This window comes from Sceloporus occidentalis, unplaced genomic scaffold (genome assembly GCF_023333645.1).
Source record: "Sceloporus occidentalis isolate IW3139 unplaced genomic scaffold, rSceOcc1.0.p SCAF_89, whole genome shotgun sequence".
Taxonomy (NCBI): domain Eukaryota; kingdom Metazoa; phylum Chordata; class Lepidosauria; order Squamata; family Phrynosomatidae; genus Sceloporus; species Sceloporus occidentalis.
Window position 1 is genome coordinate 1,229,266 of NW_028317069.1, and position 106,630 is coordinate 1,335,895.

The window sequence follows — 106,630 nt, forward strand, 5'->3', positions numbered from 1 at the left end:
AAATACACAAAATAGAAGGGTATAATTGTGTCTGTACACTTTATTATTAACAAATGGGCTAATTTGCCCTTTACAGTTAAATGTGAGTTCTGTTTTAAAGTTGAATTCAAGTTCATCCAGGCCTTTCACCATTTTTTTGGTCTCTGTCCATCCCACTGTGCTCATTTAATCTTAATATTTTTAATGGTTTTTGATCATCTGGAATGTTGTATTTAACTTTATTTATGCATAAATAACTAACCATCTTTAAAAACAAAATACTCTCTAGAACCCAACATATATTGAGAGAGCCATCAGATTCCATTGATACTTCTCACACAATTTGATTAATCATGGACAGCATATAGTACATTGTGGTCAATTTACTTACCGTTTGTGTGCTTTAAGAAATCACACTCTTGTCTCGTTCTCCCTTCACCTTCTAACAGATCTTCTCTTGATTGTTGTCACTTTATAGCGCTATTAAATATGCTGGTGCTTTAAAATGCGTCATCACGCAGTAAAACGCATAGGACACCAAGCAATTACTCTAAACAAGTACCCCCAAAAAACCTGAGAAACCTTGATCTGATGGATCACAAATGTAATATATTGTAACTCTTAAAACCACATATGCTAGGAATGCTGGGATACAGCCATTCTGTTCATCCGACGGGGAAAAAATGGAATTTCAATTCCACTTACCTTATTAATAGTGTCTGCCTCAATCTCCGCAGGATTACACAACTGCTTGAGAGGTGGTTTAACTATTTTTTTGTTTGTTTTTTTTTAAGTTAGCAAGTGCACGGTATTTCATATCCTTTATTTTTGTTATATGCATGTAGCAATGTATTGTTTTTGCCCATTGTTGTAAAGTGCATGGCATTCATTTAGTGTATATGAGAGCCAGACCCTCTGAATTATGAACATACCCAAGACTCCTGTTCCTAAACTAAGATCTTTGGGACGCTGCCTAACTGATAGGGAGCAGTTGTTTAGGATTGGCAGGCAGGCACAACACTGAAGCGAAAAACTTCCTCTGCCCAGAAGGTTTCTGAAGCTCTGATTAGTCAGTGAAAGTGATGATCACAAGATATGGGTGATAGAGAAAGATCACAACTCTCAAAAAAACAGTCTCGCAAATACCAAGACGACAATAATACACTCAATTGTGAAATTAAAAAATGAATTTTGCTGCACAGATCAAAAAAAGCACGGGTGCTGCGGACGTTATCCAAAACGACGTTAACTAGAAATTGATAAAATGAAAAAAGGAGAGGAATGTCGGTGTAAATCTAGAAAGAAGCTTTGTCTTTATTACCAGGATATTTGCGGAAAACAGGCTCTGTAGTGATATTCAGCCAAAGGCCATGGAGCATCTTAAAGTAATGTCCTGGATATCGGAGAAGTATCCGTAGATCTTCATCTGACTGGGCATGGCTAACTAAGACACTTATCTAAAGCTTTAAAGGAAAATAATCCTCAGAACCTACTCTCCAGGTTTCTTAAATACAGAAACCAGGTTTAGCATTTAAGGTTGCATATATATATATATATATATATATATATATATATATATATATATATATATATATATATAGATAGATAATAAGCTGTCCCACACAACTTGATTGAAGCAAATTCATTAGTGTTATTGTCCATCATTCACAATACTGCAAGACAACAGTGGCAGTTTCCAATCAAATCCTTAATCGGCATTAAAACGTTCAAGTGGATAATTTGGCTTCTCTTAGTTTCCATAATCCCTGAACCATCTCGGACTAAATGAATTAATAAATCTAGAAGACGAAAAACTCCATCTCTTCATCATGGGTCACCAGTGCTTCTGGAGCCAGGCATAAGAATATTCATACACTAACAGCATTACTGCGCCCCCTGCAACAAAACGGGGATTTTAGATTAATTTGGGAATGTTGCTATGGTACTCTCTCCCCAAACAGTAAATATTGATGGGAGAATGGAGCTCAATCAACTTGAGTAACACTAAAGACGAGGTCATAGAGGCAGGTTGAAGAGTAGGTCGTGGTGCATTCTGGAACTGGGGTAGATTAAAAGCGAATCACAGACAGGACCATTAGCACATACAATTATTATCCATGTACTATGATCACTGGATACGATCCCAAAACACATTCATTGCAGTTTTTCCTTCCCACTTGCCGTATTTTGCCACGTTTTGTGCTTTCCACAACAGTTTTTGTGCTTCAGTCACCTTAGCCACCCGGTAAATACATTTTCCCGCATGATGATACTTTAGCCAAAAATATTTCCAGTAATACTTCTTGTCACACAGAATTTTCAATTTCCCCAATATATATTTATATACACACAGTTTAAATACATTTTATTCATGACTGTAGTTGAGCGAGTTGGCTGTGTATTGTTTCCCGCATTATCATGAGCGCCATATTTGTTATACTTAAACTGCATTTAAGAAGGAAAAAATTACAAAACTTGTGAAAAGATTAAATATAACTTAGAAGACATTCACCAAAATGAAGACATGTGTGGGTGCAGCAAGTTAACAGAAATTGCCATTTAAGGAGCATTAGGACTTTGTATTGTATTGGGAAACGAACCATAAAAGAAGAAAAAAATGTATTTATCACATAGCGAAATAATAAAATTGTGCTCAGTTCATTCATGCCATCATTAGATAGAAATATAGTGTGTCATAGCAGATCAGACCCATTCTTCCCATCGAGTCTGCCTATGTTCCTGATGTAAAGACAATAAGGTGCCAAAGGTTCACAGATAACAGTTACAACAGAGTGATACTTGTTCTATTAGCCAGCGAGATAAAGCAAATATTAATATGAGTTACAATCAAAATATCAACCTTGAAATCAGTCTAAACACCTACCTTGACTCCAAATGCACAGGTTAAGCAGCTAGAGTAGAGCGAATATATTCAACACCATGGTCGGTGCATATTTTTTTATTGATTTCACAATGATTGTAGTGTAAATAATAACTGCTAATAGCAATCTACCATATCAAAATTCTAGGATAAGTGAGTTAAAATGATTTACCAGGTCCAAGCCGCATGACCTTAGGAAGAAGACCTTTGTACAAAGCCAGGTAGCTGCAAGATAAAACAGTCAGTGATTCGGTGATCTGAGTAATGAAAACCTGAACATTATAACGTTTTTTACAGACAAAACAACTGGGGTCCAATACGGAGGCGTTTATTCAGTAAAGATTTCGGGAGAGTTGTAGATTCAGCGTCTTTGCTTCACAACAGAGTATGACTGTCTAGCCCCAATGAGCTTCTGCTGTAGAAAAAGCTTGGTCGGTCCTGTATAATGTATAGTGAAATAAAGTGAGATTTCTCCAAAATCTCCTCGCCCATTGAATTATACATTATACAGGACCAGCTAATGCCTTCTTGCTGGAAAACCTATCAGTGTTGGTCCTTCAGTGAAGTGAACCTCTTCTGCAAACTCTCCCTTTAGTGAATAAACTGCAAAGATACATAAAGATCCCTTTACTAAGAACCCTGCTCCCCTGAAAGCATGTTAGATGCATAAAACAGCCCTCCAGGAACAACGGTAGGAGCTAATATAAGTATATATGACTAATCCTTGATAATTATGACATTAAATAAAGTATTAAAAGTGAACTATTAAACTGCAATATTGGCAGAATATATATATCTGGGCAATGCTTGCTCCCAAATTATATATATCTAGGGATTTTGTGCATCACATGTGTGGCTTTCATTGTAATAATTCAGTTAAGCAAATATTTGTGGAGCAAATGATAAAAGTAGGATAGAATTAAGTTTTGGAGGAAGCAAAAAACGTATAATGTATATATATATAATATATATGATAAAGGAACATGATATAAAGTATACAAGGCTGGGTTGATATCTAGAAAACAGCGAGAAACAGCCTAACCATTTCATATAAATATAGTTATAAATCAGGATTAGTAAAGTTTTTAAAGGCATTATGTAACGATACCCTTCTTCCTGATAAACTGTAATAATCGTCTTCCAACAGCTTCTATATTTAATCACGCCAGGTTCTGGTTGTGGCCCCTGAATTCGACTTTTTGCTACATCGAAAGGGATGTTAATGACAGATGCCAGTGTCCCCGAGGCCAGACCGATGGAAAACTTCCTTAAAAACTCCAGCGTAGCATCCTGTAAAGACAGCAACAAAACAAACATTCTAATAAAGTATCAAGATTCCAAATGGACTCAACAATCCAAACGTTGCAAAGTTCAGTCCTCTCGTAATACAATTTTAGAGGATGATTTTTTTTTATTTTTTTTTAATCAGCACCTCTGTACATAACATACAACTTTCCCAAGGCAAAACCAGCCCTAGGTTTGACCGGCCTTCACACTCACGTTAATCCAGACCTACTTTCAGAGGATAAATATATCTCCTCTTTGCCCCAACCTGTGCTTTCCGCTGGGAGCAATATCGTTACTAAGAACTTTTACGTCTGGCCTTGGTGTTTTGCTAATGCCGTGTTTTCCTGCTTGCGCTGGTGGGTTGGGGTGGGGGGGGGGATTGGTGTTTTTTTTGCTCTGAGTCTGATATGTGGGTTTAGGAGGATTCTGGGTAATGTGCCTTTAATCAGCAACCTGGCACTCAGCACAATGGGCTCCTTGCAGAGAGATGCTAGAGGATTTCCGTGCGTTGCTACGTTCCTTCCCCGACAATCCCATTGGCTCTGTTTTCGCACATGGTCCAAATCGCCTGCGGGCACATTTCCTCACACAGGATTCATAAATACAGTCCATAACGAGACTCTGGTTTCGGCATATGGGGATGATTTGTGTAATTGGCCTTTACAATGTACTTAGTATTACTGTATCAAAACACAAGAAACCCAAGTACTCTATTAGCTAATTGGCCAGAATATTTTACAAATGACAGCAATCCCTGCACCAGGAAGCTCACTAAAAATGTGTATGTGTCCGCAAGACCCCCAAATGCTAAATTAAATAAAGGAGGGGGGAAAAAAAAATAATTAAACACACGCACACACGCTCGCACAAGGCTGTCGCTGGCCTGCAGGTTTTTTCCACATTTCTCAGATGTCGCAGATCTGTCAGCAGGAAATGTTCTCCTACAACTAAAATAACAAGCCCGCTGTGGTAATGTACTGCAGGGCCGTGGCCTTGAATTAAATAGCTTTTAGCGACTGCAGGAGTTAGGATACCCCGATTTAAAAGGAGAAGGGAAAGCCCTCGGATATTCAACACAATATCTGCAACAATTTGTATTTTAAGCTTCTTTACGCGCAATTAAACATTTTAAAAGCACCAAACTACAATTCTGTGCAATAGGGAATGTGTCGGATATTTAAAGACACTGCGAGAGATTTGTAAAGGTGGGATGTTATAAAAGAGCATCCAAAATAAGGGAATTAAATGTTTTATTTACAAACAAAGATCCTAAAAGTCATTTATAAAAAGTGCTTTGCTCCCAAAATGAGAACCCACCTCGACCAACAAAAATCAAACAGGTGATGTGACTTCACGATGGCCATTTCCAGTGTACCTTATCCAATAGCTATTTGTACACCTCAAAGTATTTTTCTTTTCTACTTCTTCATGGAAGTAGAAGAATGTGTAGTAACTTCTATACACATTCTGCTGTTTCTAGAAACATCATTGTGGCTTTTAGGGTTGAAGAACCCTGCGATACCCCCATACCCAGCAAACATTCTGAGCTGGGAGGAAAGAGGGACACCAGGGGAGGAAAGAGGGACAAGGGGAATCTGGGTCCCTCCTAAACAGTGACTCTTGGGAAGTAATCTTCTATAATTGGCTATATTTACTCAGATAATGCCAGCAACATCACTAATGTCTCAAAAGCAAATTGAACATAATTCTTGGTGACAAAAAACTAATTGTGAATCATGGAGTAGCCCTGGTAAGCGAATAATCATGTTAATATTTTCTTCTTCACGCACCAAGCAATGTAAAGACTGAAAAACTAAATTCTATAAAAAAATAAAAAAATAAACTTTATAAAGTAACAAAAAGGAGCTCTTAAATGTTTTCAGATCCAAAATGTATGTACACACGTCAACAAGATGACATGCCAAGATTTTTTTGGTTTTTGTTTATTTAACTTGTTGACTGATATTTCGTGTTGATGCAGAAACTCATCTAATACCATAGAAAGTTATTACAGAGGGGGGAAAAAGTTCAAAGAAGATAATTATTTAGGCAGTGGTGATTAAACAGACTATTATTGTAGTTGGTGAGTCTCCAGCATACGCACCAGGAAATACTCATTTAGGAAATTATTGATAATGGATGTTAAAGGAAAATATTTGCATTACAGAAACTTTAAAGTCATAGGATGTGTTTGGGTGTTAAAGGGTTTTTACTTTTTTTTTGTTTAAATTGTTTTTAATGGATGAGTGGCCATCTTGGGTTTTGTCCAGTTGCACTGGCATGGGTTGTAGAGATTTTTGTACCAACTGGCTTATAGTGTTTAAAGGGCCCCCCTTCAATGTAATATGTGGATCAAAAATGACCACCACATTTCCAAGGGAAATTTAAGTTTCACAAAATGAAATAGTAATTCAAAATAAGTTGTAGATGCACGGTATCAATTTCAATGGAGATGGTGGGGTCTGATACGGACTGAGTCAGTTGAAGAAAGTCAAATGCAATTTGGATGCGTCTGAGGTGGATGTAGCAGCAAGAAGTTGGTGTCCACTAAGCTGCTCTCAAGTTCTCAAGAAAACTTGTGTTCACGCGTCTTCTGTGGCCCACTATGGACTTGGTGTGGAACGCTACAGGTCCCTAAAATTAGTAGAACCCACTCACGGGAATAATGGGTCATTTTCAAGATTGGTTTTGTGGGTCCAACAGGTGGAATTTGTCTTCCATGTTTCTTATAGACAGACTTTACTAAGTAGGTACTTGATCCCATTACACATTGCTTACTGGGGTCCACCATGCAGAAAATGCGTATTTGCAAAACCATTTTCATGATTATCCATACTTGATACGATGTCAGGCTACTTTATGGAATGATCTTGGATATTCTTCTCAGAAGCAATTTCAGATCCTTTTACTGGTAAATTAAAGTATGATGAAAAAAGTATAATTTGCTTAAAAAAATGTTTTTATAACCAACAGGTAGGATTAATTCATCTGGTGCAGGAGATCTAGGCTCTTACCATGCATGTGTGGGCAGCCATGTGTGACCACGGAATGACCGCTGATTGCATATGCAAATTCGTAATTATGTTTCCAGATGTGAGACGCATAATGTATGCACTGATTAAACAATGCTAACAAATAAAATATAAATTATATTAAAACACCGATTTGTTTTTTCAATAGTTCCAGATGAAGACCTGCCTTGATCACCTAGCAATATAACCCAGGCGAAGCGATGGAACCAGGTCATAAACATTATGAGAAAGCATTAGGAAGTATCAACACTAGATTACATGATGGACTTTGCATCTTATATATCAGGGAGTATTTTGAGGGCTAAACATGGACAACTTGGTCTGCAAGTGTTGTGTCCGATTCCCTCCCGCTGCTACCTACAACCATAGTGGATTAAAAAAGCTTCCTTCATCTCTCCGCAGTAACGCAGGCAGGAAACGACCCCGCTGCGCTAAATTAAATCTGTGAAAAAAAGAAATAGGCCGAGCAAAATTAATATCGGCTGCTGGTAATGTTCTCTTACTGCACAAAAAGGCATCAAAAGGTTAACCCTCAGATACATAGCGGCTATATGTATTGGCTAACTCAGCATGCAGTTTGTGGCTAATGCCAAGATTGGTTAGGCTGAACACATGCATTAATATTAAACTAATCTCATATACTATAAATAATGCTAAACATAGAAAGAATGAACGAGTCCTCGTTTTAGATTCAGGATAGCTTTAAGGCTATGCCAAGTATGTTTAAATTCCCTCACTGTATTAACCCCTTCTGCTGGGAGGTTTTTCCACTGATCTACAGCCATCTCGGTAAAGTTAAACGTCCTTACGTTACATCTAAGCCTCTGACCCTCTATTTTTAGACTATGACCTCAAAGCGTTCATCGAAATGTCAGAAGGTTAGAACAGAATATTTCCCCCAGCTTGGGTCAACAAGGGTTAAAAGACTAGTCACAGTAAGTGGCTGCTCTGATCGTGGAGACAGATGGGCGGCCGGTGCCGGTTTTTATGGTGTTTCAGAGGCTGGAGGGTTTATGGTAAACAGAACCTGGGGTTTAGCTTCTCTATGGTCTGTTGAGATCGACTGAGCATATGAAAAACGATTCAGCATTTGCTAACTTCCAAGTCACACATGCCGATCCCATCAGTGCCGCCCCCCGGCTCAAAGACTTTTATTGTTTTTGGCAAAAATGACCTGCAAACAGCTTTAATTGGGATGCAAATTTAATGCCCAGTTTAAGACTGCTGACAGCTTGATGCTCGCATGGTCCTTTCGGCATCTGGAAGTTTATGCTGCTTATGATACGGCGGCCGCTAAGTGTGAAGCAGAAACGTTCCTGGACGCATGTTTCTGACAGCACTTCTTGGAAGTGATATACATTGTGGTTTCCCTCCTGGGATCCAGATCACAATGGGCTGCTAGGCAGCGAGCTCTGCAGTGGAGCTTATATACGCATTCTTGCTAGAGATATAAAAAAAAAAATGGTCTTTCCGAACATCCAAACGGTTAAACGGCACTCCAACAACCTTACGTGTTCCCTCGTAGTGACCCTGCGGTGGAGAATCCACAAAAAAGCCTAACATGCACTAAAGCTTGACTTGTTTCTCCGCAACAATATGAAGCTGGTGCGAAGGCTACGCATACTTACCCACAAGCTATTCATTGTTTAAGACATTATAATATGTGCTGGGACACATATCGCAATGGCAGATAAGGACCAATTGGCCCACTACTCTACCAGTTGTGAAACCTTTTGGTTTTAACCTTATGTACCTGTTTTGTGGGATTAACATTTCATTCATTTGCTGTGCCCGTGTTTTATTTTGTCAGATATTTCATGACCACCAATAAAGTCATTTAAAATCCAATTACAGAAGGGTACTACTGTCACAATTGGAAAGCAAATATTTTGGAGGAAGACAGTTCTAAGGTATCAAGTGAGGCTAAGGTATCAATGGCCAAGCGAGAATCAGCCCGAGATCACTGTTAGGGATGTTTGTATAGCTGGGAGTCAACACGGGTTTGAGCCCAAGTTTTACCTCTGCCCCAACTCAGTAATAGGATGGAAGCGGGCCGCTTATGCCTTGTGGCACGCTGAACAGTCAACTCATCCTCCTCCAGAACTCAATCGCTTTAACTAGAAATGTCTAGAAGGTAGGCTTGCCTAACCTGCAACTTGTTATGCATTAACCTTGCCAGGGAGATAAAATATCAAGCTTGTTCAACATTCAAATGTTCCCCTAAACGTAATGGAGTAAATCGGCCACCAAATATACGAAAGCTGTTCCGTAAAAAAAAACCCAGAAGAAAGCCAACGCCTATATTAAGCTGCTCATTGACATGGAGATTTTTGGAACCCCGAGAGGCAATCTGAAGTGGTACCAGTAAAAGAAACGTTACAATAACGCACGATAAACAATCGGAAAGGACAGTGTAGCAAAGAAACAAAATGCGGAATGCTAGGGAGGAACCACATGGACGAAAATGTCAAAAACAGATTATAAAGATACATATTTACATTAATTGGCTTGGTCATTTGACCCTTACAGTACATATGTTTCCCTGAAAACAGAATTGGCAGGAGTCATTTTAACGGCGTATCGTACAGTAGGTGTAGGTGTACAGGGGCCCTTTATCACTCCCACTACTCCAGTGTTCCAATGGCCCTTTATTACTCCCATTACTCCAGTGTTCCAATGGCCCTTTATCACTCCCATTACTCCAGTGTTCCAATGGCCCTTTATCACTCCCACTACTCCAGTGTTCCAATGGCCCTTTATCACTCCCATTACTCCAGTGTTCCAATGGCCCTTTATTACTCCCATTACTGCAGTGTTCCAATGGCCCTTTATCACTCCCATTACTCCAGTGTTCCAGTGGCACATTGTGTTCGCTAATCCAAGTTTAAAAGGCTAGTTGATTGTTGAAAACACTTTTGCTATTATGTTACAAACCAGAAAACAGCTACGTGACCCCAAACTTCTCAACGATAATGTATATATTGCATGTAGCATTCCCATCCTCCTCATGTTTTTGATTCACTGACCTGAGAAGCTCCCACAATCCTGTCTCCATCACTGATGGCCCTCTCCAAGCAGTCTCACACAGCAGGTCCATGCTTGCTCAGTGGACAGCAACAAAACAAATGAAGCTTGTTCTTGTTTCCCATAACCCTCACTGCTGTATCGAGAAGGATTAATACGTACTTAAACCTTCTTTATTATTCAGAGTGCTACTCAAATATTTTCAGCTAAATTATTTGTGGGTGAAGGTGGAGTAAACTTTCCGAGGCTGTATCACACGTTCTAACCAAACCTCTCAGACAATATGCTAAAGAACCAGGAAAACAGATTCACTCACTGTTCAGGAATTTCATGCCTGGGAATCCAGTATTGTATTTAGGATTGTATACACTGCAGATTCCTGTAATCCTGACTGTTTATAGGCTTGTGTTACGAGGCAACCAAATACCGCCTTGATGTATGTAACGGCAAAACTGAACACTGGTCCTTTTCTTAGAATGATTCTTTCCATATTCTCCTGAATGTCAGGACAGTAATAGAAGCTATATTTTGTCAGGTGAGATTTTATCTTTTTTTTCTACAAATGTTTTTAATGTAAGGCCAAAGTCCAAAACAAACTGATGAGCAAAGAGGGAGAAACAGCTGTTTTTGAATGGGTCCCTGTAGGCTTTGCATTTCCTTTCCCAGGCTATACTCCAGTATGGAGTACCTATCACAAGTCAACCCATATGGAGACCGTGTCACATGAATGGGTGAACTACCAAGTGTTGACCAATATGAGGGTAGCACATGAAATGACTCCGAATCTCACTGCATCCATCTCCATTCTAGCAATCTTAGTGCAAGACAATAACTGGATTCATCTCATGCACGTCAAGCCAATGAAGTTGGTCAAATGTTCAAACTCTCTAACAGAAGTTTCCTAGTAATTAAATTATAATTGAATGTTCTCCATTCAACATCAAGTACAAGGTATTCTTTCAAAATAGCATTTTATTGGAAGTACACAGCTTAAGAGTGGTCTCAGATTGTTCATTTGTGCTTTATTTACATCTGTTCGTCAAGGACCACTAATGGTCTGGTGTTCCTATAGTATTGGTGTCTCCAACCTTTGACACACACAAGCATTTTTTGGCATATTCCTTGTTTTTAAATTATTTTTAGTTGTGTTAGGACACCTCTCCCATCAGATATGGAGCATGTTGAATTCTTAGGGTGAGGGGGCCAGAGCAGACAAGCCAGCTATGGAGTAGTTGGTAAGCCACCTATTGGAACCCTGTTATGGTAGAAACATCTATTAGACCTGGTCCGTTAGTGATATTTGAAGGTTGTTTTGAGAGTCACAGCAGAATTTTCTTTAAAATATGAAAAAAACTATTCTTGCTTCACTTTCAATAACTAGGGTCTTTTTATCACACCGATTAACACTTTAGAGTCACTGGGGCGAGCAAAATCCTTAAGTATTCAAAATGAGTTACAAATGTTCCTATGAAGCTATTATGAAGTCTGTGAAAATATATAGTTTCTTATGCTAATGGCAGGTTTAGTTGCCAAATCAGTTTCTATGAAGTCCTTACTATGACTAAAAAGAATGTGTACATTTATCTTCAGGTGGTTGTGGGTACTTATTAAACATTTGGCTTGGCTCAGGGCTCTTGTTGGCAGAGGTTACTCGGTTATGTGTAAGCATTGCCAAAGGTTCATGACACTTTCCCAGGAGGGTGGAGGTTCATCGGTTAACTGCTGGCTTCAACCTCTAGTTGACCTGTGGTACGTTTTGTGCCTTTTTACGACATACAAGCTTTTCGATAATGGTATGCACATCTATACAAATGGAAATGGAAATTAAATTAATAAAAACAGACAAAAATATTAATCAAAAAGGATAGAAGGATTAAAGGTGGGCGAGCTGGCGTAAACTGGAGCCAAACATCGGGCTAGGTCTAGTTTTTCATGAGACAAGCTGGCTACGATGACTTCCCAACCTGACCTCTGCCAGAAAAGACAACTGAGAGTCTACTAGTGGTGAGATTTTTTTTAATTAGTTTTATTGATTATAAGAGCTATATATGTTCTGGGTAGCTCAGTTTTTTTTATATATATTTTGGGGTAACAGGATCGGTTTTGACTCGGCACCTAATTTACGTTCTATTTTCTTATGATTGTGTTCATAAGATGCTGAACTTTAATTATACTAAGAAGGCATATTTACCAAGCCTTTCATGAGTAAATCCTAAATCCACCATGGATTTGTTGCCAATTGCCAATCATTTATAAGAAACAATTGACTAGTTCCATGACAATGAGCATCGGAAAGATGGATAACACATCTGTCACTCATGAAGAGCAGTTCAAATGTTTCAAGCTGAAATAATACGAAGAGGTTTAAAGTAGGAGAATTAGGTTAATCTCTGTGTTGGTTCCGGCTGTCACTCCGAGTGCCAAATTTTTATCAATTGTAATCTTTGGGAGCTTTGTAAAGCAGTAACGTTTCGTTATGAACGTTCTCACACATATATGGTAGTACATATTCATATATACAAAGAGTATGTCGTCGGGTGAAATACGTTTATGTTGGGGGGGGGTTTAAATCTGCAAGAACATTTTTTTTTTACGGATGATACCAATACAGAATCATACATTTTATGGCAAATTTCTGTCCAATTTCCTAACTTGTGTATACCTTCAAAACATGCTTGACTGGGCGAATAAACTGAGAATGGTCAGAAGAGCTTCCATGAGAGTTTTTTTTTACTTCTCTCACTTCACTATTCATTATGAAGGACCAACGCTAATAAGTTTCTCCAGTGTTAATGGCTCAACCAGCCCCATATAATGTATAATTCAATGGGTAGCAAGAGTTTAAAGAAATCTCACTGATTTAACCAGACATGCAGGGCCAGCCAAGCTCTTTTCAAATTGTTTTTTTTTTTTGTATGATTTGTTTTCCTGGTATTTCCCTTTACTAGAAATATAACTTGGCTTACTTACAGGTCTGGCCCCTCTACCATTTTATTTTTAAGAGATAACCCCTGTAAACAAAACACATTTTATAAACCAACTACCTATTTGGAATGGGCGTCTTAAATCAGCTGGGTATTGAGTAAAGGGCGCAAGACTTGCAGAATGTATTTAAAGAATCCATTCTTCATACCAAGGGATGCAGGTGTGTAGCATCTACAGACTAACACACAAGTAATAAAAACACAAAACTCCTTTCATTTTACTTAGAAACCTTTGTAATATAAGTAACTCATTTAACTATTAGAGTCTGACCTCTATATCAGCAATAGCAGTCATTTTAAGCACTTGTCACGTGATTTGTAGAATTCTTGCTAGAATAAACTACCTCCTGCCTTCCTGGTAGATGCTTTGGCTGCTTCTTAAATAGCAAAATAATAATTCTGTGAAGTAGTTACGCAATTGTCGTCCCATAGAAACGATCTCTGCCAAGGTAAATCTACTTTTTATATCAAATATTTCTAAAACAATTGAACTGATTATGTAGTTTTGTTAACCATATTTACTCACTCTGAAAGCTGTGCATGTGAGAGATTCTTAAAGGAATGCTATTATCCATGATCATATAGTATTAGTCAAATATGTTTGTATCTTCTGTCAACTGCTGCAATCCGAGCTCAGCTATTCACTAACATGCATACACTTTACCTTTTCTTAATTTCACCAACAAATCCCAAACCATTGATTTTAATGGGAGCACGTTACTTTCACACAGAACCTTAATATTGAATATTTTGTTGAATGTCCAGCCTCTAAGTTGACAAGAATCGTGCAAATTCTATATAGGGAAAGAATTCTGCGACTGGTCCTCATGGAAACCTTGAGTAGCCTGCATTCAAACAGGGATGTCAACTTACTGGTAGCATCATTATATCCATGTACAATATGAATGAGTTAAGCTCCGGACTGTGTAACCTTGATACTGGAGCAAACGCTGAAAGTTCCCAGATATGAAGAAAATGTCCAAGATTTGGAAATCTTACCAGTCATTGTTTTACCTTAAAGCATCTTATACCCATCATTGGGGGTCCTATGGTTTTGTGTGTACGCCCTAAATCAAGTTACGCGGCCAAAAGACATCAAACCTCCAAAATGTGACTATCTTTAGAAGAACAGGTCATAACAAGTAGGTAGAATCATATACTACATTCATGGGCATCCATTGAGCCCACGATTGAAAGGTAAACTGGATTTGTGAAACGACTGCTCTGTAAACCAATGTGAAAAAGCGTTTTGCGCCCTATCGCTCACATCTCATACTGAAACCTAATATGCAGGAGTGTTCTAACACAAACAGCCCTCATTGAGAAACTGAATTTGTCACACCTAAATACAAACACAGCATTTTTCAAATAGTTTTCAAGACAAATCATCCATTGCAGATATCTAGGACAAGTCCAGGAAAAGGCACCTTGTATGAACAAAAGTCCCTCTGTGAGATGTATGAAGGATATTTTTTATGAGCTATTTAGCACCAGGTCCTTGTATGTCATAGTTGTATAGATTAAGACCATTGCTTGTGCCAATAAAAATTTGAGCTATCAACAACAAGGGATGACTTGTTCCTATTAGCTCGACAAGAGAAATATTGTCCCAGGGATTATATGTTCTATAGATGTTTCTGCTAAAACAATCACGTTACTTCCGTATCTGACTTTGCAACACATTACGAGACATCTTTGCCAATACTTCATGTATTTAATATTTCATACAACGCAGTCGGCAAACAGTTAGCTTTCCAGCCCGATGGCATTCCTAGTTCAGTGATACCTATGGGTCGCTTTCAGACACAATGGACATATTTATAAAAAAAAAAAGGAAGGCTAGCACAAAGTGTGGTGCTAGCACAAAGTGTGGTGCTAGCACAAAGTGTGGTGCTAGCACAAAGTGTGAAAAATATAAACAAACAGTACCTGGTTGACTGGAAATGCGTTCTTCACGTTGAAGTAGAATCCAAAATAAACCATGTTGAAGATTCCATGGCGCCCTAAGGTGGCACTTAGACCTTTGTTAAGTCCTTGCAAACCAATGCCTTCTGTTCGGATGACGTGTCGAGCCTGAGCAAAGGTGGATGGTTGCTGAAGACAAAGAAAGTTTCCTTTTTTCAAATATCTATTGTATTAATGATTTTAATTGATTTTGAATGAAACAATCTAATTTTGAAACCCTTCACTTTTGGAGATGGCAGGTAGAAATCTGTTCTCTTTGATTGCAGACTTTCCTATAATGTATTGTGTCTGTGTCAACTTAGTGGTATATGCCAAGCCGCAGGTGGGAAAAACCCATTAACCTCAGAAGGAGTTAGGAGTCTAGACTAAGATGTCTACCCAGACTTCTGTTCAGTATCACTAATCATTATGTTCTTTCTACCTTTATTTAGATAGCTTCAACAGATTCTGCCGTGCTAAATATGGAGTTATACAGACAAAAGCAAATCCAAGTAAACAGAAGCTGTAAAAAGCCCTGGTCAGAACTTACAACCCACAGACCAAAGAGGACATGCCACCATGAGGCGGACCTGCCGCTTAAAGGCCAGTTGTTGCCTGATGGCATAAGTGAGGTCGATGGCTGGATACGCGCAACCACATGCTAAATTTTTATGCTCGCGTATCATGCTGGCCGTGCACTACAACTAGACATTAATGTTCCGTCATGTGTCTCATCAGGAAGGGAAAACTTGTGCCATAAGACTATCTAGCATTACATTCTATACTATTACCCAAAGATATGACATGACCCAAACAGCATTTCTAACATTTCTGAGAATAAAACAATCCAACTTTTTCATAATCATTTTGCCAGATATACGGTTACAATAAAACTTATTTTAAATGCCCACAACATGGTTATTTAAACCTATAATATATTATTTTCTCAGAAAATGTCTAAATATAAGAAATAAATGTCCCTTTCCACCAAATGTGTGCTATTTTATTTTTGGATCTTGAATGTACTGGAAATATGGAGGAAAAGCTTTTTTCTTAACTCAGTTCAGGTACATTTTCAGGTAATTGAGGCAATGTGTCTGGTTAGGGAGGCTCCGTTCTTTTTCATTTCCATAGACCACTGATGTAGACCATGGCTAGGTTATGCTCGCCACAGAAATTAGAAAGTCAAAGCAGGTTGTCACTTTTGTGGCCAGAACCACGGAAATGCACAGAGGTTTTGACTATGATTAAAATAATTTCTTTTAGGGACAACATTTGTTATTGGATTCAAATTTGCTGTATAGTGAGCAAAATGAGGATGTGAGCGAGCAGGGACAGACTGACAGATTGGGGCGCAAGGCCCAATAAATTACGGAAATAAAGAAACTAAGAGCAGTCAACGTAAGCCATGCAAAGAGAACACAATAATTGATAGCCTCAAGTCATTTGAGAGCAAGAGAGTTTATGACATGAGAACAAGATACATGCAGGTAACCTTCACCTCCTTTCTTAACCACATTGTATCTTTGCAATATAACTTAGAGATGGGTTGGCTTTGTGGCATAACTAATTGAGATATACTGTTAGAACAATCGTATACATTGCTGAATTGTTTTTAAAATGCATCGTATGAATGGTCCCTGGTGAATTCCAACATTTAGTTGGGTAGATATGAATATTTCCTACCTGGGCATACGCATTCCGGTTAGCTTGTAATCCAACCTTTACTACTTCAAAAGGGTTCACCACGACGGCTTCTGTCAAGCCTGATCCCAGCCCAGCAATGGCAAATACCTAAGTAAGGAACATGTGGCTTTAGAGATATTATATAGACATTTTATGGAAATCAATTGAAATTCTATACAACCGAGTATATAAGCCTGAGTATTACATGAAGCAAGTAAATGATGCAAACCTTGTCTTGGGTTAATACTTCCAATACGCTTATAGATTTCACTTTCCATTTCTTAGTTTATTAGGAAAACACTTAATCCGTCTTATTTTATAGAACAGTCCACATTTCAATAAGATAGGTCTGTCTTACCCATGCAGGTGGCAGGGACAGGGGGGTCAGTAGCTTTTTATATTGCTCAAAGGTGAAGAACTGCAAAAGAGAGAAGAGACGTCATGAGAGATGAGCTAAACGGTAACCACATCACTGATGGACATACAATTAGTGCTGCAGGACTTAATTACTAGCTGAACGCAGTGATCAGAGTAATATGGACTAAGAGGGGAATACTGTCCGTTTTTATAATTAATGCAACATTTATAAATGTATACCTTTATAGACTTATCCTACAGCCAAAACTGGATGGTGTAAGATAACCAAACTACAGTTAGTATTTGCAACTTAAGTTGAACCACTAAGTTATTAAATATGATTTATTTAATATATGATTAGAATAATAGCTAAAAAACAAAACACACAAAGGTTTCGGACATAGATATTATACACACTGTGTACAATTCTAACCAACGTGCAGCTATACCATATATCACAGAATATTTTTGAAATGCTCATTGTTCATCACAACTGGTTATTTGTCACTTTTGATATTAGTCAGCGACCGATTACTGTTTACACATGTAATGTCGTCCTTTGGAAAACTTGGAGAAAAAAAAAAATAGGGAAATTACAAAAAATGGCTTTAATAGAAATAATTCAAAAAAACTGAGATATTGGTAGTGTTTTCACTACAAAAGAAGCAAGTAAGATGAATATAACCTTACAGATGTGCGTCTAAGGATAGTACATTGCTATCCATCAACTTCAATTCCTGGATTCCTTTCAGCAAAAATGAATATACAGAATTACAAAACATAATGGGAAGGTATATATGGTTGTTCAATGAAAAATCTAATTGATATTTCATAGTGAAAATTATTCTCTCATTTGTTTTTTTTCATTATCCTAATTACAACACTCATGTTCTATAACTCTGTACAGTGAGGTCATACATAATAAAAGCCTTTTCGAACAGATGTGAATTTATAATCTAAAAGTGAGTATGAAGCTAAATTTGTCTTTCAAAATATTGTCTTGTCTTCCTTTCGGATCAAAAACATCCACAGGGACGTGTGATAAGCTGAACCTGATGAACTTGTGCTCCTTCAATATCAATCACAATTACAATAGGACACACATTTCTTCTCAGAAGAGAAATTGTCCGACTCCTGATTTCTTGCTTTGTTAATGTTGGCTAGTCTATGGTGTTTTCATCACTAATGTTGAACCTTACTGTTACATGAAACACATTCTCAATAAAACAGAGCTAATAATCGTCCTTGCCTCATTCCCACTATAGAACTCTACCTTACAATAAAAAGGTTTCCGTTTCACCAGAAACTATGGCGATTCCATTTGTGTTTAACATGTAACATGTACTGTAAATAGGCAGGCATTTGACAATTCTGTGTGACAGCCAGTTTTAAAACTGTTAATGTGATATTTTGAAAGCATTCCAACGAGACAGGTTGTTCCATCCATCATGAGATGGTGCCTTCCTGCACTCTGGCCAACCAAGGTGGCTTGTCTAAGGGTACCTTGAGAGGAAACAGTGTCTAGAAAGAAGGTAGGAGTTCAGAGTGGAAATCAAGGCTGGTGTTCAGAAGACCAGCCACGGTTAAGAACAGAGATAAACGACAGGTCTGAGGACAAGAAAGGTCAAGTCTGAACGTAGGAGGCCAAAGCAACCGACCACCCAACAGATGGGAGACAAGTTTGAGTTGCTGGTCAACCACAATGCAAACACCACAGCCTCGCCAAATTCTGTCCAGATACAAGCAACCTCTCTTTGTATTGAGAATATAAGGTAGAGAGCTTCTAATTAAATACAAATTCTATATTGATCTTAAAAACCAAATATTCTATTAAAAAAAAAAATTAACTATTTTAAAAGTTGTACATCTTCTCACCATGTGTCACATGAATATAAAATTAACCACCCTACAGTCAGAGAGGGCACTTCAAAAAAATCTTTCAACTGGATTTTTTTTCTCTGAGTGCACCTTTAAAGCTTGTTTTGCCTTTCTAGAGTTCTGCGCGTTGATTGATTCCTGCTCATGTGGACATGCTAGTGCCGAGATCTTCCTCCAAAAAGAAATTCTACAGACGTCAGTGTGTAAACATGAAGCACTTAAAACTCATAGTTCTCAGAATGTGTCCACAAGGGAAGCAAAGCAGGGGTCAGGCTGCCACCTGCAACAGATAACTTATTGATTGTTTCAGATTGACAACTAAAACTCACCTGAAAAATAGATTTTTACATATTTGGGATCAAGTATGGCCATTAAAATACTATCCCGGTTATAGGATTGCAGCTAATCAATAAAACAGTCTGCACATTTACTCTGATGTTTTATTTTAGCGATCCAAGACTATTACGCCATTCTTCTTTTTTCTTTGGTGTTTTATTGAGCTCTTTATTAAATACATTTCAATTCTCCCGATTCTTAAACTGGATTGTAAAGGGTCTTAATTTCATGTTCATAATCACCCAGGAAAACAAACATTTGTAGGGCTAAGAAAATCTGGATACTCCATGGCCAGGTTTGTTTTTTTATTATTATTTCTTATTTAGATTTTTTCTCAATTATTTCCATCAAAATCATTGTAAATTAATGATGGAAAGGGGAAGCAGTAACTTGTGACATCATTAATAAAAATGGTAACTGTTCACAATACAAATAGTAAACTTTCAATAGCCGATTACCTGATTATATCAGATATGAGCCTAATCATTTGGTAGAACAGCACATACTTACGACCTGTAGGCCATATGCCTTTGATCTGCACTTTGTAAAAATCAGAGTTCATCACTATTCATTGTGAAGTGTCAACACTAGCAGGTTGATCCAATATGTATATCATAATATACAATATTATGTATAGGTCAATAGGGGAGCAGAATTATACGGGGCCAGCCAAGCTCTTCCTGCAGCAGAAGCTCTCTGAGGTTGGACCTTCATAATATTTAGGGAAGCCAAGGAACTGAAACTCAACTCTCCCTTTAGTGAATAGACCCCCGAGGCTACGACACTGCGCACAGTATTACACTTCAGCCTCAGGAACGAATAGGTTAATCTAATCTATTTTATTGAAAGGATCCAAGACATTTGTACAGTTCTCGCAATACGCACAGAGCTGCCAAATGTTCTGATTTGCTTCCCATGGTATTTTCAACGTTATGTAAATAGCACAGGTAAAGTAAAGCTTTGCATGACATGTAAATAATAGAATTTGTTTTACAGAACAGGAGACGAATTTCTAGTTTCCTTTTTATTTAACAAACGGATCTGATGCTCCGGTCAGGGGTCAAGGGGGCTCGATGACAATTTCTAACGCTAGACTTTTTTTTTTTTAATTACTTCACTGAATTTTTTTTCTTAAAAAAATTAAATATATATGCATCGGTATATATCTGTTTAGGTGTACAAGTTCATTGTGAAGGCTGAGGATGATGTCAGTCGTAATGCACAAATAATTGTTTTTTTTTTTGTTTTGTTTTTTTTTTACAAGTAAATCATTGTGTTGCCTGCGAGGTGTTTATACATGTCAGGCGGAGTAATCTTGTTGGCCCGTGTAATCCTTGTGGGTTTATATTTTCATAACATTGGAAAGCGAGCAATAACCGCACGGTCATGAGAATCTAACGCGTCCCAGGAAGATATCTGGGTAAATAGCGTAGAACAATAAAAACAATGGGTTATTTATCGCCCAGAATGGTCATACCTACCTTCACTGCCCGTTTCGGGGTCTCTGCCAAGATGGGAGGAAGTATCCCTTTGTAGAAACCAAGCAACCTGCAAACAGACAAGAACATAAAGGAAAGTGACAGTCAATGGGATTATGTCTTCACACATGAATGGACGTTAACGGTATATGTTAAGCAGAGGCAGGGGTTAGGTGTAAAACCCATGGAGGACAGTGGTTTTATTGTATCCCGCAGATCTAGTGGTAGATTTATCACACCTTTTCACTTTTGCTGTGGATTTCTCTTTCCTGTGCATAATATGCCAGTATTTTACCAATCCTATACAATGAATGTGTTGTTCAAAGGCATATTAAAGACTTAAACAAAAATAACCCCTTCGCTTTTTGCCATTGGGGTAAACAACCCAGTTGTATAGAGAGAGTATACACAAAGGCCATTGGCATGCTGGTTTGGTTACTATGCTTGGCATTAAAATGAGGCAGGCAACACAAAATATGGCATATTATGTATTAAGACCAGACTTATCTGGTATTGAAATGGCTACATTCTTTGAAACAGAGGGTAAATACGGGAAGGTAAAACAAATGGATGACATGTTGAAGCAGGGGGACAGAGATAGACTCCAACAAAACACTGTATTGAAGCTGTCAAAAGGACCATTGGAGAGGGTTGGGTTCTGGACAGTTCTACAAACACACGCTGTTATAAGATTACTTAATATGAAAAAGAAATGCACGTCAGTAGAAGATACAGAACATTTACTACAATAAGAAATCTCCCTCTACCAGATTCTGGACAGGTTTGCCTAGTGTGATGTCACATTGTACAGAAAATTCTGATGTCACCCACTGATGAGCACAGAGTTTACTTCTCTGGTACACTGGCCCTTTGTAACGGGGCAGAAGTCAGATAGGGTAAATACAATTTTGAGGCAATTACTAAGACGCATGTTGTAATATAAAGATCATGGTATCATCATAAAAACAATACTATTTGGACAACAGCCCTCAAGGGCCAAAGCCAACATTTTCAGAATATATTAGCATAAGGTTTTCTTCAAAATATGTTTGGATTGTATGTATAAATTATAAAGTCTCTCTGCAACAAGTTCAATATTTTATCCTTAATATGTTTTAAGGATATTCTAGAATTTTAATAAATAAGCGACCACCCTCCCCATAACAATACAATGAGGATGATACACTGGGCAGAACTTGGCGTGTACAGCTGTGGGGCTATTAAAGCCCATTTATTTCAGTATTGTCCAGGTCTGATGACAGATAGACGATAGGGGGCTGGGGCGACCGACAGGGGGGAGTGCCGTCTTCCCAGGTGCGCTGTTTGCTCTGCGACGCTCTGATGCTTGCCCCTTTTCTTCTGCATCCGACCCTAATGGGCCTCTGCCATTTTGCGGCTGCTGTTTGCATTGGTTCAAGTTACTGCTACTTTCTGCTAACGAGCCCGCATCCTGTACACCCCCCCCGCAGTCAACAGGCAACGGAGGGGGCGCATGTAAAGAAAATAAAGACAGACAATATATTTTCATTGTCAGGTCGTAGCTTAATGTAGGGTGACTTGAAAGGTGCGGTACAATTAGTTAATGTAATGGAGGCACACAAGATTCTTCTTTGTCAGGTGTAATGACAAATTATAAGTGGGTGTCGAGGGACTAAGATACAAAAGGAATTTGGAACCCGATCGCTCATGTTGGTTATTCTTCACATTCTTTTTACAGTCAGTGGTCTGAAATCTCTATCAATATGGTTGTTTTTTTTTTTATTGATCACTGGAGCTGAAAGAGTGAAGGAATTGAGATATGCTTGTGAACGGCTTAAAGACTGTAGACTGCTCTCCCATATTCTCCCTCTCCTGCACAAATCGTTGGCTCTATATAAACATTAAATGGATCAAAAATCCAGAGCAGACGGGGTTAATGTTGTAAATGACTACTGTAGCTGGAAACAGATGATTTTTAATGGAATATCTTCATAGGCGGACAGAGGCCCTTTATCACTCCCATCATGGTGTTCCAAATCCGGAAAATCGACCCGTTCTGGAAAGCAGAAGCCGAGCAAGAACAATGTACGAAGAAGCTCGGCCCTCACATTCACCTCCCGGTCTGCTTTGTCCTCATGTCACTGAACTGTCTGTCCACACCCGCTGCTCACACTAACCCAACGCCTTCTCACCGCTATTACCACTGTTGACACAATAAATCTTGCACTACCCAGCTTTACCTGCATTAGAAATATTTGCTTGCTTTCACAAAAAAGAACAAATGCTTCTGTTGAAAAGCTGGCAGGGGAGATAGCTTCTTCCTGTTAATTCATTGATATTGCCAGAGAACACAATTTCCAGGGCAAAGATGGATATGTATCCTGGCTTCCTGCCCTTATACTTGGGTGGATGGTCAGATAATTAACCTTTTATTGCAAATGGACAACAGTGTTTGCGCAAGCAAAACAATAGAAGGTTAAACAAAAAATGCACTTGAATTTAACTGCTGCAATGTATGGTTAGGAACCGGGTGAGCGCAGCGAGTTATAAGAACAGGGTCACGATGCTTATGTGCGCACACAACCGTCGTACATAGGCTCACATGTGTTGCACTCCCCATGGAGGCTGGTTTTGCTCAATAATGAAAGCCGGCAGCGCACAAGGACACAGACACCCCAATCCGAGACAATATCACTAGAAAAAATCTGTGGTGAGTATATTAATATGCATGTGAAATAATAAATAATAATAATAATAATGAACATTAGAGCAGCTGTCCTTCTCCCCCATGGTCCAGTTCATCAGTGGCTGGAGAAGGCTCCCATTTAAACAAACATGCACGCTCACTAAGCCAGCACTGGAGATGACAAGTGCAAGGAAGTGTATTTGGGGAAAGCATCTCCTGCAAAGCATTTAGTTGGATGTGTTTTAAGGTAAAAATGCATTTTGGGGGGTTCTGCACAATCACCAAATGCATTTGCAAGAGGAACACGAAACTTAGTGCATATGGTGGCGGTTGTGTCCCTTAAGCACTGATAAGTTAAACATGCCGAGTGTGAACCACTCAAGATTGTGTTCCCATGAATTTGCTGCCGAAGATTTTCACACGATATTTGAAGTTAAACTCAACATTTATCAGTTGATGAAAATTATTTGCTGGAAGAGCAAAACAAATACATGAATTTACCACAGGGGTAAAGCAACATCAAAAGAATCATCGGAAAACACAAGTGTACTGGCATTATTGGCCATAGCACATTGGATGTAATGAGCTTCAGCTGTGGCAACAACCTGCACTCACATCAGTAACAAGTTTCCCTTTGATGTTATCAGGTGCACTGTCGTTTCGATGTAGAAGCAACGCAATGTGGAATCAGCTGTGCCGTGATTACGAGACATGCACACTTAACGTTTACATGCATCTCAACATGAAATCCTCGCTTATTAGTATGCAAGCTTTATCATCATGCAAAAATTCTGGATTTTAGGCAGGTCTCCCATGTTTAATTTTACAGTAATATAAGAGTGAAGCTTCCCCAAAGTAGGTTTGGTTTTGGGTTTTTTTTGACCATTTTGCTCAAAGTATTCAAATTCCTAAATATTGCCTGTGGGACCGAGCTACAGCAATTACCTGTACTACAAAAACTTAAATCTAGATCGGATTTAGAAAAGAGTCCACTTCTCTATGTCTATGGTTCTACCAACTCTACCCACATTCAAAGAATGGCACAATAACTTTTGGAACAAAATCATATTGTCTGTTGGCCAAGTAAGAGGTGTGACCAAGAAGACAATTACAGGCCAATACAGCCCAAATCAGGATGTGTAGTCAACCCAGGTATAATAATTAAAATACTTTGTGGTTCAGATGTTGTATATGGGCCAGCAGTGGTGTAAATACCCATTTCTTTGGAGCAAGGAGATAAGGGGACTGGCAATGACCAGTGGGGACATGTTGGCTTCCACCATATAGTTAAACCCAATTGCCCATTAAAAATCATTTATTAACTGTGAAAAATATAATCGTGACTGCAATCAGTACAATTTTACTTTCTTTTTAGATTCAGTAATACTTTTTGAATCACTCACTGACACTGCACATAGTAAGATCTGGGAGTAGAAACCATTAGTGGCACGAAGAAGGCAAACCGATGGAAAGTATGAAAGGAAAGTTTTAAAACCATCTGATCCCTGAGAGTATTTGCAAACGTCTAAAGGCCGGAGCCCAGATTTGTCGGCTAATCCTCCGTACAAACATTTGCCCCAATAAACATTCAATCTGTTAATGCTAGCCATAAACCTGTCAGCCCTTCATAAACAGACTACCACGAGCAGCTTAACTTTTTCGGTGGCTGTCAATTCAAACCCGGACCCTAAAACTCCTACAGCCAGAACAAAAATCCTGGAATGGCCTCTCCCTGCGAAACCATCTCACGCAGACCTTTCTTCCCACAGAGAGACAACTGCTGCTGACATGGCACAAGGGTTGCAGGTCACCGTCTTACTGCACATTGTCACGTCTATTGTCGGTGACCGCAAATGGCAGTACATAGATCTAGCTTCTTCGTTTGGTACACACTCTTCAAAATGTATAACACAATATAATGGCTTCAGTTTCTTCTTATCCAATGTAAGGATAAGAAGCAAGTAGGTCAACATCTACTGCTTTTCTGCTCCACTCCAGCCCTCCATGTTAACTGTATGTCGAAGTCCCTTCTCCACTATTTGACATGTAGTACATCTACCCCTTGCTGGTAGATCAAGTAAATATTTCAATACTACCAACACAGAAGGTTCACTTGTCGATGCCACCTTATTTCAATACAACACTCCTCATCGTATAATATTACTTGCCATTGTGAGTACCAAGTTCATGGACTACTGAAGCCGGATATTGTCTAAGTCTGAACTGACTTCAGGATTTGACTATATTGAATCTCTACCATTCCAATCTTCTTTTGATCGAATTCTAAACAAATGCCAGTAAAATATGTTGTCTGAATAAAGGGATACCATCTCTGTTACCCGGATCATGTATCAGGTTGGAAAACCATTAGGACAGAAAGTCTGCGAAAGGATAGATGAAAGGCTGATAGGAGAAGCCTACAAGATAAATTGTGCCATCCTTTTGTCCAGTTGTCTTTTTTGCCTAACTGATCACATTTCTAATTTATCAATAAATTATGTGAAAATATGACGACATTTTATGCGTGATCTTTGGCATTCAAAAACTGGCATGCAACAGCACATTCCTTACAAAGTTAGAGAGCAAACAGTAAAAGAAAAGAAGAAAAAAACAGCTGGCAACCAAATGTATGCAGTCATCTCTGCCTATAGATATATGTTAGCTAATTGTCTGGCAGTAGTTATATTGTATATTATAAAGCATCCTTCGTGTCCTATAAATACACGGTTACTACCAGCTTAATGCAAACTGTATGTCTGGTGCCAGTGAAGTTAGAATTCTATAGAAAGTGTTTTTTAGGACCGTTCTATCACATATCGGGTTGGAGTGCACGACCAGTGCTAACAACGTGCTTTGTAGAACAGCACTTTAATCACACTCAATATTTATCCGGTTATAAAAGGGCTAGAGGCAGGATCCCAGAGTCTAGGTAACCTCTTTACTTCTGGCACCAAGTCGTCTTATTTTATTCTGATCTCTGTGAACGTACCACCTGCTGCATCCAGTTGGCTGCTATCATTTTTTAATTTTACTTACATTAAAGTATGTCTCCGACGCCCCCCCCCCCCAATCAAGAGACATTAGTTTTGTGACTACTACTTACCCCTCGGTACGATAAATCTTCTTGAAGCAGTCCCCCAGGCTTCTGTAACTGGATGGATCAGATTTATCTCTTTGGATCTGAAATCTGAAAATGGTAGGCATTAATATTTGGCTCATGGTAAAGTAACATTAACGCAGGTTATACCTGAACGTTTCTATTTCTAAAGAACAATCAGCTCCTACTGTCCGGGATTGTCTGTCTGTAGGTTGTATGTTATCAATTGCAACCCCAGCTAGGTGTTTAATCAGGGCATCTGGCATGGATGATCGTACAGTCATCACCCGAGGTCAACGCTCTGAATACACTCTAGTATAATAAAATCTGACAATAATAAAAGGTCATGGCACACAACCCTGTAAAACTTTCTATATGTGTAACAGATATGTTGCAAGCCAAGACCCCTTGTAGGAAAACCAAGGGGTCTTGTTTGCCGTGAACCAGTTTGTACAGCAGATATTTGCAGTTGTATAGATTAAAAGGGGATTGTCTCATACAAAAATAATTTTTCTTCTTGAGCATAACCCCGATGCATTGCACAAAAATCTGGTTTTATCACATTTCGTTCCAATAAACTTCCTTTATCTGCAGACCTGGAGGCCGCCATTGTTGTCAGTCTTGTGATATTTTGAGTGACCTTCCATGCTCAAACACCACACTGAGCTGGTGGTTTGTGGCAATGCCAATGAAGTCCATTCTCCATGGATTTCATCAGTCACAGTGTCTGACTAGGTGATTAAAGCCGAGATATTCTATTGTTTCCCACAGGCAGTATACTAAGGAGTCACTGTGTTTGTCTAGTAGATTGGGGCTCAGATAACAGCCCGAGAACTCATAAATGGCTAATATGCTGCTGCCTAAAAACATTTTATGGGGGCTAAAAGTACAACTTTTTAAGAAAGAAAAGAGCCCAATATTTTTTTAAAGTTATTTTTAAATGGATACCAGTAACGAGATGTATGGTGGAGTTCCTTTTTTAAGTACATGGTAGTTTTCAGTTACATTGGGATAATTAAATGAGCTATTAGGACGGAGATACCGCGTTACACCCCGCGCATGTAAACGGCATGCTTTAATCATTCACACATCACACCCCGAGTAATGGCATTTTACACTAACAATAAGGCAGCACAAACATGTTATTGTTCAAGATGCCATGTCACCCCCTCCCCTGTAACGGCTCGTCCCGCAGTTCCCCCCGCAGAGTGTAGATGGGGACAGGATGGACTCGTTTAGTGGCAGTTCTCACTTTCCTATGTCTGGAATTCAGTTCTTCTGATCCTGTTGCCTCCGACTTCTGTGGACTCCAATTTAGCAGCAGGGACCTTTTCGTTTGTGTTTAATAGTCCTAGAGGGATTTACACGAGTAAAAAGGTGCAGTCCACATTTTTTGTGCTGCTGTAGCCTTTGAACAAAGCCTTTTATGATCTCCGAGCAGCTTATAACCGTTCTTTTTAATTTTACTTTTCAGCTCCAATATGTGTATATTTCAGATGATTTTACATTCTAATAATTGCTTCCATGCCCCGCTGTCAGATGCATATACAGTATAACTTAATGTACATAGCTTTTAAAAAGTGTAAAATCACCAAAAAAAAAATAAAATATTAAAATCAGAGAACAGATCCCTCTTAAAACCGTTCAAACATTTCTCTTTTAAAGCTTTGGACCATCCGAAATGACTGGCAATAACACAGCCTCTTTAATTTTATTACAAATCTCTTTTTAAATAAATCAGAACGTGGGCATTTTATCACACATGCCTCATTTACGACCTTGTGAGCACTTTAGCTATGATGAAAGAGATTAATGTTTACAAACTCATTATCTACAGCGTAGCCGCCATACTACTTGCTTTAACTATCAAGCCGAACAGATGTAGCCGATGGAGAAAAAAAAGTCACTGTAATACTATTAGATGAAATTCTAATACATACACACACACGCACACACACACACACACACACTATCGTTCAAAAGTTTGGGGTCACAGCTCTTTATGGAAAGAATGTATGTAGAAAGAAAAATCCATTTCATGTTATTTTAATGGACAAAATTTGCTTTTCTTTAAGACACAGACATTCCTAGGTGACCCCAAACTTTTGGATAGTTGTGATATCGATACACACACACACACACGCAATGTCATGCAAGTTATGAAAACCTACAGCTTTATTTATCGTGATTTCAAATAATAGAGAACATTTAATATGCTTATTTGTTAAATTATTGCAGGGGAGAAGCAATTACAAATCTGCTTTGATTACTAAAGATTTCAAATTATAATGAATACGGTCATTTGTTATAATTAGATATTTATTTTACATTTGTAATACATAAGTAAAAATACTCTTGGGGTTAAAGAGGCAATACATTTTTTGTAAGTGTAAACGGTTAAACTTAAATGAAAAACGAAACAAGTTTTACATGGGCATCCCCAGAAGTTTTCCCAGGTGGGGGCAAAGTTAAAGGGTTAAGTTCTGGAACGGGTTTAGGTCTGATGTGACCCCAGGCAAAATACCAAAAGGTCACCTGGAACTAAGGAATACGGATCTCCGGACAAGCGTGTTCTAAAATATTTAAGTTCTTCCTTCGAAAAGCAGAAGTAAAATAGCGCAGTTCTTTAATTTTATATAGAGTTTTTCTCGTAGTCTGGTCCTGATTCTGTTGTGGTGGCCACAAAACTCTAGGAATCTCCTTTTTTCCCCCCTGATCTACAAGCACCCGGGGAGAAACATGACCTGCTGTGTTAAAGATGTTCCCATGTAACTGAAGGAGGTTTTTATATGGTACATGGGAGACACTGCGCAGCCAGGATGTGCTACACATCGCCGATCAGATTACAAGGTCTTAAGTCAACGCAGCAGCCCTGCCCAGCACACAGAGGTGAAGATGTAGTAATTATGGATTTCAGGGGGTGAGAATTTGTTAAAGTTGATTTTAAATAACAAATATACTGTTTAACCCTTTAAAAGGGGCAGTTTTATTTAACCCTTAAACCCATTAATGGCCACATGACTTTATAGGAGATAAATTGATGAGAACAAGACACCTTGTCATACTGTATCGCAATAAGCTAATTATCATTAAAGATATACCCCGACATGAATTCCCCATATTTAAAAGCGCAAGAAAAGAAAATGAATTAGCGCCACTGTCTGTGACTCAACTGCATATGAGGTTGATCCACTATTACCTGCTGGCATAGTATAGGGACTTTTAAGATTACTGTAAAAAGACAAGGGTACATAAGGCAGCATTATCTGTTTTAGGTCTCTGATAGTTACATCTCCCTCCAAGTGAGCATGCACTGACCTCTGCCCTCATGTAAATCAGAGTTCCTTGGGTTAATGAGCCATATCGACCTCCAGAAGTCATCAAACTACCCTCTCCTCTTTCCTTTGCCCCATAAGGTCTCCAGATGTAATAAGCTGCCATGGGTTAATGTAACGAACCCCTATCAAATATGAGGATTCTTTCACTTTTTCCAGCACTCGGGCCTTACTCAATATGATCTCTGCAGAATCCCCAAAATCGAAAAAAATAAAAAGTCATCCAATGTCCACACAAACCACATTATTGGTTACCATGTTTAGTAGCTTGTACTATATGGATATTGATATACAGACTTATGTCAAACATTAATGTTCCAGATCTTTACCAAAATATTAAACATACACAAAACAAACATTTCCAACGTGGTTTAATCGTGTAATAAAACAAAAAAAATAATGAAGTGATCTGTAAGACTGCATGAAAAACACTCGAAACTACTTTTCAAGGCTTCCATAGGCATTTCATATAGTTTTTTCCCCCCGTAAATGCTTTCTGGATTACATAACGCAATTTTTGCCAGTGGTAGAAACTGCCCCGCAGCCAACATGTGCGTTAGCGTCTGGCCCAATAATTCCATTGACTCTTAAGTATTTCGTTACTATTGGCTGCATTTGCTGAGCAAGATTTATTGCGCCGTATTTTTATAACAAAGCCAGGGATTGATGCTTTGGGTTAAAGGACTAGGAAAATATACACGGATAATGGAATCCAAAAAGCCTAAAGAGACACCATTCATGTTCTTATTTGTATATCCATGCCAGGAATCTCTGCCATTTACATACCCCGTGGTGTTTTACATCATAGTACAGGGAGGGTCTTAAGTAAAACATGGATATGTATTCTTTATAACTTTTTTGAGTTTTGATATTCAGAATGGAGAATTTGTAACATGTTAAAGGCCTTTTGTCCGTAACTTTCTTTTCCGATCATTTAAGCGAAGGAAATGAAGATCTGTGCTTTCTGCGTTTCCCCTTAAGCTCTGAAATGTATATGTAATGTTGACTAACTACCTGGTGCTCCTTTGGTTAAATGTCCCAGACAGGAGGTCTTCAGCAACACTAACTCTACCCTAGAGGTTAGGCTCAGATATTTTCGAGGACATCTGACTTTGGAGATCCAGCAGAGCTGGACTCCTTTCTCAAACTATAATGTATGATTACTACATAGCTCCTGCAGGTCTTCTATCTCTGTGTGTCAAGCTCTTGTTTCACCTAGGGCAGTCATCCTTGATCTGGTGTTATATCAAAGGAGTATGAATACTTTCTCTTGGCTCAAAAATATCTTCCTTTAGATCAAGGGTCTCCAAACTGTGGCCCTCCAGTTGTTGAAGGGCCCATAATGCTCAAGAGGCTGGCAGAGGAGTATGGTAGGCAGTCCTGCAAGGCCGCAGTTTGGAGATTCCTGCTTTGGACAATAGCTTTTCGAGTGCACTGGGTACTGCAGTCGGAGTATCGTTATGGGGTATGGCAGTTTAGCTAACAGAATAGGTAGAATTTAGTCAATGGAGCTGCGCCCCTTCCTTCAGTAAACCCCTAAAACAAATCTATGCAGTTGCCATGTATAAATATAAAGTAATGAATGGCATCCGAGTACCCCCATCTAACAAAGAACGGAAAAAATCCATAGTGCGATCTGCTTGATAGTCAAAATTAATTGAAACACAAACTATTGCTTTATGAAGTATTTGAAAGTGCCTTCTATTAACTTTAATACTATTTTCAGCACCTAACCGCAATTGCCCTCAACAGTCATGAGATCCATCATTCCTCTTGAAAACTCCACTGATCAGATGCAACTCATACAACCCAAGATGGTTTCTTATGTTGCTCTGCTGAAAACATTACATTTATCATCTCAGAAGAACCATGAAAACAGAGATCCAAGGTGGGCATCACATGTTTCTTTTAATGTTCTATTTAGATTAACCAATAATATCAAGAACGATATATTAGGTTTTACTCAGTAACACTGATCTTGCACGGTCAGGACTATTACTGATTGCATTAAAAGCACTATATACATAAACAATTTTGTACATGCCGTCAGCAATTTATATGCATGCTGTCAGGGTTATAGTTAACCCTGAATTGAATGCAGTGTTACGAGTGAGACACAATTGTCTGTCGCTTTATAGATTAGCAACACATTTTACTAACACAGCTTTGCTTACACTGTCAGCAATATCTACAAACACAGCTATGCTTATACTGTCAGCACGTTATCTATGGCTTTCAATGTGAAATCTTTTAGTCATACATGAACTTTTGTCAAACTGACTGAATCCATGAAAAGGATGTCAAGGATAACATCACATACTTAACTAGATGGTAAAGCAACAGGGAATGGCTGGCATGAATGGGAAAATAGAAAATAGTACCCTATCGCCATAGAAGAATGTGTCTTGGAGAAGGTAGAAGTCTTTTCTGATACTCCATCAAAAGGCAACCATAAACATATACCCACAAATCTTTGCACTGACCAAGGGTGGTCCTTTAGATAAGCCGTATCTAATGAAAATTGTACTATTGCTCTTAAAATTTTAAAATATGCAACAATGTTTCACATCAATGGAAGTAATACATATAAGAAATAATGAAATAACCCAGGTGAGAGGCCGAGGTGAGAGGCTGATGTCCTGCTGACGACATCTCTAAAGCCAGCAGGTCCAAGTATCAAGTAGTTCTTCTGGATGAGTGGCTTGAATGACGTGAGATTTTTGAACCTACACTTTCTATAGGACATTAAGTTTCTTCTATATACAGTTCTTGTAGAAACCGTCACCAACAGTAACACTGAAGTAGGCTCATAAAAAAAGGAGATATTCTGAAATAGTTGTCTAATATCGTATAAGTACAAAATAGTCCTCATGTCATGGTGCACACACACACACACACACACACATTGTGTTCCATTAAGTTCAAGACTATTGTCTTATGTTTTTCTCCCATACCTAATGTCTAAGTGCCTGTCACGTAAGGGATATCATTTTCTCTGGTATTGGTACAAACTGTTTACACAAATCAAACAGTAAAAAAATCCTTCTCCACAAACTGCAGACATAACATGTCTGAGGATCTTCATTCAGCCTGCTGTTTATTTTCCATTCCGACAACCTCAGTATCTCATTCGATGCATGTGAAATGAGTGATTCTACATTTTTCTTTCCACACTACAACCTGCTTAAACCGCGCTTTGTGACGTTTCTTTATCTCCTTTAGTGTATAATTACTTGACTGGGAACCCCATGGGCTCACCAATCTCATTAGGAACTTTGGGTAGAAGTGCCATCTATTCTAGATTCTAAGCTCAGAGAGATGCTGTTGAAGCCCCTTGCGGTGAAACTTCTATTATAGAGAGTGACACGAAGAAGCACAGACCCGACTCCTACACCTGGACACTGGTGACAAGGGCTTTCCTCTAACGCCTTCCACTTAGTCCCTGTTTGTCTATGAACATGCATCCAAGCATCGTCCAGTACTAATGAGCGACGCCAAAAAGATACAAGATTCTTGTTGCATAAAAGCAACAAGTCCTTGGTTACGTGCAAAGCAAAAGTGAACAGGTCCTTACCTACAACTTGGACCAATTCACTCACCTGAGCTTGAAACGTAAACCTAGGCTACCTTGATCTAGAATTGTTTTCAATTTTCTACTGCGGTCCATAGCCAAGAGACATATTTGAAAAAGAAAAAAAAAAAACATGGGTAAAGTTTGATATTGGGAAATATTGCTGTCTATCACCAAAAATTCAAGCAGCTGATTCTTTAACACTAGAAAGATAAGATATGAGGTAAGCATTTGAAACCATATCAAACAGTCTCAAATCTGTGCGATGCAGTAACTTGACTTGCTGCAAAGCTAGTACATGGCGTTTGTACATCGCTAGTATCCGTACTCTCCTTTTTCTCCTCCATATAACACCTGATTACAGATAACTGAAGACTTGCTAAGAATGTGACTGGCATACACTCACAACCGCAAGTACAGGGTGAACATATGCTGTTTGTACTGTTACACCCTATTGACAAATGCAAACTCCATCGCTCTTCATAATTCCCAGTCCATCAAACTGACGTTATGAACTGTAAAGCATATTTTACTGACCTCTATTTAACTTCACATAAGCTATTAATCACTTCCACAGATGTCACAAATCTCAGTCAGTGTCCTCTTCTAAAGAATGATAATAGGTAGTTTTTGCAGGGACTTATCCTTCAAGGTTGAGTGTCAGTCAAGACAAGTGGTTCTTTTTTGTTTAAGGAGAAATTACTGTGTTACTTTGGATTCACTTGGCCTTGTGCTAACCATATATATTATATGTTATATATGTTACGTTCTCTTATGAATTTGCTTCTTGCCAAATTCAAAGAAATCAAGAAATGAAGTGTATCAAATGTGAGTAAGAGAAGACACAAGAACAAAAGAGTTAAGAGAAAGGTATGTCTATTAGAAAACCTGACTGATATAAGCCGTTATATTCAAGAATTTTTTTGGATAATTTATGCAATCTAAAACAGTAGTTAATTAGAACTTTGACACAACACATTGGCAAAATGCACAGATAGAATTAAATTATAAAGATTCTATTTAACTTAAAATACCAACAAGGTTAAACTTGTAAAAGTAAGACACTGGAAAAAGTAAAGGACACAGGCCAATGAAAACAAACTACCGTTCAAAAGTTTGGGGTCACTTAGGAATTTCCTTGTTTTTTGATGGAAGAGAAAATTGTATCCATTAAAACATGAAATGGATCAGAAACCCAGCACAAACAGTGTTGTAAATGACTACTGTAGCTGTAAACGGATGATATTTAATGGAATATCTTCATAGGCGTAGAGAGGCCCTTTATCACTCATCACTCCTGTGTTCCAATGGCACATTTTGTTCACTAATCTGAGTTGAAGTTAAAAAGGCTTTTGAAAACCCCTTTGAACCTACGTAAGAGCAGCTAGAAATGTCATGGTTTCCCATCAAAACATCTAGGTGACCCCAAACTTTTGAACAGTACATTTATACTTATACAGACACACTATAGTAGGGAAGGAGAGGGAGAGAACAGAGCTTCGGGACAGGGAATTGATTAGACATGCTGGTTGTGTCAGATTCTGCTACAGATCACATGTTCCATAAAGTAAACTTTCAAACTTGTAATCTATAAAAACGTTTACACTAAATGCCAAAAAGCTATACGTAGATTTAATAAATGCAGTTATGCCGATTGTGGTGCATCCCCCGTAAGTCCCATTGTTCTGTCGGCTGTCAATACTTTGTAATGTGAATAATGCCGGCTTTTCATTTACACAAAGGTGAGAATATCAGGCAATTCACACCTTCCCATGAACTTTAACCTGAGATGCCATTATAACTGAAGCTGTCAGAGATAGAGAGCTGCTTTGCGAGTGATTAGTAGCTGGTAGGAGAGGGGGTACATGCTGTGACACCGACCCAGGCCCTGTAGATCATGGGTTTGGGCTCATTGCCAACATCAACACAACGTGTTCCAGCACAGACCTACCGAGTTTTCACCACATCCAGGGGGTGCATCAAGCAAATTTCTACCAGACCTGTCAGAGAGAAGAGATCAAGGAATGAATACAAGGAATGGAGTGACTGGATACAATTCCATCAACTCAGGAATTTTACGCGTTGTCGGCAAATTCATGCTGTACGGGACACCGGCGAGGTCTGTTTATTGTGCACAGGTGCTCAGATCCTTATCCGAGGATGTCAGGGGTTGCAGACTGCAATATGATTGTGGAAGGACATTTACTTAAGTGCCATTCATCATTCCACCCAAGTGTACAGTTTGAAGGACAGTCACTCTTTAGGCCTGTCCCATTTTTCCTCGGACGCCAGAATCTTCAGTGAATACGAGTGTTTCACATTGTTCTATATACATAGTTTGTATAAAATTTTCTACACCCCCCCCCCAAATTAAAATCTCAGCAGGACCATATGAAAAATAGATGGGATACATACAATTGTTGTATTATATCAACCATTTACACAATAAAAAAATATATATTAAAGCCATGTGAGAGCCTCATCACCCTCATCCCCATTTTAAAGCTTACTAATCACTTCAGTAATATTTTCCAATGAATGGGGTGGATGTGTGTTTAAAGGGATGGCTCCGGTCAACGAGAAAAATGATCCTAAATACAATGCTGTCATGTAAATCTAAGTCAGGACAGATTGCATTCCACATCCTACAGTCTCCTATTACATTGTTAATAGCCGACAACAGCTGGAGATCCTACCTCGCCACACCTACGAGAGACAGCTCATCGGTAATCACAACTGGAAAAAGAGCTTCAACTGTCACTAGTGAAGATTCCCTTCAGTTACAAGTTAAAACTGAGCCTACAGCAACATGCGTGCCCAACACAAGCTCATCAAGAAACCATACAACATAATAAAGTTAAAATAACCTGGTTTCATTGTAACATCCACACTCCATCCCTTACCTGCACTTTAATGCAACAGTACGATGGCCGAGCGTTACCTTGTATGTAAAGGAATCCACGAGACCGCTACCAAGACCCAACTAGACATGACTTTTTTTTGTTTATTTAATATATTTAAAAAAAATCTGTGGTGGTTTTAGCCGGAATTTTATATTACATAAAAAAATAAAAATCCATCAATTTTCTGAGATAGGATAAGATAATCCTAAATTTGTAATGTTCTCTAGAAAGAGGCAGATATAGCCAGCTTCATCTTCTAATTCAGCTAATGCTGAAAGGGCTGATAGGCTCTCAACTGCTGTTTACAAGTCATGTCAAAGTACAACAGTTTTACAACCCTTATACTTAATATGCAACGTGTGGTTTTGTAATTTCATGTGTTGCTTGCACAATGATTATCTCATATATAAATACAACTATTAGTGATTTCGGGGACCCATTCCTATAAACAAACTGTACAGACCAAGTCACATAAACACACATGTACATACACACGCTCACACTTATGCAAACGCACACACGCTCCCTTTCTCTCACACACACACACACTCATGCACATTAATGCTAACAGTCCCTTCACACGCAATTATACATAAACGTTCCTGCTAACTCCCACATACATATTAACACACATGCTTACACCTTCTTACAGACACATACACGTTCATGCTCACATACATACACACTCCCACTGTAACATACACACTCTCTACCTTACCTACTCAGTTTTTCAGCCCCTTACCTCACAATGCATTACATGACCTGGTGCTTTGTTGCCAACCCTGGCATGTCAAAATTTGTTAACCAAGGGCCTGTCCGATGTGGCCTATTAAGACTTTTTTAATAGTTTTAGGGGCCAATCGCTCCCTGCCACTGGTGTTTATATTGGGGTATGGCACCATGAAGAATATAAAAAAATATATAAAAAGTCAAATGCTACTTTAGAGAGTTTTAAAAGAAACATGCAGGATAATGACAAGGCAGATGCCCGGTCAGATCTCAATCCCATCTCATGCATTATTTCAATTCCCTCAATATATTAGCCTCAACTACTTCTGATGAGACGCTTCCGTTAATCTACATCCTTTCAGTAAAGTAAAACTTAGTCACAGGGGAGGGTTAAGGGGGTCTTGAGGACCAAAACACGTACGACCAGAAACACCATGTATGATTTATACTTTAACTTGACTGCTTAAACCCATAGCAAGGTGAACAAACAAGAAGAACCAAATACCCCACCCAAACCCCAGAAATAAAGACACTAGACACCATTGAGTGGGATAGGGCATTTGGCCACAGCTTTTATTAAACCATTCCCCAGGCCAGCGGAAACAAAAATTACACCTGAAAACAACCTGCCAGCTGCTGAGCGCTAGGCCCAACAGGCAGTTAAATTACCACCGATTGTACCAAGAGTCCCAGCCCTGCGGGTGCCATGAGCCGCCCGCAGGACACGCCTCCCCAAGCCCGCTATGGGCAAATGATCCAGGTTGCCTGAAATTACCGCGCTGGCCAGGGGACCCAGACCGCTGCTGTGACAATGAAGAAAACAAACAGGAAAGAAAAACAAAGCAATATACATAATACAACAATTATACACGACCAAAAAGGGGGCGGGCGGGAGGGGAACGTCTGGAAGCTGCTGTTGGTACAGGAAAAAGAGGTAAGAGTCACCTCTTCACCTTCCTATAAACCCTGATAGCTGCAACATTGTTGCAGCTACCCACCAATGAAAGAAAGCTTACTAAACCACCATGCATGGGCCAGCAGTCATGATCCCCCTTTCCTATAGGTCCAGGGGGCCCCCTTTCAATATTCTTTTGTAACTAAGAAACAGAAGAATCCCATTACATACCATTTTATACTTAAAAAAAAAAGCAAAGATCCCAAAAATTGTGCAGCTCAGGTTAACAATGGCTGACTTCATGTCAATCATGCCCTGCATTCAGAAGCTGCCTACAAGGATAAGTTCCAAGACGCTGCGACACTGTATAGGTCGCCTTAAAAGTATGAATCGCTGCTTGATTTTAGTTGCACGTAATGAATGCTATGAAGCAATGTGTGGTTTTACTGTTCTATTTCCCGGCATTGGATCTCCCAGTTTCACCAGTGGTTTTCCCTTTTGTGCCAGTAGCCAGGGGTCAGCATTATTGACAGCATCCCCCACAGCCAGGTGAGCCCGCAGTGACAGATGCAAACAGGCAGCTTGTAATTAGCTGGACTTCAGCCAAGCCAAATATTTCAGATCAGTTTCCTTAACAATCCGCTTTAATCATTTATTAATAGACTTTCTGGCTGGGATACAAAAGGTGAGGTTGAAATAACAGAAGAAGAATGCCAGCCAATAAATCATCGCAGGCTTGCTATACTGACAGTGCTAACTTTTACAGGGCACTGCGCCTGCGCATTTTGAGACTATGCCATTCCTGTATAGAATAAGAGAAGAGATCTTAATTTATTCGCCTTGGTCTTGTCTATGAAGCTTTGGGTTTCTAAATGGTTGCCGGACATTTTTTTTTTTTATAGTAGTCTCGAGACTTGACATCCTCAGTACTCCTTTACTGGGCTACAAAACATCAGATGTCCGTATGGGTGGCAAGTGTGAGCTAATGATTTCATACGGGAACGGCACAGAAAAGGGTTCTAACAAAGATAAAATAAGCCCAAATAAACTTCAGATTCATAATTGTTAAAAGGGACCCTCTAGTGCCCCAAATAGCCTCAACAATTAAAAATACACCTTAAATTACTTTGTATTTTAACACTCACATATACCTATGGAAGCTGCTGCAGCGTTACAGCCCTTCCATGTCCCATTGTTCACACTAGGATTGGTTGCGTCAAGCAGCCAATCAGTGGCAAGAATAGGACGGTTGCAGCTTCTACATCAAGTATGACTTTTTTTTGCTTGAAAGAATGCATATAAGTACTAAGAGGGTTAGTGTTACTTTGAGTACTTTAATATGCGTTCTATAGTATAGTAACAAAAATGGTAGACTACCAACTAGCTGCGCTTTTCATGGTATATTAGTTTTAACAGTAAAAACAATAGACATGATAAGTGATAAGGTACAAATTGGCCTGGTCACCATAGCAACCACAGATACAGTGCTGATAGCCCACCAGAAACATGTTTTGTATACGTTTTCCATCATATTGGTTTTCATAATGGGGTAAACTAGGTCACCAGGATATTTTCACAGATATTCTCTGCGAATTTTAAAATAAAATACAGTTAGAAGGAATAGGTGACTAAAAATTGTGTTTTTCTTCCTCTTTATAATGTGCCCCCTCCCATCACGTACGCACACAATGCCGCTCCCTTAGCTGTCAGCACCTCTATGCCTTCCCAGCAAAAGCTTTCTTAATCAGATACCTAAACAACCAATATTGGTTTGCTAATAACATTAAAGTATATTTTAAAATGTCAGGCACATGCACACTAACTCTTTATAATTCCCCTAAATCTATAAATTGTGAGAATATTCCTATTTCATTAAGCGCATTATGTCTGCCGCCCCCCCCCACGCCTTTCCTGGTTGAACAAAAAAATAAGACATTAGCATATGCGCTATCACATGCGCAAGCAGTTCAAGGGCATCAGTGAGACCTATAAAAAAAAAAATATATGGGTAATTACTGGTCCTTTAAAACCCCAATATATGTTTGCACAGCTGGAAGCAGCTACCTTGACTTTCTGTACACTGTTTTAGAAGAATATTCATCACCGCTAACTTATTTCTCCCCTTTTGTTATTGGCCCGCTTGGCGGTCATATATGTCATACCTGCCAACAGTCCTGAATTTGCCGTATATTTAATCAAAGTATTTCATTTATAGTTGAGAAGTTAAAACAAAAAAACTATATAATCACTTTTTTCCCCTTTTAGGTCCTGGTTTATACACTGCTTTAAGATATAATACCCCATGGTCACAAGTGTATTTGAGAGAAAAATGCATACATACACTAGTATCTAATTGTGTACAGAAAGCCATTTCAACTTGCAAGAACTAAGAAAGATGAGTGTTCAAATTATAAGGGTCCTGGGGTATAAAGTAAAATATGGGCAAACAGGATTAAATAAATAGGATAGCTTGTATACAAAAATAACAGAAGTACGTAAAAAAAAAAAATACAAAAACAAAATCGTAAGACACTAATATAATTGCAGAGTTAGTTCCACTGACTTATGGAACATTGTTAAAAAAGCAAATATTTATTAAATCACACGGGACGGGATGATTCAGATGGATAGAGATGGGCAGCTTGACGTGATCATGGCCATTGACCCAAGCACGACTCGCAGCCCCCAGGCAAGGAAGTGGAGTAGCAGCATCCCCTGGTGGATATTTTAAGGTATGTTTTAAGTTGATTACCGATATGGAAGAAACATTAAGTCCATCTAGCGTATGTTTTGTTCTGCCAAGAGTGGAGCGGAAGTCAGGCAAGTTCGTTCTTCTGTTAAAATAAAAGTTCTGGGTAAAGACAAAAGGGCTGGCCCTTGAAGGTGATGGCATGACCTATAAAAAGTAATAAAAAGCTTCTATCTTCAGCCATATAACTAGGCACCACTTGGGCATGTGGGGTAACAATTCTCCCCTTCTATCACAATAAAGATTTATGACATTGAGAACTTGAGGTTCTTGCTTGGGACCGAAACACTTTTCTTGGATAAACAAACAGTGCTGTAGGATAAAAAAATATCCGATGGATCTCAATATGTCTGGCTTAGATAAAGTTAGAAGACAAGATCATAATTAAAACTACAGTTAAGTTTCTTATTTAGAAGGTGGTGTATAAATAGAGCAGACTCCCATCAGAATTAGTAGAGGTTTATACAGTGAAGGAATGCATGGGGTGATAGGCATATGCCTCCTGAATTTAAGACGAGACCAACGACTGATTAAGGTCTGAATTCATACGTCAGAAAAATGAGCAATCTATTGGATTTGATTTAGCTGATGATGTGTTATAAGGCACAGAACTGCCCCAAATGTTGTGTGCAGATACATGGCTGGAAATAGAGGAATTCGCTTTGTAAAATTGTATTTATTTATAAAAATATATATAGGTATATAAATATAACAATACATACATATGTAGTACACAGCTCCCAATGGACCTAGTGTTTTCCTAACGCTGTTCTCTTCATGGAGGAGAAACCATAAGAATTGTTCTTTGATGGATTTTTTTTTTTGTTGCAAACAGGATAATTAATATAAGTATTCCAAATACATTGTTTGCAAAAACCTTTTAATTTTAAAAGAAAAAATATGGACCAAAAGAAAGATCAATGCAGCTACTGATTTCATATTTCTGCAGCAGACTGTTTATATCGTTAAGTTTATTTATCCAAAGCCAAGGAACATTTGAACATGACATCATACATGGTGATGTCACCTGTCTCATAAAAGTATTATGGTCACGAGTTACAGAGCAGAAGATAGACTTGAGTTTAATGAACAAACCTGTTAACGAGCCGTTAATTGGATCGGTTTCGCAAGGATCAGCTGATACCCATATTAAACCGACTATATTCGCTCTTATAGTGATCCACTAGCAGTTTACAGGGTATCACAGTGTTTTTATGTGAATTCTCCCTTTTCATTTATAAGTTTGGTCCTGCTCCCTAGACTGTTAAAAAAATGATCTTGTTAAATGTTTTAAGAGAGAGCCAGAGGACACAATAAAATGGCAGATGGCGGCATCCAGTGCGTGCTTTGAGCCAATAATCAGAGGTTTTACTCACTTATCAAATGATATAATTTAATATAGAAATAAAATTCAGTGTGGCCCCTGGACATTTCAACTAAACACAGACAAGTAGCTCTTACATAAGTTTACAGAATCAAAGAGACAGATACCCAAGCTTAGCAGCCAGCCTGATTTCTACTTAACCAAGAGATATATACATACTATTCTGCATAATATGTATAATGTAAAAGCCAGCTGTAATATTTTCTGGAGTCATCCCACTATATATCACAAAAACCTCAGTGATATAATAGAAAAGCACAACCATGCTCCAATGAGAGTCTCTGATCTTCTTCACTTGGAGTAACCACCTTTTAGGATGCTCAACCAGTCTACAAGGCCAATCAACCTCCAACTGCATCAAAAACCTCTTGTGACTGAGCATCCTATAGGAGGTGTTAAATATTATGTATATATTATATATTTTATTTAGACCAATGGCTAAACTGTGCAATGGCCCAGTTTTGTCCTTATGATATTGGGCTTAGCTGTTGGACCTCATTCTTAGCATTTCTGTTACGTTCCACACTTTGATAAAAACCATCAATATTTTTTTTCTCAGGTAACACAATCTTAACCTATACATTGGGGTCTTAAAAGCGGGGCCCTCTGGTCCGGTTTGAATGCTACAAATGATTGTCGATTTGTAGATTTTCACAATCTAGCTTTGCAGACTACATTGTATCTACATTTAATTTTATATACAATTTTTATAATCACTGTAAGAACCCCCCCCTCACAACTGTGTAGAGCATCTGGTACAGAAGCAGATACATAGAAACACTTTCCCCTGACTGGGAAGTTTAAGGGTTAGGAAGGTCAGAGGTGAAGCATAGCCAATTTCTCAACTTCCAGTGTTTTTCTTTTAGGTTCAATAAACACACGTGGAGCAGCTTCTGTCCTGTCCCAGAGTCAAAAACCAATCACTCCAACAACACACATGGCGAGTGCAAAAACACAGATGAGTGTGGCTGTGTGTGCGAGAAGAAGAAGAGAAAGCAAGTGTGTGGGGTCCGGGTCAGAGTAATGTGAGAGCACTTGTTTGGGTGCCACTTTCCGACGATAAAGTGATGAGGAGTCATGTGTGTTTTTGATGGATCTCGGTGAAGGATGAGAGGAAGGAAAAAGAACATCTCTAAACGTTCCTAGGGAGAATAGTAAAGGTCCACATGTGTGCTATTCACAGTAAGGGATACTGTGCGGTGGGTCTGACTAAAGGAAAACACCTCGGTGCATTCATGTAAATTATGGTAGTGTGGTATGAGAAGGTCACGAGTAGCAGTAACTCATCCTAACCACTTTTACCCCTTTACAAAGTTCAAGACCCCCTTGAGCTACATCATTTATTCCATACAGAAAGCTACATATATATATATATATATAAATAAATAAAATATCCACAGTATGTCGGTGCATGTCACTTAGCTTAACAGGCATGGGATAGATGTTGGTGACCACCTTGCATCCATACCTTGCTACGTGCAATAATCTCTGCAGCCAGGATGGTGTTAAACTTCCATCATGTCCAGTGGGTTATGAACTTCCAGTTTAGCTTAGCACATTGCCAATGTATAGAGACCCCACGGTGGTCGGCTATCGCTAATATTTGTGTGTGGTTGGAAGACTACTTGGCAATGTGAGTAGACCACAAGAAGTACTTTTCTCACCCTACTAGATATGCGTTACCTCACTTTGCAATAAACATACAAGAGGACTGTGTAACCCACTACTTATATATAATATATAACGACAGTACAATGCCTGTAAGTTGAACAACTGGGATACGTTTGCACGTTTTCGGCAATCAAGAGGACACGGACACATTTGTGAACTTCAACCACACACGCATGAGGCAGGAAGAGGCTCATATGAGGACTGTGTCTGCATGGAGGGGAACAGGTTCTACTGTTTTCATACACCGCAGGGGGAGTCAGGATTTTAAATGTGAATTATAGACCCCACACGATACGCAGTGGAGCGTGGATATTCATTTTCTCCTAGTAAACAGTCGTATATCATTAACCCTTTGAGTACTTTGGGGGGAAAGGTATGCAGTGCTCTGCGCATACTCTTTATCAATGTAAAGAAGCGGGGGATAAACGTTTAATAATTCTTTACTTGTGTGCGTAGGGGGGTTCTGCCCAATTTGCATTAAAGTACATATGATGGATGATGTATCCATTTAAAGATGGAGCCCCCGAAAAATTGACAGTATGCACACTGCAGGACCAGAAATTTTCAATTTCTGTGATGGGTCCTTGCCTTAACGACAGTAGTAAATTTATAATTAAAAAATGGAATTTAATAATTCCATGGACATTTCTACTTTTCCAAACATTTTAGGCCCTGTGGCCAAGTGTATAACTACGCTAAAAATTTAATATGATGATATAATAAATAAAACTATTTCAATTAAGGGGGAGTGCGATAGTAAGACAGAATACTATGTTCAGTACAGCGCATGGTAAGCAAAGCGGTTTTATGGATGTTCCTGTTAGATCTATGCACTTTCAAACTAACCGAGAGAGTGTGGTAGAGCCGTGGCAAGGGGCAAAGGCTTTACCAAGACTTTTGGTGATGTTATGACCTATTGCCATCAAATAATGCATTTTTGAAACAAAAGAATTTCATTTGCACAATTTTTCATTTCTTTATACATTATGGAAGTGTTTGAGAATGAGTGGATCAGAGTGTTCTACAGACTACAGAGGTAGTGTGTGTTTGTGTGTACATTGATGGACAGTGTTTCGAACCTTCATCTACTACCCATTTGTACTAATAATTTATATGATTTTTTTTTTTATGGACTTCCCATTGATTTAGGGGATCTCTTTGTTTACACAATCTTCCACATTTTGGGTCTGCGATGGCTTTCAAAAACTGAGAGGGATACTTGCCAGCCGCCATCCAGAGAAACCCCTGAGATTTACCGGCGTAGGTGATGGGGCGGAGGTCCAGCAGTCCACAGCACAAACCTCATTAGTCAATTTGTCATATGCCGTATCCAAACTGCAATTACTAAATTATAAGAGCGGATCTAAAAGCTCCTGCGGGAGGGGCCCCTCTCCTGCCCCCTGGGCTACAGAATAAGCAGGCTAAACAAACAGGGCAAGGGGCAAGAGGAAAAGTCACAATCAGGAAGAAAAGGCGAGGTGAAATAAATCAGGTGAGGAAACAGAAGAGGAAGAAGTTATTTGAGGAGTACTTAGATTGATAAGGCATATGAATTGAGCGTGTGGCTTGTCTTTCCAAGAAGCAAGGACGTCCGATCACATTATGTATCACTCGCACTGAGAGGTGATATATATGGATAAATGTATAAAAAAAAAAATGATTTTAAAGTGATACAAAGGCTTTTTCCCGTATCTTGTATAGAAAAAACCCAACTTAATTTTAGGTAACTAATTTAAATTGGTAGCCCTGCCCATCCAGAGGGAAACACCACCAACTTCGACCACAAAATTGGAATTGAATAAATATTAACACCGATACATTTCCCCATAGAATATAATACAAATATCTGAGATAAAAGCCAATTATATCATTTAGCCAAAATAATTTATGTAATGGGAAAAGAAAATAAGGTTTTGGTAGCAGTATACACTGTTTTGTGTGCCCACTATGTAGGAGGTGAGAGTAGGATCTCACCCTATTGAGAGTGTGCCTTGACGTGGCGGGTGAGCTTAATTATGCTTTGGCCAATTCATATAACCAAAACCTCTCATTTATATTATGTTTATATATTTGTTGCCAACTTTATTAGGGTGAGAAGCGCAGACAGTATTTTGTTTTTTGTATAATTTATGTAATGGGAATATGGGGCATTTAGTTCGTATACTTAGTCCGATTTGTTTAAGGACATCTTTATAAGAAGGGTTGTATTTACTGTAGTTAGTCTTGGCGGAATAAACACTTGAATTCGCTAAGTCCTTCGTTTTATTATAATATCGTTGTTTTGGAGGGGGCGTCATGAATTTGAGTGCTGCAGAACACGAGGATTTTAGCTTAAGGTGCGTAGCTACATATGCCATTTTTTGTCAGTATTTAGCTAAACTGCTACTTGCCTCCCCAGGTACTTTTCCAGCTATGGTGCCTGGGGTTACCTAAATTTTACATGACTCGGGTTCCCCGTCAGATTAGCAGATGGGAATGGTTAGCACTGTATAGTAAATAACAGATAATTTAGTCTCTGCTGAACGGACCACCTGATGCAGCTGGAAATCGGAGAAGTGTGTACATTAAGGTGAATGCCCTGCGCACTAGCAGATCCTTCTACTGAATGTTTTGTAATCATTCATCATCTTCCTCTTGGGTTTTAACTCCGTGTGGAGTCTTGTTCCTATGCCTGTCTGTACTCATTGTAATACCTGTTCTTTCATGAAGGACCCACCTCTCTTCTGCAGTCAAGTACTAAATAATCAACTAATTTGAACAAATCTCTCATTCCCCCTCTTCCTAAACCACCATAGTGGTTGCCTCTTGGATGGAGAGGAGCGAGGGGGGGACAACTCTCTTGAAATCCCACTTCCTCTCATCACAGTTTAACGTTAATTGTAGAGTTTCCTATTTTGCTTAATCAAGAACACCAATTATCCCATTACTGGTTCCAACTGTGTCCTCCGATCTCTTGGGCAAAATACAACTGGTCTTGGGCTCGGTTCTTTTTGAAAGAGGGATTATGGTCAAATTCATATGGGATGGAAGGAGTCTATTAACTGTTTGATGGCTAACAAAGGGCAGGAGGATACTGTCTGACATGATTGATGACATGGGAGTATAGTTACATGGAGAAAATTGCTACAGGCCCACTAGGGTAAAAAAAAAAAAAAAAAAAAAAAAAAAAAAGACATTCGCTAAGCGTCCAAAAGAGCAAATGGAATGGATACTAAAATTTGCAACTATAAATAAGAAAATTTTGGGATATGCAACCAGTTCATAAAAAAATGACAGAAACAAGGACATTTAACTTCTGGAACCAAGAGGTAGTAGTTTAAATGGGTATACAGTCTGAAGCTAACATCTTCATATTTTACTTATTATAATATACTCAAGCCTCTGAGTTTCTCATTAGTGTTTCCTAGTTACTATGTTTACGGTGATTGTATATGCAAGGTCATAAGATGGCCCATGAGAGAAAGAGGGGTGTATGGAGCTTATGGAGGCACCATGTAAGTAACTAAAATGTGCTTGGCTCCATATCAGACTTGAGTCACATTGTTATTTGTCCACAAATGCTCATAGCTTTAGAGAATGGACCCCAAAAGATCCAGTCATGGCATAAATACTGCCTTGTTACTGAAGACATTCTATACCTGCATTGTGGAAACCGAGTCCATCAAAACAAATTTAGGGTGGCCAAAAATATTTAATTCAATACTGAATTTGAATTCAACATTTAAGAAAATACCATCTCTACTATAAACAAGGTCAGACTGATGGTTTTTCAGCCTAATACCAATATTATATTTCAAGGAGTTGGTAATGTATATCCATGTTTTTCATGTCCCTCACGGTTCTTGACAGATTTTTGCCCTACTGTGCACAAGTCATCCGATGCAGATTATATGACATAACTTCATTCCCTTAATCGCTTTAACACGTCTAACATAATTAAACTTAAAGCAAAACAGAACTGAGCTATTTCAAAAAATAAGCTGCCACGTATATTTAATTTAAATAAATTGTACTTTTTTTATCTTTCAGTTATTGCGAATGGAACATTGGTCTTTGGCTCGGGTCCTACAAATTGTCATTCAATGTACATATTAAAAAAAAGATCTATATTATATATAGGTTATATGAAGGTTGCCCTTCTCCATGTAACAGGATATATATATATATTAAGGCTGCATTATCAATACTTTTGTTTTTTTATATAGTAACCCCAGTTAAAGGGGACATCTGGGCCTGTACATGATATCACTGTATGCAATTTTTTTTTATTGTGTATGTGGTTTAATTTACCTTATTCTATGCATTTAAACAAAAGATGTCTGGGTTTAGAAAATTGAAATGTCTTGGCAAATATGTAATTAAAAACTATGCTTCGTTATGGGCATATGCTTCGTTCCTCGATGACCTATTGATATCTGGTTATGTTACGGAAAGGAATTTGAAAGAATAATTAAATTTGTACATTTTCTCTTGTTTCTATAAACATTGTTGTATACTTTAGGATTGGAGAACATAGATACTGTGATACCCTTATACCCACCTGCATTCTGAGCTTGGAGAAAAGAGGTACATCAGGGAAGGAAAGAGGGACTGTGGACCTCCTAAGGGGAGACATTTGTCAAGTATGCCAATGTATAGCCACCGTGGCATACGAACCTATACACATTGCATAGACTGCCAGTTTGCTTAAAGTTGTCTAAATGCAATATTAAAAAAAAGTGTTTTCATTCCCAAATTATTATTTAACATTTTTAAAGATTTTTAACAAAATGTTTCTTCATTGTTATTTTTGCCTGGCACACTTGTCATGCGACACAAAAGCAGGCATTGATAGGTTGTTGTCAGAAAAAGTGTATCGCGTACTGATTACATATTAAAAATTAATATGAGATCAAGTGGAATATTTTCTAAATATGCAGACCAGATGCCAAACTGAATATATTTATTTCTAAGATTCATTCCCTACTCAGACAGTAGTAATTTAGCCAATTCCTATGCTAAGCCACCACTAAAAAAACAAGCTTGGTCAGACATGGCAAACGTGGGGTTAATACACTAGCGTTCACAGATACAACATATCTCATCCCATGAAATAAGCTACTTCTCTAAACAGATTAAAGGGGCACTTTGTGAGGAAGTGAAGGTAAATTGAACGTCAAATACAATAAAAAACCTGAATATACAAATATGCTAAAATAGACTTCCTTTTTAAACATTTCACAAAAGCCCTTTTAGATTGTAATTCAATTTACTTGTAATTCACTAGCTTGCGTTGAGTGCCACAACTTTAGCTAAACTAACTCGAAAAATATTCACCGATTGTGGATTGCCACATATGTCAGTCAAGCTGTTCCCTGCCTCAAAACCCAGGACTCGTTGGGTGGGTATGATAGGGATGGTACCAGTTGGACAGATGTCATCTGCTAAACCTGACACTGTAGGCCCATGGGCACTTATTTCTTAAGTGCTTCTTTGTCAAAGATATGGGTGATTACTCATTAACAAAATTAGGCTGAAGAAAACATTAAAATGGTCTGACCACCCAGAAACCAGAGATGTTCCTGCTGATCGGACATTAGTGGAGATACCACATTGGGAACCTCAGCTTTATTTCTTTGCCCATAGGTTTGGCCTTCTCGTATTAGCCTTCCATCAGAGGTGGTAGAGGGAACAGGCATGGGCATATGGCTCCTCAGTCTAAGACAAGACCAAGGACTGACTAAGATTTGATTTTCTATGTCAGAAAAACATGCAGATTTGGAGCTTGTAGGAAAATTCTAGGTTTGTGTTTAAACGAATCATACGTAGATGAGTGTAAACAAGGGTTTAGCGCTGCCCTTTCTACGTAGACGTGCTTCTTTATGCCTGTTCCATACCCCTCTTATCCTATTCCTTTCACATCCCCATCCTAAAACCCATGCAGTCAGTAAAAGGCCATCTTCTGTGAGCCCCAGTCTGCTCTCTAGGGTAGAGGAACCACGAGGATTCCAGTCACTGACCTGCTAATGTTCCCAGGTAAATCCGCCGCAACCTACCTGGCTGATGCACAGAATAAGTAATACATTTGGCAGTCTCTGCCCAAGGTCCAGCTGAGTGAGCATTTGAGTCATTCAGGTTCACTTAAGCAGTGAAAACAAACTTGTTATCACCATGTTCCCCAAGTCAGTGTTTTTATAATGTATTAATCTCTTCGCATGCATAGTTAAAATAGAATGCTTATTCTTATGAATTAACTGTGGCCCACACGCAACATGTCAATCAGTGGAGGTTACGTCATTATTTCTGATCTGCAATCCATATTAACCACAGAGGTAGTTCATCAATTCTAATTGCATTTTTCAGACTGATCTTACAAATCTTCTATTCTCTCCGACTCCCTTGCAGCTGTATTACCTTTAGGCACCTCACCTCCTAAACATTTGCAGTCATCACCTCGCTGATGTCGTTATTATGGTTTAGTTAAGAAACCTACGTTCATTCAAGCAACTCCAAAAAAATACCAGGAGCCTTGTCTTCTAAGCTTTTACTTACTTTTTTGAATATACCCAAGTAATGTCAACTTTTAGTCTAACCATTTTTCCATAATTGTCGATATTCTTGTATATATATTAAAAGTATATGGCTATGTATCCTTCCACATGTTACAATCTTAAAAATAATAAACCTACAGAATGATTTAAATAGTTTAGGTTCATCTTAGTTCAATATATACTTTGTACAATTCCATACAGGGGCATAAGTATAAAGTGAATTATATTTTAGGGAACCCACTGTTGCTTGCGTACCCCTTAAGATCTCCTCCATTCTTGACCCTTACAAGCTCTATTTGATTTTCAATCTAGATTTCCAACTCTGTTCATTCTACTGTAAATTCACACTACTTTGGTCTAGTGGCTTAGATTTACATGAAATATAAAGTACATCAATGAAATATTGAAAACGCTTTGGTGCTTTGAAAACAATTCGAACAAAGCAAACAAAATTATCAAGAGTATGTAAATTTGAAAATACAGCAAAATGGGAATTCATTTTAAAGTGTTAAGGTAAAAGTCATGGAGCTGGTCTTTTCATTTTTCCTCAAAGCGCCAATTCTTATTTAGTCCATTCTGTTTGGTTGTTTTTGGTTCCTGTTGTTGGACTTATAGTATTCAGACTGGCTAAAGGTACGTAAATAAGATAAGCTAAAACACTAGTAATGTGAAACACATATTGAAAAATAAAAATAATTAAAAATGCTAAAGCTAATCTGGTTGAAATAAACAGCATGTTCAAAAATTGCAAATTAACCATTCCCTGTCAAATTTTTAATTGGTCCTATAAAGTCTAATAGGTAAGTTTTTCCTTGGTACTAAGCTCAGGTCAATATGTTTGGTTTCCAAAGTTACAAGATTAATAAATTGCTGAAGCTGGGCCCTTCAACGAAATTTAGCTGAAACTAGCCCTCATTCATTTTTTGCCATGTCCAGTAGCTCAAGTCAGCTCTTGATTTACTGAACCCACAGGGTTCAAAGTATTAAGGTTTCCCTGTAAGTTTAGGTTTGGTGTTGGGCCAAACTAGCTTTGAAGACTTATATTGTAATTCCTGAAACTTTTCGAACTGGAAACCGCCCCCAAAAAACCCAATATTTAGTGACGAGAATGATATACGCAACCAACTTTTAAAATAAAACTATCATGCACAGGTGCGAAAAAAATCTTTAGTATGATCTGTGATGACATTCCAAGAACTGGAAGGGGGTGTTTGATCTGTATACATATGCATTTTCAGTTTAAAAAAGTTAACCATCTGTTCTATTTTTGAAGACCACAAGCCTTAGGATATGTATACTGTAGAGTATGTATGCATGCATGCATATAATGTGTGAAAACCAGCTGACTAGATGGGTTGAATGGTTATCTGCCTTCAAATTCTATTTTTCTATATAATTTAAACAGAGTTTACAGTACACATACTTTAACCATAAATCAGAGTTGTTGTTGCAAGTTTGTGTTTTACATATCGAGTTGGAGCTTTCCGTGTGTGTTTGCGTCTGACATGAAAAGGGTTAATATCTCTTCTGTTTGGCATTCTATGTTGGTCTGTTGGTGCCCCTGCTACACACGTGTGTGTTTGTGTGTGGGCAGCTCTGGATTTCTCATTAGCTGCTGATCTCATAACCACGAGGATGAGACACGCTTTACAACAGAGGTGGTCCACACAAGAGGGGGCTTACATCATCAGAGATTATCTTACTGCGCTGATTGCTTCTCAACAGGTCGGGGGGGGGGGGGGGCGAGACTAACAACCAGCCACAGAATAGAATTAAGAAAGGAAAGGGGGGGGGGGGTAATTCTAGTTTGTTGCAGATGTTCATTGAAAAACATCTGTGTCCCCCACCACCCCCCATTACTGAAATATAATGGGCCAATCCAAGCCGGGCTCTGATCACATTCCAACGTATAAGAGCAGTGTTAGTGAGGATGAGGAGGATTATAATATCCTGCAAAACTTTTCTTTGATTGGCAAACTAATAGGAAAGGTTGTGATTTGTAATTGCACTAAGGAATACGCAACCACAATTAGCTGGAATGTAATGATTGCAACCCCCCAGTCTGCTAAAACCCAAGCCTATGCATACAGCTGATATACAGAGCTCAGCCATGAAGAAGTCCCCTAAATATTAAAAGCTTGAATTAAACCAGGGCTGGTTTCACGTCGTTTATCCTGGATTGGACTCAAAGAAGTTAAATCTGGAAAATGCTGGGTATAATGTTATAAAATTAAATCACATGTCATCTTTAACTTAAATTTCATACACTATTTACAGATGCACAATGTACCAGTGCAGCTTTTTAGTTAAACTATAGATCCCATTATCCTCAACTAGTGAAAGAGCTACAGATTCTAACACACAATAGATTAACTGAGATGAGACATGAGTGTGACTTAAGTGTTATACACTCAGCATCACCTATACGTGGTCAGTGCTTGTGAGACTTGGTCTCCCCAGTAGTCATTTCTCGTTTGCTCTGCCTCGTGCTGTCTACCTGGTGATCCCGACCCTGTTATATTCCAGTAATCTCTAGATTTTGCATTTGAACTGTATTTGCTTGCCTGTGACCCGGAGCTTTTGCCAGAATATCGGATTCACGTTTGCCTACCATCTGCACTTGACCTTGGAATTCTCGCCTAATCTTGAGCCTCTGGCATTCTGTACTATGCTAGATTAGCTGGAGCTCACACCTGATTACTCAGTGTCCTGGGTTCCACCTCCAGTGGACCTGACATAACAATGAAGCAGTCTACCAGGAACATCTAGAGCTTTATGCTATTTTACACAAGCTGACATATACGTGACCAGGAATCACCGACGTTGCATATTGGATATTGAGATAAAATAGGCCAAACCAATATTCTACCGCATATGCATAATTCTAGCAAGTCACCCTCATCCGCCCTCTTCTGTCAGAGGAATCCACCGTGACCCCAAACTGGAACATGAGGACAACCACCCCTTGACCGACCATGGACACTGCTGTCGTCATCCACAGGTATCCTGACCGGTAGACATTAGGGTAGGTATATACATGAGTTATGAGTGATAAAACATGTTTTAACACTTAGAATGTAACTACTAAGACACTATGGATTTTCATTTTTGAAATTTAACTTAAAGGGGATCTGTTGGGTTTCACACATCTCATGACTTCTATACGATAAATCATGCAAACTATGCAAATGTGTTTACAGAAGTGATATAGATGGGCTGAATGCACACATTATGTATATACCGTAACAGTAGCCAGTCTCTTTATCTGTGCCATTATTCCTTCATAATAGGTTATCCCTGCCCAATGATAACGATGACGTTTGTTGCTGATTTTGTCCCTGCACCTTTTGCAAGTCAAAGAGAAGAGGAACGGTAATTCCAAGACAGGAGACAAATTAGATAATGCTGGCTTACCTTCTGTCAAAGACCTTGGCCTCCTTGAATAAGACCTTTATATATCTCCAAAACAATTATACTGAACAAACAAAACACAGGGTATATCTGATGGATGTTTCAATTATATATTAACCCCTTAAAGACAAAGACCGTATATTGCATTGGTTTCAATGGGTTTAGGGACCGCCCATTGTCGGCTAGAAGACTAAAAATTCTAAGGGGTTACTTCTCTATCATTTCACCTAAATCCCCCAGGCTAAAATTTGGATAAAAAAAGAATACAGCATTAAAAGCACCTTTATACACATTTATTTTTCGACAACCACGACAGAAGGCTTAGGGAGGGAGAAATCAAATGGATCTTGGAAAGAAAAGTAGAAACAGACATCCTGGCAGCAACGCCTGATTCAGTTCGCTAATTATTGCTCTGCATTTACTGAAACCAGAGAGCAGACAAATATCATCCAACTTTTTAATTTACTGTAACATCAAACATTCCACCGCTCACAGATAGGAAAAGAGGAGGGGAGGGCAGGAAACGTAATATCTGAGAAATGCACCTACTGAGCATCGTCTGCATCTAGCACACTCGAGCCCATTGCTTGGAGAAGCTAATTGCGTTACCCTCCAATCATTCAAAATCAACACAATGCGGAAATACATGTTTGGCCCACCGCACGCTTGCCAAGCATTGGTGGGGGGTAGGAAAAACAAATCTGGCAAACAAATAAGTGAAATGAGAACTACCAGGAATGGCACAAGATGGTTTATAATACATGTACACGGGCATCGGCTGAGGTTAACTCATTTTTGACTTGGGGAAACACGAGTCAACTGCAGAACTATTTGTTTCAAAATAGATATTTTCTAGGATGTAGGAACAGGGTTGGAACGGCGATGACAGGGCCGTCCTGGAACTTTAAGGGCCATGTAATAATGATAATTACTGCATGTATGTCCCTTTTTCTGGGCAAGCACAAACAGTATTAATTGAAAATAATCAATATGAACATAAACCAACCTGTGTATAGCATAGGGAAAAGGTATATAAACTATTTTCTCTGTATACTTATTCCTTACCATCAACTTCCGCCTGTTGGCAAATTGCTGGTTGCTGATTGGCTAGAAAAGCTAAACCTATTTATTTTTGGTGGACTTGTCCTGGAAGTACTGCAATCCCAGATTATTGCAATGAGAGGACAGAGCAAGCTCTACTTCCATCTTCTTCCCTTTATTAAAAATCAACTTAATATATAGGGGATTTACCAGATAATAAACTTACAAGGTCATGAGAATTGAGTTATGAAAAGAAAATGTTATGGTGACAGTCCCCCCATTATTGTACATTTGAAATACTTTGATTTGATTCATTTTTTTGAAAAATAAATTCTATGGTTCTATCCACTGATTAAGGGTTGAAACATCAATAGGAGAATGTTTATGAGACCTAATTATCAACATAGCCATGAAATAATTCCAAAATGGTTCTATATCAAGAATAAGCAACGTTAACATGGCTCTTTGGTCCCTCAGTAATATCACCCATCGCACTAGGTTTCAAGTGTGATCTACCAAGATTGGGTACCGTTTCCGCAAGTTGAGTCCCCATTTCCTTCAAGGAACTAATCTATTAACACTAAGTTAGGCAAAGAAAGCTTGCCGAGGTGATACATGGCCAAGAGAGTTACAGCCAAGTTAACGTTACAAAAATGTCTAGATTTATCGACTTGCTTGTAGATATGGACATTAGCGAACTGTGTCTGTTCTCCTTTACAGTAATTTATATATCGGAATGCTCGGTGTGATATACCACTGACTATATAAAATTCTTATTGCATTAAGAAAATAAATAAAAAATAGTTTTGTTCTAATTATAGCACCTTGGCACATAATTCAAATAAAATAAGCATTTCAGAGCTCACCCATTTCCTCTCGGACATGAGCTCATGAATACTGATACTGGGAGTTTAGTTTCTTAAGTGTTTAACTAAACAAATAAGCCATCTTCTGCCTCACTTTTAGTTCACATTAGGTACCTGTAAAGTCCTGCCTCAAGGCTCACATCTGCTTTCTTGTATTTACCTTCAAATCAGTAGTTCCCAAACTCTTACCTTAATTAATTCCAGGAGTTTGTGGAGAAAGGAACTGTCATTTAAGATGATGCAGTGGCTGAGATTCATGCTTTTAACTTTCCATTGCAAATGAAAGTTCACATTCAGGGAAGAGTAAGCACAATTCTGAAAATACTCATATTCCATGAATAGTTGTGATACCAAGAGAGAAAAGTCCCCTTCTGCAAGTTCATATAAGACCTTACATTTTTAGGCAAAATGTCTACTGAAAAGCCCTCTGAGCTCCTAGGTGTTCTGAATGTCAGCCTGGCCACATACTATCACATTGACCACACTGGGACTTGTCAATGGCCATAGCTTGGGGCATACACCTGGAAGCTTGCTACCTGTATGTCCTTGAGTGGATGAGTAGCATCCTCTCTGTGTGTTGGAGCTTACTACCAGCACCCTATCGCCTCCATCAGCTGGAGCTTACTACTAGAACTCTGTCCCTTTACAAGCAATATAATTGAGTAAAAAGTAAAGAAACTGAATGCTACAACAATGTTTGACCGAATGATCAATAATTTGGTACACTGGTTCCACGGTACAGAAGTAAAATCTTTCATATTTTTATTCATCTTCCTAATTTTAATGCAAGGTCAAGATTCTGGCTATTCAGAACATTCTACACCTACTTTAGATGCTTCCTAAACCACTTCCCATTATTGACCTGCATGCTAAATATTTTATGTAATATATATAATATGATATATGATAAAATTTAGGTCAAACATGCTGGAAGGAACCAAGACACCCCAGGACATTGTAAGATATTAGTAACTAGTAAGGTACACACACTACTTGTAGTGGTCCCGATATGCCGCATAACACCATTAATATCCTAAAGCATTTTCCAGGCCACAAGGTAAGCTGAACAGATTTGTTTCAGCTGTAGTCATCACAATGTTGTCTATGGGAAAGGAGTGAGGAGAGGATTTCAAAATATATTCCTTTTTTTAACATAACAGGCTCCTATTAAGAGGTTTATAGGCTGTACAAATATTTATCTTTCTTTCCAATAGATCATATTTTACATTGTTGATGACAAAAGTACTTTATAGAGTCTAAAGCAGGCCACTGGGATAAGCTCTATTTCTGTGTTTAGAAGAACTACCACCAACTCAAACCACCCTACACGTATTGTTTCTGGATTACGAGGTTAAACAAAATAGTTTGTTATTGACCTTGTAAGATACTCCGTCATTGACATAGTGGTCATTTTTTTTTTAATTTAATATAGGTACTTTTAAATTAAATATGGGTATTATGTTAGTGAGCTAAGAGGATACGTGAGGATGAGAGCCATTGAGAAGGTGGATGGACTTGGAATTAGGATATCTGGGCAGACAATGCTAGATAATTATTAAGGTGAAGAGATTTATGGGTGGACCAAAGAGAGCAACAGTCACATCAACGTTTTTGATAGAACAGGTTCCTCCATACCTGTCTGTCTCCCTGTTAACTCTTTAGAGCCACTTGGTTCTGTCACCAGTAGCTTGGTGGTACATTCTTCGGCTTAGCATATCTGGAGAATTGTCTGGAGAATTCACAAAGCTTTAAAATCCAGTGATACCTAACCAGTTGTATATAAAACTACTGCATTGGTCCATTTGGCATGGGGACACGGAAGATGTTAATAAAGAGTTGGCATCAGGTTATAACTCCCTATTACGCTCAAATTATGTGACTTATGTTCCCCCATTTTACACAATAAACTGCCAGCAATCGGGACTTTTTCCAGCAGACAAAGAACATAAGAGCAGGTGGATAGAAGGTCCACCTTACTTGACAATGCATGATGTTATGCGTACACTACACGCCCATTAATATGTACTAAATATACATTTTTGGCGAGGCTCCATGGGACGCTGGCATGTACCTTTAAGAGTTAAAGATAGAGGGTAAATAAATACAAATACAAATAGCCCGTTAAGTGCGTGACAAGTTAGGAGAAACCTACAGAATATTTTCACATGGCTACAGACCAGGACATACAGAGCAAGAGCCCTCTACTTGTCTGGAAGCTAAAAACCGGTAGATAATAATGTCCCAAGGAAGATACCATCAGGGAAACGGACAGGGGCTCTGAAGGAGGGGGAACATGGCTGGGAAAACTTCAAAGTCTACTTATAATGTGTTTAGAAAAATCCAACACAAACAGGAAAATAAGGTCCTGATTTTCGGAACGTTGCAACATCTGCTTCTCTTTAAGCCGAGCACGGCAGAAATCTGACTGTCCCAGCGAGAGTAAAACAAGCCTTTTATTTTCAGTTGTTTCAATAAATAGCGTTAGTGTAAACCCGCAAAGATAAATATACCGTCAGAGAGGCTTGCGTGTAAGCATGGAAAACAAAGTAAGCGGGGAGAGTGACCCAATTGTATGATAATTCCTACTATAATGGATTTGTGATTATCCTCATAAGGCTCAAACACACAATATACTTAATCCTTCCAAACTCATACTGTCTGAAGTCAAGCAGAAAACTGAGACTAACACACCAAACAGGTACCCTTAAAACCAGGAGACATTTAACACAACTACTGATCATCTGGGTTATGTTAAAAAACATAACATTTAACTATTTCATTTATACAGAGGTCCTATCAGAAAAGTATCATTAATAGAAATAGATATGGTATGAGGATGAGAGCCATAGAGAATGTGGATGACTTGGAATTAGGATATCTGGGGAGACCATTATAAAAAGTTAACAGATTTATGGGTGGACCAAAGAGAGCAACAGTCAATGTTTTTGGTAGAACGGGTTCCTCAGACCGGTGTCTCCCTCTGAAAGTCTTCCGAGCCATTTGGTCCTGTCGCCAGTGGCTTGATGGTAGTCACCGGTTTAGCAGGCTACTCCACAAGATGGCACATAGTTACCAGCAGGGTCTAATCCTAAACTTGGGTGCTAGAGAAGAAAGCATTAGAGGAAGTATAATTAAGAGAAGTAATAAGCAAGGCAAACAGCTGACACCCAAATTACTTTTTTTATATTACAAAAAATTATATATACAGTAAACAAAATAACTTTTGTACACAGCTCTTTGGTAGCTAGGCTTATCTTGAGAGATAAACCGTGTTTTACTAAAAAAGAAGCTTCAGGTAGTTATATTTACAAGCTCTCAACCGTTGAATCCAAGAATATAAAACATGTAATATGTAAGAAGCTTCAAACATCTCTCTGCCCCTTCCTCCTCAACCTCCTAATGCCCTGGTCTCTACTTAAACACAGAGAGGTTAAGTGAGGCAGAGATCAATTAAGCCAACGTTCCATATTTCCGATAGAGCAGAGCATTTAACTCTGCAGAGGAAACCAATTAAATGAGGAAGCAATTAACACTGTCATTTGGTTCTCTTCTCTCTTAAAGGGCTCTAGGCCGCACGTGCTTGTGTTTCCTCTGTTAGGTCTTCCTGTGAATAAAGTGCTGCACAACCCCAACAAAAACACAGAAGAAGGCACCCAAGATGGCAAAATATCTGGGTTTTTTTAGGATTAAACTAGGGACGTTCACCAGTGTATTGCACAGTCTATGACACAGCTAAAATGTAGTACTAAAAACATCAAAAACTATTTAAATGATATATATTACACATTTTATATTTTTAATTATATATTTCCCTTAATATATTTTTATATTTGGTTATTAATTTTATATGGATCTCTCGCTCTCATTAGGTTTTTCAAAGCATGTTACCACTTAGGTAGTAAGCCATGCTTGAGATTATTAGGTCACAGGTTCTCAAAAAAAAAAAAGTCATCAGGACCTCCCCAAACACCAGATTGTCAGGATCTGAACACATTTGGAGCATTATAATAGCACAGCTGGATCTGTCAAAATGTCTACGACCATGATTGATCCACCTGTGCTCATGGTAGGACATCCTGAAATTTTGTTGTTGGGCTTGATGTACGGATGACAAACTTCCTGTAACGTGGTCATAATCTCAGAGGTTTATATTTTAAATAGAAACATTTGGTCATGTGCTTTTAAATTAAGCGTTCTTACTGATAGTATTTTAGAAAATATTTGATGCAATTAGAAATTAATTTTATTGATAGCAGGACTTTTTTTCCCCAAATTTGGACTGCCAGGGAGACTCTGGGCTGCATTCATATCTCTAACATGCCATTCCTTAATAAACCAAAATTGTAGAATTCTAGGCTGGTCATGGATAGAACAAAGGCAAATATGGCTGAAATTGGATGCTATGGATCATAACTTTACAGACCCAATAAATCTTGTAGCACTGCTACAAGTGTAGCCAAGTAATTAGGCTGGAACTCATAGGAATAGAACCACGGTATACAGGCAATTTTCCCCCAAAATATCAGGTTAAAGGGCCGGATACCCTCCCCCCAAAAGGCAAGTTTAACATGCATTCTTTGAAAGTTTTACAAAGTTACCTTAGCTCATCTCTTCATTTGTCCTACTGGTCTCCTTACTGATTGGCTGCATGAGGCAGGAAAGCTATGGCACTCAAATGGTCATGCTTTCAGCGCATGCATGGAAAATAGATGGGGAGTGGGGAACCAATGCATATGAGGGGGTTCTACAGAATCTCATTTAAGACGCAGCTTGTAGAACTCATCAAGTTTAATGCCACCAAATGTTTATGAAACTGATAATTTCTAAATAAGGGTATTTTTTTTGAAATTAAAAACTCCCAATTAAGCTGCCCAAAACAGCTGCATAAAATCTCCGTCGATAGCTTTGCAAAGGGACCCTGAGAAGAGGAATCAAAAGGAGAGGAATTGTGATGTGTTCTTTACAAATTCCTTCACAAATTTTAGCAAAGTCTAACATAACCATCCTAAAAGCCGTGATATCCGCATAATGTACACACAGCCCTCACATCCGTGGCCCCCGGCATCTCTACTAACTTAATCAGGCTCAAGTTTCACCCCCTTTCTATTAAGAAAAAGAAAAAACCCACTCAGAGAAACAATGAATGAAATCCTGGATAAACCACCTTCACAATAGTTTAAAATGTTCAATATTAAGGATGTTGACGCAATCACCATAATATCTGTTGGCCGATATTGTAGCATTCGACATTCCCCAGTCTACATGTCACCGCACAGATGGACAGCTTATTGTATAAAAGTACAATATGACGTCAATAAAGATGATGATGTCATATGCACACTGGTAGGTTTTCCAAGTTGTGTTTCTGCGGCCAGGGCTAAACCTAAGGACCCCAAGGGATATTGTATGAAATTAGTAGCTTAACTTTATGTGGCTGCAGAAAAGTGTCCCCAGACTATTTATGAACATTACCATTTTCTGAACCTTTAAGGTTTAACACAAGGATCATCCCTTCCATTCAGAACGCTGCGCAGGAGCCAGTGTGGTTGAGCATGGAGGCTCTGAGGTTGGGAATTAACAAGGGTAAAAGGCCAGGCTTTTGATTATTCTTAAGGAAGGAGGGTTGATTAAATAAAAAGGTGAACTGGGGTCACAAATGAATTCATAAACAGAATCTTAGGCCTCCACATTTAGATCATATGTTAACCTCAACCATTAGAATTCTGTGTTAATATAAACACAACACATGCATAAGCATAGATGGGAACGACCCAATATTGGTCATTAAGCATTAGGGAGCCGAGCTTTATATATGTACAGTATAGGTTTTTTTTCCTTTTTTCTTATATTTCATATCCCAATGGACTGTTACTAGTCAATTTAGGAGTTTTGAATCTCTAAAACAAGCAGATTTCTGGTTTAGGCGTAGATATAATAGTGAACTATTAAAACAATATTTTGGAGAAGGTATCCTTTTCAAAAAATACAGAATATATTTAATTAGATTTCTCCCTCTGGCAGCCAATGACTTTTGTTCCAATACATTTGTATTTGTTAGCTCTATTTAACATATTGGAAAAAAAAATAAAGAAAAATATAATGGAAAAAGGTTTACAAGTAGCATTTTTTGGCAACTTTTACATTAACTAGCATAATCAAATCTACTATATAATGCATTGCAATGAAGGAAAGTTGGTCCTATGGGAAACGTCAATATAAAGCATTATCTGCCAAAGAAACATTCCGCTCTTTATCAAAACATAGCTGCAATTCCATGATTGAAAATACAGTATGGTAAATGGCCAATCAAAGAAAAGGCTTAAGTTGGGATTCATTGAAAAACTAAAATAAAGAAATAAAAATAGATCATAAACAGCCACATACTGTGCATTATTTAAGGTATTCTACAATGTAGACCTGGTGAGGTTTAACCAAGCAGGGTGAAGAAGTGCATGGCAATGAACTGTTTAATCAGGAGCAGAGGTGAGAGCCGAAGCAAGACCTTCTAAAATGTCATCTTCTCCTGGCCAGACTGGTTTGCCAACCTCTAGAGTTTTATAAATCTATATGGTCCCTTATGTTAAAGGACTTCTCGGTTGTCACAGGAGAGTTCATATGTGGATCCCCTAAAGACTCCAAGCCAGACTAACATGCTGAAGCTAAAAGATTAAATTAGTCCAGCCATTCTCTGTCGAGACTCTCTGATGCTTCACTTAAGTTCAATAAATACATTAATAATTAAATGTGGTCACTAGTTATGTCACTTTTTAATAAGGTAACAGAAATTATTGCGTTTAGGAGTAGGAAACAAAAGGAACGGTGGCTGGACGCAGCCCATCTGATACTGTTTTTGAAAGCATCGTGAATGGTGGTCTTTTTAAGGTTAACTTAAGCAAAACCTTGCAAAATATTGAAACATGGGTCCTGTACCAAACGATTGCTCCCAATATTATTGGAAAAAGTTAAAAGCAACGCACTACTATGCAAGAACACCATACCACCAAACATCTACAAGCTACTGCTCTTGCCATGGTACAAATAAGCAAGGGCTGCCGAGTCTTTGGTCAGGTCAGATGGAATCCATCAGAAGAAAGAAAGGGGTAAAGTAAGCATTCGGAGGCTCTTAGTGAACATTTTATATATGCATACTGTATATAATATAGTTTTGTTAAAGTTAGGAAAGTATTATAGAGGTAGCTATACAATCTGATACATCACATCCCAAGGTCTCCAATAGTTTTGCAAAGAGGTCTATGAAGGTGGAAAAAGACACTGGAAATTCGATCTCCGAGCCATCACTGTGTGCTTTCCTAGGCCTCTGGGTAACTACTGTGCTTTCTATAGAAGGATGCTTAAAGGACATGGGGATAGGCATCTATACATTGGTGACTCCATAGGTTTCTAGCCATTGACCAACAACATTTTATAATCAACTTTTTAGAGTGTTGGGAGGGAGCCCTTCTGATCTTCCAAATCTTAGTTTAGCATTACTTCTAAATGACAAAACTCAATCATTTATATTATATAATTCCCGTTTCTAGAAAATTGATAAATATAAATAAAAAACCGACAACTTATTTATCTCGTTTCAAAAAGAATTTTTGTAAACAATTAAAAATTTCCCTATTTGGATTTTAGATCAAATGAAAATTTGCTTACAGGAAAAATCACTTCTGATAAATTCACGTCATGGAACAAAAATATCACGTCATAAAAGCTTACTAAAGGTTCTGTTCCACCTACGGTGCTGAATTTAACACTTTTATAATTAAGTGCAGCATTACAAATTCTATTCCTAGAAACACTATTCCTAGAACTCTTAAATACCCAAACTTTTTCCAGGAATAATTTTTTAATCATGTAAATTTTTCTCTCATTCATATTATTTTAAGGAAATACCTGTCATATGACACAAAAGCAGACTGCTGCTATAAAAACCAAAATAAGTTTCTTAAAATTATGTATTTTTAGATGATTAATCCTTCAAAGGGTGTTTACTTAACTTTTTTGTAGAGCGCTAATTAACCCGGACGCTCACGATCTCATTATGGAAAACTAAGAATCTGTGTTAGGAGATTGTGGTCCTAAAAAAACCTCACCCTCCCATTTTTTTTCAATCTCTATATAGTGTCCTAATGCAAAAATGGAGAAGCCATTTAACGTATGAAATAAATGCTCGCTACTTATTTCCGGAACAGGTTTTTTTTTTTATGTATTTCTTAAAGATTAGTTGTCATTATTTCTGCAAACTAGGTGGCAATCTGGATTTATTTCCTTGCTTTATATAGAGCGATGCATTCTAGGCTCTAACTTCTAGCGAAGCAAGGAGAGAAGAGGAAGGAAGTCAGCCATTGTACTAAATATTACATTATGTAATTATCTTTCCACTTCCTCTCTCTGTGCGGTTTACAGGATTCATGGGCTTGCTGGATGACAAATGTAATTAACCCCTTGGCTACTAAAAGATGCTTTAGTGCAAACATGTGAAAGTGATCTGATTAAAATCTTAACTCTCTTTGGCTATCACATATCTGTTCATCTGTTTACAAAGAGCCTATATGCAGAAATGCCGTATGAATTACATTGGTAATGCAAAATACACTAAATGAGACATATTTGCGCTATATATGTTTATGAGATTGAGAAGTTGTATTTGAAAGGTTGGAGATGCTTATTTACAAGCACATGGAATGTTTCTTATTAAGAGATATAGTAGTGGTATGGCCAACAACAAACGGGATCTTCGTGTATACACAAGATATTGTGTTACGTAGTAAACATCTCAACTGATTGCAGGATACAAGCATCCATGAAGAAGACAGCAGGCTTCTCGTTTAGCCTTTTGGCTCAATAATAAACTGAAAATGTTAAAACTTTTACATCATTGCAGCTCAAAGGGGATATACTAGAAGAATGGCGATATTCCATTAACGCTGTGCATCGCTAAAACCGTAGAGAAAACGTTGCATCGTAGGAACTACCCTGACTGCCCATATTAATGTAGAACGAACCTAGACCAAAAACATAGAATTTAATAGGGTAGGCTCATTGGTTCATCTAATGTGCCCATTTTACCCAATTTAAAGACTCAAACCTTAACCAGTCGTAGGTTTCAGACCACCAAAAGATGGTGATGACGACGATAACGAAAATGGGATATTTAAGTCATAAGTAGGAAAAAAAAATATTGAGTCGAGCAACACGTGCCAAAATGTTTTAGTTGGATAATACAGAAATAAGAAATGAAATAGAAGATGAGATTCTACTCCAATCATGATCAACAAAGAGGGTGTCAGACCAAGTAGACCAAGAGAGGCCATGGATGGAGGCCAAACTCTGCACATAGATATTTCCATATTGGTCCCGGGAAGTAGAGTCTGAGACCTTACCAGGACATTAAATTCATAACACAGTTTCAACACATTGAAGCCTCTTTTTCCAGAACTAAAGCTAAAATCTGAGATTGATGCCATGATAGTTTGGTTAACTCTACATCTTGCTCTACAAATATGGTGACCCATAGAGACACGTTGAGAAATTATGCACCAAAGGCTATGTGTCGTTTGCCATAGCAGGCGGCTGTCTTATTACGTGTTTGAGCAGAAGTTAAATATCTTGGAAAGTGCAAACAATGATTCAGTTATCCATGAGTACACATTTAAAAAAAAAAAAACCTAGTTCCCAATTAAAACCTCTGGGGGTTGAAGTTAATCAACATATGGTAACAGTTTATTGCTTGATTCCATGTAAATGAGCAAGGCTGCTCTACGGGTCCACAACAGAAGTGTCCGTTACTGTTGCCTGATCCTGTCACCAGATGGGTGGGTTCCGAGAAATGGAAAAGTGACTGGAAATGAACTAGGCTGAACGGGAAAACAAATATGATTTTATGCATTATACGAATTACATCCACTTTTTCTGCCGATTAGAATAAGCCTGCTTCATGTATAATTATTAATGTATCTTTAGTTGTAAAGATGCCTCTGCCTGGTTGCTCAATTTCATCGTAAAAGCAGAGGGTGCTAGCAATGAGTTGGATGCTTGCTTGTCTTAAGCAGAAAGTTTATTAGTGAAGGTAGTGGGCAGCAATGATGGTGACAGGTACCTGGAACCAAACGCAGTTTTTTCCCATGCTTGTTATCCAGCTATCGGAGCTCTCCCGGGCAAGCAGCTGCAGTCAGATATGGCATGGACTGGGATGACAATGGGGCATTACTAGACACCTGCATCCGCCGTCGCTAAACCATGGCCATTCTCTAATCACTGTCACAATATATATATATTTGTTTATTCTCCATAAGCTTCCAGACTTCTGTTTTATTCTTACTGCTGCATGGATTTCTGTACTAATCCCATTCCTACAAAGGGAGCTAACAAAAACCAAGTACTTTAAATCCCTTCCTAAGCCTCATGGGACAATGTCCTTTGAAGTCCTATAAAGTCCTTATTAGACTTGTGCATTTGTATTCAGGAGAACACGAATACCTTTTTGTTGTTCAAACCGAATACTGAATAAACTACTATGGCGGCGGGTAAACATACACAAAGACGAAGAAGTACAACGCGAAGAAACTGGCCTTGGCCACTTGGGTTCCTGGGTAAAAATGGTTCCCAACACTCTGGCCATCAGAACTTGACAATGCTATGAATGCATGTTATAGTGAATTCTCACAACAGATAGATCAGCAGGGTCCCTAAAGGGTAAGTAAAGGACCCGCCACTTCAGCCCCAACTGCTAATAATCCATATCCTTACTGAATATACGGTCTCTTTCTATTAAATGCTTCTGCAGGCTTCCACATTCGAAAACGAAACATTGGAGTCGGATGGCATTTGCCAATACTCAGGGGCATTGATAACTTTCATCTTTCTAGAGTTTTTAAACAAACTTGTCATTGATTGTTAAACAGATCATGTTTTTCTGTTTCCCAGGCCCTTTAAAAGACGCCTGTTTTCAATCTGATACAGATATAATTCAGAGATTGGCCGCAAGAACAAGTCACCAGGTGGGGGTAGTTAACTATTTTTATACCAAATTTTTTTTTTTTTTTAAATATATTTTTCAATGTTTTTTCAATTGTGGCTTTCATTTTTAGTGACAATAAAAAAACATTGATTAATTCTATGTATGCTTGTCAGAGCCCGAAAAAATTAAGTAATAATCCTAGCAGACATAGCAAACATGCCAGAATCTTGACTTAAGTACATTTTAGTTATGGGTCTAGCATTTATTAAAGTGGCATCCGTAATTATGTCCTACAGTTTATCATTTACAATTCATCAAATAGAAAAACGTTGATTTATCTGCTGGTCAAATGGACTCTGACCATCTCTTGTTCCTAACGGTTAATCCATTTGCATGCAATAAAAAGGCAAATTGTTTCGGGATACGTTGGCCAGAAAACCTGGCTCGTCAGTCCCACTTAAAGATACCCTTTCTTTGACGCCGCTGATCTACTGTGTCAGAATGTTAAATACTACTTATCTGCAAGCTTTGAAGAACCCAGTGTAATTGATGTATAGGGTTAACTGTTTCTTTAAGGATTTAAAGAAAAACAACTGGTAATATTGTCAGAATCTGTTTCATGCAAGACGGGAACAATTCAGTGTGTCACCAGTAACTTCATGGTTATAAAAACCAGAAGTGTGTTCCCTGTGACATCAATATTTGCAGCCCGGCGCCTATAAAATTATTGGATATTATCATTCATTGATTTATGTAGTGCCATCATATGCTGTAAAAGTGTACATTAGGTAAACAGGACATAAGATGTGCATCACATAATTAAGACTTACAGAAAGTTGAGGAAGCCCTGCTCAAAGGAGCTTACAACCTAGAATATTTTTTTCTAAGGATTTTATTTATAATTTGTTGAATATATTAGATAATTTTATATAAGGATTACAGCAATCCATTTAATTTATCATACTTGCCCTACTTATAATCGTAAAATATTAATGTAAAATATTTGTCTATTTGTGTATATGTCTAACATACGGAAACTGAAGCATTTATATAGGGATGCATTTTCAATAACTCAGATGTTTACAGGAGAGTATAATATATATATAGTAAAGTCTGGGGTATGAAATATTAAAAAGTGCCACCTTGAGTAAGCATCTTCTGGGGAAAAAAACTAGACTTGTGTATTCGGATTCCTACAAAATGCAAATTTAATTAAATTAAAGCAAAAAAGCTAAAATGTTTTGTCCAAAGTTCACAGCCTCTTTCACTCTCTTACTCTTTGAATGTCTCCCCTATCTTCTCTGCAGACCACTTTCACCTCTGTGTCTACCATCTTATTGTTCTTTTCGTACGCATCTCCACGGCCAAAACCTCCCAGCAAACTTCTGCAAAAAGGCAGAGCTTCCGGTGACGTCCTCTCCCTTATCATGGAGGATCAAAGAGGATATCACCGTAAGCTCTTATTTTTTATCTAACAAAACCTTGTGTGAACTTCCGCCAAAATGGTGGCGCTTCTGATGACAGCCTCTTCCCTGATTGGAACAACCAGTTCACTTACTAATCCAACAGCCAAATATCGATTGAACCCATGAGGAACAAAACCAAGTATGAATGTGGAAAATGGCTGTTACAGGCTGTGCATTTCCCATAAGAGAACATGGTTTGCAAGACATTCTCTCAATGCCAATTGTTTGCCACGTAAGGCCAGCACACAACAGTCCAATTACAGGTCCACACTAGTTCTGACATTATATTCAGCAAACCTAATACACCCAAGATGAGATGACAATTAAGTTTAATTTTCTATATTTAAAGAAAAAGGTAACCAAATATATAAATTATTTCCACACCATTACATTTAATGGCAAGCTTCCAGCTGGTGATAACTTTCACTATATTACTTCCCCTCCTACTGTTTCACTTCCCACTTAACCGACTAGCTTGTAAGCTCACAAGAGCAGGGCCTCTTTTGTACCAGTTTGTTATTGTTCTTGATTTGAAATTTAACCTACCGACTCGGTACCGACTGGCGCTATATAAATAAAAGTAATGTAACTGAATATATTTCAGTTTTATGCAAATGACTTCAAAATAACAAAATTCCTGCCCCCTTCATACCCTTTGGCCTGGGCTAAAGGTCCGTTTGCTGTACAAGAAAACTATTGGGCTTTTAAAAAGAAAACATTAGCATGGCCCTCTTTCATTCTGTCTCGTCATTGTATTTTTTTTTTAATTGTCTTATTCTTTTAGGTTTATTTAGATTTTCTTTATATTGTTTTGCCTTTAGCAATACATGGCTTTTTTTTAAATTAGTGGATAATTAGATGGTGATGTATTATATTTTGTCTTCATTTACTGTTGCACATTATTATATTGACCATGGAATGCGAATAATTATGTATCACTAAATTGAAAAACTTTCAATAAACTTATGGCAAAAAAAAAAAAGAAAACATTGTGGGTTCCTGTTCACTGTAAGTGGGCGCACGCATTACAACTACTACGGATGTGCAATTTGCTTCTTAACAGGTCCAAGAGGCCCGCGGCACATTGCTGGAGACCTGATGGCTTGTAGGCTTGCAATGCATTGAGAAGCCTTCCATGCTGCAAAAAAGGTTTAGAGGGAAAGCTCAAAAGAGCGAGGCTAATGCCGGCCCGGTGTTCTCAGGGAAACAATTTAGGCCAATTAGTATCAACCGGTCTCCCATTCATCATACCACTGTAAGAATATAAACAAACTGTCAGCTCTAACCTAACAAACATCACCCCGCTACTAACTCGCATTATCCCGGCCTCGCAGGCAATATTCTGCTTAAGGGCATCTGTGGAGCCGAGCCGCTGAAATTAAACACATATGTTTCAGACTGGGTTAACGAGCAAATTTGTAATCAGCAGACTTCTGACAGGTTTCCGTCAGTGCTGTCAACTCCCCTCCGTCTCTTACCCTCTCTGCTTTACCCTTAACTGCGGCAACGTTGAGGAAAAAAAAAAAAAAAAAAAAAGTAGGGGGGTAACTAAAGATAGGGTGGGGTCAACCTGTTAACTAATGCCACCAGGTGTGCCCAATTATGCGGCTTGGCCTGTTAACCCATCACTGCTGCGGGCAGCCCAGACTAAGTCTGCTCAATAAGAAAAGTTAACATATTCATGGTTTTCATAAACAGTGTCGTTACCATTTTGTCTAAAAGCTGTAATTGTGGAGCAGTAACTATGGAAACCAATGGAATTCCATGTGGCTGCTCTGCATTTGGCACTTCAAACTTGTCTTTTATATCGTTAGTGTATTTTCATAAATATAATGTTCTTACATTAACTGATCCATAGGTATCAGTCATACAATGGACAACGTACGATGGGTAAGAATGGGTAGAGGGGCTTTGATACCCACCCTTGGACCTGTACAAAACTGAAACTAATAATTCAGACGTGGATTTGATGTTAATACAAAGTCTACGGAGACCCGTTGGGGGCAACAAATTGTTTCAGAAGCTTTGTGATGGGTTCCTGTTGAGTTGGAAACCACTTAAGTGGATAACAGTAAATCAAGATTAAACTATTTAGCCCAATAACAAAATCAGGGTGTTAAAATCCTAAAGTTAAAGGTAGCTTCTTTTGGAACGGAGGACATTTTTTACAAAACTAACGCTTGCTTGCATTATGTACAGCTGTACGCGATAAAGCAGCACACAAATAAAGAGATGTGGACCTGATCTAGAATTAACCACATAATATCATGCCACAGAGCGACGAGGGGATATGGGCCTCTACATTATGTTATTCAGAAGGGTGGGCTTTTGTGGTTGCCCTGCGGGAAACCAGCACCAAACCCTGAAATATTTTTCCAATTTACTAAGTGCCTGCAGCAGCAGAGCATCCGATCCCCCATCTGCTAAGCGAGTTTTCGTCTCTAGCTCTGTGTTTTAAAAAGGGGAGGTGATCGGAAAGGGAAATTTGTAGTGAATTTCATGGATGGGAGTGGGAAATTCATAGTGGGTCACAGGTCAGTGCTTGGGGGAAACAGGGAGACTTTACCAGCATAGGATAGTGTATTTAGTGCATATACATAAAAGAAACCAAGTCCAGGTAAACAATCAGCGTGGACTTTATTCATAAAGAATTCTGAATGTGCATAGAACCCCAAGAGGAAGAAGAGGAAGCTCTTCTCCTCTATCAGTATGTTAATGTTATTTTTGTATATTATCAAGTTTAATGTTTAGTAATTTTGTTTACTCCCCCCTACTGTAATAATTTATAAGTCCTTCTAAATTTTAGTGGGAGCGCCCCTTGCAAATGGGTGTGGAGATCCCGATACCCTCCATATGCATCTACCCTTTTATCTACCCCCCATCCATCTTCCTATTTTCTGCTGACTATATTCCAATAATAGTTTCATACGGTACTCTAGAGAAGAAAAAAAGATCTTCTAGACGATAAAATGCAGAGGAAATACCAGCCCAGTATCCTCAGTTATCTTTAGTGGTCACCAACGCTAGCTCAAGTGAAATAATATTTATAATATATGAATATAATAAATTCTTGTGACAAGTATAATATAATTTCATGGAAAGCTCAGGGGATGCAAACATATACATACATATATATATATTAAATGTGCTGTTGCACTAATACAACTGCCAAAAAACCTTAGCTGTTTAATTGCATGCGTGCATACACACACTGTACACGCACCCTCCCTATACATTGGGGACACACTGGAAACTACAGAAATACACATGCTGGACACTGCGCGCGCACACACGCATACTGTATACACACAGACCTTATACACACTGGAAACTACACAAATACACACACTGGACACTGCACACACACTGGACACAAAATAAACCTTAGATGTTTTGTTTATTCTAAAGGTTTAATAACACTAATTTTAAGCATGTCTCTTAGTTACGCCTTGCCTGCAGCATCATTTATTTTTTGTGTATTTATGGAGCATCCCGAGTAATAGTCTGATATAAGAGCTTGGTGTTCCCTGTAAAAAGCATAATTACAAAATCCTGGCAGCTAATTTCTAAATCAACTTTTGACCCCCCCCCCCAGAGTTCCGTTGCTTCCTACATACTCAGAAACACAGTGGCGTCTCCAGGTTTCATATTTAGGGGGGGCACATGGGGGGCCAGGGACCAAAGTAGGGGGGCCAATTATAAAACGGTACATATACACTATATATATATATATATATACCGTATTTGCTCGATTATAAGACGACCCTGATTATAAGACGACCCCCCAAAATCTGAATATTAACTTAGGAAAAAAAGAAAAAGCCTGAATATAAGACGACCCTAAAGGAAAAAAGTTTTACCAGTAAATGTTAATTCATGTAAACTATTTTTTTTAATAAAAGCTATGATTGAGAAAAATATTTTTTTTGTTTTTATTTCTTGTATTTTCCAACCTGTCCCCCAGTTACGCACATCTGCCCCCAGGCTTGCCACTCCAATATGGCACTGTGGCCCATGATATGCCTTTTAACCCTCTATATGCCACTGTGCCCCATGGTATGCCTTTTGACCCCCTATGTGCCACTCTGCCTCCAGAAATGCCTTATACCCCTATATGCCACTCTGCCTCCAGAAATGCCTTATACCCCTATATCCCATTCTGGCATTTAGGGGGTTAAAATGCATATTATGGGGCAGAGTGGCATATAGGGAGGTATAAGGCATTTCAGGAGGCAGAGTGGCATTAAGGGAGTTAAAAGGCATTGTATAGAGCACTCTGCCTCCAGAAATGCCTTATACCCCTATATGCCACTCTGGCATTTAGGGGGTTAAAATGCATATTATGGGGCAGAGTGGCATATAGGTGTATAAGGCATTTCAGGAGGCAGAGTGCTCTATTAAATGCCCCCTTAACGCCACTCCAGAAATGCCCTATGCCCCCATTTAACACACACACACACACACACACACACACACCCTATACCCCCATTTAACTAACACACACACACACACACACTCTCCCCTCCCCTCTCAGCCCTCTCTTACCGGTGCTTCCAGCCGGGGCAGCGGGTTGACGTCGCCTTCTGCTGCAGCCGGAAGGAGGTGGAGTTGGCAGCGGGGGTTTGTATCCGTCCGTCGCGTATACTTTCCCCGGCTGTCAGAGATCAGAGTTCCCCGCACCGGTGCGGGGAACTCTGATCTCTGACAGTCGGGGAAGGTTTGCGCGACGGACGCAGACAACCCCCGCTGCTAGCCACACCTCCTTCCGGCTGCAGCGGACGTTGTCTACGCGGATCGCGTAGACGTCAACCCGCTGCCCCGGCAATACAGCAGGAAGCACCGGTAAGTGTGTGTATGATGGGGGGGGGGGTGAGACAGGAGGATCCAGGTCCCCTGCAGCGGTGCGGGGGATCTGGATCTTAGTCTCCTAATCAGACTCTATTTGAGGTCTGATTAGAAGACGACCCCGATTAGAAGACGAGGGGTATTTTTCAGAGCATTTGCTCTGAAAAAAACCTCGTCTTACAATCGAGCAAATACGGTATATATATATATACACATATACATATATATATATACACACACACACACACGTTAGACGTGCATTTTTAACTACATAATATGCACTTATCTCTTTGAAGTAAAGACTGATTAAAATATGATTTCAAAATAACAGCTAAAGTGACAGTTATTTTTCATTCTTTAATATTAGCCCCTGCTGACAATACATATAAATATTAGACCCTGCTGCAGATATATAGAAATATTACACCCTGCTGCAGATATATATTAATATTAACCCCTGCTGCGGATATATATTAATATTAGCCCCTGCTGCGGATACATACTTATATTATACCCTGCTGCCGATATACATAGAAATTATACCCTGCTGCCAACATATATTAATATTAGCCCCTACTGCCGATATATAGTATTAGTCCCTGCAGCCAATATATATAAATATTAGCCCCTGCAGCCAATATTTATTGATAATAGGCCCTGCAGACAATATATATTAATATTAGCCCCTGCTGCTGATATATATAAACATTAGTCCCAGCTTCCGATATATATTAATATTAGCCCCTGCAGCCAATATATATTAATATTAGACCCTGCTGCCAATATATTTGCCACACTGACTGCAGATCAGGGGAAGACAGTGAGAGTCAGTGCAGTGTTCCCTCCTTCTAACTGCACCGTGACATTGAGAGGTCCTCTCCCCTGTAATCATCCCCAGAGTCCCTTTGTCCCCTCATTCACTAAACCATAGCGCTCTTTTACTTACACCCTGTAGTTCAGGTATAGATCAAATAAACAACACATGGAAACAGCACATGCAACTGAATGAGATAAAAAAAAAACTTGTATTTGCAGGTATACATAAATAATGTATGGAAACATAGCATTGCAGGTATAAACCAACAGAACACACAAACCCAGCATTGCAGGTATATATCAACTGGAAATCACATGTACACTCAGCACTGAAGGTTTAGATCAAATAATCAACACATGGAAACAGCACTCCAGGTATTGATCAACTGAATAAGACATGCAAATCCTATATTTGCAGGTAAACATTAATAATGTATGGAAATATAGCCGATACAGATGAACAGAATGACACAAAACCCAGCTTTGCAGATATAAATCAATTGGAAATTACATATAAACTCTGCATTAAAGGTATAGATAAAACCCCCTAAATTACAGGCATAGATCACTGGTCACACACCCCAAAGCCAACTCTGGTGTCCACACTGCCCACATAGAACCTGACCAGCACCTAAGTTACACATTATGTCAACTTTGTCCCCAAACAGCTGAACGTACGCCGTTTTTGTCCCATAAAGACCTCTCCCTCCCAATCTATCCTATCTACCCCCTCTCCCTCCCAATCTATCCTATCTGCCTCCCAACCTATCCTATGTACCCCTCTCTCCCTCCCAATCTATCCTAACTATCCCCTCTCCCTCCCAATGTATCCCATCCACCCCCCTCTCCCTCCCAATCTATCCCATCCACCCCCCTCTCCCTCCCAATCTATCCCATCCACCCCCCTCTCCCTCCCAATCTATCCCATCCACCCCCCTCTCCCTCCCAATCTATCCCATCCTCCCCCCTCTCCCTCCCTATCTATCCTTATCTATCCTTATCTATCCTTATCTATCCTTATCTATCCTTATCTATCCTTATCTATCCTTATCTATCCTTATCTATCCTTATCTATCCTTATCTATCCTTATCTATCCTTATCTATCCTTATCTATCCTTATCTATCCTTATCTATCCTTATCTATCCTTATCTATCCTTATCTATCCTTATCTATCCTTATCTATCCTTATCTATCCTTATCTATCCTTATCTATCCTTATCTATCCTTATCTATCCTTATCTATCCTTATCTATCCTTATCTATCCTTATCTATCCTTATCTATCCTTATCTATCCTTATCTATCCTTATCTATCCTTATCTATCCTTATCTATCCTTATCTATCCTTATCTATCCTTATCTATCCTTATCTATCCTTATCTATCCTTATCTATCCTTATCTATCCTTATCTATCCTTATCTATCCTTATCTATCCTTATCTATCCTTATCTATCCTTATCTATCCTTATCTATCCTTATCTATCCTTATCTATCCTTATCTATCCTTATCTATCCTTATCTATCCTTATCTATCCTTATCTATCCTTATCTATCCTTATCTATCCTTATCTATCCTTATCTATCCTTATCTATCCTTATCTATCCTTATCTATCCTTATCTATCCTTATCTATCCTTATCTATCCTTATCTATCCTTATCTATCCTTATCTATCCTTATCTATCCTTATCTATCCTTATCTATCCTTATCTATCCTTATCTATCCTTATCTATCCTTATCTATCCTTATCTATCCTTATCTATCCTTATCTATCCTTATCTATCCTTATCTATCCTTATCTATCCTTATCTATCCTTATCTATCCTTATCTATCCTTATCTATCCTTATCTATCCTTATCTATCCTTATCTATCCTTATCTATCCTTATCTATCCTTATCTATCCTTATCTATCCTTATCTATCCTTATCTATCCTTATCTATCCTTATCTATCCTTATCTATCCTTATCTATCCTTATCTATCCTTATCTATCCTTATCTATCCTTATCTATCCTTATCTATCCTTATCTATCCTTATCTATCCTTATCTATCCTTATCTATCCTTATCTATCCTTATCTATCCTTATCTATCCTTATCTATCCTTATCTATCCTTATCTATCCTTATCTATCCTTATCTATCCTTATCTATCCTTATCTATCCTTATCTATCCTTATCTATCCTTATCTATCCTTATCTATCCTTATCTATCCTTATCTATCCTTATCTATCCTTATCTATCCTTATCTATCCTTATCTATCCTTATCTATCCTTATCTATCCCCTCTCCCTCCCAATCTATCCTTATCTACCCCTTCTCACTTCCTATCTACCTCTTCTGACTCTCTAACCCCCTCCTAACTTTCTAACCCCCCCCTTTGAAGTTCACTTACCTTGGGCTTGTCCAGCGGTGAGATCGCGAGGTCTCTGTATCCCTGGTTCTGCCGGCTTCACTGCTGGGCACCGGATATGACGACATATACCGGCGCTCGGCTTGAAATGCCGGCACTGCGAACCAGGAAGAGGCCTCTCGGTCGCGGAGAAGAGTGAGAGGCGCCGAACGGTTGCTGAGAACTTATTCCTCAGCAACCGCTCGGCGCCTCTCACTCTCTCCTCCGGGTCTATTAAAAAAAAAAAAAAAAAAGACGGCGTTTCGATTGGGGGGGCACAGCATGATGTAGGGGGGGCCATGGCCCCCTCTGGCCCCCCCCTGCCGACGCCACTGCAGAAACAACGTCAAAATTGCTCCGGTCCCAAATACAAACACCTGAGGTTTAGTAAATATAGCCTATATAATGGATGTAGATATAATATAAGGAATTCTTACCTTTACTGCAAGGGTGGTAGAAAGGTAGAAAAGTCTACCAGCAAAAGTGGTAGAGGCTAATACAGTGAAATAATTTAAACATGGATGGGAAAGGAAAAGACCGCTTGACGTTTAAGTCTTTAACAAAACAAAAATTAAAAAAAAAAAAAAAAAAATCGACTAGATGGACCAAATGGATCTTATCTGCTGTCAAATTCTATGTTTTAATTCAACCTGAAAGCCAAGAAAATGTTGGAGATCATCAGATAATATACTAGAAATTCTGTGTTATTCCATTACTGTATTTGTAGCTGATTGCACCTGCAATCACACTTTTCCTTGTAACCCTTCATCTCTGGTTAATTCTACTCCATGATCCTTGGCACATGAACACATACAACGCAACATTCAAGGCAGCACACAAACCCACAAGCATTGTATGAATTTCCAGCTGACAAGTCTTGATTCTGCTACTTAAGGCAAATTTTATATATTTATATATATTTTTCTTTAAAAGTACGATATGGTGAATTAATTTGTTCTTGGTATAAGAATCAAGTTTCACCCTCTGGCAAAAAATAATATTTTCCTAAGAGAACGCTAAGCAGTGGCCAGGTCTTAGCGAGCCCTGCGGAGGGGATCAGAAAAAGCGACGCAGTTTAAACCCGGGGTCAATCAGGCAGCAAAGCAGGTGCTGTCAAAAGTAATGAGGCCGCCATGTTTTTAGTGATGTCATTTATGATACAGCGAGGCCGGGATATGTTAAAATGCTTTTCAAGCTAAAATCCCCAATGGCACAACCTAAAGGTGCAAAATCTTAAAAGCCTACAGGGAGAACAAAAAGGACCTTTTATTCCCAAATTTACTTGGTGCAGGGGCCAACGCAAACGGATTTGTTTTTTTCAATACAAATTGAAAAAATACAATAAATCACTGTTATAAAGGGGGGCTGCGTTCAGCACAATTAACAGTAATTCGGTTGAGAAGCATTTAAGAGCTCCGTCACTCATATGATTGGGCACGGCCTTTTAAAGATACCAAAGTAACCTATACGTTAAGTGTGCTATTAAACCAAACATTTGCTTCATCTCCGATCCTGCCATGATATACACACATATCAGCGAATTTTGAGTATGGTCTTTAGCGTGTTCTACGTTTGAGCGTATGGAGGAATATGCGTGTCTAGAACAAAACCACCCTGTCCTCCTACTGACCCATATAAACAAATTAGGGCCAAATGCTACAATGCTTCAAATGGCCAAAGCGAAACCTTTTGTTTTAGAGGGTATGGCAAGGAGAAGGAGGATACCAGGTGGTGACACGGACATTCATGGCTACCTAGGTACTCGAGAGTAAGACTTTTACACGCGGAATAATGATTAAATTGACATCATATCATCATATCTAGATAAGTTTAATAAAATATAAAAGACACTTTCGAGGGAAAAGACATTAGCATGGTATGGGGCCATATCTTTGCAAGGACTTTCTGCATAACAACTGCTTTGTTAAGTAGCATTTTATGAAAATTAGAGATTTGGAAGGATCCCACCCACCGCGCACCAGACATATACTGTACGCACCCACCCACTGTGCACCGGACATGCACTGTACGCACCCACCGCGCACCGGACATGCACTGTACGCACCCACCCACTGTGCACCGGACATGCACTGTACGCACCCACCGCGCACCGGACATGCACTGTACGCACCCACCCACTGTGCACCGGACATGCACTGTACGCACCGGACATGCACTGTACGCACCCACCCACTGTGCACCGGACATGCACTGTACGCACCCACCGGACATGCACTGTACGCACCCACCGCACATGCACTGTACATGCACTGTACGCACCCACCGCGCACCGGACATGCACTGTACGCACCCACCCACCGTGCACTGGACATACACTGTACGCACCCACCGCGCACCGGACATACACGGTACGCACGCACACATACGTTGGACACTGGACAAACTGCACACACATACATGCACACTGCACACACACATGTTGGACAAGAGATACCGTCATATTCTGCCTTTAAATCATGGTATTTTAGTGCTCACATGTAAACTATCCAAGTCTGCCATCGAGTGGTAATACACAATAACTACAATTTGTCATTTTCTGTGAGACCTAAGTAAAATCACATTATTATTTTTTTTACATATCTGGGAAAAATGTTATTTGGCTTTTTGTTTGGGTCGTCACAAACTAAATGTCCTTTTCCAAGTGTTTACCGCAGCATTCTAAGTGCCTGAGGATGTAAAATTTCTCATGCATTCTGTTACAGATTGCACTTGCTGGAGTTTCATGTCACAGAAAAAGGTTACTCATAGGATTTATCAGGAGATTTCGGTAACAGGATATATGCCACTTCTTGGCAAACTGCAGCGTTACTGGTTGGTGAAGAGCAGTAACAAAGCATTCATTCACCAAGAGCCATTCATTCACATGGACCCATGAAAATATGTCACAGGAGGACACCCGCTTTTCTACCAACTAAAGAAGTGGCTCATTAATTAATATTAATCTAGTTGATAGGATAACTATAAGGAAAATGCATTCAAATGCAAAACATTGTGATAGATGTAAAGCACCTAAACGATTTATGTGAACCCTTTGGATTTTCCAGCATTTATGTATAAATTTATCTCAAAATATGCTCTTTTGAGGCCAATTCACATCATCTCTAATGGGTTAAGGTCTGGGCACTCACTGGGCCACTCCAATAAACTGATTTTCTTTGTTTTTGTTTTTTTTTTAATCCATTCTGTAGTAGAGTTTGTCGGGGAACTTCCGAGTACTTCTATACCTTGGGGTTCCAAATTATGTAGATATCTTTATCGAGCGGCCCGGGAGAAAATCAGACACAGACGAGTTTGTATAATAAGATTTATTATACAATGTTTATTATGACGCATTATGGATATATTTATATAATCATACCGGAAATAACGCCCTATTCCTAAACCAAACATAATACATAAAATAGTTCTATGCCCTTATTAGTAAACATATTTACACAACTAATAGCGAAGAAGGTCAAGATTATGTATCCAGACAAACCTTGTGCTTAGTATCCAAACAAACTGGTGTTATCAGTAGTTAGTGGAAATATTCTGTTCAGGAGAACAGAATATGGGACATAGGTCATCCTGTATTCTTCCACAGTCCCCCCTTTTGTGAGTAAGCGGACCGCCGGACAGAATATATTCAGGAGTACTAGTTACTCCTGCAGGACTTTGTATTACATCTTCACCACTATTTTCCCGTCCGGATGCAGCCACCTCACAACTACTTCTTATATATAACTATATTTATTATTATAACTACTTTACTGCTTGCTTCAAGCACTTAGAAAATATTTGTGTTCATCTGCTTGCAAATAGCCGTTTCATACCTTATCTAGTATATTAATACTTATGTCTACAGATATTCGAGCAAATTGTTAAAAAATTAGGTATACATTGAATACAACAGCATAAACATATACTTATATCTACTATAGCAATTAAAGCACTTAGCAAAGTTTCTACCCATCCCCAATCGGGCAGCCATGCAAATAGCCAATCCCACCATCCTTGATCTGCATCTTGTTTCATCCCTTGGATCAAATTTCTGAGGGATTGTTATTGTTATTGTATGGATTTAGAAAGGTCAGTCAAATCGAAACAGACGAGCAAAACATTCACAACCATGGTTATATTTCAATAGTAAATAATCTATAGCTGCTCTATTCTGTAACAGCTTCTTGTGTACCTTTCAAAGCTAACAACATTTCTTCTAAAGCCATTGATGTGCGATTTAACCCCTTCACCATAGTGCAGGCTAAAGCATTGACAGTGCGGGCATTGTAGACTGCCATACCACCCCAACCCAACTATTGATATCCCTAGACTCATATTCTGAACAAGATAATCTCAAATCAGATATACAATCCTCACTTATACTTGAGATAGTATCACGTTTAAACCTATCAGAAAGAGAAGGCACAGACGGTGCAACAAACCCTAACCAGCATAGAGTACATGGCCTCCTGTAATATTTCCAGGTATAACTTAACATATTGGTCGAAACTGGCTTGTGTCGATATGCAAGAACATTTCATATAATTAGTGACCGGTGTACACACTCTGCTGACATACGGTATCATTTCAGAGTTCCTCAGATCTTACCAATATTCTCTGGGCACATCTATCTATTTTCGCTGGTCATATTGTAACAAATAGCCCCTTCAACAACTTGCCCTGTCAAAATCTTTGTCAAATTTTTCCATTTGAGATCAATTATAGTGATATAGAGTTGATGACTCAAAGGAGAGACATTCACCCTCACATCTGGACTGCCAGGTATGAGGGCTTCAAGATTTGAAGAGTGAATACGTTGAGTGAAAGAAGAGCGAAAGGAAAAACACAACACTGGTTAATATGACAGCAGAGACACTATAAAGGAGAATGAGGGATGCCATTCATTTATGGAGATAAAGAAGGGTTGACCAATGCTGCACATGGACATCTCTCATTCGTTTCCCCTTGCTGTCAGGTTGAACCCAAGGTACTTTTGTATTATGCGGGCATCACCTACTGATTTATTATAACATTTTATAATTACTAAAATACCTTGAAAAATTAATCAAACAGATAATTAACCAGTTGCTTAATAGACGACTTGTGAAAGCCAATTCAGTTTTATTGAATTGCAAACGGCATCAAAAAGATTTTCTCGCTTCAAAAGATGTAGCCACATAAATTCTGCAAAGTAATTTTGGATGAATCGTCGAGAAGTAACTATAAACCCCATAAACGCTCAATTGTATGTGTACGAGTACCTGTTGATGGATCGCCAAAATTATATGACTGGAAGGGCAGAGATTTCATAGACGACGAAGGAAGGGATTCTTTACAGTGAGGACAATAAAAGTTACGGAATGCCTTCAAAAGGGGTCAGGATATTTTTTCAGAAAGGCCTGACATACAGGGCTATAAATAGAATATTTTAGAGCTTCTTGATCCAAGGAGAAATCTTTTGGTGTCAAGGATTTTTTTCCCCTGATGGCAGAATTCAAATTAGCTTAATTTGGGGTTTTTGCCTTCTTTTGGATCAAGAGTAGGAAAGGTTCGGTAGGAGGGTTGAACTTGATGGACTTTGGTCTTTTTTCAACCTTAGGTACTATGCAACTATAACTATTTCACACATTCTTTTATGACATGTAATAAGTTAATAGCAGATCTATCAGGAGCTTCAACAAGTAAACATTCTTTTCTTTCATGACACTCAATTTTATGACAATCCTTGCACATACTTGTCGCTGATAATTATTCCAATCCACAACCGTTTTATTTTCTCTCTCTCATTCATGCTTATACCATTCTACATTTGTTCATTCATAACACCAGCAATGTAACATCTTTACAAACTGTAATTTAGATAATGTTAGCCAATTTTTCTTATGCCCAAAATAAAGAGAGATTTTACGTCCAACAGTATCCTAAATCCCAGTGACTGATCTTCCAGAGTTTCATAACATTAAAGTCAATCATGCATTATCTCTATAATCAGACAGACTTGGGTAACTAACGTAACGCAGTATGCCATCCCATTGTTTTTAAAGTGCTCAGAAACAGCTTTCTAAAGTTAAATGGCAAAACGCACACTTACCTTCAAAGTAAAATACACTGTTGAATATAACTGATTGATTACCAGCGTCGCGTCCTAGAGGCATTTTTTATGGTGTTTTGGCCATACGTCATTGAGCCAATTTTACTGGCATAATACTGGCAGCTGAAAAGGCGATCAATTCTTAAAACTCTAACACGGGGTTGCTTGGTACTCAAGTAAAACAGTCTATACCCCAAATGTTGTTCACAAAGATTTTTGATATGTAAATCCTGTCCACTATTATCTAGCATACTAATGATATACAGTATGTAGATGGCAGTTTTATTTTATCCTACCTGCTGATCCACCTGCTAGGACTTGCTGGGATGCTTCAGTCCAAAAAGTGACCTTGAGGGTTGCTGGCATACTGAGCAAGGAATCTGGTGCGACAACTGGAAGATGGATGGAGACCTGTGAGAAAATATCTATATTATATAATATTATATCAGTACCATGGCAATCATTTAACAATCTTGGTGAGCAGAGCATTACTATAGCTGTAATCCAACACCAGCTTGGTCTTAATACATAATAAAGTGCTAGTAACAACATGGGGCCTTCCAGCAGATGTTAGACTTGTTAGGGATGATGGCAGCTGTAGGTTAATTGCCCAATGGCACCAGCTTATGATTTATCTATCAGGTCAACATTCCACAGGGAAAAAAATAAAACATTTAAATCTAAAATAAAAAAACTACAAAACCCAATTTTGCACAAAAATACTTAAGTATATTTTACTACTATAGAGCAGCTATTACTTTTTGGCAGGTATTTTTTAATTAACAAGATGTGCTAATTGTATGAATAAATATAAAGGTTGTTGCGCGTGTTAACGTTTCCTTACATCTTCGAAGAAATGCCATTTACATGGAATATTGTCAATCCACACAGAGCTATCATCTATATTGCACGAGAGCCAAATGGATAGCAAATAGGTGGAGCGTGCATGGTCATTTATTTTTTTAAATTTAGTATCGACTTTACCTTCTTGGAGTTTGATGTCTTTAAATAGTAATATGTAAATTAATCTGTTTTATACAAAGCTGAAATATGAACAGGCCCTCAGTGCATTGCACATGGCCATTGGCTAGTACAGAATAGGATATATATATATATATATATATATATATATATATATATATACATATAAAATGCACATAGGCACATAGAAGGAATGATTTGCATACTTGGGTTAAGAGTGCATTTTGCATTCAGTAAAATGCTTAGGCAAAACTGCTCTAAATGCTGAATTACATTTCCCAGTTACTTGGTTGCAAAAAACTTAAATTCTAAGAAAAAACAAAAAACAAATATGTTATGGTTTAACTTGCCATTTTTGCCTTTACTTGTTACATTGTAGAAAAAGTAACTTATTGGTTCACAATGAAAGCTTGTGCTTTGCTCAAACATATTCCTATAACCCCTTAAGTAATATGTTATTTCTGATTCTGCCTTTTTTGGCGGGGGGGGGGGGGGGTTGTTTTGTTTTATTTACTCAACTTATTTATATATATAATGTTCTGATATTAGAGTTATTTTTTTTAAGATTAAAAAATAAATGATTAAGACTTCAAATGATATACTTTTTATATATTGTATATTTTCGGGGTTTTTGTTAATAAAATAATTCAATTAAAATTAAATATAACAGAGACCCCCCCCTCCTAATGCAAAATATAGTAATAAAATAGTTAATATAAAAATCTGTCAAAGTATGAATAACAGCTTATAATATTAACCTCTATTGCCTAAATTAGAAGGAAATTAATTAAAGTTTTCCTCCACCGGAAATAAATTTAGATAACATTATAAAAACATAATTTATGGGATTTCTTTTTCAGACACACAATATTAATGACATCTTTGCAAACTGTCTTAATACTGAAGATAAAATATCGTGCCTACAAGGGGTGTCTCAGCGTCCTCTCCAAAATCTTCCAAACGCTAGAATTCCAGCGCCGAATGCGCGCAAACCTTTTCCCGAGCGAGATTTGAAGCGCAAAAAAAAAAATCCCATACGCTTCGAGGCGATTGGTTAAATTCAGCCCAGAACGAGGGCTGAAACGCAGAAATTAAACCGCGTGTGCGTTTCACGCCTCGTCCACGGTAAAGTAACGGCCAATCAGATTTGTTCTGAACCTTCCAGCTGATTAGTTTCACGATTTCCACCTGAGAGGTAAGCGCTCGCTTGCACGTGGTGCTGTAGGATTGACCTGATTGGACAGTTGTGTATTAAATGAGAAAAAGCAGCGCCGTGTTCGCGCGATAGCGGAGCTTTGGCTAACCGAGACGCCGGCGGCTCTGTGAGTATGAGTAAATACAAATAATTACCGTGCATGGTGGCGACATACTGGACTCAGTAAACATAATGTAGCGCTTTCCCCAGTTAGAAACTGCTTAATGTGAATGTCAGCAACCCTATAGAAACTCCCTGCACCACAAACATGAATGCAGAGCAAATGCGAATGATAATTTATTGTGAGGGGGAACAAATAGTCTTTATCCTGTCTCATTACAGTCCTGTTTTTTATGGGTCAGTCCTGGTTTTCAACCAGTGTCATGGATAGCTGCCCCACTGCCCCTCTTCGACCGGTAATAGGGGGGATATGGACTTAAATCACCATAAAAGCTGTGGCGGTCTGTGCTGTTGTACCGCAGACATGATTGCAGCCCTCACGTGTTACTGGTGACGCTAGCATGATTAAATAGCTGTGTGGCCATGTCCCTCACCCACCTCTGGGGTCTGCCCTGTCACTTGTCATACCCCCCTAACGCTGGCGTCACAGTTAAGGGCACTTGAAATGTCAGAGGGTATGTAATCCGCCAACAGTGCAACTTCTGTATCTCGCGAACGGCTGTAGTCACCATGTCTTTACTCACAGGACCAATACGGCCGACGTGCTGCGGATGGTGATCCTGCGAAATTGCAGTATACAGCGTCTTCTTCGCTACTCCGGGCTTAATCCTGTCGCTTCTGGATCGCTGGATTCATCTTGGTTCCACACAACGTTAATTAGGTGTGTAAAAATCCGTATTAAAACCTTTACACTATAAAGTAATACTGTTATTATATATATATATATATATATATATATATATATATATATATATATATACACACACACCGACACACGGAAAGACAGACGCTTACAATGAATCGTAAATAAGTGTCCAGATTTTGCCCTCCTGGACTACTTCGCATCAGCCGCGCTAGTTAATGAGTGGCCGTCGCATTATTCAAGTAGTTGGCATGTAGTCAAACATTATCAAAGTTATTCAACAAGTAGCTGGTCCATTCCTTCTTTACAAGTTTGGAAGGGGCAGTTCCAAATCTCTCCCATCGTTTTGTTTATTTTTTTCATACATGTTTATAAATATAATATAAAATCATATAAATACGGTATATATTCTGTGATCATCATCATGATATTATACAATTTTGGGCATCTATATGTTGCCTATAACTTTGCAACTCTAAGATGTTGACTGACAGGCTTTGTGCTGTGATTGTGTTAGTATATATCTATGTATATGTATATATATATGTATATATATATATATATATATATATATATAGGCATGTACTGTAGCTGAGGAGCTTTGGTGTTATCATGAGGTAAGATATTTTTCAGAACTAAAAGCTTATTTAAAGTTCTAACTGGCTCACTAAAGGGACAAGGAAGAGATAACTGCGTCTTTAGATTAAATTGTGACACACGGGATACATGCTGCATAGGATAAGTGATACACAGATACCATAAAAGATGCCTGGCATGTAACACTTGTACATGAGAATTAGAAACTGGCAAGACCCACCTATATGGCATGGAAGACCAAGCAGCCAGTGGTATGTCCATTACAGTACTATTACCCCAAAGATGGCACCACTAAGCTCTGCGAAGAAGGCTTGTCAAGAAATATACTGGGATTTCCTCCAACTAGGCAATAAATAACATGCACGTTTCCTCTCAAAACCCAGTAATGTTCTTCTGGTCTATATTCCTCCCAGTCTACCAGATATTGTAGGCTACGAAGATCACTTCATGAATGTCATAATTTTAGAAACAACAAATTTCTCTTGACCTTGCTAAATAGGAAGAGGTGGCTCGATGACCAGAAGATGCGTTTTGGGTCCGGTAGCCGTAAAAGACCCTGAAATTGTAGTAGAAACCACAGCGGCGCTGAGGATGGGCTGGCTACTTTGGTGGAGACAAGATACGGAACTGATCAGTCAGGACATCCAGCCTTTTAGTGATAGACTGCGGAACGGCCTGGAAGTAACTGCTGATAAAGATCCATGGTGCTGGCCCATTTTAGATGGAACACTTACAAATGGACCCTGTGGTGTCGTCGTAAGAGCTTCAGCTTGAGTCTTGAGCAAATAACTGTAAAAAAAAACCAAAAAATAAACATACGTTTTTGAGAATTGAATTTTGGGGGTGTTTTGGAATTCTGTAAGTGATAGAACAGACAAAAATGTTAAGGCTATGTGGTAGTAAGTGTTTGAGTTGTCCTCATTTAGATTTTTGGTTCCTAGCCTCTAAGTGACGTCGAAAATAAAATGTTTGGGGGAAAAAAGTGTTTTGCTTATATAACAAATATGTTTAATTTTGCTTAAAGCTTATGTTTGGGTATATGAGTCTGATATCTGTTGTACTGAAAGCAGGACAAGGTAACAACTTTGACACCAATGTCATATACATCATGTAATCACGAAACATTAACACATACGGTCAGCAGATCGCAAAATATTAAAATTAAATAATTAACTATATCAGGTTGCTATATTGCATTTGGCCTTGCTATTTTTTCTTGTTTGTAGAATTCCATTTATTGCCGTTGTATCTATATCCCTCTGTAGTGTTTGTTAATATCTTTGAATGAACAAAAACAAGCTGTGAATGCTTTTGACATCTGAAATAATAAACAGATCAGTTATAGTGTGTTCTATATTGCAAGCAAAATTTTATTATATTTGATTATATATTATATCTTCTATTTGATTATATATGTCTTCTATTTTAGATTATAATTTTATTCTATATTAACTTTATTATGTATATTATATATTAGGGCTGCAACAGCTCATGGATAATCGAAGTCTGGGGGGCTTGTAGAGTGGCATATCAGGGGGCACAGTGGCATATATGGGGTTATGAGGCATATTTGAGGGGGGCAGTGGAATATGGGGGGGGCCACAGTGGCGTATAGGGGTATAAGGCATATTTGCGGGGCAGAGTAGCATATCTGGGCTATAAGACATATCTGTCTTTGGCCCAGAAAAATACTAAGATCGCGTAGGATTTGGGGACTTTGGATGTATTAATGACTACATGCAGCTGGCTAAAAACGTAACTAAAACTGTTTTAAAAAAATAAATAAAAAAAACCACCAAAAAAAAACCACTGATAAAGGACCATTTGCTTTTCAAAAAGTCGACCTTTTGACATAGATGGGGTAAGCAGAAACCCGTATGCACCAGTACTAGATTGTGAGCTCTAAAGAGCAGGGCCACCTTCTCCGTTTGTGCCAATTTGTTATTGTGTGTGACGTTAAATTATCCCACTGATTGCAACAACGCTACAGAATCTGCTGGCGCTATATAAATACATGTAATGTGTTATGCAGTTACATTGGAGAACAGAGTCAGATTAACATAAGAGGTCATAAAGGGTGGCATACTTGATGGACAAGTGAACTTTCAGTAGGCGTTTGGGGAATTAAGTATTTAAATATTTTGCATATAATTTGTTTCGGCTGGGCATCTATAAATTTACAACTGAGCACAATTTTTCCTGGCTCAAAAGAAGTAATGCACTTTGAAAGATGTCGCTTACCCTTTAACCACTAGATGTCGCTTTTTACTTACCTTTCATTGGTATTTGTCTGTAAGTGTGTAAATATTATTTTTATATATATATATATATATATATATATATATATATACATACACCCTACTGTCCAAAAGTTTAGGGTCACTTAGAAATGTCCGTTTTTGTTTTGAAAGAAAATTAAAATAACATGAAATGGACCACACCTCTGTCGCAGACGGTGTTAATGTTGTAAATGACTATTGCTGGAAATTTGCTTTTTATTGATATATTGTCATAGGTGTACAAAGGCCCTTTATCACTCCCATCACCCCTGTGTTCCAATGGCACTTTGTGTTCGCTGATCCACGTTTGTATAAAAGGCTAATTATGTATAAAAGTTCATTGTTTTTCTCATTAAACATTCAGGTGAAAAAATAAGCTGAGCCAGTTAGTCTATTCAGAGCCAAAATTTGCTTGCTGACCTTCAGAAGCGGATGATCAGCAAATACCTTGGAGGCAGATAACATTAAATTAATAGCTTGTTTTAACTTATTGCCAAGGATAATTTGTATGTTGATAAAGTCTAGGTACTAGGCAAATTCTGTCACTGATATGGTTAAATAGGTTCCAATTACTGGGTTATATAAAAAAAAAGGCACAGGTTTTAAAGTGTTTTCAATCAAGTATAGTTTGTCTGCTCCCCCTAGTGCTTGTATTGTTTTATTATGTGTTCTTTATGGGAATGTGCTTGGGCTGTATGTGTGTGTATGTACAGTGTGTGTGTGTGTGTGTATGTACAGTGTGTGTGTGTTGTGGACCCTACAGTGCACACGTGACAAATTAGTTCAGTAGGTGGTTATTCAGGCCTGGCCACCTGGCACACTTGGAAAATGCCCGGTGAGCTGGTGTATTTTTTTTTTTTTTCGGATACTGCTGCTCCAGATGGATATACAAGTGTAAAAACACAACGTGCAGCCATGAGTACATAGCTGGTGGTTACACCAGTTTTGATGGGGTAGGCGCTGACGTCGTATCACGAACATTCTTGGACTCTATGAAGAATCACTTCTGATGGTAGGCTGGTTCATCCAAGGACCAAACAGGGTTTGAATCCCATGTGTTCCATTTCGGAACCCATGTCAAATCACTTCAGTTGGTATATTTGTCATACGTGGGGCTCTTGGAGACAGGTGCTGATACTTTAATGATACAAACAGGGTAGCCAGTGTGTCAAGTTGACAGGCTAGGGCATCAGAATTGTGTTTTTTGTCTTCACTGAAGATTCAGTTTCTGGAAACATTTCGAACAATAGCGTAGACCAAGATCAGCAGCAGTTTGTGGCAGGGCCAGCATTATCTAATCAATTTCCCGTCCTGAATTTCTCATTTTCTCCATGCCCATGGTGATAATCTGTAACTAAACAATCGGTGAGAGATAACATAACAGGTTAGAACCATGTTATGCCCCAAACAGCTTCACTACTCTTAATACATATTAAAGTACACAGTAAGTACTTCAATAGGCATCCATGCCTTTGTAAAAAACATTTACAAGTCACTTACCTCCTTGTGACCTATTATTCTTTAACTATTCTATTACTTAAAGGTAAAATAAGGGCAGTTGCTGGTGATTTGGGGAATATGTTGCCAGATTTTGGACAATGTATTACTTTATCTGATAATATAACAAAGATCTAATGCAATACAACCACCTTATCTCCTTCTTTGACTCGTTAGAGATAATTTAATTGCTTTAAATCATGTGCAAACAGCAAATGTGTTAAACTTTTTGCTTTATCTCTAGTTAAAGGACATAACTGCTTATGGAAACAGTCCGTCCTTCAAGTAAAAGTTGTTGTATTGTATTGGGTGTATGCATATATTGTAATATATATTATGGCTTAAGGCTTCAGCCTTACCTAATTATTGGAGATAACATGTTATACATATGTAATATAAGAAAAATATTACATTTAAGAATTTCAGTTTGAATTGTTTGCTAAATGGCATTTGTAACTCTCAAGATATATAATTTTCTTCACTTTTTACCCAGATTGATAATCATATGTAATGTCTTGTTCTTCATATCGTGCGAAGACTTAATTACGTTAAGACAAGTCGACGAATATTTATATTTGCAGATAAAAAGCAAACATGGTGATGGGTTCCTTGTTGGGTGTGTATTCACAGAGGCTATTTGCGTAGTAGTGGTACACTGTATAGTACAGTTTCGTCCTTCCTTTTGGTTTTGCCATGGAGGGTAGGGAGTGAAATCAAATCCTTCTTGGGTGTGTTGCCACAGAAGAAGACAACTGGGGACTGAGTCTTCCTCTGAGGCCCTAGGTTGGCACATGCACCATCACCAACTTCACTGGTGAGGTTAAAGCATCAAATCTTGGGTTTTTAACTTAAATCGTATTGTATCTGCACCAGGTATAGGCAAGCTGCCCGTAGGACACCAGTGTACGTGACAAAGTTTGTGAGGTCCATAAAACATTAAATTGTCCGCCACAGACCCCAGTAAATGTCCACCATAAGCAATGTCAACGTTGACCCCTGATCTGCATTGTTGCATCCTTAAATATGTCAACAGTGTCAAAAGGCATGTCCATAGACCATCCTCCGTCCAGGGAGTCCTTTGAGTCTCGGTAATGTCTTCAAGCATGGAGATTGTCTCGTACAAATAAGTGTCCTTTTATGTACGAAGGCTCCTTAATTCTGTAGCTCAGAAAAGCATTCCCAATTGCAGCTCTTCACTCCGTTCAGAATGGATCGATAAATAAGGATTTTTCTGATGAATCAGGCTGTTAGATTCTATTAACATGCCACTTCAGGCCGTGCTGCCAACAAACATTGTCTGTGCATCCTAGCTGACATCCTGTTTGCAACAAATGTCAAGCTGACACATCCCGGAAGTCACCGGAGTTCTCCAGGGTGATCATTTTATAGTTGGCTCAGAGATTAGTCTGTACGCATCCTTGGCACTTGCTTTGATTTCCATCCAAGCAATAGAAAAATATCTAAGCTATGAAGATTGTTCCTTAACCTTTTATTCTCCATGTTTAAAATGTCATTTAAAGGTCTTGTCGTCCAAGCAGTCCAAAAAATCATTGCGGTTTTAATTAGAGGCATTGCCACCAACATTTAATAGTGCGCATTACATGGTCATAAACCTTGCGTTATGGAAAATAGTACAGCGTTTCTTTCAACTTTAAACTTGCATTTCCTTAATTGGTCTTGTAGTAGGTTAGGAGCTTACTTCAAAGCACCGGGTTAGTGTTTGAGGATTCGCTAAAAGGAAAGAATGTAAAAAGAATAAAGCCACAACACGTTAAAATGTAAATCACCTAAAATAAATCCACAAATTAACAATTATCTCCATAACCCTACCTTAAAATTATAAGACTTCTATCCCACTCTCCATATGTGTAATTTATACCTGCATTATTAAGGGGCATACAGGGACAGTTTAGTGTCCTTGACAATAACAAAGTTATTGTATGACTTAAAGTGCATGTGGTGGTTGGAGTGTCCCCTTAAATAAAAATTAACTCCTGAACCCTTTGGCAAAAAAGTTGAGAATTACTTCTCAGGGTGACAGGCTTCCTTATTTTATTATCAGGTGCAGTTTGAAGGCTTCATACACATTACAAATACATTTCTTGCTGGGTGAGCCTTGTTTGGAAGTCTTAGTTTCTGATTCAGCTTTTAGACCATTACAAGCTCAATTATAGACATGCAAAAGGATCAAAAAAACGATTTGGACAAATTTCTCAATTTGATTTTGGCGCATTCCTCTTCAAGTGTAGTTTCCTGCCCATTTGCTTCAACGTCGAATGAAATTTGTTGTTCCATGCCCACACCCTCACGCTCTTTTTTGTGTTCTCTCTCTCTAATGCTCTGTGAATGTCTCCTTGCCTGCTCCGCCGACCGCTTCAGCTTCTCTGTCTCGTATCGTCTTGTTTTACTTTCTTCTCTGTTCTTTCTTCATCTGCATCTCAGCGGGCATAACCTCCCAGGCAACTTCTACCAAAATGGCTGAGCTATTGGTGATGTCCTCTCTCCCCTAATCCTTTTTTTGGGGGGAGTGGACATAACCAGAAGCTCCACCATTTTGGCAGAAGTTCACCGGGAGGTTATCACCGCTGAGATGAGGACGAAGACTGAAGAAGATGTGAAGCACGGAAGTGGAAGTGGTCGGCAGAGAAGGTAGTGAGACATTCAGAGAGTGGAAGTGAAAGAGCTTGTTAATGTCTGAAAAATTTTACCTTTTTTTGCTTTTTAATACATTTTATGGATGTCTGGTCTTGTTTTTGCAGATTTAGATGACTCGACAAAATTGTAAAATTTTGTTTAAATATATAAAGCTTGCTATATTGTCCACCCTGCTTGGGTTTTCTTTTTTCTGGCGTACGTGTGCTGAATGACAAGGGTTAACTCTGCCAAGCTAGAGCTGATGATATTTCAGATGAATCTTTATCCTTTTCTCCGTCATGCCTCTATCTTTTCACAGAAATCTTAAGTACATTCAGTTTCAAGACATTTTACCATATGGATTAAAAACTGAAGGGATTACGAAACAAAGGAAACGTTACCCTGTAGTATTAAAAACACAATAATAAAATTTAGGTGGATCCAGACAGAAACTTTATACCTCCATCTCTCCTTTTTTCCTTCTAAGTTCCTTTTCATATCAGAACTCACCTACTCATTATCTTTAGTGACACTAATGCTTGGATTTTTTAGGGGTCACTGAAGCAACGAGATCTACAGTGTTTTAGAAGAACGCTACTCATTTTCTAAGGGCGGTTAACTATCTTCAGTGCATTAGTGGTGCTCGTGGGGTGTAGGTTGCGGCCGGGTGTGTATGCTGTCAGTGTCGCTAGCCTTATGTGTTTGTGCTCAGCGTAGGGTAAGGGTCCTGCACAGTGTAACGCAAGTACTAAAGGCACTTCCGTACTTATGTAACATCCATGGTCAGGGCCTTTTTATTTGCTCATGCCCCTACTCAACGGCGGAACCCACTCACATACCACCATCCACCTGGAAGTAATTACAGGTCCATAATTAAAGGTAATTAAAGTCCATATATATTAAAGGTTTGTGAGTGGCCCTTGCTGGTCAAATCCTCATAACGAGGGGCCACACTAAGGCACCTCTGTTCCAACCTAATAAGATGTTAATGCTATAAAGTGAGAGTCATAAAGCTAAGGAATCCACTCCCAGTACTGGTGATGACCACAGGTTCTGCGGGGAGTTTCCACTTAACCAAACCTGCGTAATTTAAACAATATAAAAATACATGTGTAAGAAAAGGGTGAGGTGGGGAGAATAGAGAACTTCAGGACGTTGATGACAAAAAACTTCTACTCTGGATCTCTGCTTGCCCCTGGGCAAACTTTTAAATCTGAATTATCTCCAAAATGATTACACTACCGTTAATTGTAATAAACAAGTTTAGTTATGAGAAAAGCTGCTACAGCACAAGTTCTTTTTAAAATGAGCTGAAAAAGATTCACCGATGGTGGCTATGCTAGAGATTTGACTAAAGTTGCAGAGTCTGTAAATGTTTTTGCATTTGTCTTTTTTGGGCAAAATTTCTTAGATTAAGAGGTGTATTTACCAGTCTCTGGATATATATTTATTCAATGGTTACTTGGGGGTACATGGGGCATTAAATGTATGTGACTGATGTAGCTTTAGAGGATTGTGGTCATCAAGCGTAACTTCAAAGCTCATACTATTCCAACCTTTACCATCTCTTCATGTTCGTGTTTGGGCTTTTTCTGGGAGACATCTTTTGGTATTTTTTTTTTGGCTAGGAAACGCTGCCTTGTGGTTTTATCTGCGTTATAACCTCTGGAAGAACCAAGGAAAAAGATTTGCTAGAAATCCCAGCTGCGTGAGTTACGGGGAAGCCTTACATGCCAGCGCCTGTTCTGCCGCCTTGGAAACCGTATATCTCCTGTGCTTAAAAGTCATGGAACCTTTTATGTGTAGGCAGATTAGCTATTTATATAAAATAAACATTATAAACAAAAGACACTGCAATGTCTGACCGCTGTGTGCCCTTAAAGAAACTTTTTCTCAGCTCCACCCTGGAGCAATTCCCAGGTGCAACAATTTATCATCCATGCTGCCTTGTGTGTGGTTCCCGGTGTGTGGCGCTCCCTGCATGCACTGGCGCTTTGTGCGTACTGCCCAGGGCTACATGGGAATACTATACTTGCCTAGTGCTCGTGTCCCCGCTATTCGAGGCTAACATAGTAAGGGAATTTAAACACGCATGGGATAGGCATAAAGTTATCCTGAACATAAGATATGACCAAGGTCCAAATCTTTACAGGAAAAATGGGCTCACTAGGTTGGCCGAATGGTTTTTACCTGTCATCAAATTCTAGATATCTTTGTGAGTCTAAGTGTGTCGACTCCAGTTACGGCTCTGGCACTTTTTTTCCACACGCAATGGTCAAGTAAATGCACTCTTTTCATCCACTAACCTATATACACACACTCCTTTCACTGTAGTCGGTAGCATTTTGCGGTGCTTGGCATACAATCATCCTTACACCATACCTATTCTCTGTGACTGCCAAAAGCAGTTAATTGTCTCACCAAATCTGTTATTTTTGGTTAAATGGAAGCGGAGCTTTTAGATCCTATATCGTATCTGGTTTCCTTTTTGTCTTTGGTAATGTTTTGTGCTTCGACTTCATATACAGTTCACACTTTTAAAACGTGTTGCTTAGTCTCAAAGAAAAATTAATCACACGGGATCCATAGAGCATTGTTCCCTAATTAAGTTTAAGACATTTGTCAATTTACTTAAATATACAGTAACAATGTCTGCATCTTACGTGATTAGTTTCCAAGACTGTATTAATGTGTCCCGACATTGATAAGCTGAATGAAATGGCATGTTATAGTTACGTTGCAGTACTGATTATATCCGCATGGTGTCACCATTCACCAAGCGTGTGTGTTTATTAGTAATAAGGCCAATTTTGCTCCATGGGGCATTAGACTGCGAGTAGTTTGATATAGGTGAATTGTTATGATGAACTGTATAATATTAACTAAGCAACAGTCTGTGTCGAAGGGATGAGATGAGTCTGTGTATTTAGAAACCACCCGTGTGTACTGGTCATAGAATTTGACAGCGGACCAGACCCACTTAGCCCGTCAAGTCGCCCGTTTTTTCCTGTTGTAATGAATCAGACCTTAATCAGTTATTGCTCTCGTCTTATATTCCAGGAGCCGTATACAAATGCTTTTTAGTTTTTAAATTCCATCATTGTATTGACAAATACCGCTCTTTGTAGTATTCCAGACATATTTATAAGTAATTTGCACATTGGAACCAATATTGCAAGGGATGCCAAGGCATCTTACTAATATTTTTCCTGCTTGAATCTCCTGAAGGGGAGAGAACACATGGGTGGCAGGGAAGCGTTCCCATGTAAATAAATGAAAGATTTATGGGCAGATGTACAGAGGTCTCAATAGACCCCCCTAACGGACGTGTTCACCAAGCCATGGTTGGAGCCGAGTGGAAGTAACCTGGAGGATTTATCCCTGTTTACATATCTCCTAAGGGGGAAATAACTGGGGAGCAGACAAAAGGTGTCTGCTGTGTCCTTTTTAATGTCCGTTGTAGTATGACATTAAATTATATATTTATATATATTTATATTTACATATATATATATATATATATATTTGCATATATATATTTATATATATATACACACACACACATTTACCCGGTAGCATTTTAGATGCTGTAGCATTGGAAATGAAGCAAGAATATAAACCATAATACGTTAGATGTGTGGCCAGCCCCTCCGGGTTGCAAGGTCACGTGAGGACAGCAAATCTGATTGTTGAATAATATTCTTTAATATACAGGCCATGACGTGTAGAGCATTTGGATGACACATGTTTGCAGATTTATTTATAGAATGTGGCCTTAAGCATAACCCTCATAGGCTTTTATAAGCATCAACTTTTAATGGCCCTAAGCCCTGCTTTAGGAGGGATGGGCTTCTGTATTTACAGAGCGAGAGTCGGAGTTTGATTAGTAGTTTCCTAACGCAGAGATGCCAAAAAATTATTGTTGTCCAGTGACCCTAAGTAATAGAGAAGTATAAACTTCTTTATTGGTTAATTTAGCCTTGCTCTATACATGATCTTTGTGCCCTGATTCTGCATAACTTATAATTAGGTACCAGACAAAACATCTAGCCTCCTTGCCACACTAGCATCTCTAGGTAAAGTGGGCAGGTGGTCACACTTCCGACTTATGAGACAGTGCCCACTGCTTCTTTCTGAAGCCTCCCATCTGGAGGAGGTCTCAATTTGGGCTCCCTGAAACGTTGGGGGATATGGTATGGGGAATGGGCACTGAAAATGTGTAAGCTAAAGAGTCCCTCATTATAGGCCATACTATGAGTTTTAGGAGAATAAACTATAGCCTGTAAAAACAAAAAATAGCTACCAAAGTTCAGTTCTTAAATCCTATGTGTATTATTTTGGGGGCTTCCATCCAAGGTGCCACCAGGTGTCCCTTAGAGTTCTAACCAGCCTCTCCATATCCATAGTCCAGAAGGCTGTCCATAGTAGGGCGATGCTTGTAATCCATACTCTTCACACGACCGCTAGTTGCACTCTGGAAACAGAACCTGCTCAGGGTGCAGCGTGTCATTGCGTAGACTTGGCACGGGTCTCCCTTGCACTAAAATAACAAGCTGTTTGTTCCCTGGGGAAACTGTGCTATGAGCTAACATTGTTTTCATAGGCTGTACCCTTGTAGATTAAGAGGATTTAGTGGAGGTTGGCCAAGGGCCACAGATTTCTGGATATTTTGAAAGATACCGGTCTTTGGTTAAATGTATAGTAGAGAGAATGCCATTCGAACACCTTTTTATTCAGTTGCACTGGGTGGAGACCTGGTATCTGTTTGTAAATTACTTATATATCCAAAAAAAAATTATACAAAAGCAGGTGGAAAGACCTGAAAGTCAATAGAGAGTCTGTTGAAGCCCGAACTAGACTCGCTCATAGTTTAGAAACATGATCTGATTTCAAAGGAAATCGTGTCAATATAAGTGTTTTATTTGACTTTGTGATATTTGTGCATTAGGACCTTCTAAGTTCCTGTTCTGTTCACCACCACTGCAATATTTATCCAAGATACATTTCCACATATAGATAACTCGAGGGTAGGAGAAAGAAAGTTGTGAAATCATCAAAGATGGACCAGTGTAAATCTGCAGTACAAAGTATCTAATTTCTCGTCGAGTGATGAGAATGACAAATAGTCATGCAGTGCAGTAAAACCACAAAAATGTATTCGGTTCATACAAAAAAAACCAAGCGTCCATGTTGGGGAAACTAGCATTTGAATTATCAGAATGTCAAATGATCCACCAAATCTCTAAAAATTGGGGACAAGCGAGCCCTTTAATGTCCCTATGTCATTTTTTGACCATTGAAGATCAGACAGATTTTAAGGTATGGATATTAGTAATGATATATACATCACTGTAGAATGTGTAGAACTTATAGGACATATTGTTGACTAACATAGTACTTGGAGACTCTTCTGTCCCTGTAACCCTCATGCCTCTGGGTACAGTCTAGTGGCTTAGTAACCGGTATGAGAAGATATGCCCTGCCAGCTATCTATATTGTATACATGCTATCCTTTTCTATTGGCTGCATTTATCCTGAGTGACTGAACTATAGTGGAACTATTTAGATGTTTAACAACCTTGTTTTGAATGTGTCCATGCTCGATTTTTAAGATGATGCACTATTGACTGAACCATATTGTTGCAGCCATAAAACCTGTAGGGTAATTGGGCTTCTGGCAAAGCCTCTGTATGCTGCTTGATGCATAATGTCTCCAAGAGAGGTTATTAGAAGGTTATTTAGGCTTCATCAATCCCTAATGTGTATATATTTGGCATCAATGGATTGATCAACCAATGCTACATATTTTTTGCCAGATTTCAGGTTAACAGCTGCCGCGTGTCACTCCTCATTGCAGGTGCTCGCTTTAGATATCCTAAACTTCTAGAAATACCCTGTTATATATGCGCCCAGAACTATGCCTGTATAATCCTTGAGTTCATGATGGAGATGGTGCATATGTCACACACCTGCTGGACTGTTGTGAACTTTTGCTGGTTCTGGCCTTTGGCATTCTTGCTCTTGGGCTTCTTGTGCTTGTCCTCAGCTTGCCATTCTAAATTCTGCTCCTGTTGCCTGTGACCCTGATGTTTGGCTTGTGTATGGGACTATTTCTTGACCCTTGCCTTGCTATGTTGGAACTGCACTAACTATCTTATTGGGTACTGTACTTGGCCCCAGTAGGGTTTTAGATTTTTGCTTTCGGGATTTTGCATCTTGAGTACCACCGTTGGTTGTCCTGACTCCCAAAGAGAGAGAGAGGAATTAAACGGCTATTGTTTGGTTGTAACTAATTGTGTTAAATGACTCTATATACCATATATTAAACATCATTGACATAATCTAATTTTCATTTCTTGATGGTGATGGCTTCTTCCTCTGCTTTCTTAGAATTGCCCACACAATTATTTCAGTGTCTTTCTGATATTTCTGTCTAATTCCTCCAGAAGTTTGACCTTTTTGTTAATAATGATATTCAATAACGCAGTGGTGCATTTTTCATCCATTATCCCACTCATTCATAAATGTGAAGTCATCCTTACAGCCATTGGGCTTTTTAAAGTCTTAAAACCATTGGGGATTTTTTTATCTTTAGCCTAGCTATTGAGGGTTGATATCTCCCATCCTATACTCCATTTCCTTCGATAGTTTTATTAACTGGAAGAAAGATTCCTCTACGTCACTGTTGTTGACCTGTATGGTTGTGGTATCTTCAACTGAAAATAATTTGTCGATATTCAAATGTCTAAAGGACCGAAAGTCGACGTGATGGGAGGGCTGCAATACTAAAGTCAGGAACAAAAACTGGAGATGAATTTAACATAGGCCATAATGTACTAGCAATTGTCGAGCAAATTTTGTAAACAAACCACAAATGTTTAATATTTCCTATAATTTTTTTACGTAATAGGATCCTTTTCTGTATCTCCTTCACTTTCCAAATCTTAAAATGCATGTGCTTCTTTGTCAATTTTACAATATTGAGTGTAACAATTTGTTTTATGCGTCCACCGTCCATTAGTTAAACTAGCGCTCACGCCAACACACCACTATTACCCACAGCGAGAGACAATACGATACTTACAGCAATTGTATATTTTGCGCACAAATTAATATAGAGGTTGTGCAACTTGTTTTTCGCACAGTTGGCAGCAGCGTGTCCGGTCCTTCGTAGACAAATTTCAGGAATGTCTTTGCAGTGTTATTAACCAGGCATTCTCAAAGCACACAAAGCAAACACTTCATTTAGTGATACAATAAAAGGCATTTCATTAGTCCTTAAGAAACACTATTGCCCCGAAAAGTCCCAGCATACTCCCGTGTCTTCCCGTGCATCTTAATGAAAGCTAAACAATTAATTACAATATCATTTTAGAATATTCTGTATCCTACTTATCTCGCCAAACATTCCTAATTTTTTTTTATGCAGCTGTCCTCTGATCAGTCTAATACAGTTTTGTAATCCCTTTTCCTACTCATGTATTCATTGTGGTATCTAACTATACAGGCAGATGTGTTGATTCAAGCCCTGGTAGTATTAATTGTTCCATCTATTAACCCATTTTTTTTATTATAAATAGGGAACGCTGCCATTAAGTCCCTTTTTTATTTTTCCCTCAAGGAGCTTTTGGTCCCCCTTCGCTCCCCTCCTACAGTTTAATGTCTAAATCCAAATTCATAAAGGGACTATGATCTGGTTGTCTTGAGCTATGGGATTCATAGAGATTTCTGCACAAGCCCCTTTAATCAGTGTTACACCGTCATTAATATTCATAAAGTCAGCAGGAACTCGCATGGACTGCAGAAAAACTCCGTGCACCTCCTCCTTAGTAAATGGGCAACTTTATTAAATGCATCTTAAAAATATTAATGGAGCTTAGAAAGTATGAGATGAGTGAATTGCCATCAGGCGGAGGTGGTGAAACAATAAGAAATGTTGTCATGTCCTCCAATGGTCGACTGGGTGGACATTAGCAAGAAGGAGATGCGGGTGGTCATTTAAAAGGATTTGCATGCACGGGCACAGCGCATTTCAACACGAATAATGAGCTGAAGTAATTAAACCAACAGTGTACAAGATATGAATGAGAAAACAAGCTGACGAAATGTGACTGACATCCCAAATTTCGAGCGGCAAATGTAACTCCATTAATGCCAGCACGATACAGTGGCTCTCTGATCAGTTCCTTATAAATCTTGGTCTCCTCGTATCTAAAGCAGTGTTTGTTTTTTTAACGCTGGAGCATACAAGATACAAAGGTTAAAGTAAAAAATAAAACACAACTATGATGGGCTCTCTGCAAAAATGGTTAAGTCCATTAGACAATGTAGAGATTGTGAAGCACCCAGAATGTAGTCTTTGTAAAGTGAAGACTGAGTAGAAGAAGTCTACTGGTGGCCTCTATATATATATTTAGGCTGAACTTCCCTAGTCGATCACAGAACCTAAAAGAGCAAAGTTTTTGGTCATCTTTTAATAATAGCGCGCAGTTGGTTATTAATCCTCTAAGGGTCCTTAACTGGGTCATCTGTAGACATACTGGTGTCTTTACACTGATCAGGTGTAAGAGGGGTAATGAGCAAGCCATAGACTAATTAAACTGAGCTGCTCAGCTAAAGTTGACAATTCTCATGATTTCAGATGCATATCGCTTGTCTGATAAATATATAATTCTCAAGCTCCAGGGAGTTATCTGGTGTTTGTTTTGGGGAATCCAGAGTATAGCTGTCAGTTTATGCATGTAAAACCGCATAAGGTGGTGGATCCTTTGGGGTTGGGTCCTAGGACAAATGTTTTATGTCCCCACTCAGTTGATGGGTACGTATCATCCCGTAGGACAGCTGTCCAATCCATACCTATTCTCTGCATTTATTCACTACATCCATACACACAATGCTTTGAATTACTCCAAGGGTGGAAGCGTTCTGAATATAGGCAAGATAGAGCTCAAACTGCCCGCTGAAACATTGATGGACCCTCCACTGGTAAGCCAGTCACATAAAGCTGTTCACCACCAGTACGATTATAAATACAAGATGCACCCATCCACCATAATCAGCACTCAAGAAGAGTTATGTTTGTCATATCAAGTCATTAGGTAGTACACAGACTACAAAGGGAGAATCGATAGTGGAGAGCTACATACCGGTGGCTGCACAGACCACCAGTCATGACCAGTATTGTCTGTGAAAGATGCCATTGCTATGGACCCCTAAGGTAAGCTTGGGTACAGGGCAGCAGTCTGTTTTGACCCAGGGATTCTTGGCGATTATCATGTTGCTCTGTTAAGAGTGACATCTGATTTCATCTGATCCATCTTGTTGGGCAGCTCTAGAGGACAAAAATCCATATGATCCCACTCTATATACCATATATTAAACGCTAGGGATAGAGCGTGGGGGAGAGCGATTGGATAGATTCCAAACTCCAAAGGGTGAAGTAGTAGTAGACTTTTAAAGCACAGACACCAGTGGCAATGGTGTGGAATTACCAGGGTACTTTCCTGGTGGGCCTCAGTTCATTGTTCCATTTGGAGAGATCATAACTGGCCAATTTATATAACAATGATCTGTGCTTAGGTGACAGTCTTAAGTCATATCTCCACCCCACACTGCGTTGTGTGACCTAAAAAATGAGCAGCGGGTTATGACATCACATCCCAGCCTCAGCCCAGAAGACATTTTTTTTTGTTGTTTTTTAAACAAACTTTTCCTTTCAAGAGAACTGTGAAAGAATTCTAAGAAATCACGATTTTTGCAGTCATGGATACTCGTCTCCTGGGATCTGCTTAGACATTTTTGTATCACAAAATTACCAGTGCACTAATTGCACTCACACCGTCACAATAGGGTTAATGTGCGAGCCGACACAGTCCCTTTTCAGCTTCCCCGGTCCGGGCAAGAGGGGGCATCGCCTCCCTTCTCCAGGTACACAGCCTTCACGCTTCGCGTTTTCCGGTAATTACTCCCAGAATATTTGTTGCTTGCTTATGAATTAACTTGCATTTATGGAACTAAATCATTGCAATCATTTAATTACACCTGAGGAGCTGAACTATAATTGCTTGCTGCTAACAAGGATCTGAGATGGCTTGAGCAGTATTAATTTGGTGTTTACTTTTCTGAGTGCTAAAAGCATTAAAATGATTGTGCGATAGGATTACATTTTACTAATTGCTGCCATTCATTAGCTGGGTAAATGGCGAGGGAGATAGCGAGCAATAGAAGCACAGAATGCTGATGCTGGCATGTTTGACGGCTCTGTGTTTGTTTTAAAGCCCCAGTCTCTAGAAAAGATGGAAAAGCAAGAAAAACCCAAATATATTGTAATCTCCTGCATAATAGTTATTTTTGCTTCTCCTAGATTAACTAATAAATTTATCATTTTTGTCCATAGGTTCAATATTCTCTTTTCTGTTGGTAATGTCTAAATATATATTTCTTAAATCAGCAAAGTAAAATATTACAAGGTACTGGTGCAAGCGCTTGGTGCTACGTTAATTTTGTTAAAAGCTACCGGTACTTATTGCATGTCAATCACTCCAATTTTTTTTGGTGATGTTTTGTTTAATATCTGTGAAGCAAAGGTCCTTTACCACTAGCATAACGCATGACTACCTTCTCCTAGTCCTATCCTTAGAAAGACTGTCTGAACTAATCATGACCTATCTGATGTTCCGAAAGCCTGTGTGGCATGACATAAATGGTATCAACGTCAAATAAAGGCTCCATTTTTATGTCAAGTGTTAGGGGAAAAAGAGGGAGTTTAAAATTAGTCATGAATGTAATCTTTACATTTATTATATATGAGAAATTTAGTGTGCCACTGCTATGAAACTCTTGAAAAGCCGCCAAGGACATGGAGAGGGAAGCCCTATCCAAAAATAAGATCTATACATATTTTGTATTTAAGTTTACATATAAGTTTATTAATATTCCCATCATTTCTACAGTAGTGTCCTTACCTGCATAGAACATAACTAATTATTTGGCTGATATATTGAAATTCTTTTTATAACTCTTCAAAAATTCATACTTATGGGTGGCCAGTATAGTGTTCTTACTATATCGTAATAAAAAGTCAGGCCCTCCTGTCCCTCATTGGAATATGATTTCAACAAAAAGAATAAGAGAATTCCAGGTTTAAAATGATTAAAAACAGTTCATTATAAGAAAAGTATGTGGTTAATAAAACAGTTCTCACCGTTCATAATATTCTCAAATGACTGCAACAAACCCTACATCTTAACCTACATGCAATTTAGGTTTACGGCACAACCTCACAAATAATCTGTTGAGTAACTCCAAATATTGTGTGTACTCTGATTTTGTATTCTTTACTGTTAGCTCAGTATTTATTTTCCGATTGAATAAACCCTTTAGACAGTCGCTGAAAGCAATTCTAGGAATCACATTCTGTTTGATGTAAGAACCTTTCCTTTATTAAAAGCATGCCCAACAGACTGCAAGGTGTCCTTCACTATGAAGGCTTAATCCGTTCTACATAATAACTATTTATATCGGTCTTACGGAACGTCTACAGCAAATTTGTGTCGCTCGTATACAAAGGATTGTTCACTATTGAAATTAGCCTGTGCGAGGATCGTGTTAACAAAAATTTAGAATGTGACGTGAGATTAAAAACCCTTTTTGCCCATCTCTTCTGGCCATTTTTCCAACTTTAAAGACTCAATCCAATCAGTTGTTGGTCTGGTCTTAGATTCAGGAGCTTTTTGCCTATCCCATGCATGTTTGAATCCCTCTATTGTTCTAGCCTCCAACTTCTGCTGGGAGGCTGTTCCGCTGATCTTTCGCCCCCATCTAAATGTTTTTCACTGGGTTAGATGATTTTATGAAGGCAACTTTGAAGTCTCAACTCTGCTGCCTAATCCTTAAGAGATATTATTCCACGTGAGGTTCTAACAAGCGTGCAACACATCGGTGCCACGATGGTGAGACCCGGGGACGTGTCGGCAGGCACTCAACCTCAAATTATGAGTTTAAGGTCAAGAGCGCTTGAATCGTTATCAGTCACATCGCCGGACTAAATATATCATGTTACAGGAAGGGGTTCTTATTGTTTGGAGCTTATTATAATTTCACATTAACATGCAATATTTGTCTTATTCTGCCATGTCCTGGAAAGGCATCTACCATGTATATAAATGCTATCTTGCCTTCTTTTATGGTAACTCTTTCAAAACACTCAAACAGGATTGCTATCGCCTGAATCTGAGTTAATCTAAAAGCGCAATTGAATCCACATAAAAGTAGAACTTTTGACATGACTTTAGTTTTATGTTTCCATTTTTCTATATTGGTAAATAAATTGTCTATTAAGTTCAACCTTATTTTTTTTAAGTTTATGCAGCGCTTCTCACAATACATATATTCAAAGGAAAAGACTAGAACCTAGAAGAAAACACACAACCTCCATCGCAAAAATGAATTCTCCATGCGTTAAGCATTATATAAAGATATCAAAAAGGATTTGCTTCTACTTTTGCTTTCCATATTAATCCGACCCACATTTCAGAGACTGACATTAATGATGTTGCCCTCCACCCTGTTGCTTTTTGTCAAAATTGGGTTTCCAGCAATAAAAAGGTTAAATAACTCCGAGCCGATATATCCTTATTTGATTACCGAGGCTATGGGAACTGTTTATCTATGTTTGCTGACTACTTATACATATGTGTTTGAACAAATGTATATAATAGCCGTTGAAAGCAGTGGTTGGGGCATCCTAGCACAGGACATAATAAATTTTTTGCACCTGTGAAATAGCGATAAGTCGGCGTGCCGTAAACAATTTACTGTAGCTCTCCTCCCTTTATAAAAAGGATAGGCCAGGCTGAGAACGGCACCTGTTGACACAGGCGGGTCAGCCGGGTCCCGTGTAAATTGCGAACACGCAGCGGCCGCACAAAGAATCGCTCTCGCTCCCATGAAACAGGGCGGTGATATTTGTGCATGTTCCGCGATCAGAACACAGATAAAGCTCGGAACCTAAGCCGCTTGTATGTCCAGCTTTTGGCATAGGTTGATTATCAAAAGTAATCTTATAAACTTTCAGGTGTGAAAGGACTAGAGGAATATAAATTAGCTGTAACCACGGTTTGTTGTCTCAGTCTAAATATTTTCAGATCCATTTGTCTTGTAAATTCACACCGCTAAATAAAAAAAAAAAAGTAAAGCGTAGGTGCGTTTTTCATTGTGTCATTTTAGGTTTAACCAGAGCAGGCTTTAGTTTACTTGTGAAGTCTTGGAATGATTTGTAGAAGAAGGTGCCAGTTCAAATATCGGTCTTCTTTGGAAGAGAGATCTTGTTTTATGGTTTGCATAAGGAGTGGACCTGTGTCATTGACTCCTGGTTCTAGAGCACCTGTAGAGGTGTTCTGGGATGTAGCGCATTGCTTTTTCCCAGGTTTAAGTAAAAATTTACACATGGGTAAAAAAAAAAAAAAATCAACTTGGACCAGAGCAACACCTGCCGGGCAGATGCGTCACCCCATATCTCGTTTCAAAACAAGTGGATCTGATGGAAAATGAAGCCGCGGAATAGACGTCATCACAACTGCCCCACGGTTCAAGCAAAGAAGGAAACGTTTCACATAGCAAATGACCTGTGAAAGTGTTGGATGTTACTGGAAAATAAAACCAGTATTACAGTATACACAACGAGAAAAACATAACTCGGAAAGGGCGGCGCTTGCGGTGACGTCCTCTCCTCGATCCTCCAAGCACCTTTATTTTGCTCTCAATTGAACTCGGGGAAATATGGCAGCGCTTGCAGTGACTTCAGGAACGAGTCCTGTGTTTAACAAGAAAAATGACTTGGTGTTTTTTCTATAGAAAACTCTATAGAGACATTTCAGGAAGGGCCTTGTGCAAGCATACGGCACACTCTTCCCAACTGCATGTTGACCAGTTATTAGTTATGTATATAACATTTTTAAAAGTATCTCAAAGCGATATACAGAGCAAGGTCTCTGCGTTTTCTCATGTGTTTTCTATCCTTTCCGGAGAATCCTTACATTAGTGCCGTTTAAGGCTGTACAAGGAGAGGTAAACAGAATATTTACCCAGCTCCCAAGAGCTTTGGCTATGATATGTTAATGTATTCACTCTTTGCTCAAATATACTTCCAGCCGCAGCTTAAACACCTGTAGTTTAGTTATTCATGCAGGCAGGAAAGTTTCACTGCACTCCACCGTAAAACTACACTAACCAATGCCAGTAATTATCTTTATTTTAATTATATTATTCCAGGTGAATTTATTTAAAGTCACTACATTCCACGGATGGAAGGTTATAATATAATCCTATCACCC

At 38.7% G+C, this 106,630-nt stretch overlaps 1 protein-coding gene across 1 annotated transcript; it reads right to left on the reverse strand.

Annotated features, from left to right (window-relative positions):
* Positions 1 to 1,813: 1,813 nt before the first annotated feature.
* Positions 1,814 to 96,807, reverse strand: LOC149284671 (mitochondrial 2-oxodicarboxylate carrier-like). Its single transcript, XM_089496302.1, has 10 exons — positions 96,684 to 96,807; positions 35,486 to 35,534; positions 26,635 to 26,718; positions 20,870 to 20,936; positions 17,176 to 17,235; positions 16,818 to 16,925; positions 15,117 to 15,281; positions 3,969 to 4,150; positions 3,033 to 3,085; positions 1,814 to 1,875 (listed from the first exon to the last, which is right to left on the reverse strand). Exons 1-10 carry the CDS (start codon positions 96,805 to 96,807, stop codon positions 1,814 to 1,816), a joined length of 954 nt encoding a protein of 317 aa, XP_089352428.1.
* Between the last annotated feature and the right edge of the window lie 9,823 nt (positions 96,808 to 106,630).

Excerpts from the sequence above, each read along its gene's own strand:
- LOC149284671 (XM_089496302.1), bottom strand. The coding sequence starts at position 96,807 with ATGACACGCTGCACCCTGAGCAGGTTCTGTTTCCAGAGTGCAACTAGC. Across the intron at positions 35,535-96,683 it reads CTATGGATATGGAGAGGCTG|GTCTGGTAGAAATTTGCTTG; the intron begins GTTAGAACTCTA and ends TCTCTCTGACAG. Across the intron at positions 4,151-15,116 it reads ACGCATTTCCAGTCAACCAG|GATGCTACGCTGGAGTTTTT; the intron begins GTACTGTTTGTT and ends CTGTCTTTACAG.